The sequence below is a fragment of the Somniosus microcephalus genome, chromosome 4 (genome assembly GCF_052327205.1).
Source record: "Somniosus microcephalus isolate GS21.2 chromosome 4, FLI_Smic_1.0, whole genome shotgun sequence".
Lineage (NCBI taxonomy): Eukaryota > Metazoa > Chordata > Chondrichthyes > Squaliformes > Somniosidae > Somniosus > Somniosus microcephalus.
The window spans coordinates 132,449,088-132,570,983 of record NC_140990.1 but is presented as its reverse complement, the minus strand read 5'-3'; the positions used below and the strand labels follow the sequence as shown (position 1 = coordinate 132,570,983).

Sequence of the window (121,896 nt, the reverse complement as noted above, 5' to 3'; positions counted from 1 at the left end):
ACTGTCGCTGGGCCAAAATCCTGGAACTCCCTTACTAACAGCATTGTGGGTGTACCTACACCATATGGACTGCAGCAGGTCAAGAAGGCAGCTCACCACCATCTTCTCAAGGGCAATTAGGGATGGGCACAAAATGCAGGCCTAGCCAGCCAGCGACGGCCACATCCCATCAATGAATACTGCAGAAAATATAGGGACAAAGTGATCTCCTGGACGAGTTTCGATCGCCTAGATGGGTCGGAGAGGAATTTCCCAGATTTTTTTCTCCCAAATTGGACATTCGGTTTTTTATCTGGTTTTTCGCCTCTCCCGGGAGATCACATGGGTGCGGATAGATGTAGAGTGATAGAAGATTTGAGGTTAGGATCAGATCAGCCATGATCTTATTGAATGGTGGAGCAGGCTCGAGGGGCCGATTGGCCTACTCCTGCTCCTATTTCTTATGTTCTTATGTTCTTATGTAAAAAGGTATTGACTTGGATAGAGAACTGGTTGGCCGACAGAAAGCAGAGAGTAGGAATGAATGCGTCTTTTTCCGAGTGGTAGGCAGTGACTAGTGGAGTACCGCTTGGATCAGTCCTTGGACCCCAGCTATTCACAATATATATTAAAGATTGAGATAAGGGAACTAGATGTAACATCTCCAAGTTTGCAGATGACACAAAGCTCGGTGGGCGTGTGTGCTGCGAAGAGGATACCGAGAGACTCCAGGATGATTTGGACAGGTTGGGTGATTGGACAGAAGCGTGGCAGGTGCAATTTAACGTGGATAAATGCGAGGTTATCCACATTGGTGTCAAAAACAGAAAGGCAGGCTATTATCTGAATGCAATAGATTGGGAGAAGGGGAAGTGCAACGAGACCTGGGTGTCCTTGTGCACCAGTCGCTGAAGGTAAGCATGCAGGTGCAGCTGGCAGTGAAGAAGGCAAATGGTATGTTGACCTTCATAGTGAAAAGGTTTGAGTACAGGAGCAAAGATGTCCTGCTGCAGTTGTACAGGGCCTTGGTGAGACCACACCTTGAGTACTGTGTGCAGATTTGGTCGCCTTATCTGAGGAAGGATTTTCTTGCCATGGAAAGAGTTCAGCGAAGATTCACAAGGCTGATCCCTGGGATGGCAGGAATGACGTATGAGGAGAGATTGGGTCGATTGGGCTTATACTCGCTGGAGTTTAGAAGAATGAGAGGGGATCTCAGCGAAACTTATAAAATTCTGACAGGTCTGGACAAACTAGATGCAGGAAGAATGTTCCCGATGGTCGGAAAGTCCAGAACCAGGGGTCATAGTCGAAAGATAAGGGGTAAGCCATTTAGGACAGAGATGAGGAAGAATTTCTTCACCCAGAGAGTGGCGAACCTGTGGAATTCTCTACCACAGAAGGCGGTTGAGGCCAGGTCTTTAAATATATTCAAGAAGGAGTTAGATATATTTCTTAGAGCTAAAGGTATCAAGGGATATAGGGAGAAGGCAGGTACAGGGTACTGAGTTTGAATGATCAGCCATGATCTCATCGAATGGCAGAGCAGGCTCGAGGGGCCGAATGGCCTACTCCTGCTCCTATCTTCTATGTTTCTATGAATAATTACCTATTGAATTTTAATGTTTTGTGTCCCAATATCATAGAGTGTCATTTCTCAGCTGATGCATTGTCGACATCCAAGAATGTTCATAGAAATTGCTGCATTGAAAGAGGCTGTTGGGCCCAACCAGTCAGTGTTGTTGTTGAACGTCCACATGAGCGGCTGTCCTAAGCTCACAGCCCCGCCCTGTTCTGCGCTCCCTTCATTCCCTGTGATTCCACCAACAATCTACGCTCGTCTCCAGTGCTGATATGGCCTTTGCTTCAATCTCTGACTCTGGTAGTACAGTCCACTCGTCTTCAGTGCTGACATGGCCTCTGCTTCAATCTCTGACTCTGTTAGCACAGTCCACTCGTCTTCAGTGCTGACATGGCCTCTGCTTCAATCTCTGACTCTGGTAGTACATTCCAAAGCCTCACAGCCCTCTGTGTTAAACACTTCTACTTATAAATACAACCTCAATTTTCAAGTGTTTCTGCCTCCATGTATTTCCACACGCCAGGCCTATCTTAGTGACTCCAGCCGTACCCTCTCTATGACCTCAGCACCATTGCTATAGTGTAGGCCTAAACTGCCCGACAGTCTCCAGCACAGCTGCTGGATTTCATAGGATCGCCTTTCCAGTTAATCCCCAATCAGTTCTTCCGGAGCCATTTTACACATTTTTTATCCTCGGTTAGGTGTAATCCCTTCATGCTGGGCCGTTGACTTCTGCACACAATGAGGGGCCATTACCAAGGTCACCAGTGACGTGTCAGCAGCAGGCAAGATAATTGCATATTTAAATTTGCATTCTGAAGTTGGAAACGAGGCATAAGGCCCTTGGCACTGAAATCGATTGACCGCTGGTTCAGCGCTGTAATGTTACACAGTTTCAGCTTTTATTTCACTTTTGTGTTCCATTTATTCTGAGATATGATTAGAACATTGAAAGCACGTCGTCCATTTCTGTTTTTCATTTTTACATGGTGTAGGTTTTCCATACAATGCTTGTCGGAAATTCAGAAAGAAAATCCAATCGTAGACTTGGAATGATCATTGACTTTATTCATTTGTCTTACAGGTCTGGCGTGTGAAGCTGATTTCAAACCGTACACTCTGTCGTCAGCGTCTGATGAAGGAGCAAATGTAACGATTTGGTGTAACTATGAAGATGTCACAACCACTTACATGCATTGGTTCGTACAGCGAGCACGGCAAATGCCAGTGTGGCTCATCGCAGCGTTCGATACCGAATACACGGCAGGCAGATTCTCCATTAACATCCATCGTGTAAAGCGGCAAATTAAACTGGTAATCACAGGTGTAAAATTCAGAGACACTGCGGTTTACCAGTGTGTGCAGGAACACACAATGCAATAGTCACAGGGAGAGTCTGCAAAATAACACAGCAGGTATCGAGATACAGCTTGGCTGCAACATTTGAATGTTACCTTTCGCTACACAGTACGTGTTAAAGAATTACTGAGGATGGAAGAAAAGAAGGAAGAAATAAAGAGAGAAAGATTTAGACTTTGGTCACCCTGTGCTCAGGGAGCTGAACACGTGTTGTTTGCCTGTTCTGACTAATGCTGATCTGTGTGTGACGTTCTCTTCTTTAAATATCTGAATGTCACACATAGATTACAATTTCCTTTTCACTTTGGAACCAATTTGCCGCCAGACCAGCTGACCCTTTCATCACAGTTTCCCTTCCTCACACCAATTGCAGGATATTAAATAGCGATTCTGAGGGCACCCAAAGGCCAATTCCTTATTCAGCTCCTTTCCTGTCCTACTTTATTGCGACATTTCTGATGTCTTGCACTACAAGCCTTCTCAAGGCTTCTGAACACAAAACTGAATTCAGTTTCTCAAGCGCAAAACCACACCCTCCTCCGTGTCTGTCTCTTTCCGAAAAAAATGATGTTAAAATATATGTTTTCAGATAGTAGAAGTTACGATAAATGCCAAAAAGCCAGAGGGGAGATGAGGAGACATTATTTTAATCAGTGAGATTAAATGATCTGGAATGCACTGCATGAAAGGCAGATGGGAGCAGATTCAATAGTAAATTTCACGAAAGTTGGATATATTCTTTTAAAGAAAACATTTTCAGGTCAATGGGGAAAAACAGGGGGTGGGACTATTTGGATAATTCCTTCAATGAGGCGACACGGGCACGATGGGCCGAATGGCTTCCTTCTGTGCTGCATGATTCAATGATTCAAAGACTGGAACTCTCTCCTGAATAAAAGCTGTTGAGGCTGGGGTTCAATTGAAAAATTCAAAAACAGATTGATAGAATTTTGTTCGGCTAGGGTATTTTTGTTAGGCAAGGATATGAAATCAAGATGAATAAATGGAGCTCAGCTACAGATCAACCATGATCTAACTGAATGGTGGAAGAGGCTCGTGGGTCTGAATGGCCTGCTCCCGTTCCGATGGTGTTTTTCCCAGTTGCACTTGAGCGATCTGCTGTTAAATGTGAGTAATTGTCACCCAAAACCTTCGTAGATTAAACCGGCCCGTATACTTTCTGCAGCAGGTTAAGTTCCTTCGTTCTGGTTACAGAGTCATAGGGGGAAAATTCGGTATAGCCTTGTTTGGGGTGCCGCTATCGGCCGTGCGCAAAATTTAGCGCCTAGCGCTAATTATCACCTCTGACAGCAAACTTGGCTTTTATCGCCTCTGGAGGTGATTGGAGCGCTAAATCAGGCGCTACACAACTCCCTTAAGGCGCTAAGGCCGAAGAGCAAGGCACCAGTTAAATTTGTCGATAAATCTAATGATTGAGGTAGGAACTAAATTTAATTACTTCACTTAATAAGCAGCATCTGTGATTTATTTGTACTTCTTGCAATCTAATATACTGTGTTCGCTGCTCACGATGTGGTCTCTTCTACATTGGGGAGACAAAATGCATATTGGGTGACTGCTTTGAGGAACACCTCCATTCAGTCCGTAAGGGTGACCCTGAGCTACCGGTCACCTATCATTTTAATTCACCGCCCCATTCCCACTCAAACCTCACCGTCCTTGGGCTATTGCATTGTTCCACGGAAGCTCACCGTAAGCTCGAGGAACAGCACCTCATCTTCCGTTTGGGCACTTTACAGCCTTCCGGACTCAATATCGAGTTCAACAATTTCAGATCATAACCACGGCCCCTATCATATTTATATATTTTTATCCACACTTTTAGTTTCTGCCTTTTTTTTTTCTTCTCTCCCACATGGCAGCTGTCTTTCATTCTGCCAGCGCATTTCACACTTCATCTAGAGCCATCTTTTATTTCTTAATCTGTCCTATTACCATCTCGTCTCGCCTTGAATATCTCTTAATGTCTCTTTACTTCTCACAAACCTTCCCTTTTGTTCTTTCATCCCCTCCCCCATTTCCCAGCACCCAACTTGCTTTTTCATCGGTTTCATTTCCTGCTTTTTTCTCAGTTCTGACGAAGGGTTTCGACCTGAAACGTTCACTCTGTTTCTCTCTCCACGGATGTTGCCTGGTCTGCTGAGGTGTTGTAGCTTTTGCTGTTGTTATTTCAGATTTCCAGCATCCGCAGTATTTTGCTATCGTATCTGCTACCTGTGATTGTTCTCCTCAGATCTCCGCATTGGTTTACAAAATGTTGTCATTATTTAGTTTATAACTTCATGTCTTTCACTATAAAGCCCATCATCCTTTCCATCAGCAAACCCACCAAAAGCCGACCTGGGCACCTTAGACAACAATTCAAGTTAAAGGCCAAAATTAGCGGAGTATGGCAAATACCAATAAAAAGAGGGTAACCAGAATGAAACCCTGGACACAAGGCTTGTGCTGAGGAATAGTCGCAGAGTACTGTTTGTGTCCGAGACTCTACGATTGCGGATTGTGTAAAACACAAACTATATTTCAGAAAATGGAAAATTAGGACAACCCTGACGAAGTGACTTGTTAACAAACACCTGGAGAGGAATATGCCACGTTTTTAATTGTCTGTAACAACAGTAACTTCATTAAACAGTAATTTCATAATTAATGATTTCATGCAATGACTTGCCCGGAACTCCAGTGGCTGTGAGAATAGGATAGTAAATGGCATAAACTAGACTAGTGAATCGGCCGTGCATTTTCTATGACAAGCGATGGTCTCTCCTGGTGCTGGACACAGTCGGTCCACACAGATTCTCTGTGACAGGCTCAAAGGGTCCCTGATTTATACATGTTGGAAATCAACAGGGAGACTATTAGGCCACACAATTATTTACAGTTATTTGAACAAACATATTCGGCAGTTACTTCCCATGTTCATTGTGGGAGGCTGTCCAATGTTGTTTCGAATCTTGGAATACGACTATCGAGGCTGCAGGTCTCATGCGGCCCAGGGAAGTTTCGAAATTAATTTCCTAGTATTTTCGGCAAAACGAAGGTGGGCTGACTCATCTGGAATGTTGCTTTTGCTGAGGCAGGAAAGGAGCATCGCCTCCATGAGGCGCAACCCACCATAGCTCTGTGACATCTAGGCCAAACGAGAATCAGAATAACAGCGACAGTCACACGCTGCCGTTGTTAAACTGGCACAATACACGGTGCAGCCACACAATACAAAATGTAATCTCACAACAATAAAAACAACAACTTACTTTTATATTGTGTCTGTAATATATTAAAATGTCACAAGGCGCTTCACTGGAGCTTTCTCAAGCAAAAATTGAGACCGAGTCACATAAGGTGATACTAGGACAGATGACCAAAAGCTTGATCGAAAGGTAGGTTTTAAGGAGCCTCTTAAAGGATGAAAGAGTGGTAGACAGGTGGTGAGATTTAGGGAGGGAATGCCAGAGTTTAGGGCCTAGGCAGATGAAGGCAGGACCGCCAATAATGGAGAGGTGAAAATCGGGGATGCTCAAGAATCCAGAATTGGAGGGATGCAGGGATCTCGCAGGGTTGCGGGGCTGGAGGAGATTACAGAAATAGGGAGGGTGGAGGCCATGGAGTGATTACAAAACAAGGATCAGAACGTTAAAGTCGAGGCATTGCTTAAGCGGGAGCCAGTGTAGGTCAGTGAGCACAGGGTTGATGGGGGAACGGGACTTGCTGCGAGTTAGGGCACGCGTAGCGGAGTCTTGAATGAGCTGAAGTTTGTGGAGGATGGTAGGTGGGAGGTCGGCTAGGAGAGCACTGGAATAGTCAAATCTAGACATAAAGTCATGAATGAGGAATTAAGCAAAAGGAGAACTGCGGCAAGGGTGGAGAAGGGTAATGTTATGGAGGTGGAAGTAGGCGGTCTTGGTGATGGACAGGCTATGGAGTTGGAAGCTCATCAAGAGGTCAAATACGACACCAAGGTTGTGAACGGTCTTGTTCAGCCTCAGACAGTTGCCAGGGAAAGGGCTGGACTCGGTGGCTGGGCAACGGAGTTTGTGGTGGGGACCATAGACAATGGCTGCGGCCTTCCTAATATTTAGTTGGATTGAATTGCTGGTCATTCATTTCTCATTGTCGGACAAGCAGTTTGTCAATTTAGAGACAGTTCAGGTGTCGCGATAGTTGGTGATCAGGTTGAGCTGAGTGTCATCACCGTGCATGTAGAACCTGATGTGTTTTGGGTGATATTGCTGAAGGGCCGAATGTAGATGTGAAATAGGAAGGAGTCACGAATAGATCCCTCGGGAGGCCAGAGGTAATTGTGCAGGAGTGGGAAGAGAAGCCATTGCAGGAGATTCTCTGGCTATGCCTGGACAGATAAGAATGGAATCAGGTTAGGGCATTCCCACCCAGCTGAACGACGGTGGAGAGGCTGTGTGGAGGATGGTGTCATCAACCGTGCCAAAGTCTGCAGACCTAGAGGATCGGTAAGTGGTTACTTGACAACTAAATTGCCTTCTTGCGCTCATAAAGGCGGCTGCTCGCCATATTGGGGATAATGTTTAATTTAACGACTTCTCCTAACACCGACAAGCTGAGCAAGAGTAAACATGTCTTTGCTGAGTATTTCGAGTGCTACTTAAAGCCATGCTCAACTGTCAGTGTTCATTTGCTAATTGAGATCGACTGACTACACTGCGTTTGAAGAGGAGTTCTGAGACACATTGGGAGACTTTCTGTGATTCTTTGTCAAGACTTCTCCAACACGCTATCAATGTATTTCCCAGGTATTCTCTCAGGACTTATAAAATGAGTGAGTGCTGTGCCACTCTATCTTACTGGACACCTTACAGGAGCCACCAGGAGAAAAGGAGTGGTTGGTCATGTGCATCTTGATATGGGCTACCTTTCTCTGCACGAAGCTTTGGAGGAGTAGATGAGGCTAGGCAGAGCAGCACCAGATGCAACAGGAGAGTGGGGCATAAGGAACAGGAGGGCAAGCAGGGGTCTCTGCAGGAGGACCCATCCACCCAGGGTATTCAGGGAGCAGAGCTCTTACATTCACATGACCCACGCCCAGTGCATGAGGAGGCTGCACTTTACCAAGTAGACATTATCGAGATCTGTGGCCTCTTGGAAGGAAGACTCAGACGGCGCAGCACAGACAGGACGGCATTGTCTGTGGCAGTCAAGGTCACAGTAGTACTTAACGTTTATGCTACTGGGACCTTCCAGGCTGCCACAGGTGATATAAGCCATATCTCACAATCCTCAGTGCAAAGTGATGTCTCTGCAGCTCAATACGCCCTGAGGAATGAACAGAATAATTCTCTATTACAAAAGAAGACAAGATGCTGAAAACAGTAGGATTCGATAGGATTGCCCGGTTCCCCATGGCCCAGGGAGCATTTGCTGTGCACATGTGGCTTTGCGAACACCTTCTTTAAACTCGGAGCTATTCAGCAGCAGGCAGGGATTCCATTCCCTCAATGTCCAGCTTATCTGCGACCACTGGCAGTGCATCTGGCTGGTGAAATCCTGCAATCCAGGGAGCTGCCACGATGCATTTGTAATGAGACAGTCATCTGCCCCACAGATCTTTGAGCCACAACGCAATGTGCATGGCAGGCTAATAGGTGATAAGGGATAGCCTCTGGTGCCAATGTTCATGAGGCCCATGAAAAACTCCCAGACACCAGCAGAGCACTCATACAATGACAGTCACTCAGCCACCAGGAATATCATTGAGCAGACCATTGGGTTCCTCAGGCAGAGGTTTAGATGCCTTGACCGGTCAGGAGGTGCCCTGCAGTACTCGGCCAAGAAGGTGCCTTCATTCTTTGTGATTTACTGCAAGCTCCACAATCTCGAGAGCATGACAGATCAGCCGTTACCACTAGCAATTGTGCCAGAGGGTCAATCGCAGGAGCCACAACAGGAGGAGGAGGCAGAAGAGGAGGAGGAAGAGAGGAGGAGGTGGACGACCAGGGGAACCACCAGAGGCTCCCTGGTAGAAGAGCCGCACTTGGGAGTGACGCTCGCTGCCGTCTAATTGAACTGCACTTTTGAGAGACGAGCTCCACCATCAGACTCTGGAGCACTGTGCCAACATGAGGTATCTTCCACGACTTAGGGTCCATCAGGAAGTCCACCATCTGCACTCAATCCGTTCAATCTCTTCCCCATGAAGATCATGATAAAAAGACCACCGATTCCACCATGACCCAATGAGCATAATCACGGTTTACATTCATCAGAAACAATAATCATCAATTAGCCCGAAAATTGCGTACAAAATCCAGACTTTAAAATAGTCATTTCAAATTAGCACAGCACCTATTTAGCGCCTGTTTTCACCCTTTGTGCAAAATAACCCCGACAATCTTTACATTCTCTTGTGATGCCAGAGGACTAGGGTGACGCAAATGTTACACCACTGTTCAAAAAAATGGGAGAGATAAACCCGTTAACTAGAAGCCAGTGAGCCTGACGTCGGTGGTGGGGAAACTTCTGAGCCTAGAAATTCGTCTCGGCCAGTGGCACAAGATCGGCACTATTGGATCGGCCATACGTTATACGCAGTGCCTGATAATCAATTCGATTGGCTGCTATGGAGCGGAATATCAGGCATTGTGCATAACGGGCGGCCGATGCGTGTTTGACAAAATGCCACACAATAGATTTGTTAGTAAAACTAAAGCCCATTGGATTAAAGGACAATGGCAGCATGGATGCGAAAAAGTCTACGAACCAGAAAGCAGAGAGTCACGGTGAATGTTTGTTTTTCCAGACTGGAGGAGAGTATACACTGGTGTCCACATTGGGTGGGAATTAGGAACATTTCTCATTTTGATATATATTAATGACCTGGACCTGGATACACGTGCTATATTTTTAAGGTTTGCTAATGACATATTACTCAGAAATGTCGTGAACAATGACAAATATAGTAGCAAATGTCAGGGGGAGATAGACACACTGCTGAAATGGGCAGATATATGGCAGATGAAATTTTGTGCAGTCAACATAACGTGACGTGTTTTTGAAGAAAGAATAAGGAGAAGCACTACAAACAAAATGGTTCAATTTTAAAGGAGGTGTAGGCACAGGATAAGGGAAAGAGGTCTGCAGGGGTCTGTACCCAAGAATCCTGGTCTGTTACAAGATGAAAGAGATCGGTCTGTACCCAGGAACCCTTCTCTATTACAAGATACGGGAGATGGGTCTCTACCCAGGAACACTTGTCTCTCACAAGTTAAGGCAGATGGGTCTGTACCCAGGAACACTTGTCTCTTACAAAATAAGTGAGATGTGTCTGTCGCCAGGAACTCTTGTCTGTTACAGGATAATGGAAATGGATCTGTAGTGGTCTCTCCCGAAGAACCGTTGTCTGTTACAGGGTAAGGAAGATGGGTTTTTACAGGCCTGTCCCCAGGAACACTTGTCTTTTACAGGATAAGGGAGGTGGCTCTTTCCACAGGAACACTTGTCTGTTACATGATAAGGGAGATGTGTATGTATCGATCTGTCCCCAGGAATTCCTGACTGTTATAGAATAAATGAGATGTAGCGATCTGTCCCTTGGAACTCTTGCTATTAGAAGGTAAGTGAGGTGGCTCTGTCCGCGGGAGCCTTTTCCTTTTACAGGAGAATGAGATGGCTTCGTAGGCGTCTGTCCCTAGGAACCCTTGTCTCTTACAAGAAAAGGGAAGTTTTTCTGAAGTGACTTGTCCCCAGGGGACTAGAAATCTAGCTCAGGCAGTGGCGCAAAATGGGCGGTATCGGAGCTGCCGCCCATTGTAGGTGGCGTCTGATGTTCAGCTCCATTGACAGCAATGGGGAAGAATATCAGGCGCTTCGATAATGGGAGTCCGATCCAATACCGTCAGATTTGCGCCACCGCACGCGACCAAATTCTAGGTTAAGTTCTTTTACAGTGTACATGAGATGGATCATTAGGAGTCTGTCACCAGGGCCATTTGTCTTTCACAGGACACAGCAAGGGATTGTAAAGTATAATGCATAATGCATGTTAATAATCTATGTAATATTGTTTAATTTGCCCATAAACAATAATCATCAGTCTCTCCCCACGTTCAGTTGCTTTACTGAGCCTATAGCTAAGCCATAGGAAACAATGCGAGTGTACTGTGATGTGGTGGGATTGTTAAAATTGGCGAGAGCAATCTTTAAGCTGAAGGAGGGAAAATCAAGTGGGGTTGCTAATCTTGATCGTGTGAGTGACTGGTGCCACAATGCAATTTCAGGTGCAGAAATACAGAGATTGGCTCTCTGCGGATTTCCCCCTGTCCACCAGATCGTGCAGCAGTAGGATTAGAAATTGAGGAGGTTGTACACAAGCATAGGACCAAAATGTATCTATTCCTCAAGAGTTGCAACTATTTTAAATGGTGAGTTATTGCGCATAATTTGGAAGAAGGTGGGAATTCCTCTGCTTACCATGTGAGGGGCCATCGGCAATAACATGATGAAGATTCTCTCTAGTCGGTAATTCACTCTATCATTTCAATAAAAACCCCGCTCAGAGAGAATATTCATCAGTTATGAACTATGTTGCTTCACTGAGAACAAATCAATGGACGCCTCAAAAAAAACGTACACAAGATTAATTACACAAGAGAGAACTTAAAGTTTTATTCCAGAATTAATAAACAACCATTCATTGTTTGCAACTCAAAATCCCCACCACATTCATAGGGTCAAACGGAGGCCAGCTATGGCCAGACTTGGACTTCGCATTTTCAAGAAGATCCCGCCTATAGCAGGGAAACTGAAGGCCCAGCGACTACAAAATTCTTGTCAAGTGGCTGAGAAATTTGAAATATCCTAGAATGCAAAGCCACGACCAGATTCTGTGCGGTAAATTGGGATGTTTGTGTCTCTGGCACAGGAAGGTCACCTGTCAGTAAATTGGGATGTTTGTGTCTCTGGTACAGGAAGGGTCACCTGTCAGTAAATTGTGATGTTTCTGTCTCTGTTAGAGAAGTGTCACCTGTCATAAATTTTGATGTTTGTGTCTCTGGTAATGGAAGGTCACCTGACAGTAAGTTGGGATGTTTGTGTCTCTGGTACAGGAGGATCACCTGTGAGTAAAATGGGATGTTTGTTACTCTGCTACAGGAAAGTCTGCTGTCAGTAAAGTGGGATATAAGGTCACCGGCCCCATTCTACTTCACTACGCCACGGATTCTACTTTTTGAATCTTATCTTTATGGTAATAAATTGTTTCCAATTCATTGCTATGGGACAAGAGAAATCTTAGTTTTCCAAATGTAAAGCATGTTGAGGTTATTCATATGAGGCATAATTATTGCTGGAATCTATTCTGGTAATTAGTGAACTAATTTACCTATTAGATTCAGCGGATATTTCACCATATTCTTTAACTCTTCCCTGAATTTGCTCTGAGTCACTGCATAAATAAATGTGTTTGGGCAGCAGCTTAAAAGCTGAAGCATATTAGCACTTTCAAGCAGAATAAATTTGGGATCGTTGAAACCTTGAATTTTATAATCTTTTATAAATCGCTCAAGAAAGAAGTGTACAACATATGCCATCCACAGCAGGATGAAACTTCCCGAGATGGCGAAGAGTAAAACGATGGACTTTCTCCGGCTCTCCATCTCTGGGTCGCTCTGAATCTCTCCATTGCTGTGGGCCCGGAGTCTCCTGCGGGCTCTATTGGCCGCTAGAATGTGTCTGACCGTCAGAGCATTGAGCAGCAATATCAGGAGGAACGGGAGACAAGGGGTTAATATACGGTCACTCCAATGAAAAGCTTCCCATATGGCTGATGTAATACGGACTTCCCTCAATTTGCAAAACCACGGAACATTGTCAATTATGATGATGGGTTCGTGGAAAAAGTACCAGGGGATATTGATTAAACAGCCCAGCGCACAGACCGTCCCTATAACCACGGCAGCCGTTTTCTCGGTGCAATATTTTGTTTTCAACTCCTGGCAACAAATGGCCACAAAACGATCAAAGGTGAAAGAGACCGTTAACCAGACAGAACTGTCTCTGGCTGCGTAAATTAACGCAATGCTGACACTGCAGACGGGAGTGATGGCCAAGAAACTACCTGGAAAAAAAATGCTGGGGATCCGGTTTAATATCACAGCGGTGATAATGACCAGGAGATCTGTCACGGCCATGGACACCAGGTACCGAGTGATACATCTGGAGAGACCACACCTTCCTCGGGACAGGATCACAATCGCCACTAAATTAACTGTAAAGAGACGGAGAGAAGAGAAGATACAATATACATTCTCAGGAGAAGTAATATACAGGTCGCAATTATATAAAGTTCTCAACTTTGATAAATGGAAACAGGGGAACTGATATAGGCCAGAGACCACGGGTGAACGGAGATATATTTAGAATCAGAGGGAAACAAAATGTATGACAAAAATGGAAATGTCAAATACTAATAAAAATAGTAGATCGTGTAGTGACGAATACAATAAGGCAACAAGTACTACATACAGAAGTACGGTAATGAATTAAAAACCACACAATTCACAGAGCAGCAAATGGAATAAAATGCAAAACAAATTTAAAATAAACACTACAACCCATGAAACAAGGATTGTGGAGCCCTGAATAGATGTGACCCCCCTGACAGTTCTCTCAATATATTAGAACCGCTTCACATTGACAGACACAGCAGCCAGTCTGTATGAGTCAGGCCCCACAAACAGCAGGGAGACCATTAACCAGTTGGTGTGGAAATGACGGCACTTGTTGAGAAAATAATATTGTCCAGAGCATCAGGAGATCGGCCCGTCCTTCTTCAATAGTCCAATACGATCCGGAATTTCCATCCCAATCTCCTAACAGGGACATCGGTTATACATCTCGTGGGAGAACCACAGGGTGCGCAATGCAGCGCTTCCTCAATACTTCCGAGTGTCAACCTGGACTATGACTAATGTCCTGGAGTGGCGCTTCAAACCGATAACTCCCGGACTAAGAATTCTGCTAACTATAATAAGATCATACAGCTTTAGTATATGTAAAAATGTAATAGTAGGGCGCATCAAAGAACATCCAGGATCACTGGGAAAGTGGCAATTTGAGTTACAGTGAGGACCGGGTTCGGAAAACTTTGTACTTTATTCGGATTTCCAAATGGATGATTGAGTAAAAGTGAGCCGGGAGATCTGGTGGACAGGAATGGGTCTCGAATCTAATGGAGGAATCCAAGGGTCAGGCCGGATGTTTGAGCATGCGCACTGGGCTGGAGGAAAGAGTTATATTTGGAAACGTCCAGGATCAGAAAGAGCGTTCGGGGTGAGTGGAGTTTGCAGCAGAGAAACCCGGAGCAGCTGGTTTGGGAGAGAAGTGACATCAACTGAATGGACTGGAGCAATGAGAGATAAACCAAACGGATGGGGAGAGCAGGGAGAGATAAACTGAACGGATGGGGAGAGCCCGGAGAGATAAACCGAATGGATGGGCAGAGCAGGGAGAGATAAACCGAACGGATGGGGAGAGCCCGGAGAGATAAACCGAATGGATGGGGAGAGCAGGGAGAGATAAACCAAACGGATGGGGTGAGCAGGGATAGAAAAACCGAATGCATAGAGAGAGCAGGGAAAGATACACCGAACGGATGGGGTGAGCATGGGAAGTGATGAAATGCTCTCCAATTGCCTGAATGAGTGAAGCTAAAAGAACAACAGTCAAGAAGCCCGACACCATCCAGGACAAAGCAGCCGCTTGATTGGCACCCCATCCACCACCTTAAACATTCACCCCTTCCACTGCCGGCGTACCATGGCTGCAGTGTGTACCATCTACAAGATGCACTGCAGCAACTCGCCAAGACTTCTTCGGCAGCACCTCACAAACCCGCTACCTCTTCCACCTAGAAGGACAAGGGCAGCAGGGCCCATAGGAACACCACCACTTCCACGTTGCCCTCCAAGTCACACACCATCCTGACTTAGAAGTAGATGGGAGCAGGGGTCCGGAGTCGATGTTCCTGGGAAATGGATTATTAATGAATCCTGTCACTTACTTCATTGTTCTGAATTATCAATAACGCATTGAGCGATAACTTAGTTCAATAAGTTAATTCCTTATAACCAAATCACAATTTCATTACTTAGTCAATTAATTAATCACGCCTTAATGTATTAATTGTTAAATCAGAACAGTTTGTGATTAAAGAATTTGAGAAATGGAGCCAGGAACGAAATAATTCTGAATCGTTATTAAGACAAATAGCAATTGCATTCATGTTATAGAGTCATATCTATTAATTACTGTCCCTTTGTATTCTCATGGTGTTTCGCTTTTGAGAGGGCCAGAATACCACGTTCCTCTACATCTTCCTGCACTCACATTATCAGCCGGTTCTTCAGTTTAATGGTGGGAGTGACATTGAGCAGAAGGGCAGGGTTTCACGTGTTGGAGTTCACTTTTTTTCCACAGCCGCTAAAGAGGTTAAGCAATTAGCAGCAGGAGTAGGCCATTCAGTCCATCGAGCCTGGTCCGCCGTTCTATCAAATCATGGCTGATGTACAACTTAACTATAATTACACGCCTGGGTTTCATACTCATTAATACCCTTGCCTACCCAAAATCTCTCAGAGTTTTGACATTTTCAATTGACCTCATCTCAACATAACTTGGGGAGCGAGTTCCAGGTTTACACCACCCTTTGTGTGAAGAAGTGTTTCCTCACTTCACAACTGAACGGTCGAGCTCTAATTTTAAGGTTATGTGCTTTGTTCTGGACTCTGCCGCCAGATGAAATGTTTCTATCTATCTAACCTATAAAATCCTTCAATTATCTTAAACACGTCTTAATCCTCGATTCTCATGGAATTCAAACCACATTTATGCAACCTGTCCTGATAATTTAACCCTCTAAGCCCCGGTATTATTGTGGTGAACCTGCCCTGCACCTTTTCCAAGTCAATGAATTCTTCCTGAGTTGAGGTGCCCAGAACGGAACGCATTACTTCAGATGTGGTCTAACCAGAAATATAATATTCCAGCACTTGAAGATAAAGGATAACAATCCATGAATTAATGAATTACTTGCTGCAATACTTTACCTGGCACAGCGACAACTGCAAGGGCAGTGTAGTAAATGGCATAGACCAGACCTTCGGGCGGGACGTGCATATTCTGTGAGAAGCAGCGATGTCTGTTCGGGATCCCGCTCGCGTTCTATTCGACATTCAAAGATTCCTTTATTATACCTGTTGTTAAACCCCAGAGTCACAATTAGATAACATCACCATTAATGTTAGTTACAGTCATTGAACAAACATGTTTGGTGACATCAACATTTATGTTAGTTACAGCCATTGACCAAACAAGTTAATACCACAGAGTTTACCTTCATTTTTAATACAATAGAATGGATAAACATAGAAGTCACAGAAATTTAAAGGGAAACATAATGTCCTGTAGGGAAGGCAATCTGCTGTCCATACTCAGTCTGCCTATATGTGACTGCAATCCCACACCAACGTGGTCGACACAAAACTGCCCTTTGAAGGGGCCTAGCAACTCAGGCAGGTGTATCAAACTGCTAGAAAGGAACAAAATAATAAAACCGGGTAGGCATAGAATTGGGAGACAAAAAAGGCACATCCAGCACCGTCGACCCCGCAATGCCTTCCACACTAACATCACAGAAATCACAGAAACCCCACAGTGCAGATAGAGGCCATTTCGGCCCATCGAGCCTGCACCGACACATATCCCATCCGATCCTCTTAACCCCTACCCCACCCTACCCCGTAACCCCACGTATTTAATCCCCCTAACATTAAGGGTCAATTTATCATAGCCAATCATCCTAACCCGCACATCTTTGGACTGTGGGAGGAAACCGGAGCACCCGGAGGAAACCCATGCAACCACAGGGAGAATGTGCAAATCGGTGCAAAATTGATGCAAAAGTTGGGAGAGCTGTCTCACAGATTAATTCATCAACAACTTGATATAGTCATAATACCAGAATCATACCTATCAGCAAAACTCCCAAACCCCGTCATCACCATGTTTGGGAATGTCCTGTCCCACTACAGGGCAGACCCATCAGAGGCGGCAGCACAGTGATATACAGGCAGGGGTTGTGGCCCAGGGAACCTTCAACGTTGATGTGGTACCCTATGCCAGTTCATGGCTTCAGCTCAAACAGGGGCATGGAAACCTCCTGCTGATTACCACCAGCCACCCTTCATCAGCTGATGAATCAGTACTGAGCAATGTTGAAAGCCAATTGGAAGAAGAAATGAGGATATAAAAGGCATTGATAGATTTTTATTAGGTAAGGCGGTTAAGGGATAGGGAAACAAGGTGGGAAAATGGAGCTACGGTACAGATCAACCAGGATCTAATTGAATGCGGGAACATTCTCGAGGGGCTGAATGGTTTACTTCAGTTCCTATCTGTCTATATGTTCATACGACATGCCATTGTCAATTGTGCAAAGCTGCTGAGGTATATCATGTCCACAAAGAACAGGAGACTTCCGCCCGGTCGATTACTGCTGCACAGGCTTACTCCCAATCCTCAACAAAGTGAAGTAAGAAGCCGGGGGCAGAGCTAGCATGTGGTACTTATTTACCAATAAGCAGTTTGTGGTCCGGCAGATCCACTCGGCTGCAGATCTCATTACAGCCTTGATACAAACATGTAAGCAAGAGCTGAATTGCACAAAAGAAGTGAGGGAGACTGCCCTACATATTAAGGGTGCATTCAACCAAATATGGCACCAAGGCGAATAAAAATACTTGCATTTATTTTATGTTAAAAGACTGGCTCGGCTGGGTCTGTTTTCTTTGGAACAGGGGAGTCTGAAGGGAGGCACAATTGAGGTGTATAAAATTATGAGGGTCATAGATAAAGTGGATAGAAAAGACCTACTTCACTTAGCAGAGTGGTCAAAAACCAGGGGCACAGAATTAAAGTAATTGGTTAAAGGTTTAGAGGGGATTTGAGGGAAGATTTCATCACCCAGAGTGTTGTAGGTGTCTGGAACTCACTGCCTGAAAGGGTGGTAGAGGCAGGAACACTAACCACATTTAAAAAGTACTTGGATGTGCACTTGGGATGCTGTAACCTGCAGGTCGATATTCCAATTCCCAGGTCCAGTTAATCGATGTATCAAGACTATCTGGAGCATCCCCTCCAACCTCCTCCCCAACAGACTCCTGTGAATTATCACTCACTCCAATTTTCAGGCTGAGTAATTCTCTGTTCTCACAACCCTTGGTTTCTACTCAGCCGCCATGCCTCTATCCGTACAGCAACATCCCAATAATTTAATGAGTCATGAATGGCGCCGCTCGTCTCGTGTTGCACCTTATCAAATACCTTTTTGAAAACTCATAAAAAACAGCGTAACTATATTTACTTTTTTATCCTCTCGCATTGTGGGTATAATGTCAGTTTATGGGGCATAGTATCAGTATTGTGGGTATAAGTTCAGTTCATGCGTGGTATTGGATCAGTATTGTGGGTATAAGGTCAGTTCATGGGCGGTACAGGATGAGCATTGTGGGTATCAGGTCAGTTTATGGGGCATAAGGATCACAATTGTGGCTATAAGGTCCGATTATGGGGTGCATGATTAGTATTGTGGGTACAAGTTCAGTTTATTTGTGGTACAGAATCAGTATTGTGGATATCACGTCAGATTATGTTAAGTATAGGATCAGAATTGTGGGTAAAAGGTCAGATTATGGGTTATAGGATCAGTATTGTGGGTATAAGATCAGTTTATGATGGTATATCAGCAGTATTGTGGGTATAATGTCAGTTTATAGGCAGTATAGGATCAGTATTGTGGGTATCAAGTCAGTTAATGGGAGGTATACGAACAGTTTTGTGGGTATAAGGACAGTTTATGGTGTATATTATCAGTAATGTGGGTAAAAGGTCAGATTATGGGCGGAATAGTATCAGTATTGTGCATATAATGTCAGTTTCTGGGTGGTATATTATCAGTAGTTTGGGTATAAGATCAGTTTATGGCGGTATATGACCAGTATTGTGGTTATAATTTCAGTTTATGGGCGGTATACGATCAGTATTGTGTGTATCAAGTCAGTTAATGAAAGGTATACGGTCAGTTTTGTGTGTATAAGGACAGTTTATGTTGTATATTATCAGTATTGTGGGTGCAAGGTCAGTTCATGGGACGTATATGATCAGTATTGTGAGTATAAGGTCAGTTGATGAGGGGTATCTGATCATTATTGTGGGTATAAGTTTAGTGTTTTCGGTATAGATCAGTAGTGTGCGTATAAGGTCAGATTATGGTGTATAGGATCAGTATTGTATGCATAAGGTCAGTTTATGGGCGGTATAGAATCAGTATTGTGGGTATAAGTTCAGTTTATGGGCCATATATGATTAGTATTGAGGGTATAAGTTCCGTTTATGGTGTATATGACAAGTATTGTGGGTATCAACTCAGTTATTGGAAGGTATGCGTTCAGTATTGTGGGTGTAAGGTCAGTTTATGCTGTATATGATCAGTATTGTGGGTATAAGGTCAGTTTGTGTGCCATATATGATTAGTTTTGTGGGTATAAGGTCAGTTTATGCTGTTTTTGACAAGTATTGTGGATATAAGGTCAGTTTTTGCGCCATATATGATCAGTATTGCGGGTATAATGTCAGTTTATGGGCAGTATATGATCATTATTGTGGGTATAAGGTTAGTTTATGGGGTATAGATCAGTAGTGTGGGTATATCATCAGATTATGGTGTATAGGATCAGTATTGTGCGTATAAGGTCAGTTTATGGGCGATATAGGATCAGTATTTTGGGTAAAATTCAATTTATGGGTGGTACATGATCAGTATTTTGGGATGCGGTCAGCTTATGGGGTACAGGATCAGTATTGTGGGTATAAGCTCAGTTTTTGATGAATAGGATCAGTATTGTGGGCATAAGGTCACTATATGGGCGCTATAGTATCAGTAGTGTGGGTATAAGAGCAGATTATGTGTGCTTTAGGATCAGTATTGTGTGTATAAGGTCAGATTATGGGGATATAGGATCAGTATTGTGGGTATAAGGTCAGTTTATGGGCGGTATAGTATCAGTATTGTAGATATAAGTTCAGTTAATGGGCGCTGTATTATCAGTATTGTGGGTATAAGGTCAGTTTATTGGCGATATAGTATCAGTGTTGTGGGTATATGCTCAATTTATGGGCGGTATATGATCAGCATTGTGGGTATAAGATTAGTTTATGGTGTATAAGATCAGTATTGTGGTATAAGGTCAGTTTATGTGCAGTATAGGATCAGTATTTTGGGCATAAGTTCAACTTATTGGTTGTATATGATCAGTATTGTGGCTATAAGGTTTGTCTATGGGGTATAGGATCAGTATTGTGTGTATAGGTTCAGTAAATGGAGTATTGGATCAGTATCAGGGGTGGTTCTGGTGCACAGGACGGGAGGAAAAAGATTGGGAGAGCTATATTGATAGGCAATTCCATTATAAGGGGAATAGATAGGCGTTTCTGCGGCCGCAAACGAGGCTCCAGGATGGTGTGTTGCCTCCCTGGTGCAAGGTTCAAGGATGTCTCAGAGCGGCTGCAGAAAATTTTGGAGGGGGAGGGTGAACAGCCTGCTGTCGTGGTGCATATAGGTACCAACGAGATAGGTAAAAACGGGGATGAGGTCCTAAAAGCTATATATATAGGGAGTTAGGAGGTAGATTAAAAAATAGGGCCTCAAATGTAGTAATCTCAGGATTGTTAGCACTGCCACGTGCTACTCAGAGTAGAAATAGAAATATATTTCAGCTGAATACTTGGCTAGAGGAATGGTGCAAGGGGGAGAGATTCAAATTCCTGGGACACTGGAACCGGTTCTGGGGGAGGTGGGACCAGCACAAAACGGACGGTTTGCACATGGGCAGGGCCGGGACCGATGTCCTAAGGCGAGTGATTGCTAATGCTCTGGAGGAGGCTTTAAACTAAAATGGCAGGGGGTTGGGAACCTGAGCGGAGAGACAGAGGAAAGGGAAACCAGGATAAAAGCAAAAGACAGGAAGGAGAAAAACAAAAGCGGCAGGCAGAGAAATCAAGGGTTTAAATCAAACATGGACACAGTAAATAATAATTCTAAAAGATCTAAAAGCGTTAAAAAACAAGCATGAAGGCTTTGTGTCTTAATGCAAGGAGCATTCGTAATAAGGTGGTTGAATTAGCTGTGCAAATAGAGGTAAACGAATATGATATGATTGGGATTACGGAAACATGGCTCCAGGGTGGCCTAGGCTGGGAACTCAATATCCAGGGGTATTCAATATTCAGGAAAGATAGGCAAAAAGGAAAAGGAGGTGGGGTAGCATTGCGGGTTAAAGTGGGGATTAACACAATTGAAAGGAATGATATTAGCTCTGATGATGTGGAATCTGTATGGGTAGAACTGAAAAATACAAAGGGGCAGAAAATGTTAGTGGGAGTGGTATATAGACCTCCAAACAGTAATGTGGAGGTCGGGGATGGCATTAAATGGGAAATTAGAGAAGCGTGCAATAAGGGCACAGCAGTTATCATGGGTGACTTTAATCTATATATAGATTGGGCTAACCAAATTAGTAACAATACTGTGGAGGAGGAATTCCTGGAGTGTATACGGGATGGTTTCCTGGACCAATATGTCGAGGAACCAACTGGAGATCAGGCCATCTTAGACTGGATATTATCTAAATGGAAAGGATTAATTAGCTATCTTGTTGTGCGAGGCCCCTTGGGTCAGAGCGATCATAATATGATAGAATTCTTCATTAAGATGGAGAGTGAAATAGTTGGCTCAGAGACTAGTGTCCTGAATTTAAATAAAGGGGACTACGATGGCATGAGGTGCGAGTTGGTTAGGATTAATTGGGGAATGACACTCAAAGGGTTGACGGTGGATGGGCAATGGCAAACCTTCAAAGATCGCATGGATGAACTACAGAATTTGTTCATCCCAATTTGGCATATAAATAAAACAACAAAGGTGACTCAACCGTGGCTAACAGGGGAATTTAGGGATAGCATAAGGTCCAAGGAGATGTGTAGGTTAGGTTGATTGGCTATGATAAATTGACCCTTAGTGTTAGGGGGATTAAAATGTGTGGTGTTACGGAGATAAGGTGGGATATGTGTTGGTGTAGGGGTTACGGGGATCGGGTGGGGTATGTGTCGGTGCAGGCTCGATGGGCCGAAATGGCCTCCATCTGCACTGTGGGGATTCTGTGATTCTGTGTGATTCTGTGATATAAATTGGACAGACAAAGGAGTAAACCTGAGGATTGGGAGCAGTTTAGGATTAAATCAAGGAGGATAAAGGGATTAATAAAGAGGGTGAAAATAGAGTATGAGAGTAAGCTTTCAGGAAACATAAAAACTGACTGTACAAGCTTTTATAGATATGTGAAGAGAAAAAGATTGGTGAAGTCAAGCGTAGGTCCCTTGCAGTCAGAATCATGGGAATTTAAAATGGGGAACAAAGAAATGGCGGACCAATTAAATGCATACATTGGTTCTGTCTTCACAAAGGAGGACACAAATATCCTCCCAAAGATGCCGGGGAACATAGGGTCTAATGACAGGGAGGAACTGATAGAAATCAGTGTTTGTAGGGAAATGGTGTTAGGGAAATTGATGGGATTGAGGGCCGATAAATCCCCAGGGCCTGATATTCCACATCCTAGGGTACTTAAGGAAGTGGCCCCAGAAATAGTAGATGCATTGCTGGTCATCTTCCAAAATTCTATAGACTCTGGAACAGTACCCATGGATTGGCGGGTAGCTATTGTTACCCCACTGCTCATAAGGGGTGGTAGAGAGAAAATGGGGAATTACGGAACGGTAAGCCTGACATCAGAAGTGGGGAAAATTCTAGAGTCCATTATAAAGGATGTAATAGCAGAGCACTTGGGAAAAAGTGACCGGATCGGAAAAGTCAACATGGATTTACAAATGGTAAATTGTGCTTAACTTATCTACTGGAATTTTTTGAGGATGTAACTGGTAAAATAGATAAGGGAGAACCAGTGGTTGTGGTGTATTTGGATTTTCAAAATGCTTTCGATAAAGTCCCGCATAAGAGATTAGCGTGTAAAATTAAGGCACATGGGATTGGGGGCAAGGTATTGACTAGGATAGAGAACTGGTTGGCAGACAGAAAGCAAAGAACATAAGAACATAAGATCATAAGAAATAGGAGCAGGAGTAGGCCAATCGGCCCCTCGAGCCTGCTCCACCATTCAATAAGATCATGGCTGATCTGATCCTAACCGCCAATCCACCATCACAGAACCATCTCATGAATCTAGCAGAATTAGACACGCAAAATAGGAGCAGGATCAGGCTACACGGCCCCTGGGCCCGCTCCGCTACCCACAGGGCCATGACCGATCCGAACCTAGACTCATTCCATTGGCCTTCTTAATCACTTGCTGCAGCTGCATACCAACCTTTTGAGTTTCGTGCACCAGGACCCCCAGATCCCTTTGTACTTCAGTACTTTCAAGTTTCTTGCCATTAAGATAATGGGCCAGAAATACACGGCCAGAAGCGTGAGTACGGTCGGGGTACTCACGCATCTGGCCGTTGGAAATGCCAGCGTTCAGCGGGAACAGCTCATGCGGGGAACGCCGGCATTTCCAGACCCGAGGTCTATTCACAGCGCGTGCGACTGCACAGGCAGCGCTAGCGCAGTGAACTTTGTGGATTTCAATGATGGATTCAGTGAGGGCAAGTCCTTAGAAGTTACACTTGAATAAAGCAAGTGTAAAGTTGTTCATTGGCTGCGGAGGAAGATATATTTTATCGTGGAGCTTCTGAAATGCAATATTTTTGTTTGGGAAAGGGAGGGAAGTTATTTTAAGAAATTTTAAGTAAGTTTTAAAGTTAAAAATTTTTTTTTTTTAAAAAGGGTTTTCAGAACGGTAGGTAGAAGGAGCAATTGTGGCTGTGTGAATGGAATGTGAGAATGAGTTATGTATGTATGTCCACATATATTCCTTTACGTATATGTATGTATGTTTTATATTCCTTTACTAATGTGCATGAATGTATGTTTTTAATTATGATTTTCCAATAAGTTACTTTCTCTGAAAGTCATTATTAAATAATACATTCATACACATAAGTAAAGGAATATATTCATAACACGCAAAGGAATATATACAGACATACATACTTTCAGAAGCTCCACGATAATAAATATCTTCCTCCGCAGCCTCTGGAGCAACTGTACCCATGCTTTTTTCATGTGTAAGTTGTAATGACTTGAGCTCACTGAAAACATTAATGAAAGCGGCGAATTATACTGCGCACGCGCTGCCTGTGCAGTCGCACGCGTTCTGCCTCTGAACCCCTTCCTTCAGAGGACAGGAAATGCCAGTTTTCCCCACATGCATTGTGCATGCTGAAAACCGGCATTTCATCCAGCCAGATGTGTAAGTACCCCGACCGTACTCGCGCATTTGGAAGGGAATTACTGGGCCAACATTTTACATGTCAATAAAATGAAAAATTTAACAATTGCACGAATTGCCCCCTCGCATCTGCGACTGAGGGTCCAAGGAGGTGCATTGCGCAAGAGGTCATCATCGTACGTATCCTCACACTGTTCCCTTTGGGGAACTGTATGAAGTGGTGGAAGGATTTATGGCCATGATTAACGCTCATTCCGTGACCGCAACCATCTTTGAACCAGCCATTAGGGTGGTTAGTCCTATGGCGGGAGGGTTTTACGGGCTCCCACAACCCATCTGAGGGGGGGGGCCACCAACACCCACGGACGCAAGTATCCCGCTGGATGTCCACCCAGAATTTAAAGTTGGAGCTCCGACTCCACTTGCTGGGATTGTCTGGAGTGGGGTTCAAAACCCTACTCCTTCTGGCCCAGCGGTGGGGATGCTTACTGCTACGCAAATGGCCCACTCCGCACAAAAGGTGACACCCATACGTTTCCTGCGCCTTTTCCCTCCCCGTGACTGGAGCCCTATGCTGCCATTTCACGTTGCTAATCGGATTGGGCCTTTGCCATAGCGGTAGGATCCCCGCCGCTGGGCCAGATCAGGGTAGGGTTTCGAACCCCGCTCCATACAGTCCCGGCAAGTGGAGTCGGAGCTCCGGCTCTAAATTCTGGGTTGACATCCAGTGGGATATTTGCGTCCGTGGTTGTGGGTGGCCCCCCCTCCTTGTATAGCTTGTGGGAGCCCATAAAACCCTCCCGCCATAGGACTAACCGCCCTAATGGCTGGTTCAAAGATGGTTACGGTCACGGAATGAGCATTAATCATGGCCATAAATCCGTCCACCACTTCATACAGTTCCCCAAAGGGAACAATGTGAAGACACGTATGACGACGACATTGCTAAATAAATAAATGGAATTAAAAAAAAAAAATTGGGCTTTTAAAAGTCTTTAAATTGCTTTAATTCTCTTTAAAACTACTTCAGATTACTCAAAATAATGGAAACATTTTAAAAAGTTTATAAAAGTTACCAAAATCTTCAAAAAACTTCCAAAAACCTATTTAAACTGCTGCTTTGCATGTAAAAATGCTTAGCAGCTTGACAGAAACATTGGGGGCATGTCCAGTGAAACTGAGGCCTCAGGGGGCGTGTCTCATTTGCACTGCACGCTCCTGGCTTCGCGCTGGCTGCACTCCTGGGTGGCGTGACGTCATACGCTGCCCGGGATTCTTCTTTCTGTTTCAGCAAGTGCAGGCGTCCCTGGAGCTGATCGGCAGGAGCGCGGGGTAAGTGCAAAAACGGGGCTGCAAGCCCCGTTCAGCAATTTCTGGCCCAATAACTTGCTCTACGATTTTTCCTGCCAAAGTGCATAACCTCACACTTTCCAGTATTGTATTCCATCTGCCAAATCTCTGCCCACTTACTTAGCCTGTCGATGTCCCCTTGCAGGTTTTTTATGTCCTCCTCACTCACTACTTTCCCTCCCATCTTAGTATCATCTGCAAACTTTGATATGTTACACTCGGTCCCCTCCTCCAAATCGTTAATATAGATTGTAAAGAGTTGGGGACCCGGCACTGACCCCTGCGGAACACCACTAGTTACTCTTTGCCAGTCTGAGAATGAACCATTCATCCCAACTCTCTGCCTTCTGTTAGATAGCCAATCCTCTATCCATGCCAGAATATTACCCCCAATCTCGAAATTTTTTATCTTAAGCAATAATCTTTTGTGTGGCACCTTGTCAAATGCCTTTTGGAAGTCTAAATACACTACGTCCACTGGTTCCCCTTTATCCACCCTATACGTTACTCCCTCAAAGAACTCCAGCAAATTTGTCAAACATGACTTCCCCTTCATAAAACCATGCTGACTTTGTCCTATTTAATTATGTTTATCCAAATGTCCTGTTACTGTCTCCTTAATAATGGACTCCAAAATTTTACCTACCACAGATGTTAGGCTAACCGGTCTATAGTTTCCAGCCTTCTGTCTACTGCCCTTTTTAAATAAGGGTGTTACATTAGCAGTTTTCCAGTCTGCTGGGACCTTTGCCGAGTCCAGGGAGTTTTGGAAAATTATTACCAATGCATCCACAATCCCTACCAGCACTTCCCTCAAGACCCTAGGGTGAAAGCCATCAGGTCCAGGTGATTTATCCGCCTTGACTCCCATTATTTTACCGAGTACCACTTCCTTAGTGATTTTGATCGTGTTTAGCTCCTCCCCCCCTTTAGCCCCATGTTTGTCCAGTGTTGGGATATTCTTAGTGTCTTCTACTGTAAAGACTGATGTAAAATATTCATTCAGTGTTTTTGCCATCTCCATATTTCCCACCATTAATATCCCGGTCTCATCCTCTAAGGGACCAACATTTACTTTAGCCACCCTTTTTCTTTTTATATAACTATAAAAACTCTTACTATCTGTTTTTATATTATTTGCTAATTTACTTTCATAACCTATCTTCCCTTTCTTAATCAATCTTTTTGTTATTTTTTGCTGTCTTTTAAAGTTTTCCCAATCCTCTATCCTCCCACTAGATTTGGCTACCTTATATGCCTTTGTTTTTAGTCGAATACTATCCTTAATATCTTTACTTAGACACGGATGGCTGTCTTTTCTTTCACACCCTTTTCTTCTCAGTGGAATATATTTTTTTTGGAAGTTGTAAAATAACTCCTTGAATGTACACCACTGATCATGTATCGTCTTACCCTTTAATCTATTTTCCCAATCCACTCTACTCAATTCCGCTCTCATACCTTCATAGTCTCCTTTATTCAAGCTTAGCATGCTTGTTTGAGATCCAACCTTCTCACCCTCTAATTGAATATGGAATTCAACCATGTTATGGTCACTCATTCCAAGGGGATCCTTTACAAGACATTTTTAATTAATCCCGTCTTGTTACACAGGACCAGATCTAAGGTTGCTTGCCCCCTGGTCGGCTCAGTTACATACTGCTCAAGAAACCCATCCCTAATACACTCAATGAACACATCCTCAAGGCTGCTCTGCCCAATTTGATTTGTCCAATTAATATGATAGTTGTAATCCCCCATAATTATAGATGTTCCCTTATTACAAGCCTCAACTATTTCCTGATTGATACTCCATCCAACAGAGTTGCCACTGTTCGGAGGCCTATAGACTACGCCCACTAGTGTTTTTTTCCCCATCTTATTCCTTACCTCCACCCAAACTGTTTCATTATCCTGATCTTTTGACGCAATATCATTTCTCTGTATTACAGTGATTCCTTCCTTTATTAACATAGCCACCCCACCTCCCCTTCCTTCCTGCCTGTCCTTCCTGATCGTTAAATAACCTGGTATGTTTAATTCCCAGGCATTGTCACCCTGCAGCCATGTTTCTGTAATGGCCACAAGATCATACCCATATGTAGTTATTTGTGCCATTAACTCATCTATTTTGTTATGAATGCTATGTGCATTCAGATAGAGAACTTTCAAAGATATTTTTTGACACTTAGTTCCTGCTTTTGCCCTTTTTATTACTTTACCTTTTACTCCATACCTTCTGCCCCTTCCTGACACGCTCTGGTTTTTAAGTTCCCCACTGCTACCTAAGTCTATTACCTTCTCTGTTGTCATTTTTATTATTTGCTCTCCCACTAGATAGTTTAAAGCCCTCTCTACAGCCCTAGTTATATGATCTGCCAGGACTCTAGTCCCAGCACTGGCCAAGTGAAGCCCGTCCCAACAAAGAGTTGGAATAAATGGCTCTTTTTCTAAGTGGCAGGCAGTGACTAGTGGGGTACCGCAAGGATCGGTCCTTGGACCCCAGCTATTCACAATATATAGTAATGATCTGGATGAGGGAACTAGATGTAATATCTACAAGTTTGCAGATGACACAAAGCTGGGTGGGCGTATGTGCTGTGAGGAGGATACCGTGAAACTCCAGTATGATTTGGACAGGTTGGGTGATTGGGCAGAAGCATAGCAGATGCAGTATAACGTGGATAAATGCGAGGTTATCCACTTTGGTGTCAAAAACAGGAAGGCAGATTATTACCTGAATTGCAATAGATTGGGAGAAGGGGAAGTGCAACGAGACCCGGGCGTCCTTGTGCACCAGTCGCTGAAAGTAAGCATGCAGGTGCAGCAGGCAGTTAAGAAGTCAAATGGTATGTTTGCCTTTGTAGCGAGAGGGTTTGAGTACAGGAACAAGGATGACTTGCTGCAGTTGTACAGGGCCTTGGTGAGACCACACCTGGAGTATTGTGTGAAGTTTTGTTCACCTTATCTGATGAAGGATGTTCTTGCCATGTAACGAGTGCAGTGAAGATTCACCAGGCTGATACCTGGGATGGCAGGAATGATGTATGAGGAGAGATTAAGTCGATTGGGCTTTTACTCGCTGGAGTTTTGAAGAATCAGAGGGGATCTCATCGAAACTTGTAAATTTCTAACAGGACTAGACAGACTAGATGCTGGAAGGATGATCCCGATGGTCGGGTAGTCTGGAACCAGTTGTCACAGTCTAAGGATAAGGGGTAAGCCATTTAGGACAGAGATGAGGAGGAATTTCTTCACCCAGAGAGTGGTGAACCTGTGGAATGCTCTACCAAAGAAGGCAGTAGAGGCCAATTCATTAAATATATTCAAGAAGGATTTGGATATATTTCTTAAGGCTAAATGGATCAAGGGATATGGAGAGAAGGCAGGAACAGGGTACTGAATTTGGACGATCAGCCATGATCTCATTGAAAGGCAGAGCATGCTCGAGGGGCCGAATGGCCTACTCCTGCTCCTAAATTCGATGTTTGTATGTTTCTATATTGTGGGTATAAGGACAGATTATGAAGAATAGGATCAGTTTTATGGATATAAGGTAAGTTTATGTGCAGTATAGGTTTAGTATTGTGGGTATAAGTTCAGTTTATGGGGCATAGGTTCAGTATTGTGGGTATATGGTCAGTTTATGGCCGGTATAGTATCAGTACTGTGGGTATAAGGTCAGTTTATGGTGTAAATGATCAGTATTGTGGGTATAGGTTCAGTTTATGGGGGAATAGGCTATGTATTGTGGTATAAGTTTAGATTATGCATGGTATAGGTTCAGTATTGAGGGTATAAGTTCAGATTATGGGTTGCATGATCAGTACTGTCTTTATAAGTTCAGTATAGGTGTGGTTTAGTATCAGCATTGTGGATATATGGACACTTTATGGGCGGTATAGGACCAGTATTGTGGATAACAATTCACTTAATGGAAGGTATACGATCAGTATTGTGGGTATAAGGTCAGTTTATCGTGTATGTGATCAGTTTTGTGAGTATAAGTTCAGTTTATGAGTGGTATATGATCAGTATTGTGGCTATAAGGCCAGTTTATGGACGGTATATTAACAGTATTGTGGGTATAAGGTCAGTTTATGGGTGGAATAGGAACAGATTGGTAGGTATAAGGTCAGTTTCTGTGCGGAATAGAATCAGTATTATGGGTATAAGGTCAGTTAATGGGCACTATATTATCAGTAATATGAGTATAAGGTCAGATTATGGTCGGAATAGAATCAGTATTGTGGGAATATGGTCAGATTATGGGCAGTATAGGATCAGTGTTATAGGTATAAGATCAGCTTATGGGCGGTATAAGTTCAGTATTGTGGGTATAAGGTCAATTTATGGTGTAAAGGATCAGTAATGTGGGTATACGGTCAGTTTATGGGGGAATAGGATAAGTTTTGTCGTTACAATATTAGATTATGCATGGAATATGTTCAGTATTGAGGGTGTAAATTAAGATTATGGGGAGAAAGATCAGTATTGTGGTGATAAGCTCAGTTTATGTCTGATATAGTATCAGTATTGTGGGTATAAGGTCAGTTTATGGGTGGTATATGAAGAGCATTTTAGTTATAAGTTCAGTTTATGGGGCATAGGATCAGTATTGTTTGTATAAGGTCAGTTTATGTGGTATAGGATCAGTATTGTGGGTATAAGGTGAGGTTATGGGGTGCGTGATCAGTATTGTGGTTATACGTTCAGTTTATATGGGTATAGGATCACTATTGTGGGTATAAGCTCAGTTTATGTGTGGTACAGGATCAGTATTGTGTGTATAAATTCGGTTTATGTGTGGTATAAAATCAGTATTGTGGCTATAACATCAATTTAGGTGCGGTATAGGATCAGTACTGTGGGTATAAGGACAGTTTATGGGATATAGTATCAGTATTGTGGGTATACGATCAGATTATGGGGTATAGGATCAGTATTGCGGGTATAAGGTCAGTTTATTTGTGGTATAGGATCAATATTGTTGGTATAAGTTCAGTTTATGGGCCGTATATAATCAGTATTGTGGGTATAATGGCAGTTTATGGGTGGTATAATATCAGTATTGTTGGCATAATGGCAGTTCATGCATGGTATAGTATCAGTATTTTGGGTATAAAGAGAATTTATGGAAGGTATACGATCAGTATTGTAGGAATGAGTTCAGTTTATGGGGTATCTGATCAGTATTGTTGGATATAAGTTCAATTTATGGGGTATAGGATCAGTATTGTGGGGATAATGTCAGTTTATGGGCGGTATAGTATCAGTTTTGAGGGTATAATGTCAGTTTATGGGCAGTATATGATCAATATTGTGGTTTTAACATCAGATTATGGAAGTTATAGGATTAGTATTGTGGGTATAAGATCAGTTTATGGGCGGTATAGGAACAGGATTGTGGGTATAAGTTAAGTTTATGGGTGGTATAGTATTAGTATTGTGGGTATAAGATCAGTTTATGGGTGGTATAGGATCAGTATTGTGGGTATTAGTTCAATTTAAGGGTTGTATATGATCAATATTGTGGGTATAAAGTCAGTTTATGGGCGGTATATTATCAGTATTGTGGGTATAAGGTCAGTTTATGGGGTATGGGGTCACTTATATGGGTATAAGCTGTCGGAATTAGCATACACACACGCTAGCGGGGTTGGGGTTATTGTCTTTGGCCAGTCAGAAGCCTCTGAGCTGCTCCAGGGACCCCTATGCTGTTTCAAAGCACTCCCCTATTCCTGGTGTTGACTGCCGGACTTACTCGGTAGCGATGTAGACAGAAAACATGACTCGTAGTTTGGGTGCAAAACAGACCAGTATTTATTGAAACAAAAAGATAGAAACAACTTAAAATAATCGATACAGCACACCTGCGCCTGGTACAGCACTTTTGCTTAACGCAGTACACTTAGTGTCCACTAGAGCGCTCTTTGCTCAGTGCAACACTCCTTTATTTAAGTACAGCACTTTTAAATACAGCTACTTATTGTCCACTGATGCACCTTCCTGCTTAGCGCAACATCCTTTTTTTTTAATAGGACTTTCAATATAGGAACATCTTGCTCACTACAGCACCTTTGCTTAGTGGCTTTTACTTAAAAACAGCACTTTAATACAGCTACTTAGTGTCCACTGAAGCACCTTTCTGCTTAGTGCAACACCCTTTTAATAGCACTTTCAATATAGAAACAACTTGCTCACTACAGCACCTTTGCTTAGTGGTTTTTACTTAAAAACAGCACTTTAACACAGCTACTTAGTGTCCACTGAAGCACCTTTCTGCTTAGTGCAACACCCTTTTACTAGCACTATCAATATAGAAACACCTTGCTAAATACAGCACCTTTGCTTAGTGGCTTTTTACTTAAAAAGAGCACTTTAATACAGCTACTTAGTGTCCACTGAAGCACCTTTCTGCTTCGTGCAACACCCTTTTAATAGCACTTTCAATGTAGAAACACCTTGCTCACTACAGCACCTTTGCTTAGTGGCGTTTTACTTAAAAGAAGCACTTTAATACAGATACTAAGTCTCCACTGAAGCAACTTTCTGCTTAGTGCAACACCCTTTTAATAGCACTTTCAATATAGAAACACCTTGCTCACTACAGCACCTTTGCTTAGTGGCTTTTACTTAAAAACAGCACTTTAATACAGCTACTTAGTGTCCACTGAAGCACCTTTCTGCTTAGTGCCACACTGTTACTCAAATACAGCACCTTTAAATACAGCTACTTAGTGTTCACTACAGGACCTTTCTGCTAGTGCAGCACTGTTACATAAATAGGGTAGGAGGAAACAGACGCAGCGAGGGAAAATCAACTAAAATCACAGTTCTAACAAAATTCCCTTTAATTGCCACCCCTATACATATTCGAAGTTGCCTTGTAATGGGACAGAAAAATATATGCTCACCAATGAAAACGCCTGCTCCATGCCCTGCGATCTTTGACCTTCACTGCCCCGAAATAAAAACACCCCAGTATTTTAAAAGTAAACTGCTGGTGTTCCACTCCTTTAGGCAGGCTCCCACGTTGTAGAGGGCACGGAGGCGAGCCCACAGAGAGCGATGGCTGCTGAGAAGCTATCTTTTATACCGCATTTGGGGCCAAAACATTGCCACTGAAACATTGCCGCCGAAATCCGGATGTATCTGGGCTAAAGAAAAGGGATCCAAACTGTCCCCATTGTCTGTAATGGTTTGGATGAATTACCCATTCGTTTAAACTGTTTTTTTTCCAGTTTAAATGTGTCCTCATTGTCTGTGATGGGCTTTGAATAAAGCTGCAGTTTAAATGTGTCCTCATTGTCTGTGATGGACTTTGAATAAAGCTGCATTCTAAGTGTGTCCTCATTGTCCGTGATGGGCTTTGAATAAAGCTGCCTTTGAAAACAAAGCATGTCTATTTCCTTGATTGCTTGAGTAAACAGCCTTGGAGGTTAGTGTAAACAAAAGTCATTGTCCTTGTGGTCAGACTGAAAACGCATTCTCAAGTGGTTAATCATTTGTGTAAACATTGTAGCAGTTTCTGTAAACACATCGTTTGTCTGCTGCAGGGAGGAGAACTCCCTGAACTGCAGTTGATTGGCAGTTTGACTGCTCCATTGAACCTTTTTCACAGACACAGCAGGCTGCCTTTCAAAGTCCTTTTTGTCGACTGCCTCACGGTCTGGTGGCCATTTTGATCCCTGGATTTTTAAAGGTATATTACCCAATCATTCTTTAATCAAAAAAATCAACCTTCGGAACTGTAGGATATTTCAAAATTATTGCGAAATCCCTACAAAACTCAGTTTATGTGTGGTAAAGGATCAGTATTGTGTGTATAAATTCAGTTTATGTGTGGTATCAAATCAGTATTGTGGGTACAACATCAATTTATTTGTGGTCTAGGATCAGTACTGTGGGTAAAAGGTCAGTTTATGGGGTATACGATCAGTATTGTGGGTATAAGTTCAGATTATGGGGTATAGGATCAGTATTGCGGGTATGAGGTCAGTTTCTTTGTGGTATAGGATCAATATTGTGGGTATAAGTTCCGTTTATGGGCAGTTTATAATCAGTATAGTGGGTATAATGGCAGTTTATGGGTGGAATAGTAGCAGTATTTTGGGCATAAGGTCAGTTTATGGGTGGCATAGTATCAGTATTGTGGGTATGAAGTCAGTTTATGGAAGTTATACGATCAGTATTGTAGGAATGAGGTCAGTTTATGGGGTATTTGATCAGTATTGTGGGTATAACGTCAATTTATGGGAGATATATTATCAGCATTGAGGGTATATCGATAGCATATAGGCGGTATAGGATCAGTATCCTGGGTAAAAGTTTAAATTATGTGTGATATAGGATCAGTATTGTGGGTGTAAATTCAGATTATGGGCGGTATATGATCAACATTGTGGGTATAAGATCAGTTTATGGGTGGTATATGATCAGTATTGTGGGTATAAATTGAGATTATGAGTGGTATAGTATCAGTATTGTGGGTATAATATCAGTTTATGGGCGGTATGTGATCAGTATTGTGGGTATAAGATCAGTTTATGGGCTGTATATGATCAGTATTGTGGGCATCAGATCAGTTTATTGGTGGTGTATGATCAGTATTGTGGGTATAAGGTCAGTTTATGGGCGGAATTTGATCAATATTGTGGGTATAAGATCAGTTTATGGGTGGTATATGATCAGTATTGTGGGTATAAGATAAGTTTATGGTGGTATAGGATCAGTATTGAGGGTAAAATGTCAGTTTATGGGGTATAAGATAAGTATTGTGGGTATCAGATCAGTTTATGCTTTAAAGGATCAGCATTGTGTGTATAAGGTCAGTTTATGGGGGTATAGGATCATTATTGTGGCTAAAATGTCAGTATATGGGGTATAGGATCAGTATTGTGGGTATCAGGTCAGTTTATACAGTTATGGATCAGTATTGTGGGTATAAGGTCAGTTTATAGCGGTATAGGGTCAGTATTGTGGGTATAATATCAGTTGATGGGGTATAGGATCAGTATTGTGGGTATAATGTCAGTTTATGGGGTATAGGATCAGTATTGTGGGTATAATGTCAGTTTATGTGGTGTGGGATCAGTATTGTGGTTATAAGGTCCTTTTATGGTGGAATAGGATCAGTTTTGATACTATAATGTCAGTTTATAGGGAATAGGATCAGCATTGTGGGTATCAGATCAGTTAATGCTGTAAAGGATCAGCATTGTGGGTATAAGGTCAGTTTATGGGGCTATAGGATCAGTATTGTGGGTATAAATTTCGATTTTGAGTGATATAGTATCAGTATTATGGGTATAATATCAATTTATAGTGTGTATGATCAGTATTGTAGGAATGAGGTCAGTTTATGGGATGTAGGATCAGTATCGTGGGTGTAAGTTCAGTTTCTGGGATTTTTAAATCAGTATTGTTGGCATAAGGTCAGTTTATGTGCAGTGTAGGATCAGTATTGTGGGTATAAGAACAGTATATGGGGTATAGGATCAGTATTGTGGATATAAGGTCAGCTTATGGCCAGTATATTATCAGTATTGTGAGTATAAGTTCAGTTTATTGGTGATATAGAATCAGTATTGTGGGTATAAGGTCAATTTATGGGCGGTACATGATCAGCATTGTGGGTATAATGTAATTTATGGGGTATTGGATCACTATTGTGGGTATAAGGTCAGTTTATGTGTGGTATAAATCAGTATTGTGGGTATAACATCAATAAACGGGTCATTTTCCGAGTGGCAGGCAATGACTAGTGGGGTAGCACAAGGATCGGTCCTAGGACCCTAGCTGTTCACAATGTATATTAATGATCTGGACGAGGGAATTGGATGTAATATCTCCAAAATTGCAGACGACACAAAGCTGGGTGGGACGGCATGCTGTGAGGAGGATGTCATGAATCTCCAGGACGATTTGGACAGGTTGGGTGATTGGGCAGAAACATGGCAAATGCACTATAATGTGGATAAATATGAGGTTATCCACTTTGGTGGCAAAAACAGGAAGGCAGATTATTATTTGAATGGCAATAGATTGGGAGAAGGGGAAGTGCAAAGAGACCTGGGTGTTCTTGTGCACCAGTTGCTGAAGGTAAGCATGCAGGTGCAGCAGGCGGTTAAGAAGGCAAATGGTATGTTGGCCTTCGTAGCAAGAGGGTTCGAGTACAAAAACAAGGATGTCTTGCTGCAGTTGTACAGGGCCTTGGTGAGACCGCACCTTGTGTATTGTGTGCAGTTTTGGTCACCTTACCTGAGGAAGGACGTTCTTGCCTTGGAGGGAGTGCAGCGAAGATTCACCAGGCTGATACCTGGGATGGCAGGAATGACATATGAGGAGAGATTGTGTCAATTGGGCTTATACTCACTGGAGTTTAGAAGATTGAGAGGGGATCTCATCGAAACCTATAAAATTCTATCAGGTCTGGACAGACTAGATGCAGAAAGGATGTTTCTGATGACCGGGGAGTCCAGAACCAGGGGTCATAGTCTAAGGATAAGGGTAAGCCATTTAGGACTGAAATGAGGAGGAATTTCTTCACCCAGAGAGTGGTGAACCTGTGGAGTTCTCTGCCACAGAGGGCAGTGGAGGCCAGTTCCTTAAATATATTCAAGAGAGAGTTGGATATATTTCTTGAAGCTAAAGGGATCAAGGGTTATGGGGAGAAGGCAGGGACAGGGTACTGAATTTGTATGATCAGCCACGATCTCATTGAATGGCGGAGCAGGCTCGAAGGGCCGAATGGCCTAATCCTGCTCCTATCTTCTATGTTTCTATGTTATGTGTGGTATAGGATCAGTGCTGTGGGTAAAAGGTCATTGTATGGGGTATAGGATCAGTATTGTGGGTAAAAGATCAGATTATGGGGTATCGGATCAGTATTGTGTGTATAACATCAGATTATGGGGTACAGGATCAATATTGTGGGTATAAGTTCTGTTTATGGGCCGTATATAATCAGTATTGTGGGTATAATGGCAGTTTATGGAAGGTATACGATCAGTTTTGTAGGAATGAGGTCAGTTTATGGGGTATCTGATCAGTATTGTGGGTAGTAGGTCAATTTATGGGCGTTATATGATCTGTATTGTGAGTATAAGGTCAGTTTATGGGCGGTATAAAAGCAGTATTGTGGGTTAAGTTCAGTTTATGGAAGGTATACGATCAGTATTGTAGGAATGTGGTCAGTTTATGGGGTATCTGATCAGTATTGTGGGTATTAGTTCAATTTATGGGCGGTATATGATCAGTATTGTGGGTATAAGGTCAGTTTATGGGCGGGATTGGATCAGTATTGTGGGTATAATTTCAGTTTATGGGGTATTGGATCAGTATTGTGGGTATAAGTTATAAATTATGTGTGGTATATGATCTGTATTGTGTGTATACGGTCAGTTTATGGGCGGGATTGGATCATTATTCTGGGTCTAAGATCAGTTTTTGGGGTATATGATCAGTATTTTGGGTATAAATTCAGATTATGAGTGATATAGTATCAGTATTGTTGGTATAATTTCAATTTATGGGGTATATAATCAGTATTGTGTGTATAAGTTCAGTTTATGGGCGGTATATGATCAGTATTGTGGGTATAATGTCAGTGTGTGGGCGGTATAGTATCAGTATAGTGGGTATAAGGTCAGTTTATGGGTGGCATTGTATCAGTATTGTAGGTATAAAGTCAGTTTATGGGTGGTATGGTATCAGTATTGTGGGTATAACGTCATTTTAGGGGCGGTATGGTCACTGTATTATGGGTATAAGTTCAGTTTATGGGCGGTATGGTATCAGTATTGTGGGTATAACGTCATTTTAGGGGCGGTATGGTAGCTGTATTATGGGTATAAGTTCAGTTTATGTGCAGTATGGTATCAGTAGTGTGGGTATAAGGTCCGTTTATGGGCGGTATAGTATCAGTATTGTGGGAATAAGGTCAGCTTATGGGCAGTATAGTATCAGTATAATCGGTATAAGGTCATTTTAGGTGCGGTATGGTATCAGTATTGTGGGTATAAGGTCAGTTTATGGGCGGTATAGTATCAGTATAATACAATATTCAGCAAGGCTACATGGGCACTGATATTGCAATGGTCAGCAAGTATTCATGGGGACTGAAAATACAATGGTCAACAAGGATACATGGGGACTGTTAATACAATGGTCAGTAAGTTTACATGGCAGCTGATAACAGAATGGTCAGTATGGATACATCGCGACTGATAATGCAATGGTCTGTAAGTATATATGGGGACTGATAATACAATGGTCAGTAAGGATACACGGACTGATAATACAATGGTCAGTAAGGATACATGGGGACTGATAATACAATGGTCAGTAATGGTACACGGGACTGATAATAAATTGGTCAGCAAGAATACATGGGGACTGATAATACAACGGTCAGGAAGGATAGATGGGGAGTGATAATACAATGGTCAGTAAGGATACATGGGGACTGATAATACAATGGTCAGTAATGGTACACGGGACTGATAATAAATTGGTCATCAAGAATACATGGGGACTGATAATACAACGGTCAGCAAGGATACATGGGGACTGATACTGCAATGGTCAGGAAGGATAGATGGGGAGTGATAATACAATGGTCAGTAAGGATACATTGGGACTGATAATACAATGGTCAGTAAGGATACATGGGGACTGATAATACAACGGTCAGCAGGGATACATGGGGACTGATAATACAATGGTCAGTAAGGATGCATCTGGACTGTTAATACAATGGTCAGCAAGGATACATGGGGACTGATATTACAAGGATCAGTAACGCCACATTGGGACTGATAATGCACTGGTCAGCAAGGATACATGGGGACTGATAGTACAATGGTCAGTAAGGATACCCGGGGACTAATAATACAATGGTCAGTAAGGATACAGGGAGACTGATAATGCAATGGTCAGTAAGGATACATGGAGACATATGTTACAATGGTCAGTAAGGTTAAATGGGGACTGATAATATAATGGTCATTAAGGATACATGGGGACTGATCACACAATGGTCATTAAGGATACATGGGGACTGTTATTCCAATGGTCAGTAAAGATACATGGGGACAGATAATGCAATGATCAGTAAGGATGCATGGGGACTGACAACACAATGATAAGAAAGGATACTTGGTGGCTAATAATACAGTGGTCTGTAAGGATAAATGGGGATTGATAAAAAAAATCGTCAGTTAGGATACATGGGTCATGGTAGTAAAATTGTCAGTAAGTGTAAATTGGGATTGATATTAAAATGGTCAGTAAGTATACATGGGGACAGGTACTACAATGGTGAGAAAGGGCAGATTGGGACTGACTATAAAATGGTCAATAAGTATACATGGGGACAGATAACACAGTGGTCAGTAAGGATACATGTGTACAGATAATACAGTGGTCAGTAAGGATACATGCGGACTGATGATACAATGGTCAGTAAGGACACATGGGGACTGATAATAAAATGGTCATTAAAGATACATGGATGCAGATAAGGCAATGGCCAGTAAGGATGCATGGGGACTGATAATACAATGGTCAATAAGTATACATGGGGACAGATAATACAATGGCAGTAATGACACATGGGTACAGATAATGCAATGGTCAGTATGGACACATGGGGACAGTTAAGACAATGGTCAGTAAGGAAACATGCGGGCTGATAATACAGTGATCAGTAAGGATACATGCGGACTGATAATGCAGTGGTCAGTAAGGATACATGGGTACAGATAATACAATGGTTAGTAAAGATACATGGGGACTGATAATACAAATTTCGGTGAGGATATGTGAGGACTGATAAAACAATGATCAGTAAAGATACATGGGGTAGATAATACAATGGTCAGTAAGGATACATTATGATTGACAATATAATGGTCAGTAAGGACACAGGGGGACTGTTAATAAAATGATCAGTAAGGATACATGGGGATTGACACTACAATGGCCAGTAAGGATATATGCTGGTTGATAATACAATGGTCAGTAAGGATACATGGTGACTGATAATACAATGGTCAGTAAGAGTATATGGGGGCTGATAATACAACGGCCTGTAAGGAGACATGGGGGCTGATAATACAATGGTCAGTACGGACACAAGGCAACTGTTAATACAAAGATCAGTGAGGGCACATGTGCATTAATAATAAAATGGTAAGAAAGGATAAATGGGGACAGATAATTCAATGGTCAGTAAGGATATATGGTGACTGATAATATATTGGTCAGTATGGATATATGGGGACTGATAATACAATGGTCTGTAAGGATACCTGGGGACTATTAATACAATGGTCAGTAGGATATATGGGGACTGAGAATACAATGGTCAGTAAGGATACATGGGGACTGCTACTATAATAGTCAGTATGGATACATTTGGACTGCTAATACAATGGTCACGAAGGGTACATGGTGACTGATAATACAATGGCCAGTATGGATACACGGGGACTGATCATACAATTGTCAGTAAGGGTACAAGGGGTCTGATAATACAATGGTCAGTAAAAATAGAAACATAGACGATCGGAGCAGGAGTAGGCCATTCGGCCCCTCGAGCCTGCTCTGCCATTCAATGCAATCATGGCTGATCATCCACATTCAGTACCCTGTCCCTGCTTTCTCCCCATATCCCTTGATCCCTATTGCCTTAAGAAATATATCGAAATCCTTCTTGAATATATTTAATGAATTGGCCTCTACTGCCTTCTGTGGTATCGAATTCCACAGGTTCACCAATCTCTGCGTGAAGAAATTTCTCCTCTTTTCTGTCCTAAATGGCTTACCCCTTATCCTTGGACTTTGACCCCTGGTTCTGGACGCCCCGACCATCGGGAACATCCTTCCTGCATCTAGTCTGTACGGTCCTGTCAGAATTTTATAAGTTTCAATGAAATCCCCACTCATTCTTCTAAACTCCAGCGAGCATAAGCCCAATCGACCCAACCTCTCCTCATACGTCATTCCTTCCATCCCAGGTATCAGCCTGGTCAATCTTCGCTGAACTCCCTCCATGGCAAGAACATCCTTCCTCAGATAAGGTGACCAAAACTGCACACAATACTCAAGATGTGGTCTCACCAAGGCCCTGTACAACTGCAGCAAGACATCCTTGTTACTGTACTCAAAGACTCTCGCTACGAAGGCCAACATACCATTTGCCTTTTTAACCACCTGCTGCACCTGATGCACAAGGACACCCAGGTCTCGTTGCACTTCCCCTTCTCCCAATCTATTGCCATTCAGATAATAATCTGCCTTCCTGTTTTTGCCACCAATGTGGATAAACTCGCATTTATCCACATTATATTGCATCTGCCATGCTTCTGCCCTATCACCCAATCTGTCAAAAGCATCCTGGAGTTTCTCGGCATCCTCCTCACAGCACACACCCCCACCCAGCTTTGTGTCATCTGCAAACTTGGAGATATTAGGTCTAGTTCCATTGTCTAGATCATTAATATATATTGTGAATATCTGGGGTACGAGTACCAATCCCTGTAGCACCCCACTAGTCACTGCCTGCCACTCAGAAAAAGACCCATTTATTCCAACTCTTTGCTTTCTGTCTGCCAACCAGTTCTCTATCCAAGTCAATGGCTCAGAATTTCGGGTCGGGGGCTTCCCACGGGTGCAATCCCCTGGCCTGCACTTAACTTGCGCACCAGCCGTTGAGCTCTGGGCCCCCGTGGATTTCTGATCCTGGGCCTGCTCCAGCTGCCGGCACACAGTACTTGCATATCCCAGGGGCCCAGTTAGTTTGATGCATCCCCTGGGATCATGTGGGCCATGGGGAGCCAATCGGAGGAAGGAATGCTCCATTCATAATTCTGACAGGAAGACCTGTCAAAAGTTAGAAATACTACGGGCCCCATAACATCACTAAATCTTCAAATAATTTTTTTTTAAATCACATTTTTTAAATAAACTATAAATTACATGAAATAACTATTTTAAACAATAATTTAAATTAAAAAAACAATAATGTTATTGTCTAATGGGGCTAAAAATAAACTTACCTTTCTTTAAAGCATTTAAAAATAATAAACTTGTGGAAAAAATGTTTTAATTTTAATTAATTCACCACTAACCTTGTAAAATGTCTAACTTCTGCCGGCTTACCCTCCCGGGAAAACCTGTAATCAAAATCGAAGTTTGATGCGCACGCGAAGCCTCTCCCGCGCACGCGTTCGACCACTGAACCCCTGCTTTCAGGGGAACGGAAGTGCCGGTTTCCCGCGCATGTGCAATGCATGCAGAAAACCGGCACTTCCATTGGGCTTACGGATGAGTACCCCATGCGTACTCAGCCATGGAGACGCGAATTTCTGGGCCATTACCTTGCCCCCAATCCCATGTGCCTTAATTTTACACGCTAATCTCTAATGTGGGACCTTATCGAAAGCCTTTTGAAAGTCCAAATACACCACACCGACAGATTCTCCTTTATCTATTTTGCCAGTTTTGTCCCCCAAAAATTCCAATAGATTAGTTAAGCACGGTTTACCTTTTGTAAATCCATGTTGACTTTGTCCGATCTTGCCACTGTTTTCCAAGTGCTCTGCTATTACATCTTTTAGAATTGATTCTAGCATTTTCCCCACTACCGATGTCAGGCTTACCGGTCTGTAATTCCCCGTTTTCTCTCTACCACCTTTTTTGAATAGTGGGGTAACATTAGCTACCCTCCAATCCATGGGTAATGTTCCAGATTCCATCGAATGTTGGAAGACTATCCACAATGCATCTACTATTGCTAGGGCCACTTCCTTAAGTACCCTAGGATGTAGATGATCAGACCCTGGGGATTTATCAGCCTTCAATCCCGTCAATTTCCCTAACACAATTTCCCTACAAATACTGATTTCTTTCAGTTCCTTCCTTTCATCAGACCCTATGGTCCCCGACATCTCTGGGAGTTTATTTGTGTCCTGCTTTGTGAAGACAGAACCAAAATTTGTATTTAATTGGTCTGCCATTTCTTTGTTCCCCATTATAAATTCCCCAGATTCTGACTGCAAGCGACCTACGCTTGACTTCAACAATTTTTTCTCTTAAAAAACTATAAAAACTTTTAAAGTCAGTTTTTATGTACCCTGCAAGCTTACTCTCATATTCTATTTTCCACTTCTTAATTAATACCTTTGTCCTCCTTTGTTGAATCCTAAACTGCTCCCAATCCTCAGGTATACTGCTTTTTCTGGCCAATTTATATGTCCTCTCCTTGGATCTTATGCTATCCCAATTTGCATTGTTAGCCACAGTTGAGTCACCATTTTTGTTTTATTTTTATGCCAATCTGGGATGAACAAATTCTGTAGTTCATCCATGCGGCCTTTGAAATTATTTCCATTGCCTATCCACCATCAACCCTTTCAGAGCCATTCCCCAATCAATCCTACCCAACTCGCGCCTCATACCATTGTAGTTTCCTTTATTTAAATTCAGGACCCTAGTCACTGAGTCAACTACTTCACTTTACATCTTAATGAAGAATGCTATCATATTATGATCGCTCTGACCCAAGGGGCCTCATACAAGAAGATTGCTAATTAATCCTTTTTCTTTACATAATACCCAGTCTAAGATGTCCTGATCTCTAATTTGTTCCTCGACATATTGGTCCAGCAAACCATCCCGTAAACATTCCAGGAACTCCTCCACATTATTGTTACTAATTTGGTTAGCCCAATAATATCTAGATTAAAGTCACCCATGATGACTGCTGTGCCCTTATTGCACGCTTCTCTAATTTCCCTTTTAATGCCATCCCCAACCTCTGCATTACTGTTTGGAGGTCTATATACCACTCCCACTAACGTTTTCTGCCCCTTGGTATTTCTCAGTTCTACCCATACAGATTCCATATCATCAGAGCTAATATCCTTCCTTACAATTGTGTTAATCCCCTCTTTAACCAGCTATGCTACCTCACCTCCCTTTCCTTTTTGCCTATCTTTCCTGAATATTGAATACCACTGGATTTTGAGTTCCCAGCCTTGGCCACCCTGGAGCCATGTTTCCGTAATCCCAAGCAAATCATATTCGTTTACCTCTATTTGCGCAGCCAAATCATCCAACTTATTACGAATGCTCCTCGCATTAATACCCAAAGCATTCAGGCTTGTTTTTTTAATGCTCTTAGACCTATTAAAATTATTATTTACTGTGGCCATATTTGATTTAAACCATTGATTTCTCTGACTGCCACTTTTGTTTTTCTCCTTCCTATCTTTTGCTTTTATCCTTGTTTCCCTTTCCTATGACTCCCTGCTCAGGTTCCCAACACCCTGCCATTTTAGTTTAAGCCCTCCCCCAGAGCACTAGCAAACGCCCCCACTAGGACATTGGTCCCAGTCCTGCCCAGGTGCAGAGCGTCCGGTTTGTACTGGTTCCAGCTGCCCCAGAACCGGTTCCAATGTCCCAGGAATTTGAATCCCTCCCCCTTGCAACATTCCTCTAGCCACGTATTCAGCTGAAATATCCTTCTATTTCTACTCTGACTAGCACGTGGCACTGGTTGCAATCCTGAGATTATTACCTTTGTGGTCCTGTTATTTAATTTACCTCCTAACTCCCTATATTCATCTTTTAGGACCTCATCTCCTTATTTTTACCTATATCGTTGGTACCAATTTTCCACCACGAAAACTGGCTTTTCACCCTCCCCTTCCAAAATGTTCTGCAGCCGCTCTGAGACATCCTAGACCCTTGCACCAGGGAGGCAACACACTAACCTGGAGTCTCATTTGCGGCGACAGAAACGTCTATCTATTCCCCTTACAATAGAATCCCCTATTACTATAGCTCTACCCCAGTTTTTCCTCTCGTCCTGTGCAGCAGAGCCAAGCCTGGTGCCTGGAAGTCGGGGACTGAAAATGCAATGGTCAGTAATGATACATGGGGAATGATAATACAATGGTCATTAAGGATGTATGGGGAATGACAATACAATGGTCAGTAAGGATACATGGGGACTGACAATACAATGGTCAGCAACTTTACATGGGCAGGCCAAATGCAATGGTCAGCAAGGATACATGGGGGCTGATAATACAATGGACAGTAAGGATACATGGGGACTTATATTGCAATAATCAGTAAGGATGCATGGGGACTGACAATACAAAGGTCAGTGAGGATACATTGGGACTGATAATATAATGGTCAGTAAGGATACATTGTGACTGATAATACAATGGTCAGTAAGGATACATGGGGATTGATTATACAATTGTAAGTAAGGATGCATGGGGACTGATTATACAATGGTCAGTATGGTTACATGGGGACTGATAATACAATGGTCAGTAAGGCTTCATGGGGACTGTTAATACGATGGTCAGCAAGGATACATGGGGACTGATAATACAATGGTCAATAAGGTTACATTGGGACTGATAATACAATGGTCAGCAAGGATACATGGGGAGTAACAATACAATGGTCAGTAAGGATACATTGTGACTGATAATACAATGGTCAGTATGGTTACATGGGGACTGATAATACAATGATCAGTATGGCTTCATGGGGACTTATATTACGATGGTCAGCAAGGATGAATGGGGACAGATAATACCATGGTCAGTAAGGATACATGGGGACGGATCATATAATGGTCAGTAAGGATAAATGGTGACTGATAATACAATGGTCAGTAAGGACACATGGGGACTGATAATACAATGGCCAGTAAGGATAAATGGGGATTGATAATAAAATGGTCAGTAAGGATACATGGGGACTGATAATACAATGGTCAGCAACTTTACATGGGGAGTTAAAATGCAATGGTCAGCAAGGATACATGGAGACTGATAATAAAATGGGCAGTAAGGATACATGGGGACTGTTATTACAATGGTCAGTACTATATATGGGGGCTGATAATACAATGGACAGTAAGGATACATTGGGACTGATAATACAATGGTCAGTTAGGTATATGGGGACTGATAATACAATGGTCAGTAAGGATACATGGGGACTGACAATACCATGGTCAGTAAGGATACATGGGGATTGATTATACAATGGTCAATATGGTTACATGGGGACTGATAATACAATGGTCATTAAGGATATATGGGGACTGATAATACAATGGTCAGTAAGGATATGCAGGACTGATAATACAGTGGTCAGCAAGGATACATGGCGACTGATAATACCATGGTCAGTAACGCTACATGGGGACTGATAATACAATGGTCAGTAATGATAAACGGGGACTGATAAGACAATGGTCAGTAAGGATACATTAGGATTGATAATACAATGGTCGTTAAGGATACATGTGGATGGATAATAAAATGCTAAGTAAGGATAACTGGTGATTGTTAATACAATGGTCAGGAAGGACACATGGGGCATGATAACCTCAATGGGAAATAAGTATACATTTGGACTGATAATACATTGGTCAGTAAGGATACATGGGGATTGATAATATAATGGTCAGTAATGATACATTACGACTGATAATACAATGGTCAGTAAGGATACATGAGATCTGATAATACAATAATTCAAGATTCAAGATTCAAGATTCAAGATTCAAGATTCTTTATTTGCCATATGTAACTAGTACAATGGAATGCTTACTCCCCAATCACTCCCACAATAAAGCTGTGGGAGCTCACAGAGACACGTCAGCTATTTTTACAGCGCCGTGTTCAGAAAGTCAATTCTTTGGCCTCCAGTGGCAGTGGGAGCACGATGTCCCTCAGCCGCTCCCTCCTCCCCACTGTTGCTGGCTCGGCTCCAAGTGCGCTGGCCTGCTTCTCCCGCTCACCCTCTGGTGCCATCTTGGAATCAGTAAGGATAAATGCGGTCTGCTAATGCATTGGTCTGTAAGGATATATGGGAACTGATAATACAATGGTCAGCAAGGATACAGGGCGACTGATAATAAAATGGTCAGTAAGGATACATGGGGACTGAGAATACAATGGTCAGTAAGGTTACATGGGGACAGATAATGCAATGGTCAGTAAGGATATATAGGGACTGATTATACAATGGTCAGCAACGATACATGGCGACTGATAATTCAATGGCCAGTAAGGATACATGGGGACTTATAATACAATGGTCAGTAAGGATACATGGGGACTGATAATACAATGGTCAGTAAGGATACATGGCGACTGATAATTCAATGGCCTGTAAGGATACAAGGGGGCTTATAATACAATAGTCAGCAACGATACATGGGGACTAATATTACAATGGTCAGTAAGGATACATGGCGACTGATAATTCAATGGTCAGTAAGGATACATGGGGACTGACAATACAATGGTCAGTAAGGATACATGGGGACAGATAATACAATGGTCAGTAAGGATACATGGGGACTGACAATACAATGTTCAGTAAGGATACATGGGGACTGATAATCCAATAGTCAGTAAGGGTACCTGGTGACTGATAATGCAATGGTCAGTACGAATACGTGGGGACTGAAAATATAATGGTCAGTAACGATACATGGGGCTTATAATACAATGGTCAGTAAGGAAACATGCGGACTGATAATTCAGTGCTCAGAAAGGATACATGGGGCTGATAATACAAAGGTAAGGATTCATGGGGACTGATAATTCAATGGTCAGTAAGGATACATGGGGACTGATAAGTCAATGGCCAATAAGGATACATAGGGATTGTTAGTAAAATAGTCAGCAAGAATACATGGGGCTGAAAGTGAAATGTTTATTTAAGATATGTGTGAATTGATAGTATGATCTGGTAATACAGTGGTCAGTAAGGATACATGGGGACTGATAATAAAATGGTCAGTAAAGCTGCATTGTGGCTGATAATACAATGGTCAGTGAGGGTACATGGGGACTGATAATTCAATGATCAGTAAGGGTACATGGGGACTGATAATATAATGGTCAGTAAGGATATATGGGGACTGATAATACAATGATCAGTAAGGATACATGGGGACACATAATACAATAGTCAGAAAGGATCCATGGGGACTGAAATTCAATCGTTTGAAAGGATACTTGGAGCAATTAATGGAAGTGTCAGTAATGATACAAGTTGCCTGATAATGCAACGGTCCATAAGGATAATGTGGACTCATAATGCAATGGTCAGTAAGGATACATGGGGTTGATGATTGAATGGTCAGTTAAGCTGCATGAGAACTTATAATTCTGTGGACAATAAGGAGCCATAGCTGCTGATGCAATGGTCAACAAGGATATATTGGGCGCATACAAAAGTATCAGTAATTATACATGGGGACTAATAAATGTATGGACAATAAGGAAACACGTGGAATAATAATGCAATGGTCAGAAAGTGTAAATGGTGACTGCTAATGTGATGGACAGCAATGATACATGCGGACTGATAATACAATGGTCAGTCAGATTACATGGGGCTGATAATACAATGGTCAGAAAATAGAAAAAGGCATTAAAGGCAATGGTCGTTTAGGATACATTAATACTGACAATGCAAAAGTCAGTAAGTATATATGTGGGCTGATAATTGACTGAACAATAAATAACACGTGAACAGATAATGCAATGGTCCGTAATGATTAATGGGGGCTGATAATACAATGGTCAGTAAAGATTAATGGTCACTGATAATTCAATGTTCAGCAAGGGTACATGCGGACTGGGAATGCAATGCTCAGTAAGGATTCATGGGGACTGATAATGCACTGGTCAGTAATGATACACAGGGACTGATAATACAGTTGTCAGTAAGAATACATGGGGCCTGATAATACAATGATCAGTAAGGATACATAGGGACTGATAATACAGTGGTCAGTAAGGATACGTGGGGACTGATAATTTAATGGTCAGTAAGGATACATGGTGACAGATAATACAATGGTCTGTAAGGATACATGGAGACCGATAATACATTGGTCAGTAAGGTTACATGGCGACTGATAAGAGTATGGTCATAACGATACATGAGATCTGATAATACATTGGTCAGTAAGTATACATGGGTACCGATAATACATTAGTCAGTATGGATACACGAGGACCGATAATACATTGGTTAGTAAGGATGCATGGGGACTGATAATGCCATGGTCAGTAAGGATACATAGGGACTGATAATACAATGGTCAGTAAGGATACATAGGGACTGATAATGCCATGGTCAGTAATGGATACATGGGGACGGATAATACAATTGTCAGTAAAGATGAAGTTTCCTGATGTAAGCCCATACTGAGTTTTTTCCTCAGAGCTGGGAAAGGGGAGGGAAGTAAAGTGGAGGGGCTTGGCAGCAGAGGATAGGAGAGAAGAGGAGCGGAGAAGATCGCAGAGGAGGCATTGAAGATATGATTCATCTGCCCTTTCCCGAAATAATTATTTTTTTTATTGCTGCTTTACAGCAGTTAGTTGAATTCTAACATCAGTGAAAGTACATCCTGTAAATTAGAACACTGGAAGCTGATTACTATTGGATGTAATTCTTGGAAACACAATGTTTGGAGACACATGCTAAACATGTCTCTGTCCTGGATCACAATTCAGACAAGGGAGAAGAGATGAATGTTTCTTCCATGTTATTGAGGATTGGATGATGGTGTGTGTGTGTGTGTGTGTGTGTGTGTGTGTGTGTGTGTGTGTGTGTGTGTGCACGTGTGTGTGTGTGTGTGTGATCGCCGATGTCTGACACTGAATCTGGCCAAGACAGAGTGGACCTCTCCTGATGGGGAATTTGGTGGTTCAGTGGGCTGTTCACTATCCCTTCACCTCTGATGTATCTTGAACTGTTCACCCTGCGTCAGAACACAAATTATAATAATTTGTGCGTCAGTTTTCCCACTGAATCGCTCTGCTGTTTTTAATTCTTTTCTCCTGTGGCGCGGTTTAGTTTTTGGTTAATTACTGGTATCCCAGAGCTTTGATTACTCTTTGCCCCAGACCCACAGCAAAAAGTCCAGGTTAAGAGAAAAGCACTCCAGCAGTTTTAACCTGTGAATCTATCTGAGGAACAGAGAGATGAAAATATAATGGGAAAAATTGTGTAACAAATTCATAACTATGCATAGAATCGTAGAATCATAGAAAGTTACAGCCTGGAAGGAGGTCATTTCGGCCCATCGTGTCTGTGCCGGCCAACAAAAAGCTATCCAGCCTAAATCACTTCCCAGCTCTAGTTCCGTAGCCCTGCAGGTTACAGCGTTCCAAGTGCTTTTTTAATGTGGTTAGGGTTCTTGCCTCTACCACCCTTTCAGACAATGCGTTCCAGAGCCCCACAAGCCTCTGGGTGAAGACCTTTCCCTCAAAATCCCCTCTAAACCTTCCACCAACTACTTTAAATCTGTGCCCCTGGTTTTTGACCCCTCTGCTAAGGGAAATAGGTCCTTTCTACACACTATATCTAGGCCCCTCATAATTTTATACACCTCAATAATGTCTCCCCTCAGCCTCCTCTGCTCCAAGGAAGACAGATCCAGCCTATCCAATCTTTCCTCATGTGTAAGATTCTCTACCCCCGGTTACATCCTTGTTAATCTCCTCTGTACCCTCTCTATTGCAATCACATCTTTCCTGTAATGTGGTGACCAGAACTGCACGCAAAACTCTAGCTGAGGCCTAACTCGTGTTTTATACACTTGAAGCATAACCCCCCTGCTCTTGTATTCTATGCCACGGCTAATAAAGGCAAGCATTCTGTATGCCTTTTTAACCACGTTATCTACCTAGCCTGCAACCTTCAGGGATCTGTGGACATGCACTCCAAGTTCCCTTTGTTCCTCTATGCTACTCAGTGTCCTGCCATTTAATGTGTAATCCGTTTCCTTCTTAGCCCTCCACAAATGCATTACCTCACACTTCTCCGGATTGAATTCCATTTGCCACTGTTCTGCCTACCTGCATGGGTCGCTGTCTGTTCGACTATCTTCTCATCTGTCTACCATACTCTATATCTATCTAGCTATCTATCTAGCTATCTATCTAGCTATTTATCTATCTATCTATCTAGTTATCTATCTATCTTTATATCTGTGGTAAACCACATTCACTATCGTATCACTGTTAGTAGTTAGCACTGTTCACCACTGTTCGTTATAACTGTATCACTGACCACTATTGTATCACGGTACGAGGTCGCCTCTTGCCACACTGCTATACCTGGGATGACCACTGCCGACTCCGCCTTGGCTCCACCCACCAGGCCAGGTATAAAGGTGAGCGACTGGCTGGTATTCCTCCTGCTTGGATCGGATCACCCACGAGAGTGGGCTCTGTTATTTAGTCAATAAAAACCTTTAGTCACCTTCGTAACTCTTCGCCTTTTATTGGAGGAATTGATAGGTATATCAATTTTATTGACTAAATTTAATGATGTCCGACAACGAGTCACAACCGGCGGAGGAGCCACCAGCGCAGCTCCCAGGAGCACAGCCACACCAGCCAGCTTGGCTGCGAGCCCTCAGACCGCCGTACCTGGACCTGAACCCACAAGCAGCAAACTCAGCCGCAGACTTTAAACACTGGCTGGTCTGCTTCGAATCATACCTGAGAGAATCCAGCGTCCCTCAGGCATCCAAACTAAGTGTCCTGCAGGCACAACTGAGCCCGAGAGTATACACTCTCATCGAGGACATGACTACCTACGAGACCGCCATCAACCTGCTGAAACAGAAGTACCGGACCCCGGTAAACTACATGTACGCTAGGCACCTCCTAAGATCACGGCCGCAACAGCCAGGAGAATCAGTAGCCGAATTCTCACAGGCGCTATATGCACTCGCCAGGAACTGTGAGTTTAAATCGGTGTCGGCAGCCGAAAATACTGAAGATAATATCCGCGACGCATTCCTGAAAGGCCTACGGTCCGAGTACTCACGGCAAAGACTGCTGGAAGCTAAAGACCTCAGCATGGAAAAAGCTGAAGACCTCGCTATCTCCCTGGAAGTGGCCCACCAAGATCAGGAAGCATTCACCAGGTACTGCTCACGACCCTGGGACTCGGGCCCGACCCCTACCACAGCACCCTTCCCAGCGCCGCCCCCGGGACCTACCTCTGCGTCGGCGTCCCGGACCCGACCGGCCCCGCCACCCCCGGCACCGGCCCCGACATCGGGCATCCGCGATCGGGCCGCCGGCTGTTTTTTTTGTGGCCAGGAGAAGCACCCGAGGTCACGCTGCCCAGCCAAGAACTCCATATGTAAAACCTGCCTGAAGAAAGGCCACTTCTCCAAGGCCTGCAGGAGCGGATCCTCAGAGGCCAGCAGTGCCGCATGCGAACTATGGGGGCGGCCATCTTCGTTTAGGGCAACTGAGGCCAGCATCCCCACACATGAGTCATGGGGGCGGCCATCTTTGTTTAGGGCAACTGAGGCCAGCATCCCCACACATGAGTCATGGGGGCGGCCATCTTTGATTAAGGCAACCGACCCCAATAGTGCCTCATGGGGCCCTACCTCGTGGGAGACGCCATTTTACTCACCACGCCCGACCGCCTCGCCCGCAGATGACAACGACTCGCTCAGCTACACACTAGCTTCCGTCACCCTGGACCAAGCCCGCCCGCACCATCTGTCCAAGTCAATGATGGACATCAAAGTGAACGGCCACGCCACGACCTGCCTGTTCGACAGCGGAAGCACGGAGAGCTTCATCCACCCAGACACGGTGAGCCACTACTCCCTCTCTGTCCTACCAACGCGCAGCCGAATCTCGATGGCATCGAGGTCCCACGCCACGGACATCAGCGGCTACTGTGTCGTGACCCTGTCGGTTAAGGGCACGGAGTATAAAAACTTTAAACTCCTCGTCCTCCCCCATCTCTGCGCTGCCGTCCTACTAGGGCTGGACTTCCAATCCCACCTCCAAAGCGTAACCCTAGCATACGGTGGACCCCTCCCCCCACTCACAGTCAACAACCAGCAAACGTTAAACCGCCCACCGCGTAACACCTGCAGCCTCTCCACCCTCAAGGTCCCGCCACCCTCTCTGTTTGCTAACCTTACCCCTGACTGCAAACCCGTCGCTACCAAAAGCAGGCGGTATAGCGCCGGGGACAGAGCCTTCATTAGCTCTGAGGTGCGGCGCCTCCTGAAAGAGGGCATTATCGAGGGGAGCAGCAGCCCCTGGCGTGCCCAGGTCGTAGTCGTAAAGACCGGCGATAAAAACCGCCTGGTCATCGACTACAGCCAGACCATAAACAGATATACCCAGCTGGACGCATACCCCCTCCCCCGCATATCTGACATGGTCAATCAGATTGCACAGTATAAAGTATTCTCGACCATCGACCTGAAGTCGGCCTACCACCAACTCCCTATCCACCCTGAGGACCGCCAGTATACCGCCTTCGAGGCGAATGGGCGCCTATACCACTTCCTTAGGGTCCCCTTCGGTGTCACTAATGGGGTCTCGGTCTTCCAAAGGGAGATGGACCAGATGGTTGACCAGAACGAACTGCAGGCTACATTCCCCTACCTAGATAACGTCACTATCTGCGGCCGCGACCGGCAGGAACATGACGCGAATCTGGAGAAATTCCTCCGTACGGCCCAACGGCTGAACCTCACCTACAATAAGGAGAAATGCGTGTTTAACACCACGCGCCTTGCCATCCTCGGCTGCGTAGTGGAGAACGGAATCATCAGCCCCGACCCAGAAAGAATGCACCCCCTCATGGAGCTACCCCTCCCCCACTGCCCTAAAGCACTTAGGAGAACCCTGGGGCTTTTCGCCTACTATGCCCAATGGGTACCCAATTACGCGGACAAAGCCAGACCCCTCCTGAAAGCCACTTCCTTCCCCCTCATGGAGGAGGCGTGCGCGGCCTTCTCCCTCATTAAGGGAGACATAGCCAAGGCCACGATGCACGCTGTGGACGAGTCCATCCCCTTTCAGGTGGAGAGCGACGCATCCGACTTCGCCTTAGCCGCCACCCTAAACCAGGAGGGGAGGCCAGTGGCCTTCTTCTCAAGGACCCTACAGGGCCCCGAGATCCGACATTCGTCGGTCTAGAAAGAGGCCCAGGCGATCGTGGAGGCAGTACGGCGCTGGAGGCACTACCTGGCAGGCAAACGATTTACCCTCCTCACCGACCAGCGTTCGGTGGCTTTCATGTTTAATAACAAGCTGAAGGGCAAAATCAAGAATGACAAGATTTTGAGATGGAGAATCGAGCTCTCCACCTACGATTATGAGATCTTGTACCGGCCAGGCAAGCTGAACGAATCCCCTGATGCCCTTTCACGAATGACATGCGCCAGCGCGCATATCGATAGGCTTCAGATCCTCCACGACCAGCTCTGCCACCCCGGAGTCACCAGACTCTACCATTTCATTAAGGCCCGCAACCTGACCTACTCCATCGAGGAGGTCAGGACCATGACCAGGAACTGCCAGACCTGTGCGGAGTGCAAACCGCACTTCTATAGGCCGGACCGAGCAAGCCTGATCAAGGCCACCCGCCCCTTCGAGCGCCTGAGCATCGACTTTAAGGGGCCCCTCCCGTCCTCTGACCGTAATGTGTACTTCCTCAACATCGTTGATGAGTACTCCCGTTTCCCCTTTGCCTTCCCCTGCCCCGACATGACCAGTAGCACGGTCATTAAGTGCCTGAATGCCCTCTTCGCCTTGTTCGGGTTCCCGAACTATATACACAGCGACCGGGGCTCCTCCTTCATGAGCGAGGAACTCCGGCAATTCCTCCTAGAGAGAGGTATTGCAGCAAGCAGGACCACCAGCTACAACCCCAGAGGTAACGGTCAGGTGGAAAGAGAGAACGCGACGGTATGGAAGGCCGTCCTCTTAGCCTTAAAGTCTAAGGGCCTCCCAACCTCCCGCTGGCAAGAAGTCCTCCCGACAGCGCTGCACTCCATCTGGTCATTACTTTGCACGGCCACTAACACCACCCCCCATGAACGAATGTTCGTTTTCCCCAGGAAGTCGACTACGGGAACCACTCTACCAACCTGGCTGACCGCCCCGGGGCCGGTCTGGCTGCGGAAACACGTGAGGACCCATAAAACGGACCCCCTGGTCGAGAGGGTGAACCTCCTGCACGCCAACCCCCAGTACGCCTACGTGGCGTACCCAGACAGGCGGGAGGACACTGTCTCCCTACGAGACCTCGCACCCTCAGCCGATCCGGAAACACCGCCACCAACCCCCCCAACCTCAGTCCAGGTAGACGGCATGCCGGAACCCCACGAGCCCTCGCCGACCAAGCAAACACCAGCATCAACACCGGATAAGGCACCAGCACCGGATAAGGCAACACCACCGCTGCGGCGATCGGAGAGGCTTACGAAGCCTCCGGAGAGACTGACCTACCAGAATTGGTAGTACACTTCACCCCGCCGGACTTAATTCTAAACAAGGGGTGAATGTGGTAAACCACGTTCACTATCGTATCACTGTTAGTAGTTAGCACTGTTCACCACTGTTCGTTATAACTGTATCACTGACCACTATTGTATCACGGTACGAGGTCGCCTCTTGCCACACTGCTATACCTGGGATGACCACTGCCGACTCCGCCTTGGCTCCACCCACCAGGCCGGGTATAAAGGTGAGCGACTGGCTGGTATTCCTCCTGCTTGGATCGGATCACCCACGAGAGTGGGCTCTGTTATTTAGTCAATAAAAACCTTTAGTCACCTTCGTAACTCTTTGCCTTTTATTGGAGGAATTGATAGGTATATCAATATCTAGCTATCAATCTGTCTGACTGCCTGTCTGACTGTCTGTCTATTTATCTATCTATCTATCTATCCGTCTGTCTGTCTATCTGTCTATCAACTTAGCATGTATCTTTGCGTGCAGAGAGTGTGTGCTTTTGCAATAAAACAGATAATATGCTAGTTGAATTCCGATATTACCCGCCATTGACTTAATATTCATTGTGTTTAATATGAGTTGGAAAACACTTGTAGATCGCTCCTGATACCATCCCATTCGTCTTTTACAGCTTGGGCAGAAATTTGTAAAGTAGGCAATAGGAATCTTCCTTCGAAATAATTCCTCTAAGTAACAATTAAACATAAGCAAAACACACACACATACACTCACGTAGTGATATTTTCAAATAAAATACATGTATATGCTTTAGGTCCATTTTATGGATTTTACCACAAGGGATCAGTTTAACTTGGTCAAGCTAGCATTTCTCTGAATCCCTACTCCAGAAATCGATGTCATTAGGAGAGGAGCCAAAATATCGAAGGAATAAATTGAAGAACACTCTAAAAAAAGCAGAATTTGATTTGTGTAAGACATAACTGAAAGGAAGCGAAGACGATTTTGTTAAAACTGACACAATGGGCCGGATTTTCCAATCGGAGGCTTCCTGTGTGCAAATGCCTCCAATCGGGAAAATACTATGAACTTAACTGCTGGCTGCTTCGGTCCCGACACTTCCAAACCAGGGCCCCTCCTGATCCGCGCGTGCCGAGGCCCAGGTATCCCAGGGGTGCTTGTGGTTCGCAAGCATCCCTGGGATCATATGTGCCATGGGAAACCAATCAAAGAAGGGAATCTCCCTACATACTTTGAAAGGCCTCTCCGCACAGATCTGTCAAAAGCATGAATGGGGATCACATTAAAAAACACCATTAAGCATTAAATACATTTTGAGAAATCATCACATATTTAAAATTAGTTAAAATTACATTAAATTAAATATTTTAAACAAAAAATGTCGGTAGTTGAGCAATATTCACGTGTCCTGCTGACAATTATTCACACAATACAATATTGATATAATATCATGAACTATCAATAATGCATCATGACCTGCATTGTAAACTACTGGTAGTACAATGGTGAAATTATTGTAACCTGGAAATCACCATGTGCGATATTAACCAACCAACATTCAATGCATTCCTGTGACATTCCAGCTTGCCCAATTCTAACTCAATCTAGTTTAAGATGAATTGGATTCGCTCCTTCCTGCCAATAAAGGAAAGCAGAGAGGCAGCGGACCTGCGAGGGAGCACCAGAGGTGGTGGCGGTACTTAAGGAGCAGCCCGAGACAGCAAGGCCCAGAGCCGCGAGAGCGGAGAGGCGGTGGACCTGTGAGGGAGCATCAGAGGCAGCGGAGGTACTTAAGGAGCAGCCCGAAGCAATGAGGCCCAGAGCCCCGAGAGCAGAGAGGCGGCGGATCTGCGAGGGAGCACCAGAGGCGGCAAAGGATAAAAGGAGCAGCCCGAGGCAGCAAGGCCCAGCGCCCCGAGAGCGGAGAGGTGGCAGACCTGTGAGGGAGCACCAGAGGCAGTGGAGGATAAAAGGAGCAGCCCGAGGCAGCGAGGCCCAGAGCCCCGAGAGCAGAGAGGCGGCGGACCTGCGAGGGAGCACCAGAGGCGGTGGAGGATAAAGGAGCAGCCCGAGGCAGCGAGGCCCAGAGCCCTGAGAGTGGAGAGGCAGCGGACCTCCGAGGGAGCACCAGGGGCAGCTTACCAATCCAGGTTCCGGGAGAGGGAAGCAAAAAGTAATCGAAGTGTGACGTCACCAAGTAGCAGGTAAGTGATTGGTTGGTGAGTATTTTCTTTCAAAATTTTTCGAAACTTAAATGTTGTGGTTTCTAAGGTCTCTGTTGTGTAGCGGGGACTACTATTAATCAAGGGCCTTTGAGTATATCATTTAATTGAAGTGAAATTGGTGGGATGCATGTAATTTTAATTAATTAATTAAAAGGTAAGTCATGGCAGGACAGCCCAGCCCCGTAGTATGCTCCTCCTGCTATATGTGGGAAATCAGGGATGCTTCCTGCGTCCCTGACGACCATGTGTGCCGGATGTGTGTCCAGCTGCAGCTACTGACAGACCGCATTGCGGTACTGGAGCTGTGGATGGATTCATTTTGAAGCATTCGCGATGCTGAGGACATCGTGAATATAACATTTAGCTAGTTGGTCACACCACAGGTAAAGGCTGTACAGGCAGGAAAGGAATGGGTGACCAGCAGGCAGAGTAAGAGGCACAGGCAGTTCGTGCAGGAATCCCCTGTGGCCATCCCCCTCTCGAACAGATATACCACTTTGAATATTGTTGGGGGGATGACTCATCAGGGGAAGGCAGCAGCAGCCAACTTCCTGGCACCATGGGTGGCTCTGCTGCACAGGCTGGGAGGAATAAGAGTGGAAGAGCTATAGTGATAGGGGACACAATTGTAAGGTGAATAGATAGGCGTTTTTGCGGCCGCAATTGAGACTCCAGGATGGTGTGTTGTGTAGTGTCCGTGTGTAGATAAAGACACTGAAGACAGGAGTTGGTTCATAGGTATTTACTAAGCAAGTCTGCGGCGGGGGGGTTCTAAAGGATTTGCACAATACAAAGGCTTATATAGCTCAAGTGGCAATTACCAGCATGACGCACACCTGGGGCTCTTAAAGGCACATACACCATAATTGCTCTTAAAGGCACATACACCACAATTCCTCCCCTTCTAGCTAACTAGTACATCATATTTTAAGTAATTATTAATTACATGTTATATGCAAAATAATATACATTGCTGTATTAATTAACTATAAGTTAGTCTCTCAGGAGGCTTCCTGACTCGGTCCGGATAACGCCTCGGGGGTGTAGTAGTTTCTGGTGGTGTAGTAGGTTCTTCTGGCAAGGCTGATTCGACTTGAAGGCCAGTGTCGGGTTCATTGGGTTCCAGTATCACCGGATCGGAGGTAGATATGAGTATCTCTACTTCATCGTTAGATGTATAGCATGGTGGTGTAGGTTGTCCCTTTTCGGATGACTTGATGATTTGGTCAGCATGGCGCCTTATTATGCTTTCTCCGATGTCCACGGTATACATCAGTGGTCCTAGTCGTGTGCAGATAGTTCCAGGCTGCCATTTCTCGGTACGGTAGTCCCGGGCCAAAACCGGTTGGCCTATCTGGAAGGCCCTAGTTGGCCTTTCATTCATGCCCTGAAACTGCCGGTTCTCCACGTCCCTTCGGATGTTGGGCTTGACCAAATCCAGCCGGCATCTTAGGTTTCTATTGTAGAACATCATGGCGGGAGTTTGGTTTGTAACCATATGTGTTGCATTCCTATATGCAAATAAGAAGTTGTCCACCTTGTGCTGAAGTTTTATGTCTTCATTACCCATGGCCTTTATGGCCTTCTTGAAGGTCTGGACAAACCTTTCAGCCAATCCATTGGTGGTGGGATGGTATGGGGCGGACGTGTAGTGCTTTACCCCATTGTTCTATAAGAACTTTCTGAATTCTTCGGACACAAATTGCAGTCCATTATCAGAACATATATGTTCCGGCAGCCCATTCCTGGCAAATATGTTCCTTAATACTGTGATGGTTTTCTCCATGGTGGTGGAGGACATCTTTATTACCTCCGGCCACTTGGAGTGTGCATCAACTGCGATTAAGAACATTGAGTCCATAAATGGACCAGCAACGTCGATGTGCACCTTTGCCAGGGAGATGAGGGCCACTCCCATGGATGTAGAGGGGCCTGTGGCGGAACATTTTGGACCTTCTGGCATCCTAGGCAGCTGTTGGTCATGTCTTCGATGTCTCCATCGAAACCTGGCCACCATACAAACGCCCTAGCTAGGTTCTTCATTTTCACTCCACCCAGATGCCCCTCGTGAAGCTCCTTTAGCACTTTATCCTGGAGTTTGGGTGGAATCACCACTCTGGATCCACACATCAAGGTTCCTCGGCACACTGACAGCTGTTCTCTTCTTTGCGAGAATGCTGGCAACAGTGGTTCGCCATGTGCTGGCCATCCCTTCATTGTTAAATCGTAGACCCGTGAGAGAGTAGGGTCATTTCTGGTCTCCCTTTCAATGGCAGAATTTGTCACCGGTAGACATTCCACTATGGTAGAGTGGAAAATTTCTACTGGGTCTACTGTAGGTGCCTCTTCTATCATTGGCAATGGCAGGCGCGATAAACCGTCAGCATTCCCATGCTGTTTTGACCCTTTGTATTCAATGTTGTATTGGTGTGCCCCTAGAAAAAGGGAGCACCGCTGTAGTCTTTGTGCCATCATAATGGGGACACCTTTCTTAGGGTTGAATATGGAGATGAGGGGTTGATGGTCAGTCAGCAAGGTCAATTTTTGTCCGTGTAGGTAATGGTTGAATTTCTTCACTCCCCATACCAGGCTGAGTGCTTCCCTGTCTATCTGGGAATAGTTACGCTCAGCTGAGTTCAATGAGCGTGACGCAAAAGCTATCGGCCGTTCCGAGCCATCAGGGACTCTATGGGACAATACCGCTCCTATGCCATAAGGGGATGCATCGCACAACAGTCTGATTGGTAGTGATGGGTTGTAATGAGCCAAAACTTTCTCGGATGTGATTAAGTCTTTACATTAATGGAAGGCATGTTTACAGTCTTCATTCCATTTCCAAATCACCCCTGTGTGTAGAAGATCATTAAGAGGGTGTAGAATAGTTGATAAGTTCGGTAAAAATTTATGATAGTAATTTATTAATCCCAGGAATGACCTCAACTGTGAAACATTTTCAGGTGCTGGGGCTTTTATAACTGCTTCAATTTTTTCAGGTGACTAATGCAACCCTTCCTTATTAATTATGTGGCCACAATATGATATCTGATTTTGGAAAAATTCGCACTTGGGGCGATTTGCTCGTAGGCCCCGTTCTTTCAGCCTAGTGAGCACCTGCTCCAAATTGGCAAGGTGCTCGTTGTCGTTTTCTCCTGTTATAAGGATGTCGTCTAGGTAACACTGAGTCCCCGGAATCCCTTGCAGGACTTGCTCCATAGCGCTTTGCCAGATAGCTGGAGCTGATGCTACTCCAAAAACCAGTCGATTGTACTGGTACAGGCCTTTGTGTGTGTTTATTGTGAGATACTTTTTAGAGGTCTCCTCAACCTCCATCTGTAGATATGCCTGTGCCAAGTCAATTTTTGTGAAACGTTTTCCTCCGGATAGTGAGGCGAAAATATCTTCTATCCTCGGAAGAGGATACTGTACCATGTGAAGGACCGGGTTTAGAGTCACCTTAAAGTCCCCACAGATGCGAATTTTTTCTCTGTTCCTCAGAGTTATTTTTCAATGCTTTTTTCATGACTGGAATGATGGGTGTTGCCCATTCACTCCAATCTATTTTGGATAATACGCCTGCCTTTTCCAAATTCTCCAGCTCTGCCTCGACTGCCAGGCGTATTGCGTATGGCACCGGTCTTGCCTTAATAAATTTTGGAATTGCTGCATCTTCCACTTTTATTGAGGCGGTGATGCTTTTCAAGGTTCCTAGTTTCTCTTGAAACACTTCTTTGGCGTTGGCCAAGATGTCTTTTAATCGTTCAGGTATGATGTCATCATTGTTTTTTTCCTTACTGGTCACCGTCAGTGCCTGAATGGAGTGCCAGTCTAAACGTATCTTCCTTATCCATTCACGTCCCAACAACGGTGGACCACCATCTTGTAGAATGTATAAATACAACTTTTGTATTTCTTTGCCGTTGTATACCACAGGCACCTTTATTTTTCCTTTGGGGTATACTTTCTGCCCCGTATATGTTTTTAAGATAATGGATGTGTCTTTTAGAGGTATATGCGAAAATAGCCTCTCGTAATCTCGTCGATTTATTACGGTTAGAGCTGATCCTGTATCTCGCTCCATTTTAACTGGGGACCCTGCTATTATGAGGGTAACCCAAATGGTCTGGTAATCTTCATTGGCAATTACATTATGTAATTTGAGAGAGCTTAGTCTCTTGTTCCCGGAGTCGCTATCGCTCTTCTGGTCTTTGGAGCTACTGTCCGTCATCATTTGTACCTTTCTGTGCTTTTCCTTATTGATTCTTTTCCCGTTAGTGGATTTTTAATTTTCAGATCGGCATACACGTGGAATGTGTCCCATCTTTCCGCATCGCCTGCATGCTTTTTCTTTGAACCAGCAATCCCTCTGGTCATGGTTGGATCTGCCACAGCGATAACATCTCTCGCAAACCCGTGTCAATTCATGGGTGCCGAAGTCCTGTGGCCTTTGCTGTATCTTTGCCGCTCCTATTGCACTGAAAGCCTTGCCCAGTGTTAAATCTTTTCCAGAAGATACCGTTTTTTTGTGTTTCTACACTTAGGGGATCGCAGATGAATTTGTCTTGCAGAGAATCTGCCAGTCCTGCCTCGAATTGGCAGTGTAGGGTATCAACAATCTCCTCAAAATTCTTGTCCATCGGTTCGGCTGGAGTGATTTAGTTGCGTAACAGCTTGTATGTTTCTGCGCCCATTAGATCCAGAAGCACTGAAGCTTTTTTTTTATCTTCTATTCCATTTGCGGTGCAAAACACCTCCACTCTTTCTACATATGTGGTCCAATCCTCTATCTTGTTATCAAAAACATCAATATTGCCAAAGTTAGGCTCTGTTTCGTTATCAAAAGCATCAATATTGCCAGACTTAGGCATTTCAGAAAAGATATGGCGCTTCCCGCGCTTTTTTTTTTTCCCTCTGTAGCAACGATATGGCGCTTCCTGCGCTTTCCCGCCGCTGCTACCGATAACAACGCTGTTTTACTGTGGTTTCCGTTTATTCACTGTTGGAGACTCATTCCCAATGGAGGTCTAAACGTTGACCTGCTTGCCGCGCCGGCCGTCTCCCGAGTGCACCCTCCCAGTCCGTTATTGCTTGCCTCCGATTTTGTTGCCTGTATCAGCTGTAGAGCCCGCCGCTGGAGCCCCAGCCTGACGCCCGGGAAGGATTAGCGCAGTACCTGCCACCAGCTTGTCCAGCTGGTGAAACCACAGTTTCTATTACTTCCTTGAGTCTTCTGGACGCTGGAGGAATCGATGTCCTTGAGGTGCTGCCGAATTGCAGGTAAGTCCGTTTCCACTTCGTCACCACTGTAGTGTCCGTGTGTACTACTTCAGACACTGAAGACAGGAGTTGGTTCATAGGTATTTACTAAGCAAGTCTGGGGGGGGGTTCTAAAGGATATGCACAATACACAGGCTTATATAGCCCAAGTGGGAATTACCAGCATTACGCACACCTGGGGCTCTTAAAGGCACATACACCATAATTGCTCTTAAAGGCACATACACCACATGTTGCCTCCCTGGTGCAAGGGTCAAGGACATCTCGGAGTGGCTGCAGAATGTTTTGGGGGGGGAACAGCCAGTTGTCATGGTGCACATAGGCACCAACAATATAGGTAAAAAACGGGATGAGTTCCCAAAGCAGAATATAGGGAGTTAGGAGGTAAATTAAAAAATAGGACTTCAAAGGTAGTAATCTCAGGATTGCTACCAGTGCCACGTGCTAGTCAGAGTAGAAATAGGAGGATATTTCAAATGAATACGTGGCTCGAGCAATGGTGCAAGGGGGAGGGATTCAAATTCCTTGGACATTGGAACCAGTTCTGGGAGAGGTGGGACCAGTACAAATGGGACGGTTTGCACCTGGGCAGGGCCGGGACCGATGTCCTAGGGGGAGTGTTTGCTAGTGCTTTTGGGGAGGGCTTAAACTAAAGTTGGGAACCTGAGCAGAGTGACAGAGGAAAGGGAAACATGGAAAAAAGCAAAAGACAGGAAGGAGAAAAACAAAATTCGAAGGCAGAGAACTCAACGGTTTAAATCAAACATGGTCACAGTAAATAATAATTCATATAGGTCTGAGAGCTTTAAAAAAACAAGCCTGAAGGCTTTGTGTCTTAATGCAAGCAGCATTCGGAACAAGGTGGGTGAAATAGCTGCGCAAATAGAGGTAAACGAATATGATTTGATTGGGATTACAGAAACATGGCTCCAGGGTGGCCAAGTCTGGGAAATCAACATCATGGGGTATTCAATATTTAGGAAGGATAGGCAAAACAGAAAGGGAGGTGGGGTAGCATTGCTGGTTAAAGAGGGGATTAACACAATTGAAAGGAAGGATATGAACTCTGATAATGCGGAATCTGTCTGGATCGAACTGAGGAAAATCAAGGGGCAGAAAACGTTAGTGGGAGTGGTATATGGGCCTCTAAACAGTAATACGGAGGTTGGGGATGGCATTAAAAGGGAAATTAGAGAAGCATGCAGTAAGAGCACAGCTGTCATCATGGGTGACTTTAATTTACAAATAGGTTGGGCTAACCAAATTAGTAAAAATACTGTGGAGGAGGAATTCCTAGAATGTTTATGGGATGGTTTTCTGGAACAATATGTCGAGGAACCAACCAGAGATCAGGGCATCTTAGACTGGGTATTATGTAATGAGAGAGGATTAATTAGCAATCTTGTTGTACGAGGTCCCTTGGGTCAGAGCGATCATAATATGATAGAATTCTTCATTAGGATGAAGAGTGACGTAGTTGACTCGGAGACTAGGGTCCTGAATTTAAATAAAGGGAACTATGATGGTATGAGGTGCGAATTGGATAGGATTGTTTGGGGAATGTCACTCAAAGGGTTGACGGTGGATAGGCAATGGCAAACATTAAAAGACCGCATGGATGAACTACAGAAGTTGTTCATCCCAGTTTGGGATAAGAATAAAACAAAAAGGGTGATTCAACCGTGGCTTACAAGGAAAATTAGGGATAGCATAAGATCCAAGGAGAGGGCATATAAATTGGCCAGAAAAAGTGGTAACCCTGAGGATTGGGAGCAGTTTAGTATTCAACAAAGCAGGACAAAAGGATTAATTAAGAAGGGGAAAATAGAACATGAAAGTAAGCTTGCAGGGAACATGAAAACTGACTGTCAGAGCTTTTATAGACATGTGAAGAGAAAAAGATTAGTGAAATCAAGTGTCGGTCCCTTGCAGTCAGAAGCAAGGGAAGTTATAATGGGGAACTGAAATAAAGAATAGATTTGCCTTTCTAATCTAGGCTTTATTAACATTAAAAATCCAGTAGCACATCTTTCAACACCAGTCTCCAACCATGACTGGAGAGAACTGAATTTAAGATGGCCACCACAAATCACCTGACATCCACTACCAATGAGTTTACAGCATATCTCAAGGTAGAAACAAACAACCAATTACAATACTTCTTACTAACACAGAGAACAACCACCCCATTCACCAATCACAATACTTCTTTTTAAGCATAGGAAATAAACACCACATTCACCCCTCCTTTTAAAACATGCTCCAACCTAAAACAACCTTTACAATTTATAATTAATTTATTTACAACTAAAATACAAATATAATATTTCAACAATTTTAAAACATTACTATCAATTTAAAAGTCCATTTTCAATCGGTCGACCGGATATCTTGTTCGTGTGGACCTTCTTAACCTTGGTGAAATTCCTTGCCCTCCCACACCTGGAGACACTGAAGTATCTTCTGCAGGAAGGCTATCCATATCCCGATTATCAACGGTTTCCGGATTGGAAATCCCATCAGGAAGTAAACTAGGACGGTCATGAACATCCATCAAAGGCTGACTAATAGAAGTATAATTATCTGCAGTAGGATTGGAAATATTCGTAGTATCTATAACAACATCCACATTATCTGAATCGTGACTATTATTAGTATCCTCAGAAGAGGGCTGGCCACCACAAGGAGCCAAATCTTTAATTGAAACAGTACTTTCTTTCCCATCTTGGAATCGAATATGAGCATATTGGGAATTTGCCTCCAACAGCTCCACCTCCTCCACTAAAGGATCATATTTTGACAATCTAACATGGCGTCGAAGCAGCAGAGGTCCCTGCATAGTAAGCCATGAAGGTACCGAATATCCCATAGAGGATCTCCGCGGGTAATTAAAGAGCCTTTCATGGGGGGTCACATTAGTAGCTGTTGAAAGCAATGATCTAATGGAGTGCAACGCATCAGGCAGTACCATTTCCCACTGCGTATTCTTAAGGTTCCGGGATGTCAAAGCCAACATAACTGCCTTCCAGATCACCCCATTGTATCGTTCGCACTGTCCATTACCCTGGGGGTTATACGGGGTAGTTCTACGAGTAGAAATTCCCTGACTCTGAAGGTATTCCTTCAACTGGGAAGACATAAAAGAACTTCCCTGATCCGAATGGATATACGCAGGCATCCCAAAGATGACAAAAAGTTGAGTCAGACATTTGATAACTGTAGCAGCTGATACATCTGCGCAAGGAAAAGCAAAAGGAAACCTTGAAAATTCATCCACAACAGTAAATATGTACCGATTTTGAGCCGTTGAAGGAAGAGACCCCTTATAATCAACGCTCAGACGTTCAAAAGGAGAAGTAGCCTTTATAACATGAGCTCGTTGAGGCTTAAAGAAATTCGGTTTACACCGAGCACAAATAGAACATGATGAAGTCATCCGCTTGACGTCTTCAACTGAAAAGGGCAAATTCTTACTGCATACGAAGTGTATCATCCTCGTAACCCCAGGATGACATAAGGCATTGTGAAGATTAATAAGCGTATCTCTGTGAATCACAGAACAATAAGCCCTCGACAGTGCATCAGCAGCAACATTATCCTTCCCCGGACGATAAACTATATCAAAATGGTAACATGCCAACTCAATCCTCCACCTCATTATTTTATCATTTTTGATCTTTCCAAAATGTTTACATCAAACATAAAGGACACAGATTTTTGATCGGTTACCAAAGTGAAATGTCACCCCGATAAATAATGTCTCCATTTACGCAGTGCTTCTACAATTGCATATGCCTCTTTTTCTATTGAAGAATGTCTTTTTTCGCTATTGTTCAAGGTACGTGAGAAAAAGGCCACAGGTCTTCCATTCTGGTTCAGAGTAGCCACAATTGCAAAATCAGAAGCATCCGTCTCAATCACAAAGGGAACCTGCTCATCAATAGAATGCACAACTGCTCCTAAGATATCCTTTTTAAAATTATCAAAACATGTCCTGGCCTCCCATGATAGAGGATATGTCGTAGCCCGAATAAGGGGCCAGACCTTCTGCGAAAAGTTTGCAATCCAATTAGAATAGTAAGAAAACAGTCCAACAACTCGTTGCAAAGCCTTAGAATTAGTAGGATAAGGTAAATCGATCAATGATCGCAAACGTTCTGGATCTGGTTTAATCTAATTTCCCAAGATAATATACCCCAGTAGATTTACCTCAGTAGTCGAAAAGATGCACTTCTCTTTATTAAAAGTTAAACCAACTTTTTCTGCAGCTTGAAGGAATCTTTCTAAATTAGAATCATGCTCCACCCTTGATTTACCACACACCGTGATATCATCTAAATATGAAAAGGTGTCAGAGAGAGAGTTATCACTTATAAAAGCATCCATTGCCCATTGAAAACAAGCAGCACCATTAGTAGCACCAAATGGTATTCGGCAAAACTGATACAGCTTTCCACCAGCCTCAAAGGCTGTATATGGTTGATCCCTCTTAACAATAGGAATCTGATGATAAGCAGTCTTTAAATCAATAGTGCTAAAAAACTTATACTGAGATACTTTGTTGATAAGCTCATCAATCTTAGGCAAAGGGTACGCATCTAATTGAGTATACCTATTAATAGTTTGAGAGTAGTCTATCACCATTCGTTTCTTATGTCTCTCGTTAGTGGTGACAACTACCTGAGCCCGCCAAGGCGAACAACCAGGTTCAATGATTCCTTCCAATAAAAGACGTTGGACTTCAGAATTAATAAATTCTCTATCCTGACTGCTATACCTTCTTGACTTGGTAGCAATTGGCTTACAATCCAGCATCAAATTGGAAAAAAGTGATAATGGAGAAATGGATAAAGAAGTTAATCCACAAATGGATAAGGGTGGCTTAGTCCCTCCAAACGAAAGACTGAGAGACTCATGTAATTTAAGCACATCATGACCAATCAAAATATCCGCACAAAGATTAGGCAAAACAGATAGGCATATATCAGTGTACGTATTACCTAGAAGAATCATTTTCACAAGGCAACAACCAGCTACTTGTGAAGTAAGGGTCGTCTGAGCCATACACACCTGATAAGTAACAGGCAAGATTTTCAAACACTTTTCCTTCGCAAACTGAAGACTTATAAAACTCTCGGTACTGCCCGTATGAGGTGGAGGATTGAGTTGGCATGTTACCATTTATCATCCACTCCTGCAGAATTAGGGTCAGCATTGAATCGTTCTGGATGAAGATATCGCTCGATTCTGATAAAAAGTTAATAAATTGAAATAAAGAATAGATTTGCCATTCTAATCTAGGCTTTATTAACTTTAAAAATCCAGTAGCACATCTTTCAACACCAGTCTCCAACCATGACTGGAGAGAACTGAATTTAAGATGGCCACCACAAATCACCTGACATCCACTACCAATGAGTTTACAGCATATCTCAAGGTAGAAAAAAACAACCAATTACAATACTTCTGACTAACACAGAGAACAACCACCCCATTCACCAATCACAATACTTCTTATTAAACATAGGAAATAATCATCACAGGAACAAAGAAATGGCAGACCAATTAAATGCATATTTTGGTTCTGTCTTCACAAAGGAGGACACAAATAACCTCCCAGAGATGTTGGAGAACATAGGGTCTGATGAGAGGGAGGAACTGAAAGAAATCAGTATTTGTAGAGAAATGGTGTTAGGGATATTGACGGGATTGAAGGCCGATAAATATCCAGGGCCTCATAATCTACATCCTAGGGTACTTAAGGAGGTGGCCCTAGAAATACTAGATGCATTGCTGATCATCTTCCAACATTCGATGGCATCTGGAACTGTACCCCTGGATTGGAGGGTAGCTAATGTTACCCCACTATTCAAAAAGGGTGGTAGAGAGAAAGCGGGGAATTACAGACTGGTAAGCGTGACATCGGTAGTGGGGAAAATGCTAGAGTCCATTATAAAGGATGTAATAGCTGAGCACTTGGAAAACAGTGACAGGATCGGACAAAGTCAACATGGATTTACAAAAGGTAAATCGTGCTTGACTAATCCACTGGAAATTTTTGAGGATGTAACTGGGAAAATAGATAAGGGAGAAGCAGTAGATGTGGTGTATTGGGACTTTCAAAAGGCTTTTGATAAGGTCCCGCATAAGAGCTTAGCATGTAAAGTTAAGGCAAATGGGATTGCGGGCAAGGTGTAGGTCCACCCATCCATTGGGGGCAAGGGGGCAAGCTCGACAACATTCAGGATAAAGCAGCCCACTTGATTGACATTCCATCCACCTTCAACATTCACTCCCTCCACCACCGGTGCACTGTGGCTGCAGTATGTACCATCTACAAGATGCACTGCAGCAACTCACCAAAGTCCCTTCAACAGCACCTTCCAAACCCGCGACCTCTACAACTTAGAAGGACAAGGGCAGCAGACGCGTGGGAACATCACCACCTACAAGTTCCCCTCCAAGCCACACACCATGCTGACATGGACCTGTATCGCCGTTCCTTCACTGTCGCTGGGCCAAAATCCTGGAACTCCCTTACTAACAGCATTGTGGGTGTACCTACACCATATGGACTGCAGCAGGTCAAGAAGGCAGCTCACCACCATCTTCTCAAGGGCAATTAGGGATGGGCACAAAAAGCAGGCCTAGCCAGCCAGCGACGGCCACATCCCATCAATGAATACTGCAGAAAATATAGGGACAAAGTGATCTCCTGGACGAGTTTCGATCGCCTAGATGGGTCGGAGAGGAATTTCCCAGATTTTTTTCTCCCAAATTGGACTTTCGGTTTTTTATCTGGTTTTTCGCCTCTCCCGGGAGATCACATGGGTACGGATAGATGTAGAGTGATAGAAGATTTGAGGTTAGGATCAGATCAGCCATGATCTTATTGAATGGTGGAGCAGGCTCGAGGGGCCGCTTGGCCTACTCCTGCTCCTATTTCTTATGTCCTTATGTTCTTATGTAAAAAGGTATTGACTTGGATGGAGAACTGGTTGGCCGACAGAAAGCAGAGAGTAGGAATGAATGCGTCTTTTTCCGAGTGGTAGGCAGTGACTAGTGGAGTACCGCTTGGATCAGTCCTTGGACCCCAGCTATTCACAATATATATTAAAGATTGAGATAAGGGAACTAGATGTAACATCTCCAAGTTTGCAGACGATACAAAGCTGGGTGGGCGTGTGTGCTGCGAGGAGGATACCGAGAGACTCCAGGATGATTTGGACAGGTTGGGTGATTGGACAGAAGCGTGGCAGGTGCAATTTAACGTGGATAAATGCGAGGTTATCCACTTTGGTGTCAAAAACAGAAAGGCAGGCTATTATCTGAATGGCAATAGATTGGGAGAAGGGGAAGTGCAATGAGACCTGGGTGTCCTTGTGCACCAGTCGCTGAAGGTAAGCATGCAGGTGCAGCTGGCGGTGAAGAAGGCAAATGGTATGTTGACCTTCATAGTGAAAAGGTTTGAGTACAGGAGCAAAGATGTCCTGCTGCAGTTGTACAGGGCCTTGGTGAGACCACACCTTGAGTACTGTGTGCAGATTTGGTCGCCTTATCTGAGGAAGGATTTTCTTGCCATGGAAGGAGTTCAGCGAAGATTAACAAGGCTGATCCCTGGGATGGCAGGAATGATGTATGAGGAGAGATTGGGTCGATTGGGCTTATACTCGCTGGAGTTTAGAAGAATGAGAGGGGATCTCAGCGAAACTTACAAAATTCTGACAGGTCTGGACAAACTAGATGCAGGAAGAATGTTCCCGATGGTCGGAAAGTCCAGAACCAGGGGTCATAGTCTAAAGATAAGGGGTAAGCCATTTAGGACAGAGATGAGGAAGAATTTCTTCACCCAGAGAGTGGCGAACCTGTGGAATTCTCTACCACAGAAGGCGGTTGAGGCCAGGTCTTTAAATATATTCAAGAAGGAGTTAGATATATTTCTTAGAGCTAAAGGTATCAAGGGATATAGGGAGAAGGCAGGTACAGGGTACTGAGTTTGAATGATCAGCCATGATCTCATCGAATGGCAGAGCAGGCTCGAGGGGCCGAATGGCCTACTCCTGCTCCTATCTTCTATGTTTCTATGAATAATTACCTATTGAATTTTAATGTTTTGTGTCCCAATATCATAGAGTGCCATTTCTCAGCTGATGCATTGTCGACATCCAAGAATGTTCATAGAAATTGCTGCATTGAAAGAGGCTGTTGGGCCCAACCAGTCAGTGTTGTTGTTGAACGTCCACATGAGCGGCTGTCCTAAGCTCACAGCCCCGCCCTGTTCTGCGCTCCCTTCATTCCCTGTGATTCCACCAACAATCTACGCTCGTCTCCAGTGCTGATATGGCCTTTGCTTCAATCTCTGACTCTGGTAGTACAGTCCACTCGTCCTCAGTGCTGACATGGCCTCTGCTTCAATCTCTGACTCTGGTAGTACATTCCAAAGCCTCACAGCCCTCTGTGTAAAACACTTCTACTTATAAATACAACCTCAATTTTCAAGTGTTTCTGCCTCCATGTATTTCCACACGCCAGGCCTATCTTAGTGACTCCAGCCGTACCCTCTCTATGACCTCAGCACCATTGCTATAGTGTAGGCCTAAACTGCCCGACAGTCTCCAGCACAGCTGCTGGATTTCATAGGATCGCCTTTCCAGTTAATCCCCAATCAGTTCTTCCGGAGCCATTTTACACATTTTTTATCCTCGGTTAGGTGTAATCCCTTCATGCTGGGCCGTTGACTTCTGCACACAATGAGGGGCCATTACCAAGGTCACCAGTGACGTGTCAGCAGCAGGCAAGATAATTGCATATTTAAATTTGCATTCTGAAGTTGGAAACGAGGCATAAGGCCCTTGGCACTGAAATCGATTGACCGCTGGTTCAGCGCTGTAATGTTACACAGTTTCAGCTTTTATTTCACTTTTGTGTTCCATTTATTCTGAGATATGATTAGAACATTGAAAGCACGTCGTCCATTTCTGTTTTTCATTTTTACATGGTGTAGGTTTTCCATACAATGCTTGTCGGAAATTCAGAAAGAAAATCCAATCGTAGACTTGGAATGATCATTGACTTTATTCATTTGCCTTACAGGTCTGGCGTGTGAAGCTGAGTTCAAACCGTACACTCTGTCGTCAGCGGCTGATGAAGGAGCAAATGTAACGATTCGGTGTAACTATGAAGATGTCACAACCACTTACATGCATTGGTTCGTACAGCGAGCACGGCAAATGCCAGTGTGGCTCATTGCAGCGTTCGATACCGAATACACGGCAGGCAGATTCACCATTAACATCCATCGTGTAAAGCGGCAAATTAAACTGGTAATCACAGGTGTAAAATTCAGAGACACTGCGGTTTACTAGTGTATGCAGGAACACACAATGCAATAGTCACAGGGAGAGTCTGCAAAATAACACAGCAGGTATCGAGATACAGCTTGGCTGCAACATTTGAATGTAACCTTTCGCTACACAGTACTTGTTAAAGAATTACTGAGGATGGAAGAAAAGAAGGAAGAAATAAAGAGAGAAAGATTTAGACTTTGGTCACCCTGTGCTCAGGGAGCTGAACACGTGTTGTTTGCCTGTTCTGACTAATGCTGATCTGTGTGTGACGTTCTCTTCTTTAAATATCTGAATGTCACACATAGATTACAATTTCCTTTTCACTTTGGAACCAATTTGCCGCCAGACCAGCTGACCCTTTCATCACAGTTTCCCTTCCTCACACCAATTGCAGGATATTAAATAGCGATTCTGAGGGCACCCAAAGGCCAATTCCTTATTCAGCTCCTTTCCTGTCCTACTTTATTGCGACATTTCTGATGTCTTGCACTACAAGCCTTCTCAAGGCTTCTGAACACAAAACTGAATTCAGTTTCTCAAGCGCAAAACCACACCCTCCTCCGTGTCTGTCCCTTTCCGAAAAAAATGATGTTAAAATATATGTTTTCAGATAGTAGAAATTACGATAAATGCCAAAAAGCCAGAGGGGAGATGAGGAGACATTATTTAATCAGTGAGATTAAATGATCTGGAATGCACTGCATGAAAGGCAGATGGGAGCAGATTCAATAGTAAATTGAAAAATTCAAAAACAGATTGATAGAATTTTGTTCGGCTAGGGTATTTTTGTTCGGCAAGGATATGAAATCAAGACGAATAAATGGAGCTCAGCTACAGATCAACCATGATCTAACTGAATGGTGGAAGAGGCTCGTGGGTCTGAATGGCCTGCTCCCGTTCCTATGGTGTTTTTCCCAGTTGCACTTGAGCGATCTGCTGTTAAATGTGAGTAATTGTCACCCAAAACCTTCGTAGATTAAAACGGCCCGTATACTTTCTGCAGCAGGTTAAGTTCCTTCGTTCTGGTTACAGAGTCATAGGGGGAAAATTCGGCATAGCCTTGTTTGGGGTGCCGCTATCGGCCGTGCGCAAAATTTAGCGCCTAGCGCTAATTATCACCTCTGACAGCAAACTTGGCTTTTATCGCCTCTGGAGGCGATTGGAGCGCTAAATCAGGCGCTACACAACTCCCTTAAGGCGCTAAGGCCGAAGAGCAAGGCGCCAGTTAAACTTTTCGATAAATCTAATGATTGAGGTAGTAACTAAATTTAATTACTTCACTTAATTAGCAGCATCTGTGATTTATATTGTACTTCTTGCAATCTAATATATTGTGTTCGCTGCTCACGATGTGGTCTCTTCTGCATTGGGGAGACAAAATGCATATTGGGTGATTGCTTTGAGGAACACCTCCATTCAGTCCGTAAGGGTGACCCTGAGCTTCCGGTCACCTGTCATTTTAATTCACCGCCCCATTCCCACTCAAACCTCACCGTCCTTGGGCTATTGCATTGTTCCACGGAAGCTCACCGTAAGCTCGAGGAACAGCACCTCATCTTCCGTTTGGGCACTTTACAGCCTTCCGGACTCAATATCGAGTTCAACAATTTCAGATCATAACCACGGCCCCTATCATATTTATATATTTTTATCCACACTTTTAGTTTCTGCCTTTTCTTTTTCTTCTCTCCCACATGGCAGCTGTCTTTCATTCTGCCAGCGCATTTCACACTTCATCTAGAGCCATCTTTTATTTCTTAATCTGTCCTATTACCATCTCGTCTCGCCTTGAATATCTCTTAATGTCTCTTTACTTCTCACAAACCTTCCCTTTTGTTCTTTCATCCCCTCCCCCATTTCCCAGCACCCAACTTGCTTTTTCATCGGTTTCATTTCCTGCTTTTTTCTCAGTTCTGACGAAGGGTTTCGACCTGAAACGTTCACTCTGTTTCTCTCTCCACGGATGTTGCCTGGTCTGCTGAGGTGTTGTAGCTTTTGCTGTTGTTATTTCAGATTTCCAGCATCCGCAGTATTTTGCTATCGTATCTGCTACCTGTGATTGTTCTCCTCAGATCTCCGCATTGGTTTACAAAATGTTGTCATTATTTAGTTTATAACTTCATGTCTTTCACTATAAAGCCCATCATCCTTTCCATCAGCAAACCCACCAAAAGCCGACCTGGGCACCTTAGACAACAATCCAAGTTAAAGGCCAAAATTAGCGGAGTATGGCAAATACCAATAAAAAGAGGGTAACCAGAATGAAACCCTGGACACAAGGCTTGTGCTGAGGAATAGTCGCAGAGTACTGTTTGTGTCCGAGACTCTACGATTGCGGATTGTGTAAAACACAAACTATATTTCAGAAAATGGAAAATTAGGACAACCCTGACGAAGTGACTTGTTAACAAACACCTGGAGAGGAATATGCCACGTTTTTAATTGTCTGTAACAACAGTAACTTCATTAAACAGTAATTTCATAATTAATGATTTCATGCAATGACTTGCCCGGAACTCCAGTGGCTGTGAGAATAGGATAGTAAATGGCATAAACTAGACTAGTGAATCGGCCGTGCATTTTCTATGACAAGCGATGGTCTCTCCTGGTGCTGGACACAGTCGGTCCACACAGATTCTCTGTGACAGGCTCAAAGGGTCCCTGATTTATACATGTTGGAAATCAACAGGGAGACTATTAGGCCACACAATTATTTACAGTTATTTGAACAAACATATTCGGCAGTTACTTCCCATGTTCATTGTGGGAGGCTGTCCAATGTTGTTTCGAATCTTGGAATACGACTATCGAGGCTGCAGGTCTCATGCGGCCCAGGGAAGTTTCGAAATTAATTTCCTAGTATTTTCGGCAAAACGAAGGTGGGCTGACTCATCTGGAATGTTGCTTTTGCTGAGGCAGGAAAGGAGCATCGCCTCCATGAGGCGCAACCCACCATAGCTCTGTGACATCTAGGCCAAACGAGAATCAGAATAACAGCGACAGTCACACGCTGCCGTTGTTAAACTGGCACAATACACGGTGCAGCCACACAATACAAAATGTAATCTCACAACAATAAAAACAACAACTTACTTTTATATTGTGTCTGTAATATATTAAAATGTCACAAGGCGCTTCACTGGAGCTTTCTCAAGCAAAAATTGAGACCGAGTCACATAAGGTGATACTAGGACAGATGACCAAAAGCTTGATCGAAAGGTAGGTTTTAAGGAGCCTCTTAAAGGATGAAAGAGTGGTAGACAGGTGGTGAGATTTAGGGAGGGAATGCCAGAGTTTAGGGCCTAGGCAGATGAAGGCAGGACCGCCAATAATGGAGAGGTGAAAATCGGGGATGTTCAAGAATCCAGAATTGGAGGGATGCAGGGATCTCGCAGGGTGGCGGGGCTGGAGGAGATTACAGAAATAGGGAGGGTGGAGGCCATGGAGTGATTACAAAACAAGGATCAGAACGTTAAAGTCGAGGCATTGCTTAAGCGGGAGCCAGTGTAGGTCAGTGAGCACAGGGTTGTTGGGGGAACGGGACTTGCTGCGAGTTAAGGCACACGTAGCAGAGTCGTGAATGAGCTGAAGTTTGTGGAGGATGGTAGGTGGGAGGTCGGCTAGGAGAGCACTGGAATAGTCAAATCTAGACATAAAGTCATGAATGAGGAATTAAGCAAAAGGAGAACTGCGGCAAGGGTGGAGAAGGGTAATGTTATGGAGGTGGAAGTAGGCGGTCTTGGTGATGGACAGGCTATGGAGTTGGAAGCTCATCAAGAGGTCAAATACGACACGAAGGTTGTGAATGGTCTAGTTCAGCCTCAGACAGTTGCCAGGGAAAGGGCTGGACTCGGTGGCTGGGCAACGGAGTTTGTGGTGGGAACCGTATCCAATGGCTGCGGCCTTCCTAATATTTAGTTGGATTGAATTGCTGGTCATCCATTTCTCGTTGTCGGACAAGCAGTTTGTCAATTTAGAGACAGTTCAGGTGTCGCGATAGTTGGTGATCAGGTTGAGCTGAGTGTCATCACCGTGCATGTAGAACCTGATGTGTTTTGGATGATATTGCTGAAGGGCAGAATGTAGATGAGAAATAGGAAGGAGTCACGAATAGATCCCTCGGGAGACCAGAGGTAATTGTGCAGGAGTGGGAAGAGAAGCCATTGCAGGAGATTCTCTGGCTATGCCTGGACAGCTAAGAATGGAATCAGGTTAGGGCATTCCCACCCAGCTGAACGACGGTGGAGAGGCTGTGTGGAGGATGGTGTCATCAACCGTGCCAAAGGCTGCAGACCTAGAGGATCGGTAAGTGGTTACTTGACAACTAAATTGCCTTCTTGCGCTCATAAAGGAGGCTGCTCGCCATATTGGGGATAATGTTTAATTTAACGACTTCTCCTATCACCGACAAGCTGAGCAAGAGTAAACATGTCTTTGCTCAGTATTTCGAGTGCTACTTAAAGCCATGCTCAACAGTCAGTGTTCATTTGCTAATTGAGATCGACTGACTACACTGCGTTTGAAGAGGAGTTCTGAGACACATTGGGAGACTTTCTGTGATTCTTTGTCAAGACTTCTCCAACACGCTATCAATGTATTTCCCAGGTATTCTCTCAGGACTTATAAAATGAGTGAGTGCTGTGCCACTCTATCTTACTGGACACCTTACAGGAGCCACCAGGAGAAAAGGAGTGGTTGGTCATGTGCATCTTGATATGGGCTACCTTTCTCTGCACGAAGCTTTGGAGGAGTAGATGAGGCTAGGCAGAGCAGCACCAGATGCAACAGGAGAGTGCGGCATAAGGAACAGGAGGGCAAGCAGGGGTCTCAGCAGGAGGACGCATCCACCCAGGGTATTCAGGGAGCTGAGCTCCTACATTCACATGACCCACGCCCAGTGCATGAGGAGGCTGCACTTTACCAAGTAGACATTATCGAGATCTGTGGCCTCCAGGAAGGAAGACTCAGGTGGCGCAGCACAGACAGGACGGCATTGTCTGTGGCAGTCAAGGTCACAGTAGTACTTAACGTTTATGCTACTGGGACCTTCCAGGCTGCCACAGGTGATATAAGCCATATCTCACAATCCTCAGTGCAAAGTGATGTCTCTGCAGCTCAATACGCTCTGAGGAATGAACAGAATAATTCTCTATTACAAAAGAAGACAAGATGCTGAAAACAGTAGGATTCGATAGGATTGCCCGGTTCCCCATGGCCCAGGGAGCATTTGCTGTGCACATGTGGCGATGCGAACACCTTCTTTAAACTCGGAGTTTTCAGCAGCAGGCAGGGATTCCATTCCCTCAATGTCCAGCTTATCTGCGACCACTGGCAGTGCATCTGGCTGGTGAAATCCTGCAATCCAGGGAGCTGCCACGATGCATTTATAATGAGACAGTCATCTGCCCCACAGATCTTTGAGCCACAACGCAATGTGCATGGCAGGCTAATAGGTGATAAGGGATACCCTCTGGTGCCAAGGCTCATGAGGCCCATGAGAAACTCCCAGACACCAGCAGAGCACTCATACAATGACAGTCACTCAGCCACCAGGAATATCATTGAGCAGACCATTGGGTTCCTCAGGCAGAGGTTTAGATGCCTTGACCGGTCAGGAGGTGCCCTGCAGTACTCGGCCGAGAAGGCGCCTTCATTCTTTGTGATTTACTGCAAGCTCCACAATCTCGAGATCATGACAGATCAGCCGTTACCACTAGCAATTGTGCCAGAGGGTCAATCGCAGGAGCCACAACAGGAGGAGGAGGTGGAAGAGGAGGAGGAAGAGAGGAGGAGGTGGAGGACCAGGGGAACCACCAGAGGCTCCCTGGTAGAAGAGCCGCACTTGGGAGCGACGCTCGCTGCCATCTAATTGAACTGCACTTTTGAGAGACGAGCTCCACCATCAGACTCTGGAGCACTGTGCCAACATGAGGTATCTCCCACGACTTAGGGTCCATCAGGAAGTCCACCATCTGCACTCAATCCTTTCAATCTCTTCCCCATGAAGATCATGATAAAAAGACCACCGATTCCACCATGACCCAATGAGCATAATCACGGTTTACATTCATCAGAAACAATAATCATCAATTAGCCCGAAAATTGCGTACAAAATCCAGACTTTAAAATAGTCGGCCTAGAAATTCAGTGCCCTTAGCGCCGATTTTGCGGCGCTAGAGGGCCTAGCGCTGCAATTGGCGCCGGCGCCGAAATTGCCTGGGGCCCTTCCGCCGCGGTAGACCGGCAGCGCTGCGCCGGCACCGATGACGTCATCGGTGTGCGCAGTGTCCCGGTTGCCATGCCGACGGGCCCCAGCGCCGAAATTCAGTTGCGGCCGCCTCGCCCGTGGCAGCCGCAAATAAGACTCTGGCAACAGAGTCTTACATGACTTTGCGCCGGCGCATTAAAGGCCCCGCGGCGGCCGGCCGCTTTCCCGCCGGCCGCCTGGCCGCAGCTCCCTCCCCGGACTTCTCCCCCCCCCCCCCCCGGAACAGAAGCAAGCCCGGCACTTGTCCGAGGTGCCGGGCTCATTTTTACAATGATTTTCGCGGGCCGCGGCTGCAGGCAGCTCCTCCTTAAGGGAAGGAGGAGGCCTGCACTTCCCGAACCTGCCGCACCGCAGCGGGCCCCGCAGCGCCGGAATAGCGCCGATATTCAGCGCGTAGCGCCAGTTTACAGGCGCAAACAGCTCTCAGCAGCGCCGGCAGCCGTTTGGGCGCAGAACTATTGAATTTTTGGCCCGCCCAGCGCGACTTAGCTCCGGCACTAACTTCCGGCGCTAAAGCCGTCGCTGCGCCAAAACCCAATTTCTAGGCCGTCGTTTCTAATTAGCACAGCACCTATTTAGCGCCTGTTTTCACCCTTTGTGCAAAATAACCCCGACAATCTTTACATTCTCTTGTGATGCCAGAGGACGAGGGTGACGCAAATGTTACACCACTGTTCAAAAAAATGGGAGAGATAAACCCGTTAACTAGAAGCCAGTGAGCCTGACGTCGGTGGTGGGGAAACTTCTGAGCCTAGAAATTCGTCTCGGCCAGTGGCACAAGATCGGCACTATTGGATCGGCCATACGTTATACGCAGTGCCTGATAATCAATTCGATTGGCTGCTATGGAGCGGAATATCAGGCGTTGTGCATAACGGGCGGCCGATGCATGTTTGACAAAATGCCACACAATAGATTTGTTAGTAAAACTAAAGCCCATTGGATTAAAGGACAATGGCAGCATGGATGCGAAATAGTCTACGAACCAGAAAGCAGAGAGTCACGGTGAATGTTTGTTTTTCCAGACTGGAGGAGAGTATACACTGGTGTCCACATTGGGTGGGAATTAGGAACATTTCTCATTTTGATATATATTAATGACCTGGACCTGGATACACGTGCTATATTTTTAAGGTTTGCTAATGATATATTACTCAGAAATGTCGTGAACAATGACAAATATAGTAGCAAATGTCAGGGGAACATAGACACACTGCTGAAATGGGCAGATATATGGCAGATGAAATTTTGTGCAGTCAACATAACATGACGTGTTTTTGAAGAAGGAATAAGGAGAAGCACTACAAACAAAATGGTTCAATTTTAAAGGAGGTGTAGGCACAAGATAAGGGAAAGAGGTCTGCAGGGGTCTGTACCCAGGAATCCTGGTCTGTTACAAGATGAAAGAGATCGGTCTGTACCCAGGAACCCTTCTCTATTACAAGATACGGGAGATGGGTCTCTACCCAGGAACACTTGTCTCTCACAAGTTAAGGCAGATGGGTCTGTACCCAGGAACACTTGTCTCTTACAAAATAAGTGAGATGTGTCTGTCGCCAGGAACTCTTGTCTGTTACAGGATAATGGAAATGGATCTGTAGGGGTCTCTCCCGAGGAACCGTTGTCTGTTACAGGGTAAGGAAGATGGGTTTTTACAGGCCTGTCCCCAGGAACACTTGTCTTTTACAGGATAAGGGAGGTGGCTCTTTCCACAGGAACACTTGTCTGTTACATGATAAGGGAGATGTGTATGTATCGATCTGTCCCCAGGAATTCCTGACTGTTATAGAATAAGTGAGATGTAGCGATCTGTCCCTTGGAACTCTTGCTATTAGAAGGTAAGTGAGGTGGCTCTGTCCGCGGGAGCCTTTTCCTTTTACAGGAGAATGAGATGGCTTCGTAGGCGTCTGTCCCTAGGAACCCTTGTCTCTTACAAGAAAAGGGAAGTTTTTCTGAAGTGACTTGTCCCCAGGGGACTAGAAATCTAGCTCAGGCAGTGGCGCAAAATGGCCGGTATCGGAGCTGCCGCCCATTGTAGGTGGCGTCTGATGTTCAGCTCCATTGACAGCAATGGGGAAGAATATCAGGTGCTTCGATAATGGGAGTCCGATCCAATACCGTCAGATTTGGGCCACCGCACGTGACCAAATTCTAGGTTAAGTTCTTTTACAGTGTACATGAGATGGATCATTAGGAGTCTGTCACCAGGGCCATTTGTCTTTCACAGGACACAGCAAGGGATTGTAAAGTATAATGCATAATGCATGTTAATAATCTATGTAATATTGTTTAATTTGCCCATAAACAATAATCATCAGTCTCTCCCCACGTTCAGTTGCTTTACTGAGCCTGTAGCTAAGCCACAGGAAACAATGCGAGTGTACTGTGATGTGGTGGGATTGTTAAAATTGGCGAGAGCAATCTTTAAGCTGAAGGAGGGAAAATCAAGTGGGGTCGCTAATCTTGATCGTGTGAGTGACTGGTGCCACAATGCAATTTCAGGTGCAGAAATACAGAGATTGGCTCTCTGCGGATTTCCCCCTGTCCACTAGATCGTGCAGCAGTAGGATTAGAAATTGAGGAGGTTGTACACAAGCATAGGACCAAAATGTATCTATTCCTCAAGAGTTGCAACTATTTTAAATGGTGAGTTATTGCGCATAATTTGGAAGAAGGTGGGAATTCCTCTGCTTACCATGTGAGGGGCCATCGGCAATAACATGATGAAGATTCTCTCTAGTCGGTAATTCACTCTATCATTTCAATAAAAACCCCGCTCAGAGAGAATATTCATCAGTTATGAACTATGTTGCTTCACTGAGAACAAATCAATGGACGCCTCAAAAAAAACGTACACAAGATTAATTACACAAGAGAGAACTTAAAGTTTTATTCCAGAATTAATAAACAACCATTCATTGTTTGCAACTCAAAATCCCCACCACATTCATAGGGTCAAACGGGGGCCAGCTATGGCCAGACTTGGACTTCGCATTTTCAAGAAGATCCCGCCTATAGCAGGGAAACTGAAGGCCCAGCGACTACAAAATTCTTGTCAAGTGGCTGAGAAATTTGAAATATCCTAGAATGCAAAGCCACGACCAGATTCTGTGTGGTAAATTGGGATGTTTGTGTCTCTGGTACAGGAAGGTCACCTGTCAGTAAATTGGGATGTTTGTGTCTCTGGTACAGGAAGGGTCACCTGTCAGTAAATTGTGATGTTTCTGTCTCTGTTAGAGAAGTGTCACCTGTCATAAATTTTGATGTTTGTGTCTCTGGTAATGGAAGGTCACCTGACAGTAAATTGGGATGTTTGTGTCTCTGGTACAGGAGGATCACCTGTGAGTAAAATGGGATGTTTGTTACTCTGCTACAGGAAAGTCTGCTGTCAGTAAAGTGGGATATAAGGTCACCGGCCCCATTCTACTTCACTACGCCACGGATTCTACTTTTTGAATCTTATCTTTATGGTAATAAATTGTTTCCAATTCATTGCTATGGGACAAGAGAAATCTTAGTTTTCCAAATGTAAAGCATGTTGAGGTTATTCATATGAGGCATAATTATTGCTGGAATCTATTCTGGTAATTAGTGAACTAATTAACCTATTAGATTCAGCGGATATTTCACCATATTCTTTAACTCTTCCCTGAATTTGCTCTGAGTCACTGCATAAATAAATGTGTTTGGGCAGCAGCTTAAAAGCTGAAGCATATTAGCACTTTCAAGCAGAATAAATTTGGGATCGTTGAAACCTTGAATTTTATAATCTTTTATAAATCGCTCAAGAAAGAAGTGTACAACATATGCCATCCACAGCAGGATGAAACTTCCCGAGATGGCGAAGAGTAAAACGATGGACTTTCTCCGGCTCTCCATCTCTGGGTCGCTCTGAATCTCTCCATTGCTGTGGGCCCGGAGTCTCCTGCGGGCTCTATTGGCCGCTAGAATGTGTCTGACCGTCAGAGCATTGAGCAGCAATATCAGGAGGAACGGCAGACAAGGGGTTAATATACGGTCACTCCAATGAAAAGCTTCCCATATGGCTGATGTAATACGGACTTCCCTCAATTTGCAAAACCACGGAACATTGTCAATTATGATGATGGGTTCGTGGAAAAAGTACCAGGGGATATTGATTAAACAGCCCAGCGCACAGACCGTCCCTATAACCACGGCAGCCGTTTTCTCGGTGCAATATTTTGTTTTCAACTCCTGGCAACAAATGGCCACAAAACGATCAAAGGTGAAAGAGACCGTTAACCAGACAGAACTGTCTCTGGCTGCGTAAATTAACGCAATGCTGACACTGCAGACGGGAGTGATGGCCAAGAAACTACCTGGAAAAAAAATGCTGGGGATCCGGTTTAATATCACAGCGGTGATAATGACCAGGAGATCTGTCACGGCCATGGACACCAGGTACCGAGTGATACATCTGGAGAGACCACACCTTCCTCGGGACAGGATCACAATCGCCACTAAATTAACTGTAAAGAGACGGAGAGAAGAGAAGATACAATATACATTCTCAGGAGAAGTAATATACAGGTCGCAACTATATAAAGTTCTCAACTTTGATAAATGGAAACAGGGGAACTGATATAGGTCAGAGACCACGGGTGAACGGAGATATATTTAGAATCAGAGGGAAACAAAATGTATGACAAAAATGGAAATGTCAAATACTAATAAAAATAGTAGATCGTGTAGTGACGAATACAATAAAGCAACAAGTACTACATACAGAAGTACGGTAATGAATTAAAAACCACACAATTCACAGAGCAGCAAATGGACTAAAATGCAAAACAAATTTAAAATAAACACTACAACCCATGAAACAAGGATTGTGGAGCCCTGTATAGATGTGACCCCCCTGACAGTTCTCTCAATATATTAGAAACGCTTCACATTGACAGACACAGCAGCCAGTCTGTATGAGTCAGGCCCCACAAACAGCAGGGAGACCATTAATAAGTTGGTGTGGAAATGACGGCACTTGTTGAGAAAATAATATTGTCCAGAGCATCAGGAGATCGGCCCGTCCTTCTTCAATAGTCCAATACGATCCGGAATTTCCATCCCAATCTCCTAACAGGGACATCGGTTATACATCTCGTGGGAGAACCACAGGGTGCGCAATGCAGCGCTTCCTCAATACTTCCGAGTGTCAACCTGGACTATGACTAATGTCCTGGAGTGGCGCTTCAAACCGATAACTCCCGGACTAAGAATTCTGCTAACTATAATAAGATCATACAGCTTTAGTATATGTAAAAATGTAATAGTAGGGCGCATCAAAGAACATCCAGGATCACTGGGAAAGTGGCAATTTGAGTTACAGTGAGGACCGGGTTCGGAAAACTTTGTACTTTATTCGGATTTCCAAATGGATGATTGAGTAAAAGTGAGCCGGGAGATCTGGTGGACAGGAATGGGTCTCGAATCTAATGGAGGAATCCAAGGGTCAGGCCGGATGTTTGAGCATGCGCACTGGGCTGGAGGAAAGAGTTATATTTGGAAACGTCCAGGATCAGAAAGAGCGTTCGGGGTGAGTGGAGTTTGCAGCAGAGAAACCCGGAGCAGCTGGTTTGGGAGAGAAGTAACATCAACTGAATGGACTGAAGCAATGAGAGATAAACCAAACGGATGGGGAGAGCAGGGAGAGATAAACTGAACGGATGGGGAGAGCAGGGAGAGATAAACCGAACGGATGGGGAGAGCCCGGAGAGATAAACCGAATGGATGGGGAGAGCAGGGAGAGATAAACCAAACGGATGGGGTGAGCAGGGATAGAAAAACCGAATGCATAGAGAGAGCAGGGAAAGATACACCGAACGGATGGGGTGAGCATGGGGAGTGATGAAATGCTCTCCAATTGCCTGAATGAGTGAAGCTAAAAGAACAACAGTCAAGAAGCCCGACACCATCCAGGACAAAGCAGCCGCTTGATTGGCACCCCATCCACCACCTTAAACATTCACCCCTTCCACTGCCGGCGTACCATGGCTGCAGTGTGTACCATCTACAAGATGCACTGCAGCAACTCGCCAAGACTTCTTCGGCAGCACCTCACAAACCCGCTACCTCTTCCACCTAGAAGGACAAGGGCAGCAGGGCCCATAGGAACACCACCACTTCCACGTTGCCCTCCAAGTCACACACCATCCTGACTTAGAAGTAGATGGGAGCAGGGGTCCGGAGTCGATGTTCCTGGGAAATGGATTATTAATGAATCCTGTCACTTACTTCATTGTTCTGAATTATCAATAACGCATTGAGCGATAACTTAGTTCAATAAGTTAATTCCTTATAACCAAATCACAATTTCATTACTTAGTCAATTAATTAATCACGCCTTAATGTATTAATTGTTAAATCAGAACAGTTTGTGATTAAAGAATTTGAGAAATGGAGCCAGGAACGAAATAATTCTGAATCGTTATTAAGACAAATAGCAATTGCATTCATGTTATAGAGTCATATCTATTAATTACTGTCCCTTTGTATTCTCATGGTGTTTCGCTTTTGAGAGGGCCAGAATACCACGTTCCTCTACATCTTCCTGCACTCACATTATTAGCCGGTTCTTCAGTTTAATGGTGGGAGTGACATTGAGCAGAAGGGCAGGGTTTCACGTGTTGGAGTTCACTTTTTTTCCACAGCCGCTAAAGAGGTTAAGCAATTAGCAGCAGGAGTAGGCCATTCAGTCCATCGAGCCTGGTCTGCCATTTTATCAAATCATGGCTGATGTACAACTTAACTATAATTACACGCCTGGGTTTCATACTCATTAATACCCTTGCCTACCCAAAATCTCTCAGAGTTTTGACATTTTCAATTGACCTCATCTCAACATAACTTGGGGAGCGAGTTCCAGGTTTACACCACCCTTTGTGTGAAGAAGTGTTTCCTCACTTCACAACTGAATGTTCGAGCTCTAATTTTAAGGTTATGTGCTTTGTTCTGGACTCTGCCGCCAGATGAAGTGTTTCTCTCTATCTAACCTATAAAATCCTTCAATTATCTTAAACACGTCTTAATCTTCGATTCTCATGGAATTCAAACCACATTTACGCAACCTGTCCTGATAATTTAACCCTCTAAGCCCCGGTATTATTGTGGTGAACCTGCCCTGCACCTTTTCCAAGTCAATGAATTCTTCCTGAGTTGAGGTGCCCAGAACGGAACGCATTACTTCAGATGTGGTCTAACCAGAAATATAATATTCCAGCACTTGAAGATAAAGGATAACAATCCATGAATTAATGAATTACTTGCTGCAATACTTTACCTGGAACAGCGACAACTGCAAGGGCAGTGTAGTAAATGGCATAGACCAGACCTTCGGGCGGGACGTGCATATTCTGTGAGAAGCAGCGATGTCTCTTCGGGATCCCGCTCGCGTTCCATTCGACATTCAAAGATTCCTTTATTATACCTGTTGTTAAACCCCAGAGTCACAATTAGATAACATCACCATTATTGTTAGTTACAGTCATTGAACAAACATGTTAGGTGACATCAACATTTATGTTAGTTACAGCCATTGACCAAACAAGTTAATACCACAGAGTTTACCTTCATTTTTAATACAACAGAATGGATAAACATAGAAGTCACAGAAATTTAAAGGGAAACATAATGTCCTGTAGGGAAGGCAATCTGCTGTCCATACTCAGTCTGCCTATATGTGACTGCAATCCCACACCAACGTGGTCGACACAAAACTGCCCTTTGAAGGGGCCTAGCAACTCAGGCAGGTGTATCAAACTGCTAGAAAGGAACAAAATAATAAAACCGGGTAGGCATAGAATTGGGAGACAAAAAAGGCACATCCAGCACCGTCGACCCCGCAATGCCTTCCACACTAACATCACAGAAATCACAGAAACCCCACAGTGCAGATAGAGGCCATTTCGGCCCATCGAGCCTGCACCGACACATATCCCATCCGATCCCCTTAACCCCTACCCCACCCTACCCCGTAATCCCACGTATTTAATCCCCCTAACATTAAGGGTCAATTTATCATAGCCAATCATCCTAACCCGCACATCTTTGGACTGTGGGAGGAAACCGGAGCACCCGGAGGAAACCCACACAACCACAGGGAGAATGTGCAAATCGGTGCAAAATGGTGCAAAAATTGGGAGAGCTGTCTCACAGATTAATTCATCAACAACTTGATATAGTCATAATACCAGAATCATACCTATCAGCAAAACTCCCAAACCCCGTCATCACCATGTTTGGGAATGTCCTGCCCCACTACAGGGCAGACCCATCAGAGGCGGCAGCACAGTGATATACAGGCAGGGGTTGTGGCCCAGGGAACCTTCAACGTTGATGTGGTACCCTATGCCAGCTCATGGCTTCAGCTCAAACAGGGGCAAGGAAACTTACTGCTGATTACCACCAGCCACCCTTCCTACTGATGAATCAGTACTGAGCAATGTTGAAAGCCAATTGGAAGAAGAAATGAGGAGGTGAAAGGCATTGATAGATTTTTATTAGGTAAGGCTGTTAAGGGATAGGGAAGCAAGTTGGGGAAATGGAGCAACGGTACAAATCAGCCACGATCTAATTGAATGAGGGAACATGCTCGAGGGGCTGAATGGTTTACTTCAGTTCCTATGTTTCTATATGTTCATACGATACACCATTGGCAATTGTGCAAAGCTGCTGAGGTATATCGTGTCCACAAAGAACAGGAGACTCCCACCCGGTCAATTACTGCTGCACAGGCCTACTCCCAATCCTCAACAAAGTGATGTAAGAAGCTGGGGGCAGTGCTAGCACACGGTACTTATTCACCAATAAGCAGTTTGTGGTCCGGCAGAACCACTCAGCTCCAGATTTCATTACAGCCTTGATACAAAGATGTAAGCAAGAGCTGAATTTCACAGATGAATTGAGGGAGACTGCCCTACATATTAAGGGTGCATTCAACCAAATGTGGCACCAAGGCGAATAAAAAGACTTGCATTTATATTACGCTCAAAGACTGGCTAGGCTGGGTCTGTTTTCCTTGGAACAGAGGAGACTGAAGGGAGACACAATTGAGGTGTATAAAATTATGAGGGCCATAGATAAAGTGGATAGAAATATCTATTTCACTTCGCGGAGTGGTCAAAAACCAGGGCACAGATTTAAAGTAATTGGGGCAAGGTTTAGAGTCGATTTGAGGGAACATTTCGTCACCCAGAGTGTTGTGGGGGTCTGGAACTCACTGCTTGAAAGGTTGGTAGAGGCAGGAACCCTAACCACATTTAAAAAGTACTTGGATGTGCACTTGGGATGCTGTAACCTGCAGGTCGATATTCCAATTCCCAGGTCCAGTTAATCGATGTATCAAGACTATCTGGACCATCCCCTCCAACCTCCTCCCCAACAGACTCCTGTGAATTATCACTCACTCCAATTTTCAGGCTGAGTCATTCTCTGTTCTCACAACACTTGGTTTCTACCCAGCCACCATATCTCTATCTGTACAGCAACATACCATTAATTTAATGAGTCATAAATGACGCTGGAAGTCTTGTGTTGCAGCTTATCAAATACCTTTTTGAAAACTCATAAAAAACAGCGTAACTATATTTACTTTTTTATCCTCTCGCATTGTGGGTATAATGTCATTTTATGGGGCATAGGATCAGTATTGTGGGTACCAGGTCAGCTTAAGTGGTGCAAGATCAGTATTGTGGGTATAAGTTCAGTTTATGCATGGTATAGGATCAGTATTGTGGGTATAGGGTCAGTTCATTAGCGGCACATGATGAGCATTGTGGGTATCAGGTCAGTTTATGGGGCATAGGATCTCTATTGGGGGTATAACGTCAGGTTATGGGGTGCATGGTTAGTATTGTGGGTACAAGTTCAGTTTATGTGTGGTACAGGATCAGTATTGTGGGTATCACGTCAGATTATTTGTAGTATAGGATCAGAATTGTGGGTAAAAGTTCAGAATGTGGGGTATAGGATCAGTATTGTGGGTATAAGGTCAGTTTCTTTGTGGAACAGGATCTGTAATTTGGGTAGAAGGTCAGATTATGGGCGGAATAGTATCAGTATTGTGGGTATAAGGTCATTTTCCGGGTGGTATATGATCATTATTTTTTTTTTATTCATTGATGGGATGTGGGCGTCGATGGCTGGCGAGGCCCGCATTTAGTGCCCATCCCTAATTGCCCTTGAGAAGATGGTGGTGAGCCACCTTCTTGAACCGCTGAGTGGCTTGCTAGGCCATTTCAGAGGGCATTAAGAGTCAACCACATTGCTGTGGGTCTGGAGTCACATGCAGGCCAGACCAGTTAAGGATGGCAGATTTCTTTTCCTAAAGGACATTAATGAACCAGATGGGTTTTTGCAACAATCGACAATGGTATCATGGTCCCCATTACTAAGACTAACATTTAATTCCAAAACTAAATTTAAATTCCACCAGCTGCCTTGGTGAGATTTGAACCGATATCCTCAGAGCATTTAATTAAGCTTCTGGCTTACATAAACTAGTGACATATAGATACATAGATACATAGAAGATAGGAGCAGGAGTAGGCCATTCGGCCCTTCGTGCCTGCTCCGCCATTCGATGAGATCATGGCTGATCCTTTAATTCAGTATCCCGTCCCCGCCTTCTCTCCGTAACCCTTAACCCCTTTTGCCCGTAGAAATATATCTAATTCCCTCTTAAATATATTTAATGAGCTGGCGTACACTGCCCTCTGTGGCAATGAGTTCCACAGGTTCACCACTCTCTGAGTGAAGAAATTCCCCCTCATCTCTGTCCTAAATGGTTTAGCCCTTATCCTTAAATTATGTCCTCTAGTTCTGTTCTCACCCGCCAAGGGAAACATTCCTTCTGCATCCAGTCTGTCTAGACCTGTCAGAATTTTATACACTTCTATGAGGTCCCCTCTCAATCTTCTAAACTCCAGTGTGTACATCCCTAAACTACATAGTCTCTCCTCATAGGTCATTCCCGCCATTCCTGGTATCAGCCTGGTGAATCGCCGCTGCACCCCCTCCATGGCAAGAACATCCTTCCTCAGATGAGGCGACCAAAACTGTACACAGTACTCGAGGTGTGGTCTCACCAGTGCCCTGTACAGCTGCAGCAAGGTATCCCTGTTCCTGTATTCTAACCCTTTTGCTATGAAGGCCAGCATACCGTTTGCCTTCTTGACCGCCTGTTGCACCTGCATGCTCGCCTTCAGTGACTGGTGTACAAGAACACCCAGGTCTCTCTGTACTTCCCCCTCTCCCAATCTATTGCCATTTAAATAATAATTTGCCCTCCCGTTCCTGCACCCAAGGTGGATAACTTCGCACTTGTCCACATTATAGTGCATCTGCCATTTATCCGCCCAATCGCCCAGTCTGTCCAAATCGCTCTGGAGCTTCCTGGTCTCTTCCTCTGAGCCCACCCCCCCTCCTAGTTTAGTGTCGTCTGCAAATTTGGAAATGCTGCATCCGACTCCCTGATCCAGGTCATTAATGTAAATTGTGAACAGCTGGGGGCCCAGGACAGATCCCTGTGGTACCCCACTTGTTACTGCCTGCCATTCAGAAAATGAGCCGTTTATTCCAACTCTCTGTTTTCTATCTGACAGCCAGTTCCCTATCCACGCCAAAACTTTCCCCTTTATCCCATGAGCCTCAATTTTCCATGCTAATCTTTTATGTGGGACCTAATCGAAGGCCTTTTGGAAGTCCAGGTACACCACATCTACTGGCTCTCCCCCATCTATTCTACCAGTTACTCCCTCAAAAAATTCCAATAGATTAGTCAAGCACGATTTACCCTTTGTAAATCCATGTTGACTCTGTCCTATCCTGTCCCCATTTGCTAAGTGCTCCGCTATTTCATCCTTAATGATGGACTCCAGCATTTTGCCCACAACTGATGTAAGGCTTACAGGTCTGTAATTACCTGCTTTTTCCCTACCCCCCTTTTTGAATAGTGGGGTAACGTTAGCTACCCTCCAATCCATCGGCACTGTTCCCGAGTCTAATGAATTCTGAAAAATCATCCTTAGTGCATCCGCTATCTCTAGGGCCACCTCCTTCAGTACGCCACTATGCCACCGCCGTGGGTACAAGGTTAGTTTATGGGGTATAGATCAGTAGTGTGGGTGTATGATCTGATTATTGAGAAAAGGATCTGTATTGTGCGTATAAGTTCAGTTTTTGAGGAATAGGATCAGCATTGTGGGCATAAGTTCAGTATATGGGCGCTATAGGATCAGTTTTGTGCATATAAGGTCAGATTATGTGTAGTATTGGTTCAGTATTGTGGGTATAAGATCAGATTATGGGCGGAATAGTAACAGTATTGTGGATATAAGGTCAGTTTCTGGGTGGTATATTACCAGTAGATTGGGTATACGGTCAGTCTATGGCAGTATATGTCCAGTATTGTGGGTATAATGTCAGTTTATGGGCCATATATGATCAGTATTGTGGGTATAAGGTCAGTTAATGGAACGTATGCGATCAGTATTGTGGGTATCAAGTCAGTTAATGGAAGGTATGCGATCAGTATTGTGGGTATAAGGTCGGTTTATTCTGTATACAATCAGTATTGTGGGTATAAGGTCAGTTTATGGGCAATGTATGGTCGGTATTGTGGGTATAAGGTCAGTTTATGGGCCATATATGATCAGTATTGTGGGTATAAGGTCAGTTTACGGGCGGTATATGATCATTATTGTTGGTATAAGGTTAGTTTATGGGGTATAGATCAGTAGTGTGGGTATATGATCAGATTATGTTGTATAGGATCAGTACTGTGGGTAAAAGTTCAGTTTATGGGTGGCATATGATCAGTATTGTGGGTATGCTGTCAACTTGTGGGGTATAGGATCAGTATTGTGGGTATAAGTTCAGTTTTTGAGGAATAGGATCAGTATTGTGGGCATAAGGTCAGTATGTGGGCGCTATAGGATCAGTAGTGCGGGTATAAGGGCAGATTATGGGGATATAAGATCAGTATTGTGGGTATAAGGTCAGCTTATGGGCAGTATAGGATCAGTATTGTGTATATATGGTCAGTTAATGGGCGCGATATTATCAGTATTGTGGGTAAAAGGTCAGGTTATTGGCGGTATAGTATCAGTATTGTGGGTATAAGCTCAATTTATGGGCGGTATATGATCAGCATTGTGGGTATAAGATTAGTTTATGGGGTATAGGATCAGTATTGTGGGTAAAAGGTCAGATTATGGTGTATAGGATCAGTATTGTGGGTATAAGTTCAACTTATTGGTGGTATATGATCAGTATTGTGGGTGTAAGGTTAGTTTATGGGGCATAGGATCAGTATTGTGTGTATAAGGTCAGTAAATCTACTATTGGATCAGTATCAGGGGTGGTTCTGCTGCACAGGATGGGAGGAAAAGATTGGGAGAGCTATAGTGATAGGCGATTCCATTTTAAGGGGGCTAGACTTTTCTGCGGCCGCAAACGAGACACCAGGATGGTATGTTGCCTCCCTGGTGCAAGGGTCAAGGATGTCTCAGAGCGGCTGCAGAACATTTTGGAAAGGGAGGGTGAACAGACAGTTGTCGTGTTGCATATAGGTACCAACGATATAGCTAAAAACCGGGTTGAGGTCCTAAAAGCTGAATATAGGGAGTTAGGAGGTAAATAAAAAAATAGGACCTCAAAGTTAGTAATCTCAGCATTGCTACCAGTGCCACCTGCTAGACAGAGTAGAAATAGAAAGATATTTCAGCTGAATACTTGGCTAGAGGAATTGTGCAAGGGGGAGGGATTCACATTCCTGGGACATTTGAACCGGTTCTGGGGGAGGTGGGACCAGTACAAAATGGATGATTTGCACCTGGGCAGGGCCGGGACTGATGTCCTAGGTGGAGTGTTTGCTAATGCTCTGGAGGAGGGGTTAAACTAAAATGGCAGGGGGTTGGGAACCTGAGTGGAGAGACAGAGGAAAGGGAAACAAGGATAAAAGCAAAAGACAGGAAGGAGAAAAACAAAAGTGGCAGGCAGAGAAATCAAGGTTTTAAATAAAACATGGCCACAGTAAATCATAATTCTAAAAGATCTAATAGCATTAAAAAAAAAAGCCTGAAGGCTTTGTGTCTTAATGCAAGGAGCATTCATAATAAGGTGGACGAATTAGCTGCGCAAATAGAGGTAAACGAATATGATCTGATTGGGATTACGGAAGCATGGCTCCAGGGTGGCCAAGGCTGGGAACTCAATATCCAGGGGTATTCAATATTAAGGAAAGATAGGCAAAAAGGAAAAGGAGGTGGGGTAGCATTGCTGGTTAAAGAGGGGATTAACACAATTCAAAGGAAGGATATTAGCTCTGATGATGTGGAATCTGTATGGGTAGAACTGAAAAATACCAAGGGGCAGAATTTGTTAGTGGGAGTGGTATATAGACCTCCAAACAGTAATGCGGAGGTCGGGGATGGCATTAAATGGGAAATTAGAGAAGCGTGCAATAAGGGCACAGCAGTTATCATGGGTGACTTTAATCTATATATAGATTGGGCTAACCAAATTAGTATCAATACTGTGGAGGAGGAATTTCTGGAGTGTAAACGGGATGGTTTCCTGGACCAATATGTCGAGGAACCAACTGGAGATCAGGCCATGTTAGACTGGGTATTATGTAATGAGAAAGGATGAATTAGCAACCTTGTTGTGCGAGGCCCCTTGGGTCAGAGCGATCATGATATGATAGACTTCTTCATTAAGATGGAGAGTGAAATAGTTGACTCAGAGACTAGGGTCCTGAATTTAAATAAAGAGGACTACGATGGTACGAGGTGCGAGTTGGGTAGGATTGATTGGGGAATGACACTCAAAGGGTTGACGGTGGATGGGCAATGGCAATCATTCAAAGATCGCATGGATGAATGACAGAATTTGTTCATCCCAATTTGGCATAAAAATAAAACAAAAAAGGTGACTCAGCCGTGGCTGACAAGGGTAATTAGGGATAGCATAAGATCCAAGGAGAGGACATATAAATTGGCCAGACAAAGGAGTTAACCTGAGGGTGGGATCAGTTTAGGATTCAATAAAGGAGGATTAAGGGATTAATTAAGAGGGGGAAAATAGAGTATGAGATTAAGGTTACAGGGAACATAAAAACTGACTGTAAAAGCTTTTATAGATATGTGAAGAGAAAAAGATCGGTGAAGTCAAGTGTAGGTCCCTTGCAGTCAGAATCAGGGGAATTTATAATGGGGAACAAAGAAATGGCTGACCAATTAAATACATACATTGGCTCTGTCTTCACAAAGGAGGACAGAAATAACCTCCCAAAGATGTCGGGGAACATAGGGTCTAATGACAGGGAGGAACTGATAGAAATCAGTACTTGTAGGGAAATAGTGTTAGGGAAATTGATGGGATTGAGGGCCGATAAATCCACAGGGCCTGATAATCTACATCCGAGGGTACTTAAGGAAGTGGCCTTAGAAATAGTAGATGCATTGCTGGTCATCTTCCAAAATTCTATAGACTCTGGAACAGTACCCACGGATTGGCGGGTACCTAATGTTACCCCACTGTTCAAAAAGGGTGATAAAGAGAAAACGGGGAATTACAGACTGGTAAGCCTGTCATCGGAAGTGGGGAAAATGCTAGAGTCCATTATAAAGGATGCAATAGCAGAGCACTTGGAAAAAAGTGACCGGATCAGACAAAGTCAACATGGATTTACAAAAGGTAAATTGTGCTTGACTAATCTACTGGAATTTTTTGAAGATGTAACTGGTAAAATAGATAATGGAGAACCAGTGGATGTGGTGTATTTGGATTTTCAAAAGGCTTTCGATAAAGTCCTGCATAAGAGATTAGCGTGTAAAATTAATGCACATGGGATTGGGGGTAAGGTATTGACTTGGATAGAGAACTGGTTGGCAGACAGAAAGCAAAGAGTTGGAATAAACGGCTTTTTTTCTGACAGGCAGGCAATGACAGGTGGGGTACCACAAGGATCGGTCCTTGGACCCTAGCTATTCGCAATATATAGTAATGATCTGGATGAGGGAACTAGATGTATTATCTCCAAGTTTGCAGACGACACAAAGCTGGGTGGGCATGTGTGCTGTGTGGAGGATACCGAGAAAATCCAGTATGATTTGGACAGGTTGGATGATTGGGCAGAAGCATGGCAGATGCAGTATAACGTGGATAAATGCGAGGTTATCCACTTTGGTGTCAAAAACAGGAAGGCAGGTTATTATCTGACTAGCAATAGATTATGAGAAGGGGAAATGCAACGAGACCTGGACGTCCTTGTGCACCAGTCGCTGAAAGTAAGCATGCAGGTGCAGCAGGCAGTTAAGAAGCAAATGGTAGGTAGGCCTTCGTAGCGAGAGGGTTTGAGTACAGGAGCAAGGATGTTTTGCTGCAGTTGAACAGAGCCTTGGTGAGACCGCATCTGGAGTATTGTGTGCAGTTTTGGTCACCTTATCTGAGGAAGGATGTTCTTGCCATGGAAGGAGTGCAGTGAAGATTCACCAGGCTGATACCTGGGATGGCAGGAATGACGTATGAGGAGAGATTGAGTCGATTGGGCTTGTACTCGCTGGAGTTTAGAAGAATCAGAGGGGATCTCATCGAAACTTATAAAATTCTAACAGGACTAGACAGACTAGATGCTGGAAGGACGTTCCCGATGGTCGGGTAGTCCAGAACCAGGGGTCACAGTCTAAGGATAAGGGGTAAGCCATTTAGGACAGAGATGAGGAGGAATTTCTTCACCCAGAGAGTGGTGAACCTGTGGAATGCTCTACCAAAGAAGGCAGTAGAGGTCAATTCATTAAATATATTCAAGAAGGAGTTGGATATATTTCTTAAGGCTAAAGGGATCAAGGGATAATGAGAGAAGGCAGGAACTGGGTACTGAATTTGGCGATCAGCCACGATCTCATTGAATGGCAGAGCAGGCTCGAGGGGCCGAATGGCCTACTCCTGCTCCTAAATGCTAAGTTTCTATGTTTCTATATTGTGGGTATAAGGACAGATTATGAGGAATAGGATCAGTTTTGTAGGAATAAGCTCAGTTTGTTTGCAGTATAGGATTAGTATTGTGGGTATAAGTTCAGATTATGGGGTGCATGATTAGTATTGTGTTTATAAGTTCAGTATAGGTGTGGTTTAGTATTAGTATTGTGGATATATGGTCAGTTTATGGGCGGTATAGGACCAGTATTGTGGCTATCAAGTCAGTTAATAGAATGTATACGATCAGTATTGTGGGTATAAGGTCAGTTTATGGAGTATATGATCAGTATTGTGAGTATAAGTTCAGTTTATGGGCGGTATATTATCAGTATTGTGAGTATAAGGTCGGATTATGGGCAGAATAGAATCAGTATTGTGGGAATATGGTCAGTTTATGGGCAGTACAGGTTCAGTGTTATAGGTATAAGGTCAGTTTATGGTGTAAAGGATCAGTAATGTGGGTATAAGGTCAGTTTATGGGGGAATAAGTTCAGTACTGTGGGTATAAGATTAGATTATGCATGGAATATGTTCAGTATTGAGGGTATAAATTCAGATTATGGGAGCATGATCAGTATTGTGGATATAAACTCAGTTTATGTCTGGTATAGTATCAGTATTGTGGGTATAAGGTCAGTTTATGGGGCATAGGATCAGTATTGTTTGTATAAGGTCAGTTTATGTGGCATAGGATCAGTATTGTGGGTATAATGTCAGTTTATGGGCGGTACATTATCAGTATTGTAGGAATGAGGTCAGTTTATGGGGTATCTGATCAGTATTGTGCGTATAAGATCAGTTAATAGGCATTGCATGATAAATACTGTGTGTATAAGGTCAGTTTATGGGTGGTATATGATCAGTATTGTGGGTATAATGTCAGTTTATGTGGTATAGGATAAGTATTGTGGGTATAATGTCAGTTTATGGGTGGTATTGGATCAGTATTGTGGGTATAAGGTCAGTTTATGGGCAGTAGTGCATCAGTATTTTGGGTATAATGTCAGTTTATGTGGTATAGGATCAGTATTGCGTGTATAATATCAGTTTATGGGCAGTATCGGATCAGTATTGTGGGTGTAATGTAAGTATATGGGTGGTATAGTATCAGTATTATGGGTATAATATCAATTTATGGGGTATATGATCAGTATTGTGGGTATAAGGTCAGTTTATCTGTGTTACAGGATCAGTATTGTGTGTATAAATTCAGCTTGTGTGTGGTATAAAATCAGTATTGTGGGTATAACTTCAAATTATTTGTGGTATTGGATCAGTACTGTGGGTATACGTTCAGTTTATGGGGTATAGGTTCAGTATTGTGGGTAAAAGATCAGATTATGGGGTATAGGATCAGTATTGCGGGTATAAGCTCAGTGTATTTGTGGCATAGCATCAATATTGTGGGTATAAGTTCAGTTTATGTGCCATATATTATCAGTATTCTAGGTATAATGGCAGCTTATGGGTGGTATAGTATCAGTATTGTGGCATAACGTCAGTTTATGAGTGGTATAGTATCAGTATTGTGGGTATAAATTCAGTTTATGGAAGGTATACCATCAGTATTGTAGGAATGAGGTCAGTTTATGGGGTATCTGATCAGTATTGTGGGTATAAGGTCAATTTATGGGCGGTATATGATCAGTATTGTGGGTCTAACGTTAGTTTATGGGCGGTATAAAATCAGTATTGTGGGTATAAGTTTAAATTATGAGTGGGATAGGATCAGTATTGTGGGTGTAAAAGCAGTTTATGGGCAACATAAGATCAATATTGTGGGTATAAGATCAGTTTATGGGTGGTACATGATCAGTATTGTGGGTATCAGATTAGTTTATGGTGTAAAGGATCAGTATTGTGGGTATAATATCAGTTTATGGGGGTATAGGTCAGCATTGTGGGTATAAGTTCAGTTTCTGGGGTATAGGATCAGTATTGTGGGTATAAGTGTAAATTATGGGTGATATAGTGTCAATATTGTGGGTATAATGTCAATTTATGGGGTATATGCTCAGTATTGTGTATATAAGATCGGTTTATGAACAGTATTGTGGGTATAAGGTCTGTTTATGGACGTATAGTATCAGTATTGCGGGTATAAGATCAGATTATGGGCGGTATATGATAAGTATTATCGGTATAAGGTTAGTTTATGGGGTAAAGGATCAGTATTGTGGGTATAAGATCAGGTTATGGGTGGAATAGAATCAGTTTTGTGGGTATAAGGTCAGTTTATGGGTGGAATAGAATCAGTATTGTGGGTATAAGGTCAGTTTATGGGTGGTATAGTATCAGTATTGTAGGTATAAGGTCAGTTTATGGGTGGTATAGGAATAGTATTGAGCATAAAAAGTCAGATTATGGGGTACATAATCAGTATTGTGGGTATACTGTCAGTTTATTGGCGGTATAGGATCAGTATTGTGGGTATAATGTCGGTTTATTGGTGGTATAGGATCAGTACTGTGGGTATAAGGTCAGTTTATTGGCGGTATACGATCAGTATTGTGGTTATAAGTTCAGTTTATGTCTGGTATAGTATCAGTATTGTGGGTATAAGTTCAGTTTACGGGAGAATAGGATAAGTATTGTGGGTATTAGATTAGATTATGCATGGAATATGTTCAGTATTGAGGGTATAAATTTAGATGATGGGCTGCATGATCAGTATTGTGGTTATAAGATCAGTTTATGTCTGGTATAGTATCAGTATTGTGGGTATAAGGTCAGTTAATTGTGCAGAGGATCAGTATTGTTTGAATAAGGTCAGTTTATGGGGTATAGTATCACTATTGTGGGTATAAACTCCGTTTATCTGTGTTACAAGATCAGTATTGTGTGCATAAATTCAGTTTACGTGTGGTATAATATCAGTATTGTGGGTATAACATCAATTTATGTGTGGTATAGGATCAGTACTGTGGGTATAAGTTCTGTTTATGGGCGGTATTTGATCAGTATTGTGGGGATAAGGTTTGTTTTTGGGGTATAGTAGCAGTATTGTGGGTATAAATTCAGATTATAGGGTATATGATCAGTATTGTGGGTATAAGTTCAGTTTATGGACGGTATGGTATCAGTATTGTGGGTGTAAGTTCAGTTTCTGGGTTTTTTGTATCAGTATTGTGGGCATAAGGTCAGTTTATGGGCAGTGTAGGATCAGTATTGTGGATATAAGGTCAATTTATGGCCGGTATATTATCAGTATTGTTGGTATAAGGTCAGTTTATGGCCGGTATATTATCAGTATTGTGGATGTAAGTTCAGTTTATGGATGGTATTGTATCAGCATTGTGGGTATAAGTTCAGTTTATGGCCAGTATATGATCAGTATTGTGGGTATAAGTTCAGTTTACGGGTGGTATAGTATCAGTATTGTGGGTATAAGGTTAGCTTATGGGCGGTATAATATCAGTATTGTGGGTGTAAGTTCAGTTTCTGGGTTTTTTAAAGCAGTATTGTGGGCATAAGGTCAGTTTATGGGCAGTGTAGGATCAGTATTGTGGATATAAGGTCAATTTATGGCCGGTATATTATCAGTATTGTGGGTAGAAGGTCAGTTTATGGTGTATAGGATCAGTATTGTGGATATAAGGTCACTTTATGGCCGGTATATTATCAGTATTGTGGGTATAAGGTCAGTTTATTGTGTATAGGATCAGTAATGTGGGTATAAGGTCAGTTTGTGGCCGGTATATTATCAGTATTGTGGATATAAGTTCAGTTTATTGGTGGTATAGAATCAGTATTGTGGGTATAAGGTCAGTTTATGGGCGGTTTATGATCAGCATTGTGGGTATAAGTTTAGTTTATGTGTGGTACAGGATCAGTATTGGGTGTATAAATTCAGTTGATGTGTGGTATAAAATCAGTGTTGTGGGTATAACATCAATTTATGTGTGGGTTAGGATCAGTTCTGTGGATATAAGGTCAGATTATGGGGTATAGGATCAGTATTTCGGGTATATGCTCAGTTTATTTGTGGTATAGGATCAATATTGTGGGTATAAGTTCTATTTATGGGCCGTATATAATCAGTATTGTGGGTGTAATGGCAGTTTATGGGTGGAATAGTATCAGTATTGTGGGCATAAATTCAGTTTATGGAAGGTATACGATCAGTATTGTAGGAATGAGGTCAGTTTGCGGGTGGTATAGTATCAGTATTGTGGGTATCAGGTCAGTTTATGGGCGGTATATGTTCAGTATTGTGGGTATAAGGTCAGTTCATGGGCGGTATATGACCAGTATTGTGGGTATAAGGCCAGTAATAGGCGGAATAGAATCAGTATTATGGATATAAGGTCAGCTTATGGGCGGTATATGATCAGAATTGTGGATATAAGGTCAGTTTATGGGAAATATATGATCAGTATTGTGGATATAAGGTCATTTTATGGGCGGTATATTATCAGTATTGTGGGTGTAAGGTCAGTTATAGGCGGAATAGAATCAGTATGATGGGTAGTAGGCCAGATTATGGGTGGAATAGAATCAGTATTGTGGGTATAAGTTCAGTTTATGGAGTAAAGGTTCAGTACTGTGGGTATAAGGTCAGTTAATGTGTGGTATATTATCAGTATTGTGGGTATAAGGTCAGTTTATTGTGCATAGGATCAGTATTGTGTGTATAAGGTCAGTTTATCTGTGTTACAGGATCAGTATTGTGTGTACAAATTCAGTTTATGTGTGGTCTAAAATCAGTATTGTGGGTATAACTGCAAATTATCTGTGGTATAGGATCAGTACTGTGGGTATAAGATCAGATTATGGGGTATCTGATCAGTATTGTGGGTATTAGGTCAATTTATGGGGTATCTGATCAGTATTGTGGGTATAATATCAGTTTATGGGGTATCTGATCAGTATTGTGGGTATAATGTAAGTTTATGGGGTATCTGATCAGTATTGTGGGTATAATGTCAGTTTATGGGGAGTATGATCAGTATTGAGGGTATAAGGTCGGTTTATGGGGTATAGGATCAGAATTGTGGGTATAATGTCAGATTATGGGTGGTATAGGATTATTATTGTGGGTATAATGTCATTTTATGGGCAGTATGGGATCAATAATGTGGATATGGTATCAGTTTATGGGTTATAGGATCAGTACCGTGGGTGTAAGTTCAGTTTCTGGGTATTTTACATCAGTATTGTGGACATACGTTCAGTTTATTGGTGGTGTGGTATCAGTATCGTCAGTATAAGGTCAGTTTATGGGCGGTATATGATCAGCATTGTGGGTATAAGGTTAGATTATGGGGTATAGGATCACGATTGTGGGTATAAGCTCCGTTTATGTGTGGTACAGGATCAGCATTGTGTGTATAAATTCAGTTTATGTGCGGTATTAAATCAGTATTGTGGGTATAACAACAATTTATATGTGTTATGGGATCAGTACTGTGTGTATATGGTCAGTTTATGGGGTATAGGATCAGTATCGTGGGTATAAGATCAGATTTTAGGGTATAGGATCAGTATTGCGGATATGAGGTCAGTTTGTTTGTGGTATTGGATCAATATTGTGGGTATAAGGTCAGTTCATGGGCGGTATAGGATCAGTATTGTGGGTATAAGGTCAGTTTATGTGTGTTATAGTATCAGTATTGTGGGTATAAGGTCTGTCATAGGCAGAATAGAATCAGTATTAAGGGTATAAGGTCAGTTTATGGGCGGTATAGGATCAGAATTGTGAATATAAGGTCAGTTTATGGGAAGTATATGATCAGTATTGTGGATATAAGGTCATTTTATGGGCGGTATATTATCAGTATTGTGGGTATAAGGTCAGTTATAGGCGGAATAGAATCAGTATTGTGGGTATAAGGTCAGTTTATGGAGTAAAGCATCAGTACTGTGGGTATAAGGTCAGTTTATGTCTGGCATAGTATCAGTATTGTGGGTATAACGTCAGTTTATGGGGTAAATGATCACTATTGTGGGTATAAGCTCAGTTTATCTGTGTTACAGGATCAGTATTGTGTGCACAAATTCAGTTTATGTGTGGTATACAATCAGTATTGTGGGTATAACATCAAATTATGTGTGGAATAGGATCAGTACTGTGGGTATTATGTCAATTTATTGGGTATCTGATCAGTATTGTGGGTATTGATGTGCCTCAATGAATCCAAGACTCAACGTTAACGGAGCAAAGCAAGGCTTTTATTAACTCAGAAAGTAATACACATTGGAGAAGTGTCTCTCATCCAGAGATCTGCTGTACTGGATGTGAGACACGCTGGGCCTGCTTAAGTAGGGGCCAGGTATGGGCGGAGCCCTACACACAATACAATACAGGTAAGGAAATGAACTGAAACTAAACTAAACACAGAGAATACAGTGCCTGATGAATGGCATATTTCATCACAGGTATAATGTCAGTTTATGGGGCATCTGATCAGTGTTGTGGGTATAATGGCAATTTATGGGGTAATTATCAGTATTGTGGGTATAAGGTCAGTTTATGGGCGGTATTGGATCAGTATTGTGGGTATAAGGTTAGCTAATGGGGTATAGGATCAGAATTGTGGGTATAAGGTCAGATTATGGGTGGTATAGGATCATTTTTGTGGGTAAAGTATCATTTTATGGGCGGTATGGGATCAATATTGTGGATATGGTGTCAGTTTATGGGTTATAGGATCAGTATCGTGGGTGTAAGTTCAGTTTATGGGTATTTTAAATCAGTATTGTGGGCATACGTTCAGTTTATTGGTGGTGTAGTATCAGTATCGTGGGTATAAGGTCAGTATATGGGCGGTATATGATCAGCATTGTGGGTATAAGGTTAGTTTATGGGGTATATAGGATCACTATTGTGGGTATAAGCTCAGTTTATGTGTGGTACAGGATCAGTATTTTGTGTATAAATTCAGTTTATCTGTGATATAAAATCAGTATTGTGGGTATAAGAACAATTTATATGTTTTATAGGATCAGTACTGTGTGTATATGGTCAGTTTATGGGGTATAGGATCAGTATTGTGGGTATAAGATCAGATTATGGGGTATAGGAACAGTATTGCGGATATAAGGTCAGTTTGTTTGTGGTATTGGATCAATATTGTGGGTATAAGTTCAATTTATGGGCCGTATATAATCAGTATTGTGGGCATAAGGTCAATTTATGGGCGGTATCTGATCAGTATTGTGGGTATAAGGTCAGTTTATGGGCGGTATATGATCAGTATTGTGTGTATCAGATCAGTTTATGGTGTGAAGAATCAGTATTGCGGATATAAGGTCAGTTTGTTTGTGGTATTGGATCAATATTGTGGGTATAAGTTCAGTTTATGGGCCGTATATAATCAGTATTGAGGGTATAAGGTCAATGTTTGGGCGGTATCTGATCAGTGTTGTGGGTATCAGATCAGTATTGTGGGTATAGGATCAGTATTCTGGGTATAAATTCAGATTATGAGTGGTATAGTATCAGTATTGTGGGTATAAGCTCAGTTTATGAGTGGTACAGGATCAGTATTGTGTGTATAAATTCAGTTTATGTGTGGTGTAAAATCAGTATTGTGGGTATAACATCAATTTATGTGTGGTATAGGATCAGTACTGTGGGTATAAGGTCAGTTAATGGGCGGTATAGGATCAGTATTGTGGGTATAAGGTCAGTTAATGGGCGGTATAGGTTCAGTACTATGAGTATAAGGTCAGTTAATGGGCAATATAGGATCAGTATTGTGAGTATAATGTCAGTTTATGGGGTATTGGTTCACTACTCAGGGTATGTGGTCATTCAGTATCCCCGCTGTGAATATTGTATTTTTTCCTTCATGGGAAGTGGGGCTCGATGGCAAAGCCAACATTTGATGCATATGCCTAGCTGCCCTTGACAAGATAGCGGTGAGCCACATTCTTGAAGCACTGCATTCCGTGGTTTGAAGGTATTCCCAGATTACTGTTCGGGAGAGTGTTCCAGGATTTTGAACAAGTGATGAAGAAGGATCAGTGATATACTTCCAAGTTAGGATGGTGTGTGGCATTATGGGGAACTTGGAGCTGCCGGTGATCCCAAGCACCTCCTGCCCTTGTCATTCTATCCACTGGTGGATGGAGTGAATGTTTAAGATGGTGGATGGGATGGCAATCAAGCAGGCTGCTTTGTCTTGTATGGTGTCGAGCGTCTGGAGTGTTGTTGGAACTGCACCCTTCCAAGCACGTGGAGAGTATTCCATCACAGTCCTCACTTGTGCCTTGTAGATGGTGGAAAGGCTTTGTGGAGTCAGGAGGTGAGACACTCGCCGCAGAATATCCAGCCTCTTACCTGTCCTTGTTGTCAATGTATTTATGTGGCCGGTCCAGTTTAGTTTCTGGTCAATGGTGACCCCCAAGATGTAGATGGTGGGGGATTAGGCGATGGAAATGCCGTTGAATGTCAAGGGGAGTTGGTTAGACGCTTTCATTTTGGAGATAGTCATTTCCTGGCACTTGTGTGGAACGAATGTTACCTGCCACTTATCAGCCCAAGCCTGAATGTCGTCCAGGTCTTGCTGCATCGGGACATGGACTGCATCATTATCTGAGGATTTGTGAATGGATCAGGACACTGTTCAGTCAACAGCAAAAATCCCAATTCTGACCTTATGATGAAGGGAATGTCATTGATGAAGCAGCTGAAGATGGTTGAGCCTAGATCACTTCCCCGAGAAACTCCTGCAGCGATGTTCTGGGGCTGTGATGCTTGGCTTCCAATCACCATAACGATCTTCCTTTGTGCTGGGTAGGACTCCAGCCAGTGGAGAGCTTTTCCCCCCGATTTTCATTGGCTTAAGTTTTACTAGGTCTCCTTGATGCCACACTTGCAGAAATGCTGCCTTGATTTCAAGGGCAGGCACTCTCACCTCACCTCTGGAATTCAGTTCTTTTTGCCATGTTTGGACCAACGCTATAATGAGGTCGGGAGCCGAGTGATCCTACCGGAACCCAAACTCTGCATCTGTAAGCAGGTTATTGGTGAGTAACTGCCGCTTGATAGCACTGTCAACTACATGTTCCATCAATTTGCTGATGATTGAGAGTAGATTGATGGGGCGTTAATTGGCCGTATTGGATTTGTCCTGTATTTTGGGGCCAGGATATACCTGGGCAGTTTCCATATTGTCGGATAGATGCCAGTTTACTGGAGCAGCTTGGCTAGAGGTGCAGCTAGTTGTGGAATACAACTCTTCAGCAAGACAGCCAGGAAGACGAATCTAATTTAATTGTATGATGAAGTAACAGAAAGAATGGATGAATGGATTGCAATGCATGTTGTCTACATGGATTTTCAGGACACGTTTGACAAAGTACCACATAGAAGGCAGGTTAAGAAAATGGAGGCTCATGGAATAGGTGGGTCAGTAGCAGCTTGGATAAAGAATTGGCTTAAGGACAGAAAACAGCGAGTTGTGGTAAATGGCTGTTTTTCTGACTGACGGATGGTAGACAGTGGTGTTTCCCAAGGGTAAGTGCTGGGGCCACTGCTTATTTTGATATATGTAAATGACCTAGATATTGAAATACAGAGTAGAATTTCTAAATTTGCCGATGACACCAAACTCGGGGGTGTGACAAACAGTGATGATGATATCAATCGACTGCAACAGGACATCGAAAGACTAGCAGAATGGGCAGACAAGTGGCAGGTGGAATTTAATACAGAGAAGTGTGAGGTGATGAATTTTGTCACAATGAACAGGGAGAGGCAATATACCCTTAATGGCGCAGTTTTAAAGAGTGTGCAGGGACAGAGGGACCTGGGAGTTAATGTGCATAGGTCCCTGAAGAAGGCAGGACATATTGACAGAGTGTATAACAAAGCATATGGGATCTTGGGCTTCATAAATAGAGGTATTGAGTACAAAAGTAGAGAAGTTATGCTGATCCTTTATAAAGCGCTGGTTAGGCCACAACTGGAGTATTGCATCCAGTTCTGAACAGCACACTTTAGGAAGGATGTTAAGGCCCTTGAGAGGGCTTAGAGGAGATATACCAGAATGGTTCCGGGGATGGGGGATCTTAGCTACAAGGACAGGTTGGAGAAGCTAGATATATTCTCATCAGAGCAAAGGATGTGAGGGGTGACTTGATACAGGTGTACAAGATTATAACGTGTTTTGATAGGCGAGGCGAGGAAAGGCTCTTCCCACTAGTTGATGGTACAGGGATGAGGGGACACGGATTTAAGGTTTTGGGCAAGAGATACAGGGGGGATGTGAGGAAAATCGTTGTTGACCTGGAACTCAATGCCGATGGAAGTGGTGGAAGTGGAGAAACTCAATGTTTTACATAAGAACAAAAGAATATCAGAAACTGGAGCAGGATTAGGCCAATCAGCCCCTCGAGCCTGCTCCGCCATTCAGTAAGATCATGGCTGATGCAATCTTGCCCTCAACACTACTTTCCCGCTCTCTCCCCATACCCCTTGTAGTTCAAATGTCTGTCAATATCCACCTTGAATATATTCAATGACTCCGCCTCCACAGCTCTCTCGGGTAGCGAATTCCAAAGATTCATGATTTCAAGGGGAGACAGGATAGGCACTTGAGGGAAATAAACTTGCACGGCTACGGGGATAGAGTGGGGGAATGGAATTGCTCTATGGAGAGCCGGCACGGACTCGATGGCCGAATGGCCACCTTGTTTGCCGTTATGACTGTATGGCTCTATTTTGTCGGTGCCCACAGCCTTTGCTGTATCGTATGTGCTCTGTCGATTCTTGATACCACACGGAGTGAATCAAATTGGCTGAAAACTGGCTCCTGTGATGGTGGGGTCCTCGGGAGGAGTCCGAGATTGATCATCCATTCCACACATCTTTCTAATTATGGTTGCCAGGGCTTCAGTCTTGTCTTTTGCACTCTTGTGCTGGGCTCCACCATCATTGAGGATGGGGTTATACATGGAGCCTCCTCCTTTCGTTGGTTATATTTCTCAGTCTCAGCATAAGGGTTTGGTCATTGAAGACTGAGATGAGGTGTAATTTCTTCACTCAGAGGGTGGTGAATCTTTGGAATTCTCTACCCCAGAGGGCTGTGGCACCTCTGTCGTTGAGTATATTCAAGACTGAGATCGATAGATAATTGGGCACTAAGGCAATCAAGTGATATAGGGATGAGGTGGGAAAGTAGCGTTGCTGTAGAAGAGCAGCCATATCTTACTGAATGGTGGAGCAGGTTCGAAGGGCCGTATGGCCTGCTCCTGCTCCTAATTAAAATGTTGTTATGTTCTTAAGCGGATATCTGTGAAGGAGGGAGGGGATGGACTTGGAGGGATCGGTAGTGAAAAACTGGCGATAGCAATGGTAGAGTGAGTGATGTGCCGGGCCATGAGGATACAGATTGTGGTGAATTGACATCAATGAAAGTGAAAATTGGGCTGGTTGCCAACGGGTTGCAGTGTCTTTATCGTGAAGAGGGAAAGATAACAAGATATATTCCGAATAGTAATTGAAGCTGAAACTATAGGCTTCTCTAGTTTACTGACTTAACAATTCAATTCCGAAGATATTTTTCTGCATTATTCAACTACTCTCTGAATTTTCTCTGAGTCACTGCATGTGTTGGTGGTCAGGAGCTGGAGCATGTTTCCAATTTCCTGGCGAATTAACTGTGGGTCATTGAAATTGAAATCTGCAAAATTCGTTTGTAATTTTCACATACAAGAAACCTACAACATACGTCATCCATAATAGGATGAAACTGCCCAAGATGGCGAAGAGTAAGACGATGGACTTTCTCCGGCTCTCCATCACTGGGTCGCTCTGATTCTCTTCATTGCTGTGGGCCAGGCGTCTCCTGTGGACTCTACTGGCTGCTAGAATGTGTCTGACGGTCAGAGCATTGAGCAGCAAAACCAGAAAGAATGTGAGACCTGGGTTTAAAATATGTGCAAACCAATCATACGCTGTCCATGCGAGTGAATATATTTAATGAATTGGCCTCTACTGCCTTCTGTGGTAGAGAATTCCACAGGCTCACCACTCACTGGGTGAAGAAATTCCTCCTCATTTCTGTCCTAAAAGGCCTACCCCTTATCCTTAGACTGTGACCCCTGGTTCTGGATTCCCTGACCATCGGGAACATCCTCCCTGCATCTAGTCTGTCCAGTCCTGCCAGAATTTTATAAGTTTCAAAGAGATCCCCTCTGATTCTTCTAAACTCCAGCGAGTACAATCCCAATCGACGCAATCTCTCCTCATATATCATTCCTGCCATCCCAGGTATCAGCCTGGTGAATCTTCTCCGAACTCCTTCCATGGCAAGAATATCCTTCCTCAGATAAGGCGACCAAAACTGCACACAATACTCAAGATGTGGTCTCACCAAGGCCCTGTACAACTGCAGCAAGACATGCTTGTTCCTGAACTCAAACCCTCTCGCTATGAAGGCCTACATACTATTTGCCTTCTTAAACGCCTGCTGCAACTGCATGCTTACCTTCAGCGACTGGTGCACAAGGACACCCAGGTCTCATTGCACTTCCCCTTCTCCCAATCTTTTGCCATTCAGATAATAATCTGCCTTCCTGTTTTTGACACCAAAGTGGATAACCTCACACATATCCACGTTATATTGCATCTGCCATGCTTCTACCCCATCAACCAACCTGTCCAAATCATCCTGTAGTTTCTCGCCATCCTCCTCACAGCACACACGCCCACCCAGCTTTGTGTCATCTGCAAATTTGGACAAATTACATCTAGTTCCCTTGTCTAGATCATTAGTATATATTGTGAATGGCTGAGGTCCAAGGACCGATCATTGCAGTGCCCCACTAGTCACTGCCTGCCACTCTGAATAAGACCCGTTTATTCCAAATCTTTGCTTTCTATCTGCCAACCAGTTCTCTATCCAAGTCAATGCCTTGCCCCCAATCCCATGTGCCTTACCTTTACACGCTAATCTCTTATGTGGGACCTTTTTGAAAGCCTTCTGAAAGTTCAAATACATCACATCCACTGGTTCTCCCTTACCTATTTTAGTAGTTAAATCCTGAAAAATTCCAGATTAGTCAAGCTAGGATCATGATTTATATTTACAGACCTGGTATCGGGAGAGACTGCTGGGCCCAGGTTATGGAGATAGGATCATTGTTTATATTTACAGACCTGGTATCGGTAGAGAGAGCTGGGACCAGGTTATGGAGATAATATCATGGTTTATATTTACAGACCTGGTATTGGGAGAGACTGCTGGGCCCAGGTTATGGAGATAGGATCATTGTATATATTTACAGACCTGGTATCGGGAGAGAGAGCTGGGACCAGGTTATGGAGGTAGGATCATGGTTTATATTTACAGACCTGGTATCGGGAGAGAGTGCTGGGACCAGGTTATGGAGATAGGATCATGGTTTATATTTACAGACCTGGTATCGGGAGAGATTGCTGGGACCAGATTATGGAGATAGGATCATTGTTTATATTTACAGACCTGGTACCTGGAGAGATTGCTGGGACCAGGTTATGGAGATAGGATCATTGTTTATATTTACAGACCTGGTATCGGGAGAGATTGCTGGGACCAGATTATGGAGATAGGATCATTGTTTATATTTACAGACCTGGTATCGGGAGAGATTGCTGGGACCAGGTTATGGAGATAGGATCATTGTTTATATTTACAGACCTGGTACCTGGAGAGATAGCTGGGACCAGGTTATGGAGATAGGATCATGGTTTATATTTACAGACCTGGTATCGGGAGACAGCGCTGGGACCAGGTTATGGAGATAGGATCATGGATTACATTTACAGACCTGGTATCGGGAGAGAGTGCTGGGCCCAGGTGACAGAGAGAGGAGTGTAGGGGGTGGTGCATGAGCCCAGTCAGTTATGCCTCTGACTGCCCGTGAGTGGTTTGAATCACTCCCACGCCCCTGAGATTCTTGACACCGGACTTAGGTACAGGTAGCGATACAGAAAAGACTCGAGTAGACAGATGGTTTGGATGTAAGCAAAACTCAAGATTTTATTAAACAGAAAATTTTACAGTCTTATGAGAAGTTACCAGTATATAAAATTACAGGAAAATACAAATAACTATACTTATACAGGGAATGGGGAACACACAGCACAGCGAGGGAAAACAACTATCTTAACAATCCTCTTATCCCTATAGCTAACTAGATTAAGCTATGAGGGGCCACAATTTATGCTCACCAATCAAAAGGGTTTGTTAGACTCAAAACAGCAGTGGGGTTCGGGGTACGCTCTTGGTGCTCTCAGGAGCCTGCCATCATCACATGGTCTCCGGGCCCTGCAAGTGCATTGTCCAGGTTCGAGTAGCCCAAAGTTAAAGTCTCTGTTTGGGTTCTTTACCTTGCAGGGATGATTCCTCTTCTTCGGCCGACAGTTTGAGTTTGTGTGAAGATAGTCGCAGGTTGGCTGAGGCTGAAGGCTCGATGATTCGAAGCCTACCCTCAGTTGGTCTTCTTCAGTTGGTCTGCCCTCCTCCCCTCATCGCATTCCGCCTCGCCTGGCCTGAATTGTCCGTGTCCGCCTGATGCAGTGGCTGGGCGATTTCCAGATGGAGTGGGGAAAGGCATGGGCAAAGGCCAGGGGGTAAGCGCAGGATGGGGAAAGAGCAACAGGCACGAGGGCGAGGGGCAGAAGAGCCGAGCAGAGAGAGAGACATTGCTACCCGACGCCTTCAATTACACTCTTTGCGAAAACCCTTATCTGTGCGCCAAATCAGGTTAATTCTTTGTCTTAATCTTGGCGGGCTATTTTAAATAATGGTAGCGATCCATACAAACTCTTTTTAAATGGCCGATAATCGCATCTAGCAGCCCGATAATGGACTTGTTTTGTCATGAATATTCCTTGATGGACCTGTCCAGCCTCGATGGCTTTCTTAATCCGTTTCTGATTATATATGTAAACTGCTTGATGGCCTTAACTATAAGCCTAACTGAATTTAGATTTGCTTCCAATTCGGCCTAATACATAATTCAAAGTCCTGTCCGGTTTCAAAATACAAAGTCTCTCTTCACAGAAACTGCAGCTTTGGTTTCGATTTCTCTACAAGCTGCCTGCGTTGCTGAGTCCAAGTCTTAAAATGTCACAGGCTTTCTGCCACGAGGCGCGGACGCCATCTTGGGTACCTTTTTTGATTTAAAATGTCCACGCAGGGTCCCTTTTATTAATAACAACCTTTGGGGAAATGTAGAAACTTTGCAAATCTTACACTCGCCCCTGTGATACTAAAACTTGCTTGAAGTATCATACTTTTAAGGTGAGCAAAAAAAATTTCTGACCTTCCACAGTCAACCTTCCCCTGTAATTTTCTATCTAATATACCCATGACACATGCACTTCCCATTCCGTGAAAATGCAGTGTACATCAGCATACAGAGAGTAAAATTAAAGACTTTACACACACATCCAAGCATGGAGGGGGTCCAACACCCCTGCACCACTTGGTACACATATCTTTATTAAACCGCGTCGCAAAAAAACAAAAGAAAAAACTTTATTGAAAATAACAAACACAAAGAAACGATCCTTTAATCAAAATACAGGGGAAAAGACTTAAACCGGCATATCTCCCTCCACCTTTACATAATGTTCCTTCCAAATCCTCTGCTTTCGGAATTCTGACCACCGACCTTTTCCCTTACACTGAATACAAACTAAATACAACACTATCCCTAACTGACAAACCATGAGAATGTGGGAAGCCAGTCTGATCCGCGTAGGGACCTCTATGTTATTGAAAATGCTCCACCAGGGTGGAGTCACAATATCCAAATCTTAGTCCCTATCTCTACCGTTTTCTGTTCGAGAGTGTAAAAATGTTTCTGCGAAACTATGACGGTTTTGAGTATTTTGGTAAGGTGTTCAGGGAGAGGGGGAATTTCGTAGCCAAAGAGCGCTACGTACTGTTGCAAATTCGTAAATTTCTCCTTCACAGTGAGGTGAACAGTGGAGGTTTCAGGAATGGGGACAATTCGCTCCTGGGCCACTTGAACTTCTGCCTCGGGCTTTAAACGGAAACTGCTGTCACTAACCGGACACCAGCTATGCTGTCCATGCTGGTAGTGGGACGTGCCGGTGGTGACACAATATATCCCACCTCCTTTATATGCTACCTGCGGGGGAACATGGCCTTGTGCCATTGGCTCCATGGTACAATTTATAGGCTTCGTGCCAGCAGCTCTGAACCCACACTGCGGTTTTGAATAGGCATTCAAGTGCTGGGGACACAGGATTATGTGTGCTCCCCAGCTCCGGCACCCTGAGAGGTCAGTACCTGTCATAGCATGCTCCCACTTAATGACGTAAGGCGGGACCGCTGTGAAACGAATGTGTGCACCCCCTTGAATGACTCCAATGTTCTCCACCCTGTATACGGGTGCGGGTCGGGCTGTCCTACCCATGACCGGCATCCTAATTACTACTCCCATGATTGTGTGGTTGGACCGCCCACAATCCATGGGGACTGGATAGGCTTCGGAGGCTAACCAGAGTTGGCATGGGCTCAATGCATTCTCAAAAGGGTGGAGGGTTGCGAGGTGCTTGTTGCTAATCCAGGAGGGGACCAAACCCTGTTGTAAATCCTGCGGCCCTCGCCCAGTAACCATGCCCCGTATAACACGCACACCTCATTCTGCGCAGCCTGGTCAGAAGCATTTCTGTCCGCCCTTATGAGAGCATTTACCGTCTTTGCGTGCTTTTCCAACTCGGCTATGATCTCTTTTAAATGGACCATCATGGCCTGGTCCTCATGCAACTCCGAGCCCACTACCTTGTTCTCATCCAGTAATATTTTCCTTAACTGTGTTTTTAAACCGTTTATCTGGGTGTGCAGCTCTATGTCATCCAAGCCGTTCATGACAGAGGACCCAGTATTAAACACAGTGAAAACATCATTCCATACACCCCTTCTTTGTCTCCCTGCATTACCCAAAATTTCTCGGTGTGCGGTGTACAGTTCGGTCTTGTCCACGTGGGCAAAATCGAACTCGTAAAACTTCTTGACCATGTCCTTTAATAGGGCCTGGTATAGCTGCTCTGTTTCTTTGGGGCACCAGTCCAGTAAATATACCTCGGTGAGATATAAAATCACGGAGGCTACCACGTAGTGTACCCCCTGGTACAGCATCTGATCGGTGGGGACTAGTACCAACCCATTCCCTGGTCCCTTGGTGGCGGTGGGGCAACCTTCCCTGGATAACCTCACCACCTGTGCCATGGGTGGGGGCTTACGGGGGCGGGTTACTAGCTCAGTGGCGTTGACTGGGATCAGCGAGAATGGGGTTGCACACACCTTCCGGCTGGCATCCCACCTCATCCCCTTCCCGGTGTCGTGCCACTGCCGGTGGAAAACAATGGATATGCCTGTGGGCACACCGTCTCTGACCCCCACATACAGATACAATCCCTTGATCCGGTTCCCACCACTTGTCCCAACATACGCTTAGTCCTCCATGAGTCCCGGTAATCATCCGATGGGTGTTGTTCCCCAACCGTTCCCACTTAACTTCAGGGTTCCTCATGTCCTTGCTCAAATTTCTGAGCCACCACCACCTATCCAGTGGAATGTGTCCTTTACACGTCAAACATATTCGCTTTCCAACGGTGATGCTGACCCTCGTGGAAACGACTTATACCCTGGGGCATAGGAGGGAGGCTTCCCCGTACATGAATCTGGTTTGGCTGGAGTACTGAGACGAATTGGACCCCAACCATCCTGGCCACCTTCCCTTGTGGAAGTAAACGGCAATTTCCTCCGCATCCTGTTCACCGCTCCCATCGATCGCTAGGGGCGCTCTGTCTCCCGAACAGCCATAGATGTGGGAGTCTTGGACGTCACCCAGTCTCCCTGCGCTCATCGCAATCAGGGCGAATAGGATCACGATCCCTTGCATCCCGAAAATCTTTCTGCAAAAAGATGTAAATGAACATGCAGCCAGGTCCACAAGGGATTCACTGGCTTGGTGAAGCATGGTCGAGTCCCGCTACCTCAACCCAAATATACACTCTTAACAGACTACTTAACTTAAAATTACCCATCACCTTATTTAACTTAAATCATAAACACCCAAACTTAAGCTAAATAATTACACTTTACTTAAAACTTAACTTAAACTAAAACTATATACATCCGCCGCCCATCTCCGGGCGGCCAGGCTAATCCCTGGTCGGACTGTGGCTCGCCGCTACCCCCTGCGTGACCCCACCATCCTTTGCTGTTGGTCCCTTGCAGCCCGTGGCTGCTGGCTGAGGACCAGTGTCCTTGGACCTCTCCCTGACTCGAGGGGCGGCCCTTGGTAACTGGCGGGCTGGTGACCATGGCTTTCTCGCTGGGGCATCCGAGGGGACCTTCTAGGGGCTTTGACGGGTGGAGCTTTCTTGGCCGCTGGGCCTTTTACCCGAACCGCTGCTCCCCCAGGCTTGACCCCTCCCGAACCTGGGCTGGGGGCATGTAACATTTTGCAGCCTGCTGCTGTGAGCTGAGAGTCTCCGCCCCCAGGTCCCATGGCTGGGTCCGAGGTGGGGTTTTCGACCTCAGGTCCCTCCCTCTCTACACCTGGGTTAGGGGCGGGGTTTTCGCCATCAGGTCCCTCCCCCTCGTCTGGATCCCAGAAGAGTGGGGGAGTGTCCCAATCGATGGGCAGGATGGCCCCTCCGTTCAAGCAAGCCACAGTGCCTGCCTGTGTGGTCTGTGGACTCGCTCCTGCTGCAGGCTGATCTTTATCCTCAGACATTTCCCCAACTGGCTGCTTTCCCCTTTCAGGCGTAAACAGCTTACACTGGTTGATATGGAACAATTTCGTACGCCGGATCATCTTCACGGCGTATACCATGGGGCTGGCTTTATCTACAATACTGTAGGGCACCATGTACAATGGTTCCAAACTACCTACTCGGGCATAATTCCTTACCATAACCTGATCTCATATCTCCCACTCGTGGTGCTCTCTCGGTTCGAGCAGCAATCGGTTACTCCGATGCTGCCTTCCCATGTTCCCAGCCGCCTGCTCATGGACCTGCTTCAGGTGCTCAAAAAGGTTTCGGGCAAACCTGTCACGGTTTTCCCCTCTGAGCTGACCCTCCATGAGCACCGGGGCTAGTACATGGGTGGGGGTCCGCATAACCCTGCCAGTTATTAGCTCATACGGGGAATACCCCATGCTTTTAGACTGGCTGGCCCGGATCCCCATCAAAACCAACGAGAGGACTTCGGCCCATTTACCCCTTTCTTAACCTTTCTTTGAGGGTCTGATTCATGCATTCTATGATCCCGGATGACTGGGGGTTGTGGGCTACGTGCCATTTCCCCTCAATGCCTAGCAGCATCAGGGTGTTCTGCATCACCTGTCCGGTGAAGTGGCTCCCTTGGTCGGACTCCACAAACTGTGGTAGTCCCCACCTCGAGAACACTTCCTGGACCAGGATCCTGGCAGTACCCGGAGCTGTGGCAGATCTACAGGGAAAGGCCTCTACCCACTTGGTACACACGTCCACCAGGACTCGGCAGTAATTATAGCCTCCCTGGGCGGTGGGCAGGGGCCCGATGTAGTCGACTTGTATCGACTGCCATGGTCCCTCTTCCCTCCTGACATGTCCCATAGGGACCTTCCTTTTGTGGGGGTCAGGGTTGTTCGCAGCGCACACAAAACAGCCTGCACAGAACTCGCGGACATCGTACCTGAGTCCCGGCCACCATCCCGCCTGTTCCACCCATTGCCAGGTGGTCTCAGGCCCAGGGTGTCCCACTCCTGGACCCTCATTGGCCAGTTGAAGGAATTCCATCTGGTGCCTATGCGGCACAACCCACTGTTCTCCCCGGAACAGCATGCCCTCTTTAACGAAGAGGGTCACTGTGCTGTACGGACCTTCTACTCCCTTTCCCTCAGCTACAGCGCTGAGGACTGCTTTGAGGATGGGGTCTTGGGCTTGGACCGTCTTAAGGTCCGGGCTAACGCTACCCCTACACTCCCTTGGGTCCCGTCCCTGCCTCTGACCGCCGCCATGGGTCTGGACCTAAATGGGTCCCAGAAAGTGCCTGCGCGGGCACCCTCCTTGGCGAGCAAGTCAGCCTGCTGGTTGCCATGGCTGCGCGGTTCTCTGGAGGAATGGGTCTTCACCTTGTGGATGAAAACCTCCCCTTCCTCCCCCACTGTTGCCAGGATCTTTTCCAGCAGGGGCTTTACTGTGAGGGTTCTCCCGTCAGCGGAGGTATATCCGTGGCGGGCCCAGGTGGCCAGGTACTCCATACACGAATTGTACGTAAACATGTTGTCCGAGCAAATCATGTAGCGGGTGGGGAAGATTTCGGGGTGTGTAACAACGTACACCACTGCAGACAGTTCAGCCTGCTGAGCACTCATGGTGCTGGGGAGCTTAATCACCAGGGCAATGTTTGCCACTGGGTCGTAAACTCCACACCCCGTGTGACGCTCGCCAGCAGATACCGTGCTGGAACCGTCTACATAGATTTGGCGGCCTGTGGGATGTATCCCGGCCCGTAAGCCTATGTTTACTTCCCAAAGCCCTTCAATGGAACACCGGTGGGCTGTTCCAGGATGTACCATGTTGGCTGCGAGCTTTGGCTCACAGAGACCCTTCACCTTCAGATCCATCTGTGAGAGGAGCAATGTCCAGTGGCCAATGCGGGCACTGCTCACTGTTCCAACCTTGATCCTCCCGTCCAGAAACATCTGGGTGGGTGTGTGATGGATGAGGTGGGTGATGGGAGAGGTGCCTGTGAAGATCAATGATATTTTCATAGCCCAATGTGTGGCCAAAAGATGCCGCTCACAATTGGAATAGCTCCTTTCCACATCTGTGAGTATCCTAGAGGAGTAGACCACCAGCCGCAGCCGGCCGTGCCACTCTTGGAGCAGCACAGCACTCAGGCTGTCCCCGCTGACTGCTACCTCCAGGAAAAACCATTTCCCCTATCTATGGCCCCTAAAGCTGGCGCGGTCTGCAAGTCTTTCTTGAGCCTGACAAATGCTGCCTGGCAACCCTCATCCCAAAGCCACTCCACTCCCATGTGTAGGATTCGGAGCGGAGGGGCTGCGGTGGCTGCATAGTCCTCAATAAAGTCTCTGCAGTACCCAGTCAGCCTGAGAAACGACCTCACACCCGTTACTATGTTAGGGACCGATAGTTCTTGTACTGCCTCCCTCCTAGCCTTATCTATGGCCCTTTCTCCGGCGTGCATGGTCAGGATGAGGAATTTCACCTCCTGCTGGCAGATCTGTGCCTTCTTGGGATTTACCTTGAAACCTTTCTGTCCTAGCAGCTCCAGCAGTTCGGCCAATAGTGGGCCATGCTCCTCTTTCGAATCAGTGAACAGGAGCAGGTCATCCACATATTGAACCAACTGTCTGGGCTGGCTAAAATCCTTCAAACTGTCGGCCATGCACTGATGGAAAATGCTGGGGCTGTTGTGGAAGCCCTGTGGCAAACAGTTCCACGTGTACTGTTGCCCTTTAAACATAAAGGCAAACTTGTACTGATCCTCCATCCTTACAGGGATGGACCAAAACCCATTTGAAATATCCAACAGCGTGAAAGTGGTTGCGGATGCTGGAATACTCCCGATGAGGTCGGCAAATGCTGCTACTGTGGGTGCGCAGGCTGGGATGTTACTATTGAGCAGTCGATAGTCCACCGTGGCCCTCCAGGAATTGTCCGGCTTTCTGACCGGCCATAATGGAGAATTCACATGGGTAGCTATCGGTCTGCTTCCCTGGGTAAGTTATACTGTTTCTGTGGTCGGGCCATGGGGTCCCCGTCTACGCTGACCTCAAACCCTGTGACCCTCCTGCAGTGGCAAATGTGGCCAGGTGGGCCTGCACAAATGCCTGGAAATCTGGCGGGGTGTTGCTGACCATGAGCCCGAGGTTATAATCCTCGTTGGGCTTCATGGTGCACAGGGTCCCCTTCCCTTCATTTCCCGGGATTACTACGACTTCTCCATACTTTACTCTACCTGCTCCCCAAAGGCAGTAATTCCTCAAATCCACTAGGATCCCGTGACCTACGATAAATTCGGCCCCCATGACCCCTCTTCCACCCTCCATGTCCCATTTCATCAGGACACACGTCCACTTGGAGCAGAGCGGCCCTATCCGTATGGCGAGTGGGATGGAAAACGAGCCGGCCTGTTCCCTACCCATGAGCCCCGATAGACTGTATGGGACCCCGCTGGAGAGAGGGTTAGCTGAGTAGACCACGGTGCATGATGCCACCGTGTTTAACAGATAGATCCTCATCACCTTTTCCACCTCCATCTCCAGAAGGGGTCTTTTCCACTCATCATATCAGAGAGAACACAGATAAACAGGCTGTGCTGGCTCTAGTCACGGCTGTGGGTTGGATGGGGCTAACGGGGTGAGAGCACCGGTGGCGGCTGCTACTCTCCCCTGGCCAGTCAGGAAGGACCTCATGGCATCCAAAAGTGACTCGACCTCTGCGGAAGGGGTGCCTAACCCTGCCTTTTGGGCTGGGGCTCTGGGATGCTTTCCCTTGTTATCCTTCCAAGGATTTTTGCACTACTTCCACCAGTGACCATCCTTCCCACACCCGTAACAATTGGTCTTAATGTTGGGGGGGTTACTCCCTTCCTGCTGCCACTCTTTCCTACCCGGTCCGGGTTTTATCTCATGCACGTTCCCCTTGGGTGGGTATGCATCAGCATCCCTACCGTTTTTTTAAGCCAGAGTGAGCTGCCTAATTACCTGTAAGGGGTTTTAGATCACAGAGGTTTCTCGCTCCAGAGGCCTCTCTTTGTTGCACAGTAAAACTTTGAGTGTTCGACCCACTCGCCCCTTAGATTCTATACTCTGGATTTGGGGCAGGAACTGCAATGTGGAGAAAACTCTTATAGACCAAGTTTGATGAAACAAAATGAAATTTTATTGCAAATGTGATGCGCTATCTATCACTCAAAAGACTGAGGTTAAGCGAGTAACTAACAGGCTTTTATTAACAAGAGAATGAAGGTGTGCCTCGAGTGGTCGACCAGTCCAGAATACAGAGGGACTGTGGAGCAGTCACCTTTATACCTGGACTTGTGGGAGGAGTCAGCCGAGGCATGTACAGACATGTACACAGTGGAATACAAACAGTGGTTTACCATAAAATGGAAACACAAATCAAATGCAAGCAGATAAAAGAGTACATGGGAGGGAAAAACACAAACAAATCATAATGACACAATACTAACTAAGATAAGTACAGGCATATTATACTCTACAAAAATCATCATGAAATAGGGAAACACACGGAACATCGAGGGATAACAACTCATGTTAATTATACCCTTAAATATCCACCCCCTTAAACCTATCTAGATCTGATTATGGAGGGCCAGAAACATGCTCACCATTCCAACTAGGAAGTGCAAGGTTTGAACCAGTCTGCGTTTGGTCCATTCAGGCGTCCCGTCTCCACGTGGATCGTGGAGCCCCAGCGAGCTGCGCCTCACCTCTCTGCTGAGGTGGGGGTCGGGGGTGGCTGGACACAGGCTGGCCTGGATGTCGGCAGGGTCAGGGATCATCGGCTCAACCCCGGTCAGAGGAGCCTTGGGCTGGCCCCCATCGCTTCTTCAGTTTTATTTTATCTCTTCTCCCGAACCGGGAGAGGGCCTCTCATTTTCGTCAATGGCCCAGGGTTGGTCGATGATCTCCCGATGTTTGACCCCGGGGCGGGACATCGGCTTGAACGGTCATCTTGATGGCGGTTTGGTCTTCTTTTCCTTCCTCTCCGTCGATGGAGAGGAGTCCCGCTGATCTTCTTCTGAAGCGACTCCTCTTCACCCAGCTCAAAAGCTGGGCAGGCCTGCAAGCTGGCAAGCTGATGACCGAGAGAGAGAGATAACCCCTACCCGTGTGTTCACACAATTATACTTCTTTTCCAGAAGCCCTTATCTTGCGCCAAATCAGGTAAGTCTTTGTTTAACTTTTGGCGGGCTTGTTGCACAACGGGGTAGTTATTATATTTTAAACTGTTCTTGGATGGCTGGTAACGGCCCATCTCTGGTCTGGAATGACCTTCATTGTTTTTAATGTCCTGGTGATGTCCTTAATGGGCCCTTGATGCTCTTCTCATGAATATAAAACTGTTCACTTTTGTCTGGGTCAACATTTAGATGGCCTTTATCTACAGGCCGATCTCGACTGGATCTGTATCCAATCTATATGTCATAGAGTCATAGAGTTTTTACAGCACAGAAAGAGGCCCTTCGGCCCATCGTGTCTGTGCCGTCCATCAATCCCTGTCCAGTCTAATCCCATTTTCCAGCATTTGGTCCATAGCCTTGTATGCAATGGCACTTCAAGTGCTCATCCAAATGCTTCTTGAATGTTGTGAGGGTTCCTGCCTGTACCACCCTTTCAGGCAGTGAGTTCCAGATTCCAACCACCCTCCAGGTGAAAAAGTTCCTCCTCGAATCCCCTCTAAATCTCCTGCCCCTTACCCTGAATCTATGCCCCCTTGTTATTGACCCCCCTACTAAGAGGAAAAGTTCCTCTTTATCTACCCTCTCTATACCCCTCATCATTTTGTACACCTCAATCAGGTCCCCCCTCAGCCTTATTTGCTCCAAGGAAAACAACCCCAGCCTGTTTAGTCTTTCTTCATAGCTGAGGCGCTCCATCCCAGGTAACATCCTGGTGAATCTTCTCTGCACCCTCTCCAAAGCAATCACATCCTTCCTATAGTGAGGCGACCAGAACTGCACACAGTACTCCAGCTGTGGCTTCAACAGCGTTTTGTACAGTTCCATCATAACCTCCCTGCTCTTATATTCTATGCCTCGGCTAATGAAGGCAAGTATCCCATATGCCTTTTTAACCACCTTATCTACCTGTTCCGCTGCCTTCAGGGATCTATTTACATGTACACCAAGGTCCCTCTGACCCTCTGTACTTCCTAGGGTCCTACCACTCATTGTGTATTCCCTTGCCTTATTTGTCCGTCCAAAATGCATCACCTCGCACTTTTCAGGGTTAAATTCCATTTGCCACTTTTCCGCCCATCTGACCAACCTATTTATATCGTCCTGTAGCCTGAGGCTTTCTTCCTTGCAATTTACCACCCCACCAATTTTCGTGTCATCTGCGTATGTATATGTGGGTGTCTGGTTTCCTTCTCTCAGAAACGGCTTCCAGAACTTACTTTGGGCTGAATCCACAAAGCTGTTTGAGGATTGGCAGGAACCATTTTAAAGTTTCCCAATAAGTTGATCATGGGGTCTGGCGGCCATTTTGAATGCCCCTTTTTCTGGGCTTCTTTTAAAAATAGTCTTTAAAATCATGGCCTCTTCTGCCATTCGACCCTTTATAATATAAAATTCAATTTTGTGAATCCTACACTCCCCCCTAATGATACTGTAACTTGCTTGAAGTATCATAATTCTGGGTGAGCAAAATTTTCGGACTTCCCATAATCTAACCATCCCCAGTATTTACCTATCTATGACCCCACGACACATGCATTTCCCTTTTCAGAAAAACCTCGTGTACATTAAGCATCCATAGATGGCAATACCTTGGAGTTAAAAGTCTGACAACTTACTTCCAGGCGTGCAGGGGGGCCTTATACCCCTATATCACCTGGTGCATACACACTATCTTTTAATAATAACAACACATCTGATAAACTTCAATAAGAAAAAATAATAAAGTACACACACGAAAAATCAAAAATGCACATGAATACATGTCAAAAATAATACAGAGGATGGAGGGAAAACTTTTACTTTATACAAAGCAGCAATAATCTAAACGTGTTTCTCTTCTTCTACCCGCACATAATGCTCCCTCCATTCCCCTCTATTCTCAAAGTTTTGCGAATGTTTGACCTTTTTACAGTGTACAAACAGTAAATAAACAACAATGATAACCTGGCACACTACAAGAATGTGGGAGGCTATCCTAATCCAAGAAGGGACTTCTATATTAGTGAACAGGTCCCACCATGGTGGGGTCATTATATCCAATATGTTTGCCCCTATCTCAAAAGTCTTCTGCTCCAGTGTATAGAAATGTTTCTGTGAAACAACAATGGCTTTTAATATCTTGGTGAGGTGTGCAGGGAGAGGGGGAATGATATATCCAAAATGTGCAACGAATCGCTGCAGATCGGTGAAATTATCTTTAACAGTGATTTGAACAGTGGAAGGTTCAGGAATGGGGACAATTCGCTCTTGGGCCACTTGAACTTCTGGCCTGGGCTTGAAGCAGAAGCTGCTGTCACTAACCGGACACCAACCATGCTGTCCATGTTGGTAGTGCAGCACTGCAGTGGTGACACAGTATGTCCCACCTCCTATATATGCCACCTGCGGGGGCACATGGCCTTGTGCCATTGCTTCCATGGTGCAATTTATAGGCTTTGCGCCAGCAGTTCTGAACCCGCATTGTGGTTTTGAATGGGCATTCAAGTGCTGGGGACACAGGATGATGTATGCTCCCCGGCTCCGGCACCCCGAGAGGTTGGTACCCATCATTGCATGCTCCCATCGAATGACATAAGGTGGGACCCCTGTGTAGTGAATGTGCGCACCCCCCTGAATGACTCCAATGTTCTCCACCCTGTATACCGGAGCGGGTTTAGCTGTCTTTCCCATCACCGGCATTCTTACCACGATACCCATAATGGTATGATTAGACCGTCCACAGTCCACTGGGACTGGGTAGGCCTCTGAAGCTAGTCTGAGCTGGCACGGACTCAATGCATTCTCAAAAGGGTGGAGGGCTGC

At 44.4% G+C, this 121,896-nt stretch overlaps 1 pseudogene; it reads left to right on the top strand.

The window, feature by feature from the left end:
- Positions 1-7,363: 7,363 nt before the first annotated feature.
- LOC147119785 (uncharacterized) lies at positions 7,364-64,263 on the top strand (annotated as a pseudogene).
- Positions 64,264-121,896: the final 57,633 nt, after the last annotated feature.